This window comes from Carassius gibelio, chromosome A3, assembly GCF_023724105.1.
Source record: "Carassius gibelio isolate Cgi1373 ecotype wild population from Czech Republic chromosome A3, carGib1.2-hapl.c, whole genome shotgun sequence".
NCBI classification, from domain to species: Eukaryota; Metazoa; Chordata; class Actinopteri; order Cypriniformes; family Cyprinidae; genus Carassius; species Carassius gibelio.
Window position 1 is genome coordinate 20,002,800 of NC_068373.1, and position 125,064 is coordinate 20,127,863.

General features: G+C 37.1%; 5 protein-coding genes across 12 annotated transcripts; 3 read left to right on the forward strand and 2 right to left on the reverse strand.

The window, feature by feature from the left end:
- The first annotated feature begins 933 nt into the window (after positions 1–933).
- Positions 934–13,510, forward strand: LOC127951411 (reticulophagy regulator 3). Of its 2 annotated transcripts, XR_008152652.1 has the most exons (10): positions 934–1,511; positions 6,376–6,482; positions 6,970–7,000; positions 7,100–7,226; positions 7,562–7,646; positions 7,731–7,868; positions 8,141–8,220; positions 8,390–8,522; positions 9,227–10,843; positions 11,929–13,510. XR_008152652.1 is itself a non-coding variant. In XM_052549299.1 (9 exons), the coding sequence occupies exons 1-9, from the start codon at positions 1,261–1,263 to the stop codon at positions 9,787–9,789; spliced, it is 1,515 nt and encodes a 504-aa protein (XP_052405259.1). In that variant the 5' UTR covers positions 934–1,260; the 3' UTR covers positions 9,790–13,510. The 2 variants fall into 2 exon arrangements, 1 of the variants encoding a protein (XP_052405259.1); XM_052549299.1 differs by having other exon boundaries at positions 9,227–13,510.
- A 455-nt stretch (positions 13,511–13,965) lies between these two features.
- Positions 13,966–16,854, forward strand: LOC127951552 (homologous-pairing protein 2 homolog). 2 transcript variants are annotated; one of them, XM_052549504.1, is made up of 8 exons: positions 13,966–14,125; positions 14,280–14,380; positions 14,615–14,704; positions 14,806–14,917; positions 15,015–15,160; positions 15,521–15,658; positions 15,912–15,971; positions 16,611–16,854. In XM_052549504.1, the coding sequence occupies exons 1-8, from the start codon at positions 14,104–14,106 to the stop codon at positions 16,665–16,667; spliced, it is 726 nt and encodes a 241-aa protein (XP_052405464.1). In that variant the 5' UTR covers positions 13,966–14,103; the 3' UTR covers positions 16,668–16,854. The 2 variants fall into 2 exon arrangements, with proteins under 2 accessions (XP_052405464.1, XP_052405472.1); XM_052549512.1 differs by having other exon boundaries at positions 15,521–15,574.
- LOC127951535 (max-like protein X) lies at positions 16,801–28,468 on the reverse strand. Of its 3 annotated transcripts, none has more exons than XM_052549486.1 (8): positions 28,345–28,468; positions 21,975–22,014; positions 21,634–21,723; positions 20,000–20,109; positions 19,063–19,165; positions 18,872–18,971; positions 18,455–18,656; positions 16,801–18,017 (listed from the first exon to the last, which is right to left on the reverse strand). In XM_052549486.1, the coding sequence occupies exons 1-8, from the start codon at positions 28,435–28,437 to the stop codon at positions 17,961–17,963; spliced, it is 795 nt and encodes a 264-aa protein (XP_052405446.1). In that variant the 5' UTR covers positions 28,438–28,468; the 3' UTR covers positions 16,801–17,960. The 3 variants fall into 3 exon arrangements, with proteins under 3 accessions (XP_052405446.1, XP_052405453.1, XP_052405437.1); XM_052549493.1 differs by having other exon boundaries at positions 21,975–22,011; positions 28,345–28,452; XM_052549477.1 differs by having other exon boundaries at positions 21,975–22,027; positions 28,343–28,452.
- Positions 25,500–45,185, forward strand: LOC127951491 (formin-like protein 1). 2 transcript variants are annotated; one of them, XM_052549388.1, is made up of 27 exons: positions 25,500–25,745; positions 29,464–30,132; positions 32,021–32,104; positions 36,277–36,363; positions 36,552–36,625; positions 36,775–36,858; positions 37,990–38,133; positions 38,279–38,390; positions 38,495–38,571; positions 38,671–38,764; positions 39,366–39,440; positions 39,574–39,684; positions 39,848–39,997; positions 40,128–40,229; positions 40,414–40,693; positions 40,814–41,077; positions 41,177–41,301; positions 41,582–41,784; positions 41,878–42,112; positions 42,208–42,276; positions 42,357–42,437; positions 43,707–43,836; positions 43,968–44,131; positions 44,217–44,318; positions 44,564–44,662; positions 44,759–44,864; positions 45,051–45,185. In XM_052549388.1, the coding sequence occupies exons 2-27, from the start codon at positions 29,968–29,970 to the stop codon at positions 45,113–45,115; spliced, it is 3,282 nt and encodes a 1,093-aa protein (XP_052405348.1). In that variant the 5' UTR covers positions 25,500–25,745; positions 29,464–29,967; the 3' UTR covers positions 45,116–45,185. The 2 variants fall into 2 exon arrangements, with proteins under 2 accessions (XP_052405348.1, XP_052405342.1); XM_052549382.1 differs by lacking the exon at positions 25,500–25,745 and having other exon boundaries at positions 29,362–29,747; positions 29,865–30,132.
- A 448-nt stretch (positions 45,186–45,633) lies between these two features.
- Positions 45,634–111,234, reverse strand: LOC127951424 (SRC kinase signaling inhibitor 1-like). Of its 3 annotated transcripts, XM_052549307.1 has the most exons (21): positions 111,167–111,234; positions 96,504–96,533; positions 94,291–94,607; positions 84,682–84,708; positions 78,414–78,609; positions 76,396–76,688; positions 72,825–73,636; positions 71,655–71,747; positions 70,011–70,138; positions 69,615–69,635; positions 67,885–68,045; positions 62,777–62,952; positions 61,911–62,041; positions 61,644–61,791; positions 61,216–61,525; positions 59,914–60,327; positions 58,900–59,052; positions 55,675–55,731; positions 54,818–55,579; positions 53,516–53,629; positions 45,634–50,396 (listed from the first exon to the last, which is right to left on the reverse strand). In XM_052549307.1, exons 1-21 carry the CDS (start codon positions 111,192–111,194, stop codon positions 49,917–49,919), a joined length of 4,851 nt encoding a protein of 1,616 aa, XP_052405267.1. In that variant the 5' UTR covers positions 111,195–111,234; the 3' UTR covers positions 45,634–49,916. The 3 variants fall into 3 exon arrangements, with proteins under 3 accessions (XP_052405267.1, XP_052405271.1, XP_052405279.1); XM_052549311.1 differs by lacking the exons at positions 54,818–55,579; positions 55,675–55,731; XM_052549319.1 differs by lacking the exons at positions 54,818–55,579; positions 55,675–55,731 and having other exon boundaries at positions 50,256–50,760.
- Between the last annotated feature and the right edge of the window lie 13,830 nt (positions 111,235–125,064).

Here is a 125,064-nt window from a genome sequence, read left to right on the forward strand (position 1 = left end):
TATATATATATATATATATATATATATATATATATATATATATATATATATATATATATATATATATATATATATATATATATATATATATATATTTACAAGTGTGTGTGTATATATAGGGCCCACCATACCATTTATTGCCATAAAAATAAGGGAAAACATGCCATTGGAGCATATCTTAATTTCTAATTCAGCTTTCTATTTTTTAATTTAAGAAATTTTGTTCTGTTTTTGCATTTTTATGTCGAGAATATACTTTTTTTTATGAATTTTGATATATTGCAACATGTTTGGCCCTCTGCCCTCAATCAAGTTGGATATTTGATCCTTCATTGTGAAAAGTCTGGGCACCTCTGTACTACTCTGTACTAAGATATATAAACCTTTCAAATAAAACTAGTTAGTATTTAGTATTATATATATATATATATACACACACACACACACACACACACACACACACACATACATTTATATTTATTCATTTAGCAGATGCTTTTATCCAAATCGACTTACAGATGGAGACAGTGGAAGCAACTACTACTGGTCACAAATCAGGCAACCAATTGGACCTTATTTATACATGACACTGCTCTACTGATATTATATATATATATATATATATATATATATATATATATATATATATATATATATATATATATATATATGGGATGTTATGTCTAGCTGTTTCATAAACCATACCGTAAACTCTTCATCTTCCTGGATACTATGCCAATAATACAGATGACTTATTTGACTTATTAGTAATTTACATTAAACTACCACCATGAAACACCTTTATAACAAACAAACGTAATATTGTTTGGGACGTTTTGAAACTAGGCCTACTCAACGAGTGATCTGTGAAGGCACGTGAAGAGAGAGTTGACTGAGAGGAGCTCTCTCTGATGTAATCCTGATGATCTCATTGGCCAGATCAAGCCCGTCCTCCCCGGCTCTCACACTGTTGCTCCCGCGACAAAAACAGCGACTGGACATGACAGCAGCACGGAGACAACATTAAAGAGCACCCGCGCAAACACTTAAACCCATACATATATCAAATTGGACCCAATAATGGGCTTTATCTCACATTTTCTCTGTATCAACGGCGGCAGCCTCTTGCCTACTACTGTTCTGCCCTGAGCGGCTTCAGGCTAAGCTACCGCGCTACATACATCCAGATCACGGGTTTTATTTGAAGCATTATATTACTCTAGATTGTCTCGGTATTTTTGTTTTTCCGAACACGTAAGTATGGCTCACACTGGTGGAGCGGAAGACGTGGGTGGAGGGAGCGACACCACGGGGCCGCTGCGCTCCCGCCTCGGCCTCCGGAGCGGCTCGTGCTCCGCTGAGAGTCAGGAGCAGCTTCGCGCGGTGAAGGCAACGCTGCTTGAGCGGTTGGGACCGCACGAGCGCCTGCTCACATACCTACAGTCTGTCCTATTGTGGGAGAGACCCTTTCACAGCGTCCTGCTGTACTCGGCCGCCAATGTCATGTTCTGGTGAGTGGATGAGCTTTATCTCCACGGATTTATCTCTGCTCGGGCTGTGTTTACAATCTAGCGCTTTCAGTTGAAACGTTTACATTATTCATGATAGTTTTGAGGATCTTGTATAAGCCTTTCTTGTTTTATCTGGATGCATACATGACATGTCTCTGTGTTTCAGACTTTACCCCCTTTAGTTTAAGATAAGAAACAGATGGTGAGGCTGGGTGCCTATATTTAGACTGATTTCTGGCTGTATTGGTGCTACTGTGAAGACAATGCTGTGTGCCAGAGATGGGGACTCGAGTTTGAGACTCGGACTCGAGTGCGACTTAAGTCGCACAAACAGTGACTTCAGACTCGACTTGAGACTCGTCCTCGAAAGACTTCAGACTCGACTCGGACTCGAGCTCCGGGACTCGTGAACAATGTTAATTTTTAGTAAACGTCAGATGAGCTCGCTGTTAGAGTTGTGACGTTCGCGAACGAACCGATTCTTTTGAACGGCTCATAAACATGAACGATGGGAGCCGAGTCACGGCTGGAGGGGAGCCGTTCTTTCTGTCGCTCTTTTTTCCTATGCGTGTTTCAGAGCGCGTGTTTCACACAGATGCACACAAATGAGCTCCTCCACGAGACAGAACAGTTATAGGGGGAGGGGCGCACCCAGCGCAGGCCAACCCTTTATAGCGTGATGATATTAGTTATTAGTTGTGCACGCATCCTTCACGTGAGTACTCCAGTGGAAAAAAAACCTGCGTGCCTCTGTCATTGGGTAGGAGCGGAGCCATGACGTTTTGCACAGATATTCATTGCAGCCCACTTTGTTATTGTTCATTGACTTGAAGGGGCTGATGTCCTATTTGCAAAGTTTACAGTAGTAATAGTATGTAGACATTTCCATTTTATTTATTCTAATTTTATCTACTTTAAATATTTTTGGTTCTCTATCAAAATGTTCTTGTGTGATAACTGTGTTGAAGTGTTTGTAGTAAAAGCTGTTTTGCACAGAAATTCATTGCAGCCAGCTTTGTTTTTGACGTTTATTTGTGAGTAGGTATTGTATGAATAACATAAGTCAGCGTAGCTTTGTTCATTCTTAAGCCAGACAAGAGGTGTGCAGCTATACAGCCAGGACAGACAGAAGGCCATTACTGAATCCATAAATGCAAAATACAGATATTAACTTAAAAGTAAAGCATTCTTGGTGTTTTTGTCATGTTGCAATAGCCTGTTTACACTGATTTTATACCAAAATCAAAGTTGATATTGTATGCTAATAAATAGAGTTGTCATAATAACATATTACATGCTTTGAATTCCTTATATATAGCTATGCAGTGTTCTAAGCAGCTTGGATGGGTCGCTGTACGTGATGCAACATTTATTATAACCAGAGACTTAATATAATAAAGAGACTTGAGACTTGACTTGGACTCTAGCTCAGAGACTTGAGACTTGACTTGGACTCTAGCTCAGAGACTTGAGACTTGACTTGGACTCTAGCTCAGAAACTTGAGACTTGACTTGGACTCTAGCTCAGAGACTTGAGACTTGACTTGGACTCTAGCTCAGAGACTTGAGACTTGACTTGGACTCTAGCTCAGAGACTTGAGACTTGACTTGGACTCTAGCTCAGAGACTTGTGAGCATCTCTGCTGTGTGCACACACTTTGTCAATTACTTTGTAAATGACAGGGAAATTACGTTTAATCTTGTAATATGTACCATGTTTGATTGTTAAGCAGAAATCAGTTTGCACTGCATTTCTGAGTCCTAAGTATGTTGCATGTTGTCTTCCACCTCCTACTATAACTGTAGCACTAAAACAGACACTGTCACGCACATTAACATATAAAATCAATACAGACAGTAAATTATACAATAGTGTTATATTAATATTAAATTATAATATTAGGACTATATTAATCATGATGCTGAGATTCAATTCTAGTTTTATTAAAAGATTTAAAAGAAAATGTATTATTATTATTATTATTATTATTTATTAAAATGTAATCTTGAAGCCAACTAACATGTTATGTTCCCAAACTGGTTTATTGGGCCTGGCCTTACTGTGGTATGATTTCTTGTTTATGTCTTAAGGGGTGGTTGATTATGATTTCACTTTTATGACGGCACTCAAGGTTCAATGCAAAGGGAGATTTTTTTTCTTTTAAAGAAATCGGCCTACAAAAATGGCTGGTATGGACTACAATAAGCTTCTTCCCAGGTTTGTGACATCACTTTTTTTTTTAAATGAAGCATGAACACGTTACACTGCACTCCTATAAACACAATCAAGCCTTCAAAAAAGCTGATCAACCACCCACTTTAAGACTTTTCTCAGGGCCAGCTTGAGCCTAACTTGGGAAGCCTTGTGCTGTTAATACACACTTTGACATTTGAGATAATAAAGTCAATAAAGTATAAAGTTCAACATGGACCCTATTTACTTACTTAATGCATATCCTGGTCCTACCATGAGTTATTCATTTGTGCAGTTATAACTTATTACAAATATTTTTTTATAACTTTAATCAAAATCTAATAACATGCTCTTCCTCTGAAATGAACTCTCCTTTCTGTTGATAAAGTAATAATAGTCAATAGCCAAAAAATAGCTATTTAAGAATTCATGCAAACTTGTGTTAAGGCTCCATTCTGGTAGGTAACACCCATTTTTATTCATCCTGTTCAAATCCTTAATGGATAAAGTCCTGATAATATGGCCTCCTTTCTTTGAAAAATGTGATCTCACAGAATTGGGTTTTGAGTGAGATTTCAGGTTGACTACATGCTATAAAAAATGCTTAACAAGTCTGAAAGCTTTAGGTGAAATGCTTCAGGAGGGAAAGATGTGCAGGGAAGAATTGTTGGGTGGCTCACTCTCTTTATCTTCACTGTTCAGGCATGCAGTCTTCATTCACTTAGTGCAGTCACCCACTCCATCAGAGAAATATTCTCCCTGATCTTATTATCTCCTTTTATTTGCTTCAGTGAACAGCAGAGGAACCGCTTCTGGCATTTCTGTGCTTGTAAAGACATTTATATATCATTTTTTTAACCACAGTATAGGCAATGCAGAAATAATGTTTGGGGAGGTCTGAAGAAGGCCTAAAGAAGGCTTGACCCCCCCCCCCCCCCCAATGGATGTCAAAACAAGATGTGACGGGGAGTCTGATAGAAAGCGGCCTAAACAAAATTGAAGCTTTACTTGTAAATATTAAGATGTATTTCTGTAACTCTTGACTAATTTTAAACTAATTTTGGCAGCCCCTGAAATGGGTTACTCTGACATTACTTGAGCGATTGAAGAATATTCTAAAGCACTCATTCAGGAATGTGTGTTAACGCTTGGACGGAGCAAGAACACTTACATTGTCTATAAAAAGTATTTTTTAAATAATTTTTTCATGTTTTTTATTTATGTTTCAGTCTTATGTTAAATGACTTTTCCCCCCACATCAATCTACATGCCACTCGAAGTCTAGTAACATCTACAAGCAATACGAATGCTCCAGAGCGAAATTTCTACTGTCCCAGAAAAGAGTATGCATAGGAATCATTCAGTTTTTTATTTCTAATAAATTTGCAAAGTTGTTTCAAACTTGTTTTTTTGCTTTGTCATTATGGTTTGTGGAGTGTAGATTGATGTGGGAAAAAAAAGTAACAAAACGTGGAAAAAAAAGAAGGGGAATGTATACTTTTATAGCCACTGTAAGTGTCTAAAATGCTTGTGCAGATTCAGTTTCAGATTCAGAGTGATTAAGTTTACCCTCTTTAACTTAATGATGTTGAAATTAATTTATGAAGTAAGCTATTTGGTAAAATAACCACAATGTTAAAGGGATACTCCACCCTGAAATTACAATTTTGTCATTAATCATTTACCCCCATGTTGTTCCAAACCTGTAAAAGCTAAGTTCATCTTCGAAATACAATTTAAGATATTTTGGATGAAAACCAGGAGGCTTGACTTTTCCATATAGACGGTCGTAAGAACAGTCCATCTGCCATCAGTGGTTCAACTCTAACGTTATGAAGTGACGAGTATACTTTTTGTGGAAAAAGAAAACAAAAATAATGACTTTATTCAACAATTTGCCTCCTCTGTGTCTCTCCGCATTAACATAGTGCCAATTTGGAGAATATCCGCTATTTATCTAATCATTTACAACTATTACCATGGAGATATATATATATATTATTTACTTGAGTGTTGATTATTATGTAAACATAAAGAGTAATTGAATATAAGTTTGGGCTCTGTTGTTAATTGTAACTTTATAGTAATGTAAAAGGGCTCCCATAGTTTAGAGCAGAATCGGAGGTAGATTTTTTTTTCCATTAGAAACTCTTAATTTATAATTCTATTTATTTAAAGAAAAATACATTTGTGCAGTTAACCACTGTTTAATATATATATATATATATATAAAGCAATTTTATGTTTAGTTTTACCCCCTGCTGTACCGAACAGTGACATCAGAACCGAGGTAGGTCCCGAACCGTCATGTTTGTGTACCGTTACACCCCTCGTCAGAAAACACAACTGCTCATGCAGCACATGACGTCTCTGAGATTTGCACAGGAAGACACTTGGGCCGGAAACACCTGTGGAACAAAGGTTTCCTCATACATTAAGCATGATAAATGTGTGACAGATGTCATCACAAGGTTTTGGTCAGACTTTCCCCAACAGAGCTGCTGATGCAATGTAAAGTCCATGTTGTAATCCATAAAAATAAAATAAAAAAACTTATCCAAATACTGCACAAAATTGTTTAAAAGCCTTTATTTAAGGTTATTTCATGATGAAAACATTTAAAAAGAGAGTTGAAAGTGCTGGACTACAGTCTTTCTGATCTCTTCTCAGGTTTTTTGCTCTGAGCTCTATGAGGTTGCTCTTTCTGCTGGCATCAGGTCTGGCTCTGGCTGTTTGTGTCGACACTTGGAGGAATAAGATCTGGCCTAAGATTAGAGGTAAAATTGACCTTCCTCTATTGCTTGTCTGCTACTACTACCACCTATAAGACCTCATGATCTTTCTTCCGTGCATTTATTTTCTTAATATTAATCATACTGGGTGTAATCAAAACCTCTGTATTCCCTGTACTATGACCCACTCGGGTTTCATTTTCTCACTGCCAATTCACACAGCTTGTAGAGAGTTATGAAATTGACTTTTCCCACCAGTGCATTTCCAGAAGGTGAACAATATCGACCTGAATCAATATCTCCCATGTAGCCATTACACAGTGGCTTATTAGCATTTGATCTACATTCTGGGAAGTCTTTAATAGAATTAAAACCAAATCCTAAATTAAAAGTCAATGATACTCTCATAAAACTTGTCAAAATGCTAATATTTTGATGGAAATAAAAATTAAGCAGTGTGAAATAAGTGAAACAAGCAAATGGTAAAAAAAGTCTTGTAACACTAAAATGTACCTTTTCTGCTCTCTTACAGTTAAAAGACAAGATGAGAGTGAGAATGAAAGGTAATTTCTATTTGTTAATTCTTTAGGTTTTTCCAGTGGTTGTGAGAGTTGATTAATGTAAGTGTCAATTATTTCTGCTCTTCTCTGATTGGCTCACAGCTGGGGTCTGGTGCAGCCTGGGACTTTGAGTGTGCCTGAATTATGCCACCACCTGGCTAAAGTTTGGGTTACAGGCTCTTCCTGTGCAACAGATCTTGTGCAGTTCAAACGGCAAAATCCAGGGAAGGTGAGATTGTCCAAACCAGAAACACTATTTAAACCAACTTGGTTTCAATTGCATAGTGATGTTATAAGCCCTATAGTTTTGTGTAGCAAGACTTTTTACTTGCAGAAAATAGTTTGGTCCAGTTTGCAGTTTTTTTTCTGACTAAGCGCACGCAGCCCATGACTATCTGAGCAACATGTAAAGTGACCAACCAAAATGCATTTAGTCACAGACGGCCTTTAATTATTATTATGACTGCTTTATGAGTTTCTATTATTAAATTGTTGATATAATGAACAAAGACACTTGTTTTAATTCTAAACATTTATAAAATCCTTAAACTCCACTGTTTGCAGTTTTGTATGCTGGTTTGTGGTCTGTTCACCTTAGTGGCCACGGTGGGGCGCTACATCCCTGGACTGGTGCTGTCATACATGGCTTGTGAGTAGCAGAAATACTTCAGGGCTTGCTCATCCTCTCCAGCATCTTAACAACTGCATAATATTTACTCTCTCTCTCTCTCAGTGATGGGTGTGTTGCTGTGCCCATTGGCTCTGTATTATCGGCTGTGGCAGCTTGCATGTGTGAAGCTGGAGCCAGCCCTGCAGTGGCTGGACTTCAGCGCCAAGGGATACATGATGTCAAAGCCTATAGATAACCAGTGTAAGTACACTGCAAATCTATACAGTGTGATTCCCACAAAATGAAGTGCAGGCCGATGTCATGCTGAAGACAAATTCTGCCTCTTTAGAGGTGTGTTTTAAGTCACTCCAATACATTGTAGCTCTTTTTCTACAAATCTGTGCAAAGAAGCTTTCCTTTGTTGATATAAAGAATCAACTATTGCAGCTCTCTCTTATCTGTATTTTACAGTATATTGCTGCTTTCAGGAGTTTTGATAAACCAAACTAATGTTGACCCTTCTGTGTTTGCAGTTCTTCGTAAGCCCATCAGAAGCGGGACCTCAGATGACGTTAGTGACAGCGAAGAAGAACTGGCTGCATTCTGCCCATCGGTGAGCCCAGAAACAGGGTTATTTATAACAGGGATTTAGAGCAGCTACATGGTCCTGAGGTTAGAGGATCTGTAGGGGTTCATGATTGTAAAAAGCCAATTGGAAGACTATTGTTTTGTTTTTGTTTTTCTAATACACTCACAATTACCTAAATATTCTGTACCTGTAGTTTGATGAAGCAGCGGTTGCTAAGGAGCTGGCACTGACTGACTCTGAGCACTCGGATGCTGAGGTGTCGTACATGGATAACGGCACCTTTAACCTCTCCAGGGGTCACACACCCCTCACAGATGGCTCAGAGGGTAAGACACCTCGGCATCTTCTGTACTCTGGACACTTTTCAGTCTTTGTATGCAAGTCATTGACAAGAGTGTCTACAGTAAAGAAAAGGAAGAAAAAGAATAAATGCGCTTTTTGTGTTCACTTTGCAATCATCAAGTAAAAAATAATAATATTTTCCTTACTCACAGAATACATTTGAGTTTACACATCCAATCGAAATCATTATTGAAAAAAAAAAAAACAATTTACACTGTTTATAAGCTTGGGGTCAGTAAGATTGTTTTTTTTTTAAAAGAAATTAATACTTCTATTTAGAAAGACTGGATTAAATTGATAAAAAGTGACAGTGAAGTTACAAAAAAATACTATTTCAAATAATGCTAATGCTTTCTATTCATAAAAGAATCCTGAAACTAACATTTTAAGCAGCACAACTGTTTTCAACATTGATATTAATAAGAAATGTATCATCATATTAGAATTATTTCTGAAGATCATGTGACTCTGAAGACTGGAGTTATGATACTGAAAATTCAGCTTTACCATCACAGGAATAAATTACATTACAAAAAAAGAGTCATTTTAAATTGTAAAGATATTTCACAGAATTACTATTTTTACTCTTTTTATCAAATGATCAATTATTAATAATTAATTTAGAATTAATAAATGAGTGTCATTTTTCATGCTATATTATCTTAATCTTTATTTAATCACTTAATAGATCTAGACAGACACAGTGATCCAGAAGAATCATTTGCCTGTGGGCTTCCAGACTTCCCCTCCATCAACCCAGATGCCACCCTGATGGAGGACGATGATGATGCCAGCATCGGGCTGCCCAGTCTCAACTCAGCCGCACTCTCTGGCCCTCGCGGCTCTACCTCCGCCCTGCTGGACCTGGACACTCAGATGGACTCCGATCAGGAAGACTTCGACCCTGAGATCTCCTTTGGCTCCCTAAATACTACCTCTGACCTCACTAGTAACTTGGCAGGGGTCATCGCCAGCAACATGATCCAGGCAGCCATCGCAGGAGCCATGCAGCCCCGCCCACCGCAGGGTCCTCGGAGAGAGAGCGGCCCACGGGCAGGAGCTGCTCCGAGGGGATACAGAAAGCAGTCAAGCTCGGAGCTGGACATAGACCTGGACTTTGATGGCGATGACTTTGAGATGTTGGATCAGTCCGAGCTGAACCAGTTGGATCCTTTTGGAGGAGGGCAGGGGGGGCAAAACAGAACCCAGGGATCCAGTTTCCTGTCCAACTTGCTGGGGAAGCCACAGTGAGCCTGTCTTGCAGATACTCCCTCCGTCTGTCTGCCCCTCATATCCCTTGCACCTTGATCCGTGTAGAACAGTGGTCTCAAACTCAATTCCTGAAGGGCCACAACTCTGTAGAGTTTAGTTCCAACCAGCTCCATTTACTTGGAAGTTTCTAATAATCCTGAAAGACTTGATTAGCTAGATCAGGTGTGTTTGATTAGGGTTGGAGCAAAACTGTGCAGAACTATGGCCCTCCAGGAATTGAGTTTGAGACCACTGGTGTAGAAGTTTGCAGTGTTGGTTTGAACGTATACTGAGATGCTTAACATTTTTCTGAGTGAGTGCGACGAAGAAAGAGTGTGTTTGTTTTGCACTGTTATTGTTATATTAGATTCACTTGCCAGGTTAGTTCCACTGGCTGCAGTTGATATCACTGTGAAGTAATCTTGTTTGTAATCTGAATCTTCTTTGCTCCGTGAGCTTCCGTGTCCTCTTTCATTCGTCTGAGAGTGTATGACACTTGTGTGTGTGAGACTCATGATTTACTTTGTAGGCTAAGCAATAGGACAACGATCATAAAAACATTTTAAAAGATCCGAAATCTCTTTAACTTCTTAGAAACCAGCAAAACAAACATCAAACCTTTTTACTACATCCAAATCTTATAGATCTTTCACACCAGTCGCTGTATTGTTTGTCTTCAATAATAACCCGTGGGACCAAATCAGGCATTCCACCATCGCATGTAAGAAAGATTGTGAAATCTACAGTCTGAGGAGTCTGATGAAGGAGCAGTGACAAATTAAGGCGGCAGCAGCCTCATCTCATGTTGTTAAAGTGGTAGTTCACCCTAAAATCTTAATTCTGTCTTCATTTACTTGTACTCGTGCCATTTCTAAACCTGTATGACATTCTTTCTTCTGTAGAGCATAAAAGAAGATATTTTTAGGAATGTCTTAGTATTTTTTTGTCCACACAGTGGAAGTCAATGACAACAAAAACTGTTTGGTTACCCACATTTTTCAAAGCATCATCTTTACACAGAAGAAAGTCATAAGGGTTTGGAACAGCATGTGGGGTGAGTACATTATGACAAAGTTTTCTTTTTCTCAAAAATGTCTTGTTTGGGTGGACTATCATTTTAAGACTCTGAGACATAAGCTTTTCTTAAAAGGTTATTTCAGCCAATCATGAAAATTGGGCTGCATTTTATTCACCCCAAATGCATCCTAGGTGTAAATGACTTTATTCTTTCAGACGATTCCAGTATATAAAATAGTGTTTGATCTTTCAAGCTGTATCATTGCAGTAAGTGGGTGTTGCATTGCTTCAGTCCAAAAGACGTGAAATAAAAAGCACCCTTCCATGAAAAAAACTAAAAAGTGTCTCACACGGCTGTGAACAAACACCTTCTGTAGGGAATCCATGCGTTATTTTAAGAAAGAGATCCATATTCAAAACATATTAATCACTTGAATCTAGCTTGCACTCACTGTTGTAAATGAAGCAGTTCCGGGGGAGTGATGTATGAGGTCAGCTTTGTGCATGCGCTGCTCAGACGAAAGATCAAAACAAAACAACGGTTTTATTTATTTATTTTTAATGAAAAGGCGCTTTTTATTACACTTCTTTTGGACTGATGCCGTACAACACCCTCTGACTGCAATGATAGAGCTTGAAAGATCAAAGACAATTTTTTACATAACTTTGACTGGATTTCTCTGAAAGAAGAAAATCATATATACACCTAGGATGCATTGGGGTGAGTAAGACGCAGCCTAATTTTCATTTTTGACTGAACAAACACTTTAAGGTCACTGAGTGATAAACAAAAGTCTTGTTATTTCACTTTGCTATATGGGGTGAATTCAGGTAAATCGGGATGCTTTTTGTCATTGAATTGTACCTGTTCACCCCCGTTTGTTTTTTATGTTTTTATATGGTAGCCAGCAATGTTGTTCTCAACAAGTTTTTCATTTTTTCTTTTATTTTTAAACATGTAATTTGCTCAACTTAACAGAAGATGTTTCTTTCAGAATTATATTTACATTTAAATATAATTTTAAATTATAAAAAAAGTAGGCATTTCCTAATTTTTTTAAAATCTCTTGAAAAATGTGGAAATATTGTCTTTCAAATGACTGTTTTTCATCTGTTTGTCAGTTGTCAATTGAAAAGTCCAAATCAACCAATACCAACTTGTTGAACAGCTCAGCAATGCTGTTGATCTGGATAAAACAGCAGCACATTGACTCTACCTCAAACAAGACATTCGGCTGTAACTGCCACCTGTTCATACACAGCCTCCTCTCTTCAAACATACCTTTAACCGTTCTGACTTCATGCAGGAACTTTTATACAGGTAGCAGCAGAAAAACTGTAGATCTCCTCTGCATCGTCTCATCTGGTCTGGTCTGATATGAGATTTAAAGCGAAGTGTAACATTCAGTGCAGTACTGAAGCACAAAGGGTTTGAGAAAACACCTTTCTTGTAGTATGATAAAGCTGGTGGAATTAAATAAGCTGAATCTGCTGTTTTATTTGCTGTTCCTTTAGTAGATGCTGACCCTTTACGTTTTACACTTTTGCCGTGTGAATTGTTTCTGTTTCTGAACCAATGTTGATGAGACCCATCATTGCTGGCTTTAAGCTTTCATTATTGTGTACGCTGGAAAGTAGGAAACATACCGGAAAAATGTTGTACTGATAAAAAGGCATTCTGTTACCAGAGATCACTGAAGTGTTTTCTATTTTCTAAGTGTACAACACTTGTTTATTTTTTTTTAAGTGATGGAGCGTTGAAGAATTATAAGGAAGCAGCTTATCTTCACAATCTGTCACTTCTTGCTATTCCAGTTTGTTAATTACAATTCAAACACAAGTCTTACTATATGCAGCCAAGTTGAGTTCGGTTAGAAGAGCAGTGCTGTTTATTGGAGTGTTTCATATTTGGTCACGTTTCTGTGATTTTACTTAACCTCTTTTCTTTTTTTCTTTTTTTCTGTTTTTGCTTTGTTGTGAGCCCTAAGGTTTTGAATTGTTGATGGTATTTTTTTGGATGATTGCTGTGTTAAAGGTTTTTTTAATTTTTTCAGGTAGTTCATGTGTTAAACGTTACATTTGTGGGATAGATTCTTTAAATATGATTGAAGTTTAATGCATAGTAAGTTTACAGATTGAAAAGCCTTTATTTTCCCTGTATTTTTATGATTGTAGTTATTAATACTATTATTAATAATAATACTTTGCTATTTATATGGACACACTTTTTTATAAATGTAGATTGATTTGATTTGATAAACTGTCCATATTTCTTAAAAAAAAAAAGCATGACCAGAATTTTGTTTATTTTTAAGTGTGTCAGTGTGATTACCATTCAATGGGAAATTATCTGGCCATTTTACCCTGTCCATTCACCTATTGTGCTCCATTTCAATGAAAGTCACCAGCAGTTCAAATAGGACAATGTGGTAGTTTATACATTGAAAGAAAAGTATGCCCAGCATCATCTATTGATGTTAGTGATTCACACATAAATCAGTTATCAGTCTGCCATGTTGAGGAGAATGCAAAATAGAGAATCACTCATCTTTTCTCTCATTGTGTGTGCATTTGAGTCTTTCTGTAGCTGGATTCTGCAGTGTCTTTTTATTTCTGTACAGAACTATTTCCCTCTTACATTCTCTGTAATTGGTTTTTGATCAATTTTGACGCGCAAGACAATAAAGAGATGAATGAATATGTATTCTTTAAGTAAAAAGGGTGATTTTTTTTATTAGTTGTTGAATACATTTAATTTAGTTTGACCCATTGACCAAATAAATTATATATTTCACAAATGCACATTTTCACAAATTACAATAATAATAATAAAATCTTTTCCACATGCTTTTTATGATTCTGTCCAGTTGTTTTAAATCATTTAGAAATATCATAAACAGCAAAAATAATAATAATAATAAAAAATCTTACATTAATTTTTTTTTTTTTTTTTTTTTTTTACCGTAAAGTGATATTATACAATTTAAAAAAAAGAATTCTGTGTTTGTCTAAAAATCAACTAAAAATGTAAGACTTACATTAGCAAAGGTCATGCTTTAATAATAATGATACAATGTTGTAGATGTTTGATTTCTTAAATAAGCTTAAATAATTTAACATCGAATAGTTCACAAAAATAAACATATTCATAACCAGAGAATTTAACACACACCAGAATGGCGTTTCCAAGATGACGTGCGTAGCTTCGTCACCGGTAGTCCCACAATTCAACTCGGCGCGCGAAAGCTGACTGAGGAGGTAAACAACAGAGGAGTGCTGACCTAGACCGAATAAACAATGAGCAAAAAAGACAGTGCAGGTACGCGATGCTTCTTTTTCTTACACTAGTGGACATGTTATGCCTTCGTTTTACTTGTGATTTCATGAATGATAATGCACAACGCTACAATACAATAATAAGCTGTAACGTTATAACTTACTGTATCAGATTTCCTTCTTCGTGTCACACTCAGGTTTCGCTCAGATCCTCGCTTACCTGAATGAGAAAAACAGACCCTTCAGTGCTCAGGATGTCTTTACAAACCTACAGAAGCAGTGTGGTCTGGGTAAAACGGTAAATAGCAACATAACATTTCAGATTATTTAACACTTTCGACCAAAGCTGATTGACGTACAATTAATGTCCAGGAGCTAAGAGAGTGAATTTACAAGAGCTCTTTGAGGTGCTCACCGTTTGTGTTACAGTAAATGTGATCATTTAATATCACAGTTTGTATACAGAGTGTATTATGTGGATTGGTTTTATGATGTTAAACGCCTTTATTTTCTCTGCACGTAACTTACGCAGGCTGTGGTCAAAGCAATGGAGCAGCTGGCCCAGGAGGGAAAGATTCGAGAGAAAGTCTATGGGAAGCAGAAGATCTACTTTGCAGATCAGGTCGGTCTGATTCCTCATTTAATATAATAGGATGGAGATGATTTGTTTTTAATATTAAGAGAGCTGGTGGTGTTGGTTAATCAGCCTTTCAATCTCTTCAGTCTCAGTTTGCGGATGTGAGTGATGCTGAACTTAAGAAGATGGATGCTCGTATTGCTGAAATCGGCAATGATGTACAGACCATATCACAGAGCTGCAGGCAGCTGGATACAGGTGTGCACTCAGCATGCGCTGCTGGGTAAAGATATGTTGGTTGAACTTGTGCACAGACTGTTTGTATTTGATAGAAAGTTCATGGTTTTGCCGTCAGAACTGAAGGAGCTGAACAGCTCATTAACCACAGCCGAGATGAAGACACAGATCCAGGAGCTGCAGGCGGAGTGCTCTGGGTACAGAGAGAGGTTGGAGGAAATCAAGTCCGCTAAAAACCATGTGACCCCTGAGGAGAGGCAGAAGGTGAGAAATCACTGCATTCTTTGATATCCAGTTTTTTTTTACCCTGGCACCAAAACAAAGTGTTAACGTTTACCAGCTCTGTGCATGATTAATGAACACAAAATGTAATGTTGAATAAATGACCGTTCATACACCGACATGAATGTCTCCCACACTGGCCGTGGGCCATTCTTACTGTTGAGCCCTGTACATTAAATTGCTTTTTGTAAGCAATGCAAAAAGACTTCTATTCTAGCATCTCTGGAATATGTTTGATTCATTAGGTGAAGTTTATACAGATAAGTTGGCTGTCCTGGGGCAGTCAGTAGTAGTACATTATGCTTGTTTATGTTGCTGACAAATGTATTTCTTGCCCCTCAGGTTTACAAGGAGAGAGAGACTTATGTGAAAGAATGGAGGAAGAGGAAAAGACTGGTAACGATCCGTAAAAACATTTATTCACAACTTCAGAATTTGCCCAGGAGACAAAACGTCAACTTATTTTTTAATGATGCAGCTGTAAGGCATGCCTTTATGAGAGTGCATTCATTTCATATTTATCTTCATGTCCTCAACACCATGGTTTATTTCTAGTGGAATGGAAACTGTTCTCGCACGTAATATTTTTTACTATCACTGCCAATGGTCAGCTGACCTAAAATGATACCTGTGATAATGCTACATAACTTACACTATATTTATTAAGTCTTATAATGTACCATGATATGAAAAGAACCAAGTGCAGCTTTTAATTAGTCTCTTTACCTGCCAGGTTACTGATATGGTTGAAGCTATTTTGGAGGGGTACCCAAAGAGCAAGAAACAGTTTCTGGTGAGTCATTTGATTAGAAATGGTTATCTTTTGACAGCCAATCCCCTTATAAGTAACATTTACTTGAAGTACCCCTTGATATTTGTCGTTAATATTTCAATTTCAACACATATGCTTGTTCACGATTCATGTTCACGTCATGATATGCAAGTAAATAGATCCTGAATTTTTAACTCGTTTCAACCCTTATCACAAAAATGAAGAAATATGTTACTGATGTAAATTACAAATGTAATGTAAGATGAATGTTTGGTGATAATCGTAATTTTTACACTACACGTAACAATACTGATATTTATGTCTTCACTTTTTAACAATCACGGTTTTATTTTGCCTTAATGCTATTGAAATGCTGCAAATTTCTGGCCACAAAAATATTGGAATTCATGTGACTGTAAATAAAGTGAATTTAGCTCAGTTCCTAAATGCACATTGAAATTGCAGCACAGCCTGAGATGAAGTTTTAATTTTACATTGAATATTACCAATTATTAGCTTTTCATCAATTTATATATATATATAAAAAAAGTATTTCTTCACAGTATTTCTGTTCACAGAAAACCTTTTTTTTATTATTAGTTTTTTATTGTCAATGTTGCCTAACTGAGTCTTTCTTCTAAATCTTGTGTTTGAAATCAGGAGGAGGCTGGGATTGAAACAGATGAGGACCATAAAGTGACAATGCCCAACATCTGATGGAGGACACACTGAATAAATTCAGATGCCACCAACATTGTTGCCGGGACACCTAACCTTTGGGAAGGTTGGAAAGTAAAGTAGAGGATTCTTGTTAACAACGTGTTGAGAGAGAGAACAAACGAGCTGTAAATAAGTTTGAACATTGTTTATTTTTCAATTAAAAAAAATTATACTGATACAAAAATATTTCCACCAGACTGTTCCATTGAAGTCAGAAATGCAGAAGCACAGAGTCTAGTATAGTAGTTCAGCACGACGTAGCCTCGTTCTGTGAGCTGGCATTTCGCTCCACTTTATGGCTTGAGTTGTAAAGACGTCCCTTATTCCAGCACAGGTCAAACAGTTGATTGTACAATCATCTGTTATTTAAAAAAAGATCTCAATACCTAATAGTGTCCTGAGTAGACTTTCGATTCTAATTTTCATTATGTCTTAATTAACATGAATTAAAAATATAAATAGAATTGGGCGGTCACACCAAGTGAAGCTGCTGCCATGCACGGATGCGACTGTGTCTTCACTGATAGCTTATGCAGCACAAAAAAATACAACATAAATGTAGAATAAAACATGATCGCGCTACACACTGCTGAACAACAACTGACATAACATGACAAACAATCTTCCATTATTTGTGCATAGACACTGCAATCTTTGGACACACATCCCAAGGACAGTGGCTTAAGAGGAACAAAGATGGCTCAGCATTGCCTAACTTTAATTATATTAAAGCATGAGGGACAGCTGTTTTTGGTTCTAAAAACCAACTGACAGTGAAACATCACAGTTTAACTAGACATTTTGGCTCCCCTTTAAAAGGTGAAAATGTAGTTGTGCTTTGGAAAATGACTTGAACATGAGGTATAGATGATAACTGAATGCAACATACCAAGCTTAATCATTCAAAGGCAGCTTCTGGTTTATCATGAAGCAGATTGAGACACATCTGTGTGTTCAACAACATCACCTAAATAGAACTTAAACATTTTTTCATTTGGAAACCAGCTGAAGATGTGGAAGGAAACAGAGGATGCAATCGCAAACATCTTGGAACAGATTATTACCTTCCAAATTATTAGCAAGAAAATGACAGATCTGACTGAATTATTGCAGTTCCACATTTTTTTGATTGGAATCATTGCCATTAACACTATATCAGTCGATACTTGAGCCAGCGCTGCTGTGTCTCTTCAGAGTTCTTGAACGCACCGCGGTCCATTAGAGAGACTGTTCTTGAGTGAGATAATGGCCTGAGAGACAGACAGACGTCAGACATACAGATCGACAGCTTCAGTACAGCTGACCGTTCACTTGCTGCAGCACAGTCACCACAAACTCTCTCAGCGTCTGTCAACAATACAGAAAAACATGGTCAGCATTTATCTAAGCCTGCGTATGTGACAGACTGAAAAACTGAAGCTTGCTGTCTCTTGTGTAGTGATCAGTTTGTCTACATTGGTTGTTTTTAAGGCACATTTTGCGTGTTTAATGCATTTCCGGGTTGTTTTGTCTTGTTGGTATGAATACATTTGAAGTGCCAGGGTTCCCACTGTCTGGAAAAACCTGGATAGCCTCATTTTAAGTGTAATTGCTAGACTTAGAAAACCATGTACATTAATAAAATCCTTCTGAATCATTATCCAGTAAATCATAAACAAATGGAAAACTCATGAGGCCTTTAAATATTGTTGTGGGCCTTAAAGTAAAAAAAGCTGAGAACTGCAACATAGCAGATAATTCAGGTATGAACGTCTTAAATGCATGAGCATGTGCATGCATGCTACCTGGGGCTTGCAGTGTTCCTCGATCCAGCTGAAGACGCAAGCAGAGAGCTCCTGAAAGCTGTTGACTGACACCGAGGCACAGAAGGACTGGAACAGAGAATCCATGATGCTCTGAAACACACTGAACTTCACCTGATCTGAAACCTGCTCGCTGCCCTGCTGAGGGTTATTCTGATGGGCCTTCACAATGTGCTCATAGTTCCTGAAACAAACCCCACAAAGCGTCCATTAGAGACACAGTATCTAAGAAGCATCTTCCTCTTAAAGGGTGTTATCTTTCTTGGCAGAAGAGAGACAGTGTCAGATAAAACCCTCTGAAAGCAGATAACAACCCTGTAGGGGAATAAGTGGAACTACATTTCTCCACTTAAGCAGTTCAAATGTTTTTGGCCCCCCTTTAAATAACCGACCACTCACGTTTTCATAATTTTCAACGCCATCACCTCCTTCCTAAGAGTGGAAACATCCTCTTCCTGTTTCTTCTTTTCTTTGTGGAGAAACTGAATGTAGTCGATTGCTGCAAACACACACCAAAGTCACTGAGCGTTTCCATTCCAGAGTAAAAGACATGTGACGAGGAAATCTAAATAGATAATGAAGGTTCTCACTCTTCTGCAGGACTGTAGCTTTACTTATCTTCTGTGTGGCCATAGCAAAGTCTGACTGCTGCAGGCATGTAGGCACTATAGACTGCAGGTCATCATAGCCTTTCTGTGGGACAGAAATCGTACAGACACATTTGAGCGACAGAAGTAGAACGCTAGAAGCACGGCACTGTTCTCTTTTATACACGGTCCAGTGTTTACAGGATCATATAGTGACTCAGTTGACAATAAATTTTGCTCCACATGAACTAATCTCTGCATGTTTTGGGTTGCTTGCAAATGTGTATTTGGGAACACAACATGCGCTGACCAATTTCACAAATTTGTAATGAAAAGCGCTCAAAAAACAGCTTTTGTTCACAAAAGAAGCTTTAAAGGTTCCCTATTATCGCAATTTATTTATTTCCACCAAAACTAAAGCTTGATTGATTATTATTTCCATATTTTTCGAAAAAAGGTGTTTGGCCAAATTGAGCAGCCCTACAAACGAGCACAAGCAGCGGAATAAAAACACATTTTATACAATTTTATAAAAATAATGAGCAATTTCCCCACACAAATTGTGCAGACCTATGTTGACAATCTACTTCTATTTGGCTTTTTAAATTTTTTTTATTTAAATCTATTAAAATTGTATGAAATGAAGGTTAAATTGATCCAAATACAGACATCTTTGGCAGTTACATTTCATCTTGCAGCATGCCAAGATAAACATATTTCAATCTCATGACACTCTTCCTGAAAACCACAGAGCACCCAAGTTAACACCCAAAATACCACCATAACCTACTGTAATACTACACATGGAATATTTTGAAGTTTGAATGTAATCAAGTCAAGTAATAACTGCTTTTATGACTGATTATTGCTGTCACTTATGTAAGCTACGATATTTTCAGTCTTCCTTTACCCTAAAACAATTTGCTCTTCTCACTCTTACCTTGATGGCATCTCTGCGTTTCTGCTCTGCCTGTGTGTGTGCCTGTCTTCTCCGGTCTTTATACGACTCCTTATAGGGCGTCTCATGTCTGTTATCACTGTCTTCATCATCTAAACCAAAGGGATGAACAATATGTTAGCGGACTGTATCTTGATGTCTGTCTTTAAAGGGGGGGTGAAATGCTATTTCATGCATACTGAGTTTTTTTACACTGTTAAAGAGTTGGATTCCCATGCTAAACATGGACAAAGTTTCAAAAATTAAGTTGTACATTTGAAGGAGTATTTTTGTTCCAAAAATACTCCTTCCGGTTTGTCACAAGTTTCGGAAAGTTTTTTTTCGAGTATGGCTCTGTGTGACGTTAGATGGAGCGGAATTTCCTTATATGGGTCCTGAGGGCACGTCTACCGGAAGAGCACGCGCTCCCGTAGAGTAGAGCAAAGACATTCACTGATCAGAGCGAGAGACCGAAATGTCACAAAAGAAGTGTGTTTTTGGTTGCCAGGGCAAGACAACCCTGCACAGATTACCACAAAAAAAAACATCATTAAGAGAACAGTGGATGGAGTTTATTTTTACAGAGCATCAACGGAGTTGTGCAAGTGTTTTTGTTTGTTCCCTGCATTTTGAAGATGCTTGTTTTACAAACAAGGCCCAGTTTGACGCCGGGTTTGCGTATCGTTTATTTCTTAAGGATAATGCAGTCCCAAAGAAAAAGGGTCACGATCGTGTGTTGGAACCACATGCGGTGAGTAAAACTGCTTCAAATATCTCTGTGTTGTTTACTTAGCTATCAGCGCGTAAGCACATCAAGTAAACAACATGCGATGTTGTCATCAAACTGCACTTTCCACATGTACAGCTTAAAAAAAAAAAAAGACGACAAAGTGGAACTTAATCATTTTCCAATACCGCTAAGCAAATATATACAGTTTCAGTACATACCACATAGAGAGGTCGTTGCTGATGCTGCTCTTGTTAAATTTCAGTCTCTGGATCTGATTCTGGATCATAAATATACGCTGAATCTGAGTGTTAGCCATGGTTTGTTTTGGATGTTTTTTTCCTCACGATAATGTCACAGCTTCCAAACGCTCTCAACGCAAAAGCCTACTCGCGCTCGTGATTCTTTAGCTCCACCCACACGTCACGCCTCCAGCCGCTCGTGTTTTTCCGGGAAAAATCGGTACAGACTATCTTTCTCTTATGAATATAATAAAACTAAAGACTTTTTGGAGTTATGAAGGATGCAGTACTACTCTATAGGTACTCAAGATTAACAGGATATTGAGTGAAAACGAGCATTTCACCACCCCTTTAAAGCTACAATAATCAACAAGTATTTTCTTTTATATTGTGACAGTGTAGTTTGACATCATTGAGGAAGAGAACAATATAGGCCATGGACTTGGTTCTTTGCATCAGAGGCAGATGACTGCGAGTCTGCAGGAGCAGGGATTAAATGCTTAAAGAGTATGGCATACAAACGCATGGATTTAATTGTTCACAATGCATTTTAGAAAACAGACGGGTGAATTTTTTCTTTCATGACAGGGTACCGATGACCATTTTAGAGTAAAGTTATAAAATAATGGCCATGTTTGATACTAGATTAATTGAGATTAGTATATCACCTGTGTTTGGTACTGAAGAGGCACTTGTGGATCCAATGCTGTTGGCTCTTGACACCAAACTTTCTTTTTGAGCACTCTCGGCAAAGAAACCTAATGATATGGACATATATATTAAGTATAAATATATAAACTTTTACATTTTGGATACTTTTGGTTTACTTTTACAACATTGACAGCACAAAATAATTTCAGCTTTGTCAAGTCCTCCCTTTGGGTTAATTATATTTTGCATATCTAACTGCATATCTAACCTTTGTCTTAGCATATAAACTAGACAAAAAAAAAAAAAAAACCTACAGTAGTTGAGTTTTTCAGTAATATTTAATAGCACAGGCACTCACTGTGATCGAAGCCGTTGTCGCTGAAGGTGCCGTCCGTCTGCTGAGACATGGTGACCAGTGATGTAAAAAAAGACAGACAAGAACAGTCAAAGCCAGCCAGACTAAACATCCAGAGACCAGAAGCCAACTGATGATCACATATGTAAACTGAGCCTGACCTGTCCTACCTAACCTTTATCTGGGACACCTCTAACTCCCCACTGCGATGTGTCCCAAATAACCCCTTTAAAAGGTGACATTTAATCTGCATATGTAATCAGTGATTGAATTGTAAAAAAAAAATGTAAAGGGGGATTGTGGGTCGGGGGATCCTGTGATTACAAATGACTACAAACTTTTTTTTTTTATTAAATAAATAAAAAGCTTTATAAAGTGATCTATGGTTTGAGCTGTTATAAGTTTATTTTATTTTTATTTTTATTTTTTGGGGGTCTTCACAATGTTGGTTAAACCAATGCAAGCACACACACACACACACAATCTCTGTGCATCTGCGTGCCAAATGACCTAAATAATGCCCCTTGTGTGTTGACAAAAAAATTATTGAATATTTTGGGGGGTATTTTTTTGTCAATAACGATAATTAATATTCTGCTGAGTGCTGAAATATCTATTTTAATCTGTTTTAATTAACAATTCACTGAATCCTTTAATCAAAAAATGCTTTCAAAATGACTGATTCAATTAATCAAAGCAAATTGACTGTTTCTGAATGGATCACTGAATAATTGGCTCATTATTATAAGAGATTCATTCATGAAAGAAACACTGCATGCTCTGAGACACACGGAAGATCTGCTCCAGGTTTGTTTGGATTTAATTTGCAAAACAGGAAAAAAGACTAAATTTGTCTGTAACTCACTCACATAATTTATTGTCTGTTGAGCGGCTGTGTAAAATTAATAGAACATTTGCGATAACGCACACATTCCGAGATTAACTAAATAGACTAAAGATAACAATAAAACAAAAAATCACAGACAGGGATGTCTTTTTATTATTTTAAATATAAAGGCATTCTAACTTAATTCTAAATAGACTTAATCATACAATTAATGTTTTTTTACTCATTTGTTTTCGTTTTTGTTTGTTTTATCCACACTTTAAGACAGTGACATAGGCAGATTTTTAGCATAGGCACCCATTGCTATTGACATACCTAAACTGTATGAACCGGTGTTACGAGATTTTTGGTTTCAGTGGGGGGATCACACATGGATATTCATGAGTTTCCCTGAAGTGCGCGTGGAACGGAGAATTTCACGCTCATTGTATCTCCGCAGGTTTAATGGAATACTTTTTAAAAATGTAAACATATTTACAACATGCCTAAACTACATTTGTTCATCATTCAGTAATGGTTTGTAATGTTTTTATTAGTTTGCACGTTTTGTTCAGTCGACACTGTTTGAATGATCGCAGACATTCAACACACTTAAGCTAGTTGTAACTTACTTTGATTTCAGTTCATTGTGCTGTAGCTTGCAATGATTAAAACTGTGTCTGTTGTTAGTTGTTATCATTTGAGTACAACAGCTGATAAACTTGTATGTATGGTTGGTTTTTATCTGTCCTGCATGGTGTGCTTGCTCTGAAACAATTAGGCTTAGGCTATTTGCAAAAATGAATGGGAATCTAAAACCACACACACAATCCAATTTTGGATTAAACCAAATTGTATGGACAAAAGATTAAAAAGTAGCCTACATTTGGTACATTGTAAAATAAGAAAACAAATACTTTGCTGCATTTTATGGAATGGAATAACTAAATTCATGTTAAAAATAATTTTATTAACATGTTCACAGGTGCGCTTGTTTTGATATGATACAACACTGTTCTAAGGATTTACAATTTACAATTTACAATTTAAAATAAAGATTTTTCCCCCCTGTGATGTCAGATCTCAACTTCTCCTCTTCAGTGTCTCATGATCTTTCAGAGATCATTCTTACATGCTGATTTGTTGCACAAGAAACATTTCTGATTATTATCACAGCCAAAAATGGTTGTACTGCTTAATGAAGTGTGGAAACCATTAAACATTATAAATGTCTTTACTGTCATTTTTATTAAATTAATGCATCCTTGAAGAACAAAAATATATTCATTTATTTAAAATAAAAATTATACTTTTAAATGGTAATGTCATGTATCAAATGCCAGGATCAAGTTAGGAAATGTCTTTTTTCTTAGCTTTATGATGTCATATTTGTATACAGCAGATTCTACAAGGACATTAACATCACATTCTCTTGTCTCCTATGTTGTCTTGTTTTGGTGCATTCACATTCACACACCAACACACATTTTACCAACATCAAAAACTAATCAATCCAATCTTTATTCCACTTATATTTTTTATATTTAGAGGCCCTTTTTATTTATGTAGTCATTTAAAAGACACTTTACACATACATACACATAACAAAAAGAAAACAAGTAGATAGAATAGAAAAATGATAAAGAAAGATAGTGTTAGTGGCCTTTTTTAAAAGGAAACAAGCAGTTGGAAAGCCTAATTAAGATGTTTATGAAACTTCATGACTTAGCCTATACATAATGCTGGATGAGTGTTTGTTGTGTATTAAAATAGACCATGCTATCATGTCTCATCCAGGTACAGTGCAACACAGTCAAAGAACAGATGACAGAGGATAGCATCAGTGTAGGTTGCAAAATGTTTATTAGGCCACTGAATCTTAACAGAAGAGCATAAAAATAAATAATTGAAATGCTAGTTGGATCTTGGAAACCTGTGTAGCTTTAATCATCCAGGTGTTCTAGGATTTTTGGTTTCACTGTGCAAACCTTTACCGTGATAATCTTTACTGGTAAATTTACATTTGTTTGTAAAAATGTTTAACTATTTTACATTGGAAACATGAAAAAAAGAAAGAAATTTCAGCAATATGTTTTTGCAGCAGTGTATGATTGTATCATAGTTTACAACTAGAAGACAATTCACAACCAGACAACATGGAGAATGTTGAACAGGGGAAGTTGAGACACAGATCATCACACCAGAGAAATAGAAATATATATTCACGAAATGATAAACAAATGTAGTTTGTGCAACGCTGTAAATATACATATAGTATATATACACATACAGTATATATATATATATATATATATATATATATATATATATATATATATATATATATATATATATATATATATATATATAGTGTTGCACAAACTACATTTGTTTATCATTTCGTGCAGTCGTCTCCGACTTAATGATTGCAGGCATTTGTGTAATTTGTGTTATGTTAAGATAAGGCTCAGCAAACTTTAGCAACATATATATATATATATATATATATATATATATATATATATATATATATATATATATAGCATTAAACCTGTTGAGATGCAAGGAGCCTGAACTGAAATTCTCAGTTTCACCTCCACGTGCATGTCCGGGAAACTCATGAATATTCATGTAGCCCCGCCCACTGAAACCAATGAACTAGAAAGCTGAAAATCTTGTAACACCACAAAACGCAAAGGTTCACTGCAGAGCTAGACAAGACAGGCATTTTACTTCTGCTTTTCGCTTTGCTAGATAAGACCCTTCTTCCTCTGCTGGGATCGTTAGAGCCCTTTAAAGCTGCATTTAAACTACATTTTGGAAGTTCAAACTCAGTGACAGCATAGAAGTCCATTATATGGAGAGAAATCCTGAAATGTTTTCCTCAAAAAACATAATTTCTTTATGCCTGAAGAAAGAAAGACATGAACATCTTGGATGACAAGGGGGTGAGTAGGCCTATATTATCTGTGAATTTTTGTTCTGGAAGTGAACTAGTCCACTCCTTGAATCTCAGTCAGTTCACCAGAAAGTGACAGTAAAAGGTAAAAACTCATCAGCTGTTATAGCTTTCCACATCTGAAGCCACATATTCTCCCAGGGTGTACCCAGAATAGGCCTCTTTGAACCGTACTCGAGCGCGTTTGACTAGTGTGAGCGTTCTGCAGTTCGTTTAGCCGTCCCCGACCCGGTTGGAAGTGGTGGGCCAAGCATGCAGTGTGAGCGATACCCATGCCGGAACATGGAACAGATACTTGCTGCATCCGAAAACTGAAAAATGCTGCCTTCGGAGGACACATTCCAAGGTTGTGAGGCATCAAGACACCTCCGAATTCAATGTTGGCTTCACTTCCTTTCTCCTGAGATGCCTTAATCTGGCATTTGAAGGCAGCAAAGATGTATCCTTCGCTGCCTTTGATATGCCACAATCCTGTGTGTTACATTCTGTGAGAGTTAAGCAAAAAAAATAAAAGATGGTGTCTGAAATTTGCGGTCGGTGGTCAGTTTGTGTGTAAATGTATGTTTCTGGTCGTCGTGCAAAAACAAAGTCATTGCCTGATACGACAGCGAGGAAGTGAGGCAGCAAGTCACCTGCCTCAGTTTTCGGATGCAGCGACTGTTTTTGTGTGCGCTACTGTCATCATTACGACCGCAAACATATTCTATTACTGCTACTACTACACTACTCTTTTATTTTTTATTTTAATTCAATCAAGTATATTTAGGTTTATAATGGCTGGTTCTTACTCTGATGAACAGGAAAAATTTGCTAGTAAAGTTGCTAATTATTTAATTAACGTCAGCTGCCTCCGCAATCATTCTCTGATACACGCATGGGAAAATCAACGCACAACGAAAATTATAAATTCATTATTCGGCAGAATATTAGCCAACGGGGGTCGTCTCTGAGTGTGAGTACACCCTCAGAGACGACGAGATGTACGAATCTTCATATGCTGATAACTGTATATTCACGGTTTTTAACGGTTTTAATTTAGCCTACTCAATATTTCTCTTGTGGCCCGACAATAAGCTACTGAAGAAAAAAAGAGAAAGAGAGAGAGAAGACACATAGGTCTATGTGGTGTTAAACTGGTTTTTTTTTTTAGGTCGGTGCTTGAAATTAAGCTGCTCTTAATTTTCACGGACGATTTCAGTGTTCATAATTGTAATTATATGTCTATAATTAATGATATAATAAACATGTTCTGAAATACCTTTTAAATAAAATAATCAATGAGGAGTAATAGCCTACCTCGCAGCGCATCAGTTTTTGCGGCGATGAGCTACGAAATTATTGAGGGGCAAATTAATTATTAAAATAAATAGTGTTTATATGTTTGAGTTTTTTTTTAATTATTATTTGTTAATTTTTATTTAAATTAATAGGCCTATATATTCGGAAACAGGTGCACTTAGTCGCCGGCGTCAGTCACAAAAACAATCTTTGTGAGGAGAACAACAGCTGGTCTGACTCCCCTGCTTCATAATAACATGAGTGCTAGAGCAGGCCGATCTTTAGCCTAATGACACTGAATGGGACGCATCCCTCGTACTTGCAGTCTCGCATATCAGCAGAATAAAGTTATGTCAAGGAATGTCTTTAAACTGTAATGAGTTTAATATCATACCTTATTGTGCTGTCTTCTTTATAAAGAACGTTTTGCGCGAAAAATGACTAAAACACTGATAACACTCTGAGCTCTGATAAATTGACGTTATTCAGTTTATAAATTATCATACGTAGAGAATATTAATAATTAATTTGATTCTGATAAGTTTTACATTATGCACAACATTATTAATCTAAAGGGGATGGTAAGGGGGATGGTGGTTTTACAGAGGGGACGCTTGCCAATTTTTCTAAAAACATAATAGCAAGCATAATGTGTCTCCAAACTCTGAGCGACCACATTTTATTATTTATTTTATTCGTTGCATATGAATGCGGCAGTAAGTCTGAATGCACTGGAATATCAGCATAAATATAAAAAAAGGCACAAACAAAGAGAGCCAGTGAGTCTTGCTGTCTTTGGCAGTATTTTGGGGCAACATCTGTCACTTGAATCGAATCCCGTCCTCTGGGGAGTCGACTCGTTTTCGATGCCCGATAATTCTGTCTAGTGAGGCAGTTTAAAAACGTTTTGAAACAACCAGAAAGAGTCAATGAAGCCAACAAGCAAGTTAGCTTAGCGGACTCAAGTCTTACACGTCTGTTATAGCTTCCATCCTAACATTAACAACATAAATAAGTCCGTTTAAGCGCAGAACCGTTTTCGGTCGCGTTTCTGTAGTGACTTGTTGTCTGATTTACCACTAAAACACTGCAATTTAAGACCACGATAATGTGGGAAGTTTGGGTAATTGTTCTTTTGACTGAACTCTGAACTTTGCAACTAACGTTAACGTTAGCCAGCTGAGCTAGAAAGTGAAACCAACCACTGCAGACCTACACAGATAAACAGTAACACACTTTACGAGGGCGATTTGAGAGGATTTGGCTGTTTAAAATCACCGGATCATCTATAACTGAATATTTTTCCTTACTTTGAGCCAGGGATCCTCCGGCGACGCGCTGTTTTCCGTCATTTTGCAATAAACAATGACGGGATGGTACGAGCTGCGCCCCCTACTGGCCATTATCTGTCTGACCTCTAGAGACGCATCCTGCTCTGTCGCTCTTTCTGCTAACTAATGACGACTGTGAATTCTGATTAACTCTACAAGTTTATTGTTTAATATATTGATCCATTCGATCCATCCATCCATCCATCCATTCCTTTTTTTACTCATTGCATCGTTTATGTATTCGTATAGCCTATACACATATACCTTACACTGATCATCTCCTATGTGAGTCAATATAAACATCAGTGTGGTCATTTATTCCACACAGTGGTGCTCTAAGAGAGTTTATCAAACTTCAAACTGAGAGTTGATTCTCATATATCTCATAGATCTATCTAACTCTCTGTCTATCTGTCTGTCTACAGAGGCCTATACTTTTATTGTAATTTCTGTATAAATATAAACTTTAAAAGTCTTGCGGTAACACCTTTTCAATAAGGTCCCATTAGCAAACGTTAGTTAATGCATGAACTAACATTAGCTATCAATCTGCAATGTATTTGTTAAGAGTATTTATCAATACATTTATTGGTTAATCAAAATATAGCTGTTCTTGTTAGCTGAGGTCCATTACATGATATGAACAGAGACACTTTTTTTTTATATATTTTAATTATGTATTAGTAAATGTGGAAATTAACTGAGATTTGTAAATGCTTTAGGCCATTACACAAATATTATGTTACTAGGCCAGAATTCACAAAAATAATCTTCTAGAGAAAACAAATAGGCTTGTGATAACAAGCCTGATCAACAGCATCGGTGTCATACAGTACATATATGCACATGAGTAATGTGATATGCTTTAGTTCATAATATATTTTTTTTAAATACAAACAGAACTTAAATTGACACACCCAGCAGGCTCTCTGTCTGTAGCGCGAGGTATCCAGGAAACGCTGATGCTTCTGCTTTTTTTTTTTTTTTTCTGTGGTTTCCTTCTGCTGTCACAACTGCTAGTCTCTCATTTCTGGAACACACAAGTGTGCTCGGACAGGTGCCTTCATGTATGTCAACATCTGTATATTCTTTTGGAAGGAACTCCTGCAGTCTTGATCAGAGGGGGTGGACATAAAGGAAGCTGCGAGAAAGATGCTCCAACATCTGAAGCACTCACACGAGAGGCAGACAACTGGAGAAAAGGCCTGTAACACTGGCAAACAACACATTCAGACGCACTTACAGACCCAAGAACTGAACTTTTAAAGGACCTCTATTGTCTTAATTCTAAAATCTGATCTGTTTGATTTTAAACTCTAATCCTGGTTGAGAGCTTCTTCACAATCACTTGCACCGTCTTGGACACAGTTCTGGTTTAAAAGGTATCTATTCTGTTCGACAGCGTGACCTAAAATACTCGGTGTGCTTTAATATAACACTGGATCTGAGTGTCTAGAAAACTACAAACATTTCAGTGGATTTTTACCTGTGGATTGCAGAGATATCTGTTTGGGTTCCTCCTGGGTTCTTTTGGGCTTTTGGAATTGCCAGTGGTTGATCCAGAAAGAGTTCAGTATCCTGAAATTCCTAAGGAAAGTTGTGATGGGTAACACAGTCGGCGGGTTTGATCAGGTGGAGGGGCCGGAGGCCAAAGGCTCAACAGGAGGGTCAAATGTTGCTCTCTCCACCCCTAAAAAGAAATGTGCCCCTGCTAAACTACCCATGCCTCCCGAGGAAGAGCTTGAAGAACGCTTCAGTGTGGTTTTGGTGAGTTTTTTGATACATAGACATGTAAATGTTATATATGAACACAGCAAAAGCAGCTTGTCTTTACACTTCCTGTTCTGATAAAAACAACAGCTGTGCTGGGAACTACAACAGTATTCAATTCTCTGTTTTCGCATTATAGAAACATAAATACTAGCTGTAGTGCAACAAACAAACTTGTATTCTTGATGCATTGACAGTGCATGCACAACAAATTAAAAGGATGATACAATACAATTTGAACATTTCAATGAAAATGCAATCTTCCACTTGAAATGCAAAATGAAGTAACACTAGGAAAAACACTTCTGACCTAATACAATCTGATTACTGTCACTTTAGTTCCACATGTGCTTTTGATATAGGAAATGGCAGTGACGAGATGACAAATTAGGCAACTTCTTAAGAGAAGTCATGAGACAACAAGAGTCCTACATTCTCTGTTATGACTGAACTTTGTTTCGTCTTTCGTTTAAGTGCAAGACACCACTTTCAATTGGTCATACTCCTAGATATGCCATCAAAATTATTGAGCGATTTCTTGTATCATTTAATTCATTGATTAATGGAAGCTAAGTTATCTTCAGTTCTGGTTCCACTTCAGCAACACATTGTGTAAGCCTGTTTCCATCATAGAGTGAATATTGTTACTTCTCATTAATGCAACTTCTCAAAATAATATTTTATTTTTAATTCTATATAACAAATGGCCATTTTATCCTTCTGAAAATACTCTTATTGGTCCAAGCACAACCAGGCTGTCCCAGGCCATGAGACGAGTTGGACCTACTAAACTCATCTTTACAATGCTCAGAGGATGGGCGAGTTTGGGACATTCTCTGCAACTTTGTCCATGACCCCATAAACTCAATCAACTACTCTGATCAAGTTACCATTGTATGTTAATGAATAGGTGCATCACACATGGTCACACTTAACAGTGATGTCCTCATTAGGCTACTGCCACTGAACTGTGCATTTGGTCCATTATATATAATATCAACTTAATCTAGTCTCACATTACTCACACTTTTGAACCAGTAGACCGCAGTTAGTCCCCCACCCTACCCCACCCACCCTGCTCACCACGCTCTCTCTGTTCCTTCACTAACCGCTCAGTGTGTTTCTAAATGTGCTTTCGCTCATTGTGCACACAACCTTAAAAAAACCTGTTCAAAGCGGAAACGTCTTAGTGTTTTAGAAAGAAACACCCCAGAACACAGTGTTTCAGCACTAAACTAGACACCTTTTTTAAACAACACACACTCTTAATGTGGCTCCTTCTTAATAATGAAGAATTTTTGTCGCTAATAATGTTTAAATACAAGACTCAGCCCTGTGCCCTCTTTTCAGGAAGTCACATTGTGTCCGACTGATGATACGCAGCATATGATCTCAAGTAGATAAATATAAACGCATGGGAAAATTAACGTATGAGACATGCACATAATATAATAGTTCATTTAAAAATGAAAATTGTGTCATTGACTCACACTTAAATGATGACAGGATTTTCATTTTTGGTCGAACTGTCCCTTTAACAATCTGAAGTAGACTTAAGTACCAACAATAATTGCTTCATGTATATTTTGTAATGTAGATTTCCCTCTCATTGTCTTGCATTAGATATAAATGGCGATTATCAATGTTACAAATACATGATGTAAATGGCAAATCAGATAATAATTGGAACTGAAGAAAAAGTTATAATTTATCATTTTCCATATACAGTATTATGGATGTAATCTGTCTATTGAAATCCAGTATTTTGTGATGGATGTGCATGGAGCATGTCGACCAATAAGAATAGCAATATGTTTCTTTATTAGTATATTTATTCACAATGATCTCCAGGTTGCTGTGATGAACTTTTAATTTCTCTTTTCAGAGCACCATGAATCTGCCTCCTGACAAGATGAAGCTTCTGAGTCAGTACGACAATGAGAAGAAATGGGAGCTTATCTGCGATCAGGTAAGATACTACTATTGTCATCTGTTGATCACCTTGTTTTTTGTTTTTTTAAATGGCAGCAAAGTAGAACTGAGAGTATCTTGATCGTTTCCCTGTTTAGTTCTCTTTTAGAGAGTGAGACATTACTCATGGAATACGTAATGAATTAGCCATACTGAAATACGTTAAGTCATCGCATTTTTGAGCAGTTTTGCATTTTCATAATACTTCATGTCTGCAGTGTTGGTGTGACCTTTGAGAGGAAGTTATCTGATAGACTAGATTTAGACACACCAGAAGCATAAACAAGATCTTTACACTGTGACACAAATACAAGAACAAAACTTATACAAGTTATATGAAGACTGTAACCAGGGTTCATATGTCCTTTAACGTTTATTTATTTGTTGACATTTTGACATTTTCTTTCTTTTTTGGGTGTATACTGCATGATATGTAAAAGAAAAAAACAACAACATTTAATTTATCACTCTAAATCGTAACTATAAATATTTAGGCTATATATATATATATATATATATATATATATATATATATATATATATATATATATATATATATATATATATATACATATATAATATATATATATATATATATATATATATATATATATATATATATATATATATATATATACATATATAATATATATATATATATATATATATATATATATATATATATATATATATATATATATATATATACAGTATATACAGGTGCTGGTCATATAATTAGAATATCATCAAAAAGTTGATTTTTTTTTTTTTATCAGGGACAATGCACAGAAAAAACATTAGTCTAAAAAAGAAGAGATGTCATGTTCCAGGTTATAACAAAAAATTATAATTTCCACCCGCAGTCCCTGGACAGGTAGATGTTATAGGCCCTACGTACAAAAGTTCATAAAACATATACAGAATAATACATAAAATCATTACTTCACTCACATCATAAAAACACACTCCACTTCAGGAATCTATCACTCACTCACTCACTCAGAATTTACATCGTTCATATCACAGTCAATTCAGTGCGTCCAGTGCGTATTTCACTAATTCCATTCAAAAAGTGAAACTTGTATATTATATTCATTCATTACATACAGACTGACATATTTCAAATGTTTATTTCTTTTCATTTTGATGATTATAACTGACAACTAAGGAAAATCCCAAATTCAGTACTATAAAATTTTACTTAAGACCAATACAAAGAAAGGATTTTTTGAAATCTTGGCCAACTGAAAAGTATGAACATGAAAAGTATGAGCAAGTACAGCACTCAATACTTAGTTGGGGATCCTTTTGCCTGAATTACTGCAGCAGTGCGGCGTGGCATGGAGTCGATCAGTCTGGGGCACTGCTCAGGTGTTATGAGAGCACAGGTTGCTCTGATAGTGGCCTTCAGCTCTTCTGAATTGTTGGGTCTGGCATATCGCATCTTCCCCTTCACAATACCCCATTGATTTTCAGTTGCTGGCCAATTAAGAACAGGGATACCATGGTCCTTAAACCAGGTACTGGTAGCTTTGGCACTGTGTTCAGGTGCCAAGTCCTGTTGGAAAATGAAATCTGCATCTCCATAAAGTTGGTCAGCAGCAGGAAGCATGAAGTGCTCTAAAACTTCCTGGTATATGGCTGCGTTGACTTTGGACTTCAGAAAACACAGTGAACCAACACCAGCAGATGACATGGCACCCCAAACCATCACTTACTGTGGAAACTTTACACTGAACCTCAATCAACGTGGATTGTGTCCCTCTCCTCTCTTCCTCCAGACTCTGGGACCCTGTTTTCCAAAGTAAATGCAAAATTTACTTTCATCACAGAACATAACTTTGGACCACTCAGCAGCAGTCCAGTCCTTTTTGAAGCGAGACGCTTCTGACACTGTCTGTTGTTCAAGAGTGGCTTGACACAAGGAATGCGACAGCTGAAACCCATGTCTTGCATACGTCTGTACCTAGTGGTTCTTGAAGCACTGACTCCAGCTGCAGTCCACTCTTTGTGAATCTCCCCCACATTTTGAATGGGTTTTGTTTCACAATCCTCTCCAGGGTGCGGTTATCCCTATTGCTTGTACACTTTTTTTCTACCACATCTTTTCCTTCCCTTCACCTCTCTATGTGCTTGGACACAGAGCTCTTTGAACAGCCAGCCTCTTTTGCAATGACATTTTGTGTCTTGCCTTCCTTGTGCAAGGTGTCAATGGTGATCTTTTGGACAACTGTCAAGTCAGCAGTCTTCCCCATGATTGTGTAGCCTTCAGAACTAGACTGAGAGACCATTTAAAGGCCTTTACAGTAGTTTTGAGTTAATTAGCTGATTAGAGTGTGGCACCAGGTGTCTTCAATATTGAACCTTTTCACAATATTCTAATTTTCTGAGAAACTGAATTTGGGATTTTCCTTAGTTGTCAGTTATAATCATCAAAATTAAAAGAAATAAAACATTTAAAATATATCAGTCTGTGTGTAATGAATAAATATAATATACAAGTTTCACTTTTTGAATGGAAAAGTGAAATAAATTAACAATTTGATGATATTTTAATTATATATATATATATATATATATATATATATATATATATATATATATATATATATATATATATATATATATATATATATGTATATCATGCATACATATCAAATCAGGAGAAAATGTTAAAGGCCTTTCAGAATGTTTGGAGCATCTCTAGTGTTTATAAAAAATGCTTAAAATTTAAATGATCTAGCTTGATTTTCTTGTTCTGTTGATTTTCTATGTTGTGGCAATATAGTTAAGATACAGGTTGAGGCATTTGTAGTGATCAGTTTCAGAGAATGCATGGCCTATAAGATGGGGAAAAAACAACAGTGGTAGACAGAAATGACTCATTACAGTATGTAAATGATGTTAATTTAAGTAGGCTTGCAAAGAATGCTGATAGTGAGCAGACATCTCAACGGGAGAAAAGGGTAAAATAAGTGCAGCGGCAAGAGACGGTGAATGCACTTCCTGTGTTAATATTTGTGTCTCTATGACAACTGTAGGATGCAGGCTTTGTAGCTATGCATGTAGTGAACACGGGTTGTCTTAGCAACCCATGCACACAACTAACATGTATTTCTTACCATGGGCATAATGTAGGCTATATACCACCTTCAGGGAAAATATGTATTAATATAACTGAAGAAACATCAATAAATGGCATATATCTCTCATACATATACAGTACAGTATCTGAGATGGATTGACAGTAAGATTTAAAAGTTTGGGATCAGCAAGATTTATATATATATATAAAGCAAGATATATCTATGACCCTGGACCTGGACCTGGTCTTAAGTCACTGGGATGTATTTGTACAGTAGCTATAGCCAAAAATACTTTGTATGGGTCAAAATGATAGATTTTTCTTTTATGGCTAAATATTTTAGTATATTAACTAAAGATCATGTACCATGAACATTTTAGCAAATTTCCTAATGTAAATATATAAAAACTTAATATTTAATTAGTACAGTAATATGCATTTCTATTAACTTCATTTGGACAACTTTAAAGACAATTTTCTCATTATTAAACTTTTTTGTACCCTCAAATTCCAGATTTTACATTTTTACATGTGAGGATAGGCCAAATATTGTCCTGTCCTAACAAACCATACATCAATGGAAAGCATAATTATTCAGCTTTCAGATGATGTTTAAATCTTGATTTTGAAAAATGTACACTTAAGACTGATTTTGTTGTCCAGGGTCACATATTTATTTTTTATTTAAGGAATTAATTTAAAAGTGGCAGTAAATACATTTAGAATGTTACCGAAGGTTTCTGTTTCAAATAATGCCATTCTTTTTAACTTTCTACTCATCAAAGAAATATATCTTGGTTTACACAAAAATATTAAATATTAAGCAACACAACTGTTCTCAATATCTGTCATTTAAATTGTAATAATATTTCACAATATTACTGTTTTAGTGTATTGTAATCAAATAATTAATTATGAGCATATACTTTAAAAAAAAAAAATTAAAAAGACTTACCAACCCCAAACATTATTCAACCTCATTATTCTATATGACCAAAGAGCATTTAAATATCTTCTACACGCCTCCATCATCACAGCTGGAAGTCAGTCCATTTATTGTTCCTCTTTCTCCTGATGTCTGTTAGGAGCGATTTCAGGTGAAAAACCCTCCCTCGGCTTATCTGACTAAAATCAAGAGCTTCTACCAGGACCAGGGTGGAGTGACACGCAGGGTCAGTACATCCTTCTCTTTCTGTTCTTTCCCTCACCTCCTCCTTATACTCGCATTTCTCTTATCCTACATATGTGCTGACACCCACCTGCCCAAAAAGCCCAAATGAGATCTCAGTTTAGTCTCAATGTGACGTGAATGATTGTCTGTCAATCAAGTCAGCTTACCTCTGCGATTCCTTCTCCACAGTTCAAGAAACGTGTGCAGGAGTCAACTCAAGTCCTGAGAGAGCTGGAGATCTCGCTGAGAACCAATCACATTGGGTTAGTGGCCGCTTTATTTTTCTTGTGCAATGCAAAGATCACTGCTTCACTTCACTGCTACTTCTGAACTAAAGAAAAGATCATTTTACAGCTGAATAATAAAAGATTTCAACAGATACATATCATAATATTCCTTTTTTACTCTACAGGTGGGCTCAGGAGTTTCTGAACGAGGAAAACCAAGGCTTGGATGTCCTGGTGGACTACTTGTCATATGCTCAAAGTGATGCGCCGTATGTTCATTCTGTCATTTCTAACATTTTCCATCAGCACCATTACAGTCGTCTAATGCAGTATTTGTCCTAGAAGATTTTATGAGTAAATCCTAGATTTTGACAAGCAGTAACTACAATTCACTCACCATATTAAAAATAAAGGTTCTGAAATGAGTTTTTGCAGCGATGCCAAAAAAACTTTCAGTTAACAGCTCTTAAAAGATAAATTTTTTACATGAACTGTTAAAAATAAAGTTTTATATTAATTTTTATTTATTGGCATTGATGGTTCCATTAATATCCTTTAACATCCATGGAAACTTTCCATTACACAAAAGATTCTTCATAGTGGGTAAATGTTCGTTGGATTATTACTTTCTTTACACTAAGAAAAAAAGTTTATTTTTTATTTTTTTTGTGATGGTTCACGCAAAAATGAAAATTACCCAATGATTTACTCATGACTTTCTTCTTTCAGACGAATACAATCACTTTTCCAAGGTTTATAATGGCAGTGAATGGGTGTTATTTAATAGTCCAATAGAAGTCCATCATAAAATCCATCATAAAAAAGAGCTCCACACAGCTCCGGGTTTTATGTATTTAAAACTTTATAAACGGTAATCTATAGATTTTTATATAAGCCAAGAGGAGCCTTATTTGCCTTTGCTCAAGTAAACAAAACTTGGTATAAAATGGTGAAATGAAGTTTTCCTCTCAACTTTATTGTAAAATTCATTACCCGAAGCTTTTCAATACGTTGCACACTTATGACATTCCACACAAGGTGGAAAAAGGTGCTTTTGCATCCCAGATGCCCTATAATTTTTTGTATATAACCAATTTGTGCTCCGAAAACCATATAAAGCAATTAAAATAAAAATGTCATTGTACTTATACAAAATATGAATAACTGATTCTGAATAAATTTATGAAAAAATAGGCATGGCTCGTGTAGGCATAAATCATTTTTTTTTTTTTTTGTAACAGAGGAGTCTGAAGGACATTTTAAAAATCAAAAGAACCCTTTGTAGAATGGAAAGGTTCCACGGATGTTAAATGGAACCATAGATGCTTATAAAAAAAAACTTTATTTCTTAAGTGTGTAGCTGAAAATGACCTCAGATTCTGTGCTGACGTGTTTCTCAGGTTTGAGGTGGAAGCTGTGGAAAACGGCGGTTCTGTATCTGACAACAGGAGGTTGTCAGAGAGATCAGTGGAGGATCTAGCCAAAAATGTCAACCATTCTCCCACACACGGCGTGCGTAAAGTGGCACGTGCATTCACTGTCCGGTGAGTCAATGTTACGACACACCCCAAAATACAGCGATCGCTGCTCAGTATAAGGACTAAAATAAAGAAACCATGAATTTAAATATTGTTCTTATTCTGATAAGTTTACAGATTCGGTGTTAATCTTTTTGCCTCTCCACATTAGAATAAGCAACTTGGCCCACGGCAGAAGAGCTATGCGAGATTCTCAATTGGCCAGCCAGAGAGATGACGTTCACCTCTGTATTATGTGTCTGCGTGCTATCATGAATTATCAGGTATGCTGGCGTGAGAAACACATTCAAACACTAGACTCATTACTCAAAGGTCATTTTAGGAGAACTTTATATGACTCATCTTTTTTTTCTTCTTTTTTTTACAGTCTGGGTTCAATTTAGTCATGACTCACCCCAGATGTGTCAATGAAATTACACTCGGTCTCAACAACAAAAATCCCAGGTGAGGGTTTTTTCTTATTTTTTCTTTTTCTTTGTGGGGGTATAGGGGTTGTGAGTTTATTGTATGAGTTTGTAATACATTTATATATACCATTCATAGGACTAAGGCTCTTGTGCTGGAGCTGTTGGCTGCAGTGTGTCTGGTTAGAGGAGGACATGACATCATCATCTCGGCCTTTGACAACTTTAAAGAAGTAAGATGACTTGCCTTCTACACATATACAAACACTTTTTTTAATTATTATTATTATTAAATTATATGTCTTCCTAAAATGGTTAGGTCAGGTTTTGCAGAAGGTCAAGATACATTTCCTTCTGCCTAGGGCCAGAAGTATAGCTTAAAAACTTAATTAACTCTTTTTAATCTTTTACCTCCTCCCAGTGTGCTCCGAAATCATTCTAATGCTGATTTGCTGCTCAAAAACATGTATTATTATTCTTATTATTATCAAAGCTGAAAACAGTTGTGCTGCTTAATGTTTTTATGGACACTAATACTTTTTTTTCAGGACTCTCGATAGAATAGACTGATAAAAATGACAGCATTTATTCGAAATATTAATCTTTTGTAATATTATCCATGTCTTTACTTTCACTTTTAATCAAACTGAAAAAAATGTTTCTTTAAAAAAAAAACTTGAAATGGTAGCTAAGTGACATAAATATCAGAAATTATGCTAGCAATACTACACAAATACCTTTCTGAGACAAGTAAGAAGTCTATACGTTTTGTAGCACAGGATATAACAAGTGTCATGCTCAAACCTCACCTCTGTTCGGCCCTTTTTCACACAGGTGAGTGGAGAGAAGAACCGCTTCGAGAAGCTAATGGAGTACTTCATGCATGATGACAGTAATATAGACTTCATGGTGAGCTTTGCTGTCAATCACATCTGTTATCAGTTATGAATTACACAACAGTTAGCCTGCTTGCTTTTTTCTTTTTGTGTGTATGTAATATAAATGATTTTAAAATCTATCCGTTTGATCTTTTTCTTCACAGGTGGCTTGCATGCAGTTTATAAACATTGTGGTCCACTCAGTGGAGAACATGAACTTCCGTGTGCATCTTCAGTATGAGTTCACCCAGCTGCGTCTAGACCAGTACTTAGAGGTATGTCTAGTGTACAGAAGAGATAAATACATTATAAAAGCAAATCATACATCTTACACATAATTAACACTGACCTGGTTCCTATAGATTTGAGATGCTTTATATGCGGCGTGTATGCATGAAGTTGTGCATTATCCTTGTAACGAAATGTGTGTGTCTGCAGTCCTTAAAACAGATGGAGAGTGAGAAGTTACAAGTACAGATCCAGGCGTACTTGGATAATTTGTTTGATGTTGGAGCGCTGATGGAGGATGCAGAAAATAAAGGGGATATAATGGACCATTTAGCCGAACTGCGGGAGACCAATGCACAGGTTAACTATACTCTATGGACACTAATACATTTACACATAATGACATAATCATCTACTAAATAGCACACATGCCTCGTTGCAGGAAGGCTGTTCTGTTCCTCATAAGTGTATGGATATTCTTGTGTTGTAGCTGAATTCCAGATTGCAGGAACATGAGAAAAGAGCACAGGAAAAAATGGCAGAACTAGAACAACAACTAATGCAGGCCACTAAAGAGACAGCAGTGCTTAAGGTAACCCACTGCATTTTCCTTTCGTTGCATACTATTCATACTATATACTATTAGTATTCAAGATTAGAAGTAGTGTGTCTCCATGCAAAGTGCAGTACGTTCATTCTTAGAATAAATAATTCTGTAGGCATATCAATATTGGGAATCAGTCTTTGTCTCTAACCTTTACATGTGTGTGTAACAGGAGAGCTTGCGAGAGTCCTGTGCCCAAGTGAGCACTTTGCAGCAGAGGGAACGAGAACGAGAGATTCAGAGAGAGAGAGAAAAAGAGCAGCAGTGTCTGTCACAGCCCTCACAGGTAGACAGAGAAAGAAACGGAGAGGTGAGTGGAAAGGAGTCCAAACTGGAGGTGAAGCTGAAGGAACTGCAGGAGAAGGGCTTAGTTCGACTGGAGCGCACAGCCTCTGGAAGCCTGGACATCGAAGTGATTCCAGCCACCGTAGAGAAAATTGTCACTCAGACAGGTAGGAGCACTTGTGCAAAAGTTCTCCATCTGCTTAGCATCTAAAATGAATGCTTCTAGTGAACTCAAACTGTTTACCTTTAGCTGGTTACATTGATATTAACACAACGTCCTTTCATAGTGACTGTATCAGATCCAGCTTCTCAAGCGCCATCCCCTGCAGGCGCAGCACCGCCTCCACCTCCTCCACCTCCTCCACTACCTGATGCTGCAGCTCCCCCTCCTCCACCACCACCACCCCCTCCTCCTCCTCCTGAAAGCGGAGGTATTCCGCCTCCCCCTCCTCCTCCTCCTCCTGGTGGAGGTCCACCACCACCCCCGCCCCCACCTGGCAGTGGACCACCACCCCCTCCAGGAGCTCCTCCTGCCACTGGGGCTGAAACAGGTGAAGGGACTAAACATTTCACAATAAAAGAAATAATCATTCAAACATGCAGCCAGAGCTGAGTGAGCTTACATCCATCTTTTTCATCCTTTCACACAGGACCAAAGGGACGTAAACCCATTCAACCGAAGTTCAAGATGCCCCTGTTGAACTGGCAGGCGTTGAAGCCCAATCAAGTGACGGGAACGGTGTTCGTTGAGCTGAATGATGAACAACTCTTAGGGGTAACAGCAAAGAATTCCTTAAAATGCACCAAAAATAAACCTGTATGACTCAAAGCGTTGAGTGGAACTGTAAGAATGTTTCTTTGAATAGTTTGAATAGTCCATATAATGAAAGCCAGTGAGGTACAAAATTACTTTGAAACACGTTGACTTTCACTATATGGATGTTTCACAGAAGACAGAATATCATACAGGTTTGGAACAAAGAGGATGAGTAAATGAATTTACATTTTTGGGTGAATTATCTCTTTTAATCTATTACACTCTCTCTCTCTCTCAGGAGCTGAATATGGATCTATTTGCAGAGCAGTTTAAAACCAAGGCTCAAGGTCCTCCAACAGATATTTCAAAGCTCAAGGTTAAGGTGGCTGAGAAGGCACCTAGTAAGGTGTCCCTGCTGGAGCCTAACAAATCCAAAAACCTTGCAATCACCCTCCGCAAGGGAGGCATGAGCCCCAACGACATCTGCACAGCCATTGAGAGGTATGTTTCAACAACAGCAAACTGCACAAAAAAAAAAGCTTTAAACCAACCTGAACGAGCGTGGAAACTCTCTTCTCTGTGTCTTGCTCTCAGATATGATCAGCAGTCTCTGGGTCTTGACTTTCTGGAGCTTCTGGAACGTTTCGTCCCATCAGAATTTGAGATGAAGTTACTCCAGAACTACGAAAAGGAAGGGCGCCCACTAGAGGACCTGAGTGAAGAGGACCGTTTCATGATCCGCTTTGGTAAAATCCCACGCCTTGCTCAGCGGATCAACACCCTCACCTTCATGGGCAACTTCCAAGAGAGCGTGAAACGTCTGCAGCCGGTCAGTTAACATCACTCTTTGGCTGGTGTTCCTAGTATAATTCATATGTTTTATAAAAAAAAAATCATCCTTTTTTTCTCCACCTGTTTCCGTAGCAATTAGATGCAATCATTGCAGCTTCCGAGTCCCTCAAGTCTTCATCAAAGCTGAAGAAGATGTTAGAGGTGAGTAGACCTCATTTGTGCTTAAAGGTATGTTTGGTGTGCTTATTCAATGTAGCTCACTTATCAATCTTCTGGTTCAGATCATCTTGGCCTTTGGGAACTACATGAACAGCAGTAAAAGAGGAGCAGCGTATGGATTCCGCCTGCAGAGCCTTGACCTGGTGAGTGGGTTTGTAGATTTGAACTTTAAGGCTCATGTTTTTGTTAGGCAGGACTGAAGTGTTATGTATGCATTGTAAATAAGAGCAGAAGGTTACAGGCCAAGGTGAGAGTTTTGGAAAACTCATTGTATTAGTAATGACAGACCTTTCATGTAGAGGCCTTTGATGCAGAAACAAAGATCGAAACTTTGAATGAGAATGAAACTTTGCAAGCTAATCATCTGTAGCTGAAATTTCCTATTAATTCCTTTTACGTTCACCTTCGTTTTCCATTTGTTTCCAGGTTTTTCAAATGTTTCAGATTACTTCCCCACCACTTTTTTAATTAATGTTTTTTTTTTTTTACAAACTCAAAAACATCAACAAAACTAATTATACACACAATATTTATTAAGTCTTTATATCTATCTACATGTGTGTGTATATACAGCACTGTATATATGTAACAAGGAGTCAGAGACGTTCGGATCCATCTGCAGTACTTTATTAACAGAGAAATGTCAAACAGGCAGAATTCAGGTAACAGCATCAGGTGTGTCAAGGGATATCCAGAATCAATAACAATAACAAGCAGAGGTCGGGGCAGGCAGCAGAGAATCACAGTCAGTTTAAACAAACCAAAGTCAAACACGGAAGGAACAAACACTAGAATAATGCTCAGAAATGCCAGACGGAACTAAACAAGACTTCGCACTTACTGTGAGAAATTGAAATCAGTTTTATTTCATTATACTATTATAATTTCGATTTATTGTCTTCATTTTAATTGTTATTATTATTTTCAGTTATGTTAGTACATCAAACTAAACTAAATGAAAATGCAAAATTGAAAATGTGAAAAGTTGCCTTGGCAAGTAGCTAAAATAAAATACGTTTGTATATTAATATATTATATTTCAATTGAAGTTTATTTCAAGAAATGACAGTTTTAATCTATAATAACCCTGATTAAAATATATGAAAATGTTAACAGTGAAAATTTGCAGGTTATATGTAATTTCAGATGACGTGAAATTTATTAATTTTATATTGTAAATTTTTAAGCAGTTTCCATCTATATATACACATCTCATTATAATTACTTTATGAATATATTGATCTGTTTCATTTCTTAGTGATGGATGATATTTACCCAAAATAAAAACAATTTCTGCCTCTACCTTAACTCTATTTTGCCAATAACTACATCTCATCTCTTAATCTTTTCTTAGTGGCCACAGTAAAAACTCCCAGTGTTCTCACTCAGTGTCACTCTCTTGTGTGTTTCAGCTGTTGGACACGAAGTCCACAGACCGCACACAGACTTTGATGCATTTCATCGCGAATATGGTGCAGGAGAAATACCCTGAGCTTGCCTCCTTCCACACTGAACTCCGCTTTGTAGACAAGGCTGCTCTGGGTAAGAAATACCATAATAACGGTTCATCCCACTACATACTGTACATGCTACAAACAATGAGACACATTTCACTGCATATCAATAATAGATTTGGAGAGTGTTTTCTCTTTCTCACTCCTTTGCTCTCTCAGTGTCTTTGGACAGTGTGCTCCAGGATGTGAGATCTCTGGAGAGAGGGATGGAAGGGACCAAGAAAGAGTTCCTGGTGCAGGACGACATCCCGGCCCTGAAGGAGTTTGTTAAGGCCAACAGTGACGTATTAGACTCACTTGTTAAAGATGGCAAGACAGCACAGGTGAGAGTATGCTCAATGCACACAAACTATTAGACATCAAATCTGCTCAATTAGTCTTGCTGACTTATTCTCTACTGCCAACAAGGAGGCATACACGTCTATAGTGGAGTACTACGGAGAGAATCCGAAAACGACACAGCCTTCCATGTTCTTCCCGCTCTTCGTCAGGTTCGTCAAAGCTTATAAGGTGAGAGATACAGCTATTGAACGTTTGTGTCAACACATACACATATTCAAGGGTAAATAACAAGCTTTTATTTTTTTGACTGTTCACATGCTTATGGGAATTGATTGAAATACTGTAAGTACAGTAAAGGAATAAAATGTTGAATGAGCGTGTTAAAGGAGCTGAGCTCTAAACAAAAAAACGAAGATACTGCAAGCTTTTCACCAGCTGATTCATTACTGTGGTGTGTTATTGTCACACAACAGCAAGCAGAACAAGATAATGAACAGAAGAAGAAACAAGTGAGTGCAGCAGAAGAACAGAAAACCCCTAACCTAAAGAAGAAAGATAGCACTCCTCAAAAGGTGACAAAAAATGCATTTATTTAATTAGATTTTTGTTTTTATAAATCTACTAATTATAGAATTATATTTATAATTATGTTCTCCTATTCTAACCAGAGTCCCATGATGCCCAAAATGCCTCAGATGGATCTGATTGCAGAGCTGAAGAAGAGACAGGTGAAGCCCCAGGTGACAGACGGGGCCATTGATGACATTATAACAGGTACAAAAGTGTTATCGATTAACAACCAAAATAGTCTTGTCAAAATATACCCCAAGCACTTTCCTTATGCTTATGCTTCCCTTAATTCTTAACTGACAAGAACGATTTGCCACCTACTATTCTATATATATTTTTAAGAATTATATATATATATATATATATTTTTTTTTTTCATTTGTTTGTCAGATTTGAGAAATGCACCCTACAGAAGAGGTGATGGTCGGAGAGCGACTCCACGACATGATAACTGAGAGTTACCTAAAAAGACTTCCCTCCTCCCCACTGGACACTTCAGGTGGATGAGGAGAGACCCCCCCCCCCCCCCCAAAAAAAAGAGTGCTATATAAATGCATCATTCATTCACTTCTGTATATAACACCTGGTCTTATTCTTTATATATTAAAACCTTTTCAATCTGTACAGTGATATAGTAAATTACTGGCAAACATACATACACATTCACTGATGCTGCACACAAACAAAGAGTCACACTAACAGACACCCATCATCACACGCTTACATATGCCCTGATACAAGTCATATAATTGTAAATAAGGCATAAAAAGGATTTTTGTACCATTGCATATGCTCGTGAATATGTAAGCAACTGCAGAGCTTGAATTTTCATGGTTTTGCAGCGTTTATATTGAAATGCAAACATTTGTACGATTTCTGAGATATTTTTAATAAAATGGTGAAAACATTGTACAGTAACAAACATGTTTCTTTAATTCTGAGAAACCAAAAAAAAAAGACAATAGAAATATCGTCATAGAAGAGAGCTGTACTTTATTAGACACACAACCACAGCAATTATGTACAAAATGTTTCAGCTCTCAATGTTTTCTCACAGAAAAAAAAATAAATAGTCACATTTCTCACAAAGTTATCATGGCATCCACACTGACAAATTAACTTATTTTTCTTCTGTATCTATAGGTGTTTATATATCTTATTTGTATATAGAGTGATTCTCTGTTGGTATTATTCTCTACTCTAGAGATGGGAAGGTAAAGGGCTCGCACCATTACTAGTGCCCTGATGCTCAGAGCTGAACTGAATCTGCTCAGTCACTCAGTAAAACACATTCAGAGCTTGCCACTCAAGTCTGATCACCACAGATTACAGTAAGACTGGACATGCCTGAGCCACAAAGAAATCAGACATAGAAAAAGTCATTTATTCCTACTTTACCTCTACAGCTGTGAACCTCATTTCAGTGCACTTGACCTCACTATTCTCTCCATTGACCTAAAAAAAACAAACATGTATATAACTTTGTTTTTTTTGTTTTTTAAATCATCTGCACCGTGCGATTGCTTTTAGGATGTACATGCATTGCTATAATTATTGTTTTTAATATATTTTTAAAAACTTTTAATATATACCTTATAACTCCATCTTTTAAATAAAACTTTTTTTTTCAGGACATAATTTTGTCAGAATCGAATAATTACGGTTTTATTTACATGTTATAGTATTTTCATATTTTTTTTTTTTTTGTATTTTAATCGTATTATTTGATGTCAGAATTTTGTAACATCCACACATCCATATAGAAAAGAAATCTCACTTAAGGGACTAAAGAGCTCTGTTAAAATATTCTACATAAAGACGTTCCATCAAAGACCATTCAACAAAGAATGTGCTTTCTCCAAAGTACTCCGTTATTTTTGGCCTGGTAAACCAGACACAACTAGCAGAAGCATCCAGCTCCTCCTACCTCCTGCAGTCTTTCTCTAACCTGCAACTCAAACATTTCCTTTTCGTTTCCTTGACCAAGGCATTTGTACATTGAAAGTTTAAAAACTGTTATTCAGTAGTGTCTCACTGAATAAGCAATACATTTCAGATGTACTCCCTACCACTAGATGGCAGGAGAGGGTTGTGACAGTTCATTTACATTTGCCATTATAGCCACATTTCATCTTTGATTCCACCAAAAGCAAACAAATTAAGAATAAGCAAATGACATTCTCAGGTAACCATACAGATTAGAGTTTAATAAGTATCAGCAATGCACCTGATTTCACTCGAATCACATTAAATAAAATCTTTCGACTGTCTGGCTGGATAAAGGCTTTTTCAGATTCACCCAATTTATAAACTCATAAAATGAACAAAATCTCAACCTGTGGTTAGATGCAGTTATACTTCATACATGAGCTGGACTGTACAGAGTAATATTTTCAACTCAATATACAAAACACTTTTCTTATGAATAAATAATTTTCTAGTGTGCTATGTTTTTCTTCAGGATTACAAAAACAAAAGTATGTACAAATAAATCTCAGTTAATATAAAATCAACAAACAAAAAAATATACAAACGCAAATCTAGTATCATACATTTTTTTTTACCAACCATGTTAAGTGAAAAATAAATTACTAAATTTGAAGATGTATTTATATATCATGTCTGAGCTGATATCTTACCATGTTTTAAGAGAGAAAGATACTGCTTTAAAAAGGGAGATTTCACCAGCTTCCTACATTTATCCATCACACTCTCCGAGGGGAGTCAAGACGGTCTTTTCTTAGCTCACAAATTTCTACCCGTGGCTTTACTAAGAGGATGAAGTGCACTTTCTGACAGGAAGTGCAGTAGATACTTAGCATCTCCACCCAAGCATGAAACCCGGTTCTGGTTTCTGAGAAACTGTAGGCCGTGGGTAACGTTTTGATCGTGCAAGTGTGCTCACGGCAGGACAAATTGCTAAACTTGCTAGTTTGAAATAATAGTTTGGTGCGGAGTCCTTAAATCGGCTAAGCTTTGAATCTGATGGTTGCTGTGGACTTTCCAGACAGGACTAGAAAAATCAAGTGTGTAAAAGATCTAGAGTACAAATCAAGACAAGTTCATTTTAACAATTGTAATTTTAAGGAATTTTGCAAACCACCACTGACTTTTTGTATAACTAGCAGATCCAGGCGTTTTCAATCACAGATGTTAAATTTAAATAAAACTGTATTCAGTGGCTTAAATGAAGGAGTTTCCATGCATGTAACAACCTAAGCTTGACCTTTTTGCCTCTCACAGCACATCCCACATGAATCATTATACATTTCGGACATGAATTACAGGCCGATTTGGCTGCGAGACACGGAGTAGCACCACTAATCTCTCCTCTGGCCATTTACTCTCGACGTCAACCTAGTGCTTAAGCCATTATTTTAAACCCCGCAGCACAAGCAATCAATTTCACACATTGGTTTTGTCAGGAAGTTAGAAAAATCTCCCCTCTTGCTCTATTCATCTCATTCTATTCTGCTCTTAAATTCTCTGGGCTCATGAGAAAACCTGCAGGTTGTGGCATTGACAAATTCGCAACATAAGAATACCCCTGTGAGAAGAAGAAAAAGAATTTTGTCGCGTGTGCCAGTGCGTGCATGTTATGGAATGAGAAAAGCAGATGGATGGGCATAATCAGAGCCTTTAAAAGAACGGATGTGATGTTCATATTTACATCACCATTCCAGGTAATCATAAACTGGCACACAGTTACCTTCTAAAAATGATATTGAATCTAAGTGTCGGAGGGTTTGTCTTGCTCATTACAGTAGGAGAAAGGATGAGTTGGATTTCTCTACCGCACAGATGTCTTCTACTCAATGGATCACGTCCACTGGCGTACATGCTGTGGAATTACCCTCTGTCTTCTTGCTTGTGCAACCCCTACACGGTGAACCTGACCATCTGTTTGTTCATTTTAAATTGGAATTCAGCTTCACAATCTGGGAGGCCCAAAGGTTAAGACAGCTTGTGCCGAATGTTTGATGATTGTCAGATCATTGTACTTTCTCTAGCTTCTAAAACCTGTTGTGCTTCTGCAATGACAAGAACCGGGAAGTTATCCTAAATATATCCTTACAGAGGAAAACTTTGACTTTGAAGAAAACAAATGCCTAACAACACCATCCCATAATAAGTTATTTAAAAAGTAGGCAGCCCTCCACTTTCTCACAATTCCTCTGTTGCCATGACAACTTGTGCTAAGTTACAGCAAACATGTAAATCGGCTGTATGAAGACCTATTTGAGCGCAAATGAGAACAAAAATAGACTCTTAGGCAGTGTATGTGTTCCAAAGGGAAAGTTCTTCTGAAAAAGAAAATTCTACATGAATTTCTTTCTTCTGTAGAACACAAAAGAAGATATTTTGAAGAATGTTTTTGCCCACACAATTTAAGTCAGTGGAGTCCGAAACATTGTTAGACCCTACTGACTTCTGTTGTAGACAATAAACCAAGGATTTTTCTTTTCAGAAAGCAAGTCAATCAGTTTACAACAACATAAGAATGAGTAAATCATGGCAGAATGTTAATTTTTGGATGAACTATCCACTTAAGGGAGTTTATAATCATCAAAATGTTAATCATAGCACCAATTTCAGTTATTGTCCTCTAGCAGTATGCCTGATAGGCAAAATCTACATTATAACAAGCAACACTGCCTCCATATTAAGTTTTTGCTGTTATTTTTTTAACATTCTTTTTGTTAATATAGATATTAGCAATAAAACATCTCGACAAACACTGACTACTACAGTACTCACTTTCGATTATTGCAACTCTACTTGGTTTTACATAGTCTTACAGTCTTGATTTTACACTTGATGGATATCTACCGAACTCAGCTAGACCTCCAACATGTGAGATTTGGCAAATGATTGAGGGTTTGGGTAAAGAGTCCTTCCCCAGGCCTCCCGTGGGTGGTGTGATGCTGGCTGTGCAGTGGAGCTGGAAACAGGCTGGTGGTGAGTGTCCAAGCCCATCTGTTGGTTCTCTAGTTTGAGGAACTGGCAGAAATGCAGAGTAGGTAGGGTTTACAGTTTGGATCGGTTTACAAACTGAAGAAAAGTGCACTACGCCTCCTTGCACTACGTCACCATTCTCTGCAAGGCGTCTTGGTAAGGAGAGCCGGGGAAAGGATCAGAAACAAAACACTATAGAAGCTAAGCCTCCAAAAAAAAAAAAAGTTCATCATTTCAGCATTTCAGTTCATCTGCCTGTGCTGTCTGCATCCTATATATACATTTCCAGCCACATCCTCCTTAATCACTGTTGTCCAGAGTCACCATCTTGGGTTTAGTCTTATTCCTCTCCTTGACAAACTCCAAGCTTCCGGAGACTGAAGGTTTCAGGGACAGCGAGGACAGACTCAGTGAGGTCAGAGCAGAGGGTGAGGTTGAGGTTGAGGTTGAGGAAGAGGATGTAGGTGAAGTCGGAGAGGGAGGGGATCGACCATTGGAGATGGGAAGAGGAAGGCTTGAGGAGTTGAAGTTCTGCTCTCTGAGTAACCGATGCTGTCTTAAAGTGGACGAGAGCAGGAAGGCCTCCGCTGAGAAACTGGATGAGGAGAGGCTAGCAAGAAGCGCTTTGGCCTGGTTGGAGGAGGCCGTTAAGGAGGACAGCGCCCCCTCCTGGGGGTACTTTCGCAATCTGGAAGGTAGGTGGCCAGAGAAGCTAGCGGCTCTGGTGCTTGCGAGGAGCGACTCGGTTGTTCTGGCTCTGCTGATGTTCAGACTTAGAGCCTGAGGGGCAGGAGTGGGGGAATAAAGGACAGAAGAGTGGGTAGAGAAGAAACACAGTAAAAACTAAAGAAATAAAGTCATTTTGGGAGGCTTTTTAGGTTTGGTTTGGCTGCAATGGGTTATTAATCTCTCTCACAAGATACTTTCTCTAAGCAACAAATGAAGCTCTGGTGAATATTGAAAACTGCATGATGTTTTAGGCCGTTTCCTTAAAAGTACACAGGATTGACTGGGAGGAACTGGGTAAAGGATTGTGGGCTTCAGTCAGGAGATGCTGATGAAGAAGTGGTGGTGAAGACAGCGGAGGAGGAGGTGGATAAGCCTTGGTCAAGTCAGGTTGTTTTGGGTCTCTCGCTTCCGTTCACTGGGTCGAGGGGTTGGACGTGAATGGTTGAGGGCCGATGAAGGATGGCATGTGACACGCAGGCAGGTTGTGGTGACGAAGAGAACAATGCAAGAGGAAGGGGAGGATGGGAGGAAGGATGAAGACAAACACAGGACAACATTATTCAGGTTAGGATCATTCATGCATGATGCTAGCCTGGTACACTCTACGTGTGGATTTCACCACATGAGGGCCAATCCACATACATTTATAACACTCACAATGCATTATGCTAGAAGAAACGGACCATTTGATCCCAAGATCTTGTTTGGTTTATTGAACATGTATGCATCTCTATTACCATCAGTCACTCACACACACTCTTTCGGTTACTGTGAGACAGGATGCTGAAAGTGTCCCATTGAAATCTTCTCAAACTCTAATCACTTGTGAGGGAGATGGATGGACAGCACGGATACAAGGAGAGAAGAGGACATAGAGATGGGGGTGAAGAGAGAGCCTAGAGAGCCTGTGTCTTTCCACATGACGTGCCAATTATTCCACCCTGATAGAGCAGAAAAAGACTCCCTATCTCTCTCTCTCGCCCATATCTCTCTTCCCTTTAACCTTCTCCTTCTCTTTCATTTCAGTCATTCTTTTCCAAATCTGCTGGCCCATGGTCTTTTCACAGAGCCTTCTCAAAAAGTCCCTGGAGAACACAACTATGAAGAAGGATAAAATAGCTACTGCTTCTGCATGGTCATAAAGAATACATTTCCCTTTTGGCCATTTTCCACTTACTTTCCTTTTAAAATTCATGTGTCAAAAGCTCACGCAATTGAGAATAGACATAAAGCTGCCCAAGGAAGTCATATGTGAAATGAAAATGGGTGCTAGAGGGGTGCACAAACAACTTGAGATAGAGAAAAAAAGATGCTTTAATGAAATATGTGCAACGTAAGGATTTTTTTGGCATTTGATAAATTTGAGAAAAACTATTTTATTCTGCTGTCTGCAAGATTATGTCATTCTATTGACAGCATAATAGTTTTAACCGTGTGACAAAATCTGCATATCGTTTTCTGGTACAATAAACAAAAAAACTATTCCAAAGTTGTTGTTATATCTCAAATCAATGCTGTTCTTTTGAACTTTCTATCGATCAAAGAGCCCTGAAAAAATGTATTACCATTTCTACAAAAATATATAAATGGCAACATTGATAATAATAAGCAATATTTCATGAGCACCAAAAATATTAGAATGACTGAAGGATCATGTGACACTGAAGTAAAATATATTAAAACAGAAGACATTTATTTTCAAATGAAATAATATTTCACAATATTACTGTTTTTACTGTATTTTTGATCAAATAAATGCAGACTTAGAGAAAATAAGAGACTTGTTACCGACCCCAAACTTTTGAAAGGTGGTGTACATTTCATTTGCACTCATTTCTAATTTAATTTACAATTAGTCCAATAAAGACAAGGAGAAAAGTTCGGAAATGGCAAGTGAAATCGGACCAAAAGAGAGTGCTGGAGCAGTGATGTGTTAATCAAGAAGTCAGAGAGAGTGCAATCATTTCAAAGATAAAGTCTTTTAAGAGAAGGTGAAAAGATGTGTGTGCATAAATGTTTGCATCCATTTTCTGCTAATAGGGTTAAGACAAAAAGGCGATATACGCAGTCCACTTCAAGGGGAATAATTAGCAGTTACACTGACAAGACTAAATCCTGATCATATCCAGCTTAGCAGGAGTGCCTATAACAGCAAATATGCTCTCCTGTAATTATATGAACCCTCTGATCTTGCTCGCTCTCTAGACTTGCCAATATCTGCTTCTCTCTTCCTTCCACATAAAAGATTAGATTTCTTTTCTAATATTCATGGCCTGTTGAACAAGGGCCAGATTTATCAAATACAGAGTGAGGAGATTTACAGGGCACCGCATATCTATCTTCTCCATACCTACAGCACACAGGCCCTCAGTTGTCTTTTTCTCCCTCTAATCTGTCTTTATAAAACCCTCCACTGTTTTCTCCACCTGTCTCATTCACTTCGCTTATGTTGCAGAGCTCACATTTCCCTCGTCTCTGGCTTCATGCTTTCATTCTACCCCTTCTCCTGAGACCCACCTGTCTCTGGTTTCTTTGTTGTGTTAGGGGGTTTTAAGTGCACTTGAGAGTCCCAAATGTTCTGCGATTGATGCACCAATTCAGCTTTTTCAAAGCGTCACTGCAAGAAAGTTCTCTCCCAGCCTCACTTCACTTGTGACTGACACACACAGACAAATACGTGCATGTACACACACACATCTCCCCTCAAGCTCTTGGCAATAGTCTGAGCTGTGGATTTTGAGCTCTGAAAAGGCCTCAGACAGACATTATGAATCGGTTTTAAGCAGAAAATTACCTTCTTAGCTTAGAGAAAGCCATTTTAAATATTAGTACAAATTTACACAGCATTAAGGCTAAGAATGAGACTAAAAGCATGTTCAACGTACTACCAAGACTGAAAAAAATGGACCAGGCTAGGCCTAAACACCTAGTCTAGATTAAGACTAGACCAAAACTATAACTAAGACTAAAACCACATTTAAATTTTAGACCAAACTCAAAATAAACCACAACCAAGATCAAAACAAAGATTAAAGCTAGACCAAAACTAGACTGAGAAAGACAGACAGAGACAGAACCAGAGAATGATAGAGAAAACCACGGAATGATAGACAGAATGATAGAACAACTGAGATATAGAACAACAGAATGACTAGCCAGACAGATCATACCTGCTGTTGACCCTGGTTCTTTAGGAAGTCCTCTCTCTGTTTGCTTGTTTTGCTCTTTTCTGATCCACTTTGCTGCAGGTGCTTTAGACGAGACAACACTTTTCCACCGCCAGTCTGAGAAGGATGAGAGAGAAGAAAAGATGAATCTGTGCACTATATTTGGCAATATTTTTCATCCAATTTCCAACAGTGTATTTGCCATCGCCGGCAGTCAATGGAAGTGCTGGAGGAGAATAGTGTTCAAGACGAGCAGGAGGGTAATGTGTTTTTAATAGAACACATGCATCTCAGCACACACACACAAACAGACACATATTAACTATGATTTCTTGTATCAAATTTAGAAAATATAAATGATACAGCTCTGCACAAAGTTGACAAAATCTCTCTGTGAAATACGAAATAATGAACACTTTCTCTAGTCTTTTCACTCTCTGTATATATTACCTATAAAAGATCAAGCACTTGACCAAAGTCTAGAGTCACAACCAGCCGAAAGACCTTTCAAAGCTTAAAGGAGGCCCATTAGCTGTGTGTTTTATGAAAATGAGCACCTCACTGAATGAGGGCTTTGTAAGAGGATCTAATGCGTGCAATCAGGTGGACCTGCGGATGCCAGGCTCCATCTGTCCTATGAAAACAGCGTGCAATGACCTAGAGCAAGGGGCTTGAACACAACAGTTAGGAGGGATGACGCATTGCTGGCTTGTATACAAATGTGTGGGCTGAAAGCAACTCAAAGGAAAACACAAGTGACTTCATCCAAATCCTTCCCTTCTGTCACACATGGAGATCAGCCCTGTTCTCAGCGGAGTTGAGTAATACACATGATATCTGATGCTGCTTCATAGCAGTTTATCCTATAACTACTCTCTGAAGATGAAAGACAAATGCCAGGAGACAATACCACATAAATTACTCTACAAAATCACACAAGCAGTTACGAAGAGGTTCCCTGGGCTTTATCTTTTTATTTTATGAGAAAACCACATTTAATGTCTTATGTAGCAGAGGAAAATAAGACAACGGGAAAGTAATCAGATTGCAAAGTCATTTTAAGAAAAGTAGCAGGCTATTAAAGAAGAGGAGTTAACAAGAGAATTTATTTTGCAAAAGATAAAATATGTATTTCTACAGAGGCTGAAGGCAAACAGTTTATCAAAGCATTTGCAAAAGAGAACAAACTGATCTAGTTGAGCAGCCCAGCGGAAGAGACCAAAAACCTTCCAGCAGACAGGAAGAAAGAAGATGGAAAAGACAGAAAGACCAGGGCTGAAGAAGATACTGAAGGTTAGGTTGAACCTTTTCTGTGGATGTGCTGATGCAGGATGGTTTTGGTGGGACAACAGGTTTGTTTGTGCCTCCTCCGTCTGCAGCGGTCTGTGCTGTATGTCGAGTGCTGCCAGATCTCTTGATGGAGGAACTCTGCGCCTGGACGGATGCTGGGAAGATGTTCCCCATATGAGGATCAGTGCTGAACTCCATCAGGCTGAGCTCCAGCTCACGGATGGTTTCCTCCAAACTGTCCAGACGACGGTACGTGCTGTGGCAGATGTCTTCCTTTACCCCTCCAGTGCCTTGAGTGCAGATCAAACCCACTTGAGATGTCTCTACAGGCCCATTTTGCAGCGGGACAGAGAATGTAGTGTCTGACTTTCTCATTCGCTCTTCTTTCGTTTCTGTCCGCGCCTCGAGAGACTCCTGAACCCTTGGCTCCCTCCTCAGGGGCTGTTTAATTGCTCTCTCGCTTGTTAAGGGCGGGAACGACTGGGTCACATCCTGGACAGGACTCTGGAACTCCCTCTGGGCCGCATCCAAATCTTGCATCCGAGGGACTTTTTGGCTGGTTGACAAGTCTTGTTTCCATAGCGACAGACGGGGAGTCCTCACAATGTGGCTGAAGTAACTTACTCTGATGTCATTCCCAGTGTTATTGTCTTTAACTGTCTGCATGCTGCCAGACGGCCGGGTCTCTGGTGAGTCCTCAGAAGGGGACGTGGGGAGAGAGTTACACTCAGTTAAGACTATCTGGGGAACTGGAGTGGAGGACATCCCTTGCTGCATCTGCAATGTAGCAGGAGAAATTTGTATAATTAACCCATGAATCATAAATGTACGAATTTGTAAGGTTAATGTAAAGGTGGCTAGAAAGAACTTACCAGAGGTTTCTCTGTAAAATCACTGGAGTGATCATCACCACGCTTAGATGTGATCATCTGCTGGCACATATGTAGTATAGCACACATACAAATACAAAATTAAATTAAATAAAAAAAACAAATATTCAAACACATTTAGCCAGGAATAATTCTCAAAAATCACTTAAAAGCACTCAAAAATCATTCAGTCCTCATTTACTTTCCTTTATTCAAGCTTTTTCATGTTTGAATTAAAAAAATGCACAAGAACAAAAGTAGTCCAAAGTAGTCAATTTGACCCATGCTAGTCTTGTTTTGTGAGGAACTAAATAAAATCGACATTCACTCGATTATTCACTCATGATCTTATTCTCTCCTTGAGCTGTTAAATGTTACGACTGAATCATTGAGTCAGTTGAGCACTCGAGTGCACAAACAAATCATGAATAAATCATTCAGACTACTTTTGTGAAACAGATTCAAAACATCCAATTCAAAAAAATAAACAAATCAGCTATTTCTCTCATAAACCTAAATTATTGTTAATTTTAGTATTAAAAATATTATGGAATCAGAAGACTTGGAATATGGAATATGGACTACTTTTACGATACCATTAATAATTTTGAATACTTTTTGAATGTTGAAAGTTTCAGGCTCCAATCATATTGCTTTGTTTACAGAGCATAGTAAAACAAAATTTCTCTTTTTTTTTTGTACAAAAAAAAAAATTAAAGTCATATGGGTTTGGAACGACATGAGGGTGAGTAAATGATGATAGAATATACATTTTTTGAAGAACTATTCCTTTAAATATCATTTAAAAAACAAAAAGCAAAAATCAGGGCAAGTGCTACTACATTACAATATCAAACCACTTTTAGTTTCAATGGAGGAAAATGGATATTTGTCATTTCAACACAAAACAGACATGCACTGGCAAGTGAACACTCACACACTGTGTACAGTGCATTGTGATTGTGTAGTTGTGCTTGTGCTCACTGTGATGTGTGATTGTGCCTAAGAGCATCTTTGGTCTTTACTTTCATTGTCTAACATTTATAGGGACACTTTTTGAGGTGAATTAAGATTCATGTGTATGAGTGTACAACAGCTGTCCACACTAGCTTGCAGGGGGCTGTTACCTGTCCAGCCGAGGGCACATGGGGCAACAGCTGTAAACTAGAGGGAGGAGGATATTTCCTGGGAGAGGGCAGGGGGAGAGTCAGATGTCGCTCAAAGAGCTGAGCAGTCAGGGAGATCGAAGAGAATGAATGAAAAATATGGGATGCACAGTATCAGTTCAGACCAATTCATTTCAGGACTGTTCATGAAAAGCTACAATGTCATTTAGGCCATGCACATTCATATACAAAATTGTAAATCCCATAATTTATTCAATCAGATATTAAAAATTACATTATAATTTTGCTGAACATCAGAAATTACAAACTGTACCTTTAAACAATGTTTAGACTTTAGCTATTTATGTAGAGTGCGGGTTTTATTGAGTTATGGTTTTGTTTGAGAAGCAGCTTGTGAGCCTCATTAGGTTTGAGAGGGAGGTCAGTATGGTGTCACTGCAGCAGAGCCCAGATCTCCACAGGTCTGCACAGGGTTTCCAACACAGACATGCAGTGGGGATGGAGGACAAGAGACATCTGCTCGCTTACCCTATCATCCACTCAACCAAGACAACAAAATATGTCTGCTTGTTGGTGTTAATGAGCCTTGTAGTGCGAGTGCGAGTGTGTGTGTGTGTGTCTGTGTGTGTTGCTGCCCTGAAGCAAGTCAAGAAAGCCTAAAATCAACACCAACACAGCTCATGCAGTGTCAATGAGGAGAAATGCAATGGCCCCCTGGTAAAATGATAATAGCGACAGCTAGGGAGAGAGGTTAGAATTCAATTGTGCATCGATTAAACAAATATAAAATGATCTGATGCATGTTCTGAAGCAGCTAAACTGTAGTTCAAAACCATCAAAAAGTACGATTTTTAAAATAATAACAATAATCGTCCCATAGATCACTGTTAAGACGTTTAAGACGGTAAGATTAAATTTTTTTATTCAGCAAGGATGCATTCATTGGTGCTTTGGGCTACCCAAGTTCGGTCCTTCATTCGCATGCCATATTATATGCCATATTGTGGCATATTTATATTAAAATGTTACAATAATCTACTTCAAATAAATGCTGTTCTTTTGATCTTTGATATTATGAAGCACAGAAGCACAACTTTTCAAACTTGCTAATAAATGTTTCTTAAGCAGTAAATCAGCATATTAGAATGATTTCAAAGGATCATGTGACACTGAAGACTGGAGTAATGACTGCTGAAATTACATTTTGAACTATATTAAAATAGTTTTTTAAATAACAATTTTATCAATACATAGTTATTAAATATTTAAAAAAATATATAAATTGAGCATAAGAGACTTCTTTCAATTTTTTTTTTTTTAAATCTTAAAACATATAATATATATATATATATATATATATATATATATATATATATATATATATATATAAATTATAGAGTTTACAAAGACTAAGATTATTAATATGGTGTACTGTTTTTTGGAAATATCCAGTGTGTGGTAGGTATGACATAATATCACTATAACAGCAGGTACTTTATATGAATTTCTTAGCATTTTATTTATTTATTTATTTTTTTACTTTCTTAAATTACAATTCTGCATCCTTCAAATTCAGTTTAAATTGGAATAGAATCAGCATGTAGAAGGCATTCCCAATTCAATTTGAGTGGAGCATAACCCTGCTCTGACATTGCTAATGCATCTAGAGATATAAAGTATATGTGTAAGTGAGCTGGCATACAGTATATTAGATGTTATGGTTGTTGATTCTACATAAAGTTAAATTAGACACAAACGGTATCCCACAATATTGTGCCTAACTAACAGCACTTTACATCAGTACAGCACAAGACATTATCAAACCGTTCATTTGAGCTTAATAGTTCATGAGCCAAAGAGCACAGACAGATATTCAGATCTCCTGCCTGCTAATGGGTTCTTAATGAATGAGTGAACCAGCCAACTGGTAGAAGCCACCATTGTGTGTGTGTGTGAATGTAATTGCACTTCTCTGTGGATGTACAGCACACTAGACACATCTGGTGCTTGTGACATATGGACATTAATCACCAACATTAACACTTCAGCCGTTAGGGTACAGACGGTCTGATGAGACTCTTCAGGTAATACAAGTGCTCACCTCCAGCTCAGCTGCTAACTTGTCCTCTGCGCCCTCCTCTCGCTCTCCACCAGCAATGGTTGGAGGTGTGGAGGCCGGTCGGGGGGCTTCAGATACACTCCTCCTCAGCTTAACGTGTGGCTTCTGAGACTCAGTCTCCTCTGATTCTGACTTCTGTTTAGATACACAAAGACAAAAGACAAATCTTTATATACTTATTGCATGTTTTTAAAGGGAACACACAATTGTAGAGACTGTGTTAAGTCACACTTAAAATGTCTCAATGTTGTTGCTTATGCATATGGACATTCTCTGCAACAAGAAAATATTGAATGGATCAATCACATGTATGTATGTATAATTGTTATTTATTTATTTTTTAATTTAAGGAAATTTTCTTATGAAATATTAACTATTAATATTAATACTAAATATTAAATATTGATTTATTTATGACTGAACCGATCAATTAATTAATAATATAAAATATAATAATTTATTTATGGATTAACAAACAAATGATATATAAAGATATAAAGATTAAACATTAGTTTACTTATTTATGGTGGATGAAAATAAATTAATACAATTAATTATGGCTGTTTTGACAGACATTACACCTAAATTCCAGAAAATAATATCTAAAAGGCTACTGAAGTATAGAATATATCCCATTGTATGTAATGACTGAATCTTAATTAAAAGTAAACACAAGGGAAATTAACACCTAGAGCCATTTTAATCGCTCTCAGTCTCTCTCAAATTCATCTGTGACCAACAAGCCATTTATCACCATAGGATCAATTGAGGTGATAAAGTAAATATCAACCATAACTAACATACCTACAAACACAGGCGGATTTTATGAGAAGCCTGCACTCAAATAAAAGTGATGTAGTGTGTTCCCTGACTCCTCTGACGGTCGGTGTGCTTCTCTTTCAAAAACAGCTTGCATGTAAATGTTTGAGAAAGTTTGCATGCATAAACGCACACATGCACAATCATCTGTGGGTCATTCTGATTGTCACCACTCACCTTTATACTCTTTCCAGGAATGATCATCTCTCCGCTGCGTGTAGTCAGGCCAGGGGAGGACGGGAAACTCCGGCGGGGAGGTGGAGGAGGGGGGGATTTTGAGGGCTTCTCCGTTCGATACCTTGCCACCGTCAGCTCATCCGAACCTCGTCTGGATCCGCTGTCTTTACTGGAAAGTTTATTCTGAGGTTTATTTGGCTTGTGTTCAGGTGTGGCATTGGTGTTAGATGGACTCTGGCTCTGGTTTTGGTTTTGAATCTGGTTCTGAGTAGGTCTGATCTGCTTGGCAGCAAAGTCCAAGTCAGGAATTGCCTTCATGAGCTCCGCCTGAGTCTCCTCCAACAGGCGATTAATGTCCTGAGCACTGTACTGTGTTAGACTGGCCCTCTTCTCTTCCCAATCCCGCTCTGCTGCCTGAAGAGACATACAACATCTTTAGTGCTTCAAAACAGCTAAAGAAGCTGAACTGTTAAAGCCGATTCACACCAAGTCTGTTTGTTCATCTCGAAACACATTCACAACAAGATTTCAAAAGTAGTACTATTTAGTATTATTTCAAAAGTTATACTATTATTCAAAAGTTTGAGGACAGTAAGCATTTATTGTGTTTGAAAAAAGTCTCTTATGCTTACCAAGACTGCATTTGTTAAATGAAATGAACAGTAAAAACAGTAAGATTGTGAAATATTATTACTATTTAAAATAACACATATTTTAATATATGTTAAAATGCAATTTATTCATGTGATAGGAAAGCTGGATTTTCAACATACATTACTCCAGTCTTCAGTGTCACATGCTCCTTCAGAAACCATTCTTATATCAATATGCTGATTAGCTGCTCAATAATTTTTTGTTATTATTAATGATGAAAACAGTTGTGCTGCGTAATATTTTTGTGGAAATATTTTAAGATGTTTGAGATATTTTTTCAAGATTCTTTGATGAGTAGAAAGCTAAAAAAAACTTTACCATCACCAATCTGATTCATCATTGCTGAATAAAAGCATTAATATCTTTTTTGAGCATTAGTGTGTCTTTACCAATTTCATTACTAAACAGTTCTGCAACTTTTGCACATTAAGTATTTTAAGTTGTCGATTAAACCATTGTCATAATTTTTAGCAACACAAATAATCCAATGTTAATTTCTAATTTTAAAATATACCTTCATACTATTGTCTAATTTAATGACATCTGACATGGCCTTTACATATCCAAAAAACATTGCTAAATTAAAAGGTATTGCTATTACATACATTTAGACAAACAATTAATTTCATTTGAAATCCCAATCCTCACCAGTCTCACTTCCACAGATGAGGCCTTTTCAGACCCGCCTCGACCTCCCAGCTCGCCCAGCTCCCGTCCCTTCAAAGAGCCCAGCGTCCCATGAGAATCTCTCTCACGCTGTGCACCAGAAGGGTTCGAGTGACCGTGGCCTTGACCAGAGTGAGGGCTCCAGTTAGCCAGGCTGGTCTCATTGAGGTTTAGCGGTGGGCTGGTTGGAATGTCAAAGTCTGGGTTCTTCCTGTACTCATCCCCTCCTCCGAGTTTAGGGGAGGGGCTGGAATACTCATCCTGGGTTTTCCACACTCCTTCATTCACCTGCCTGATTAATCCATAAAATGGCACTCAAAATTATGAAGAGTAAATTACATTTGAGACACAGTCAGAATGTGTGGCTAGATAAGGAATGATTACATAGTTGTTAGTAAGTGTTTGTCTACCTCCTCAGCGTGGAGAGAGAGTCTGTGATAGATTTGCAGCGTTTAAGCAGGGCGTCCAGTCTGTGTGGCTCCTCTTTCAGGAATTTCACAGCTTCCACTTCCACTCGTAACACCACACGCATTTTACTCTGGAGGCCTGGAAACTGATCTGAACGAGAGAGACAAAGACAAAAACAGACAGAGGCAGAGAAGTGAACATCTCTCTTCTGTAACTAAGGTTCAAGTGCCAGGCTGTGAAGGACAGAAGAGAGTCTGAGTCTGTCTCACTCTTCAGCTCTGTGAGAGTCTCTCCCAGTTTCCTCAGCAGCGAGCTTTTCTCCTCCAGCTCCTGCACTGTCACATGTCGGTGATTGACTGACAACTCCTTCTGGATTTCGTCCACTGACTTTTCCAGATCACTGTCAAACACAAACACCCGCTCATTAGTTTTATCACATATTGATTGTTTCAGAAAGAGCATAAACATGCAAGACAAATGAATTGATGCTGTCATAAAGCACCTCAGTGTTATTACACAGAAGGGCATTTTTTACATTCTGATGTTTCTGACATCAGAGATGAGTGTGAAAATCCCAGGCCCACCTCCCTGCGGTGTGGCGTCGGCACGAATTTGAATAAGTGTCATTGCAGCAGGGTGTATTAGCACTAAACGACTGAGACACAGTCGGAGTGTTTACAGTCGAAATCCAATTTAACCACGTCAAATAAATCCACCCCTTACAAAATGGTTTGTTACAAACAGCATCCCGTTAATAATTGAATAACATTAACTGGCTCTTAGCTATACTTAATAACCGCTATCAATTAAAAGCAACACGACTGATCTGGCAGCGGGTTAAAGAGGCGGATTTAGTTACCCTGCTGCTTTTAATTGGAACAAAATAAATCAATGAAATGCTGTCTGTTTGTTGTACAAGCTAAAGGTGAGGTGCAGGTCTGCAGGACTTTGACTGAGACTGTTTATATCTCTTTGTTATGCATTTATTCGCTTTTAGGTATGAGTTGATGAGAATCAATGCAATAAGAATAAGTGGGAAAATATTTTTTTGCACATTATGCAGCAGTGTCACTAAGCTAGCACCTCAGACTGCATTATCAGCACATTATGAGCACATATTGTATGCGAGACGCACTGCAGTTGCTGTATGATGAGTTCCTCCTCATTCAGGTACTTGAGTCTCTCCTCTTCCACTAGGAGGCGCTGTCTCTGGAGAGGGTCTTCCTGTTTCCTCAGCGCATCTGATAGACGGAGACTCAGCTCTGTCTCGGTCCTCTTCAGCAGACTGCATATGGAGTCCTGGTTCTGCAACTACACACAAACACATTCGAATTCGCATGAACATTTGGGCGGCTTTATGCAAATGTAGACGCGGGGGCGTGTAAGAATGAGCCATTTTCGGAGGGTGTGGTTGACTCAAAATTTTTAACAAAGAATATCTTTATCATTTTATATCGCTAATATCGCTTTTTCATAACTACAATAGAAACACTAGAACACTATATATGGGGGGGGGGGGGGGGGGGGTCAAATATTGTGTAGGAAAATATTTTAAGAAAAACTGCTTTGAGATGTTTTATAATGTAGGACATGTTACTGGATCAACTTTCTATGGTGTTCCTAGAACAATACTCCCCTTAAACCAGTCGCAACCCTTCTAGGTTAAGTATTAGTCTATGAATGGTTGTTAAGCATTACAGTCTTCAGATGTTTCAGGTGTATCAGTGTAGGAGCTTTAATGGGTGGCTACACTGCTTGGGAGTTTTGAGTTTTACGGAAGGTCAGCTGTCACAATCCATCACAACACATCCATCAGGCGACTCACATATGTGTGCATGTCACATCGACCTGTCTTTGACCATATGCAGCGGTCATCTTGAATGTGAAGGTATGATATTATAGAACTGACCTTGCTAGTGTGCGTGTTTGTGTACTTATAAGCGATCATATATATATACTATCCTTGATAGTGTTTATGAAGGATCACATTCATTTAAGGTCTCTTGAATGCCCTAATGGGAATGCGCATCCATGTCCTTGAGTTTATTTTCTGGTATTTTCAATCTGTGAATGTTGAAGGTTGTGTGGGAGTTGGAGTGCCAGACATCACCATAATGTTGTGATGTGTAAGCATTCTGCAGTGTTTGTTTGCCCTGAGAGAAAAAAAACCGGCGGTTTTTGTCACTTTCATAGCTCCGATAACGAGAAAAGTGTGTAAAAACTGTGTTTTTGTACACTGTACGTTTGTGTGTAAGATGCAATTTTAGTGTCATTTGGTGGTAGTTCCTCCTCGAGCTGAATTATTTATGAGTCTCATGCATTATTCAACATATCCATGTCTCCTAGGTAACAGGATGAGTGCAGGGGCTGTGTCTGGAGCTCTGGCATTCAGGCAGGTAATTGTCTAACTCAGCAATCTGTAGTTGTCATGACACCAGCGGCTTGCTTCTCGATAGCAAAGATAGCAAAAATGGACACCAATCTCACTGACCATGCATTTGATTCTTTGGCTTCCAACTCACATCCACCCCAAAATTATACAGTACTCTGCATTTCAGTATGGTAAAAGTTAGTGAACTAAAAAAAAAGACATCTTATTTATACTTATTATACATTATATATACTGTATATATTTATTTAACATTTAATTTATTTATATTTTATAATTATATGTTAATTTTTTGCAGTGTGGAATTGTCATTCTTTTGTAAATGCAGACTCTTAATTGGTGCAGTATAGTATTATACATAATACCATGTGATAAGGGAAATCAGAATCATGCAAAAAAAAAATCTATCTTTTTTAGACATATGTACAGCAGGGTCCAAAAATCTGTTATCACATTACAATTCTAGGGGTTTAAAATTCCATATGAAAAAAAATAATAACATGAACCATTGTGTAGGAAACAACAAGGAATGTTTAAGATTCTGCACACTTTCTAGGTCACTAATTGAATAAGAAAATTAATCATTAGTATAAAAGATCAAATTTCTTTGCTTCAATTGATAGAAACTCAATCTCTTTCTAGAATTTCCTTTCCTGTTTTTTAGTGTTTATTCAGAGAATACCCAGTTGAGATGCGGGTGTTCACTCATGAATCACACCAGTAGCTATCATTCCACAGTCATTTTTTATTAAACCACTACTGACTGAAAAGCTGACTTGATTTGGGGCCGGTTCCTCATTCTCTTCATCTATATATCCCTGCTGGCCCATACCATCTCATCATTGAGTATGATATTAAGAGTTATTGCTTGCCCTGCTATAGGAGTGAATCACACATAGCAGCAGTCAGAAAATGAATGACTAGTTGAACAAATGCTCACTTACACATAAATACACACACACTTAGATATACTTACACACAGTAGTGTAAGAAATACAGCATTCTCACACTTTAAAGCAGTCATACTCCAGTCTTCAGAAATCATTCTAATATGCCGATTTGCTGCTGTAGAAACATTTATTATTATTATCAATGTTGTGCTGTGTAATATTTCTGTGGAAACTGTTATTTTTTTTTCTTCTTTTTTTTCTGGATTCTTTGATGATTTAAAAGAACATTTATTTCAAACAGAAATGTATTGTAACACTGTGGAAGTTTTTACCATCATTTTTGATTTAATGCATCATTGATGAATAAAAGTATAAAAAAATATATATTTTAATCAATCTTTTTCTATATGTCCCATCAAATATTATTATGTTTATATTTTAGTTTTTTATTCATGTTTGGCTTTGAAATATTTAATGAGCTAAAATTGCTCTTTGTGAGTGCAATCCATATAAAGATAATCTTAATCTTTATCCAGAAATCACAGATGACTGGAAGATTTGTTGGTGTGAGAGCCCCGTATATAGACACTGCACTCAGAAAGAGAAAGGTCTGATACAATTTTATAGCTGAGCATAACTAGAAAAAAAATATTTTCCGCTGTAAAAATTTCCATGATTTTCAGAGGCTAGAAAAAAATCATTTCAAAATGATTCTGTAAATACAAGACTGTAAGTACAGAAAGGAAAGGGTATGACAGGATGTGTCAGACTGTTAGTGTGCCGTCTCCTCTCTGCTGGCTTTCAGCCCTCCCTAAAGCTCCCTGCACATCCTCCTTTACTCTCCTCCTTCACAGATTCACTAACACAAACATTTCCCTTTATCATACTCCTGCTCAACATGTCACCATGATTATCTGACAGCTGCCCGTACAAGGAATTTCAACAGTTTACAACACCATCCATATGTATTTTATTTAAGACATTTTGCCCTCATTCACACATCAGATTCTATATCCATCCTGCTCGTCAGAGACTGTTGTCTTGGAATAGTGGGCTCACATCTCAAAATATCTGACATTTTGACAGATACATTTCTGACTGATACAGTATATGAATGTTCTTATGTTTGCAAAGACCTTCTCTTTTTCCCATAGAGGTAACTTATGAAATATCACTCTTCTCCCTTTTTTTCAGTCTTTTTCTCAGTTTTTCTGCCTAACTCAATACACACTGGTACAGAACACCAGCATTTCAATATAAACTTTCTGTAATGTAAAAAGTAAGCGATTTTGAATTGGATATTTTCTGTGTCGTCTCAGACTTTTAGACCCCAGTCTATCTTTTGTAAATATTTATTACAATCAAAAGTAACACAATAAAAAATGTTTGAACAGGTTTGATTTTATCTTCCAAGTCCTCTGGTTCGAATGCTGAAAAGCGCAATGCACGTCAACTTTCCGTATTGGACTTTAAACATGACCGAAATCAATGCATTTCCTCCTCCACACCACACACGAACAGCACCAGGACATGGAGCAACAAATCTGCCGTAAATACCAGATGAGGCCATTCAGCACATCCTCTTGGTTTTTTCATTGCTGTGTATAAATAAATGAGACTGTGAGATCTTGTGAAGACTATAAATCGGCACTGCTGCTCCTGCCGTCTGTGCCTTTTGTACCACCTTCTGTATCACCTCCTTAAATCGTCCTCCCTGTCAGCAGACACACATCTAGAAGGCTTGCAGTGTGAGGTGCAGGTTAGTGCAACACTTTCTACTGCAGCACTGTTCAATTCTTGATTCTGATTGGTTGACATTCATTCCAATTTGATTTTAAAGTATTTCCAGGTCTGCAGACTGAATTACAGTTAACTTATAAGGGCGGTTTACGTTTAACCAATATTTAAACATAAGCACATGTACAATTGATTTCCATGGTATAAGTGGAATAATTGACACTGAACTGCTTAAGAGTTGAAATGTTAGTACACACCTAAGGTGGAACAGGCAACTGGCATCGCATCATTCTGCATTTGACCTCAAGTATGCATTACATGTTCAATATTCAGTCGTTCGTTGTCAATTATTCCTTAATTTGAGACCTTGAGGTCTTGTGATAATAACTATGCCTGACCTTCCAACTGTGTGTGTTTCTACAAATGAAACTAACAGTTAAAAAGATACAGCAATCATAATTTTCAGCTATCAAATTAAAGCAGTATTTTATGTAATGTAAGATCATTTGAAATGACACTGTGAGTGTTGTTGACAATAGAAAACATACACCTTTCTAAGTACGAGTGAAATTACAAAGTTCTGAGCGTCAAGAAACATTTGAGTTCTCAATATTGAACTGAACCGAGCTGAGTAATGACACTGTTACCTTCAGTAGAGCTGGTTACAGCTGAACTGAATTTGTTTCACAACCATTTACACTGTTACCGAACTAAATTGAATCAACATGCAACTAAATTGAGCAGAATAACGACACTATTTTCTTTTGCAGAGCTGCTTACAGCTGAAATTGAATGTGTTTAATAATTAATGAACTCTGCAACATTAACACTGTTATTTTCCTGTTACTATATTTCTCTGTAGCTGGTTTTTCACCACAATCTGTTTTACACAAAGCAATATATAAATAAATGTGATTTAAACTTGACTCACTGAAAGCTAAATGCCACATTAAGCCATAAAATGACAGTCAGTCAGAAAACCTTTGAAGTTTGATGTAAAGTTTAATATCTAGCTTTGAGGAGGACTCCCGACGAGATGTGTCGAAAATAGAAACAAAGCAACTGACAAACTGTCTTGACATGCTACGTTTCTGATGGTCACCCACGGTGAGGACAAAAACTCAGATTAACATGGAAGAGATGTGATTCATCACATGCCGCTTTATCACATCATGTCTGCTCAGTTACCTGCTGTGTGTCGAGATGCATGAGATTGTAACGTCTTACCTGCATTTTACGGAGCTGGGCGAGCTGTTTGCGCAGATCGGTGGCGTTCTGCTGAAGGTCGTGCAGGTGAAGCTGCATCTGTAGCCTGGAGACGGTGGAGGCCTGAGAGCCTCCAGATGAAGGCGGAGGCATCAGTGCCAGCGGTGCAGATGGAGTCAGCGCTAATAACCACAACACAGGACAAATAGTCAACACTTTGAGCTCGAGAGACACACTCAGTCCAATCTGAATTATTTCACTCTTACCCATTTACACCTTTTACACCAGCATTGTTTAGTCCTGCTCCTGGAGATCGACCTTACAACAGAGTTTATGCTGCTTTCATGTTACAATGACCGTGTTTAAAAGTTTAACACACAGAATGCAAACATAAAGTCATATTTAGTATTCAGAAACTCAGGATAATGCTGCATTCAAGTCCACCTGGGAAGCTCTATGTGTTGCTTAATATTTTTCTGGAAACCACTGGTAAATAATATGACATTCATGTTCACAAAACTATGATATTTCCAACCTGAAGGTTGCATAAGGCCAGACTTTTCAAGTTGAGGTTAGGCTATTGTGGCAGATTAAACAAGAATAACCAAAAATATTGCAAGAAAACACTAGCCATTTAGTTGGTTTACGAAGAGATCCATGTAAGCATGGACTGATAAAACACACCAATAAATACACAATTACACACTTAATGTGCATTTTTGCTCTTTATTCTCTTTCATTAGCTCTAAAAACTTGCTGTTTTAGTAGGTAAGTTGAATTAAACAGAAAGAAATATGAAATTGCCCAGTGAATCTATTTCATTCTGAGCCAAATCATCTTTTTATAATGTCAGAATTATGATTTCTGAACTTGTTAGGAGAAACTTCCCAGGAGGATTTGAACACAGTATTATCTCTAGCCATGTTCTAACACATCTGGCTGTAATTTCAATCAAGTGAACCCCATTACCTTGACTATCTGGATTGATGATCCAGATGATTAGGATTGAGGCTAAACTCTGCAGGAAGGAAGATCTCCAGAAACCAGATCAAGCACTTTTGCTCTACACCCATCTTTCACTGTGTTCAGACAGAGATCCACTAAACCATCACACACACAAAGAGTGTTGTCACCTCCAGATCCCATTCAGGAGCATGCTGTTAGTGAGGAATACAGAGATACCAGCACTCTCCAGTCAGTTGTTTTTAACAAAAGGGTGCATTTTCCCCAAAATTCAGGAAATGCGAAAAACAAACCATCCTCCCCACACTTCGTTTTCAGCGTATGAATGTGTCTTGTTTAGGAGTGAAAACAGACTGAGGGAGAGAAATATCTAGTGCAGGCAGGCCATAGAGGAGAGATACCGTGGAAAAATACAGTAGGAACAGGCATTAAAGGGACAGTTCACCCCCAAAAATGAAAATTCTGTCTTCATTTAGTCACCTTGAGGTTGTTGAACACAGCAGAAGATATTTTGAAGAATGTGGATAATCAAACCGTTCACATTGAATTCTTATTCCTATTGAATACTACGGAAATCAAATGTTTGATTACCAACATCCTTCAAAATAGCTTACTTTGTGTTCAGCAGAAGAAAGAGTAAATGATGATGACAGATTTTTTTGGGGTGAACTATCCCCTTAAATAAACAGAAGGATGACATTTTCGTATATATAAAAACAAACACACCCACTACACCAGGAAAGACACATCAATCCACAGTAAATATGAGAGAGCAGAGACAAGGCTACCTTTCTTCTTCAGCCGGCCAGCTGTAACATACATTAGAAGCTTTCAGCTCGCAGGTAACTAAATAACCGTAATGAAGTAAAGAATCAGTGCTGAATTGGACTTGTCATGGATCAGATTCAAAAGGGGAGACTATGACACATGCAAAACTCTCTCTATGACTCTTTACTGAGTTGTAAGTCAAATCTCTTAACCGCGGAGAACCTTCAAAGACATATCTAGCCAATTAAAACTCTGGCTGCAGCCTTTGAAGGCTTGACCACTGATGAAGATGCTCTCTGAGGACCTTTATGGATTTGAGAAGGAACTAAGAAGATGATATTAGATATATCAGACATTAGTTTTACAGCCTGCCTCACAACTGCTATGGACAACCATTAAGAAGTAGCTGGACTTACTTCCTGTGGCGGAGCCGTCGCTGGTGGATTCGGTCTTCTCGCTGGAAGAGAAAGGGAAGGGCCGTGAAAAGTCCGCACCATGGTCCGGAGGGCAGCCCGCCATCATGCAGAGACGCAGCAGGCCGCATCTGAGGATCATACAGCCATGATACTACCACGGTACTGTAGCACCTATTACTACACTGACACTACACTACACTAATACACACCGCAAGACTACACTAGCCTTCTCTGCGGCTAATAAAGGGCTATGCCATCTATCTTGAAAGCTGCTGTTATCTGTGCTATTGTTATTGTGACCTTCTCTATTTCCACACATTATAATTCCTTAACACAGCTTAATTTAATCTGTCAAACTATCATGTTAAACAATTCACACTACTGTTCAAAATGTTTGAGTCAATAAGATTTCGTTTTTTAAAAGGAATTAATACTTCCGTAATTCCGTAAGAATATGTTAAATTGTTTCAAAGTGACAGTAAAGACATCTTTAATCAAATTCACTTCTTTCTATTCATCAAATAATCCTGAATAAATTATCAGCACAACTAATTTCAACATTAATTGTAATAAGAATTGTTTCTTGAGCAGCAAATCGGCATATTAGAATGATTTGTCTGATGATTGGACTTGGTAAGTAATTAATAATTGTAATTAAAATAATCACAATATATAAAAAAATAATCATAATATTACTGTTTTAACTATTTTTTGGGGGGGGGGTCAAATAAATGCTCTCTTAATAAGCATAAGCCACTTATTTCTAACAATTTTACCAAGCTCAATATTTTGAACGGTAGTGTACTAGAATTGATACAAAACCCAATATGCTACTATTCTTCATATTGAGCAAAAACAATTTAAACACTATTCTTAACCACAGGTCATTGGCTTTAATAATGTCTAAAGGTCAGCAAAGAACTCCAAGTTAAAAATATCTTTAAGGCCTATATTCACACCAGTTTCAATCATAAGCACAAATTTCAGTGCAATACGATTTTAAACAAAATCCTTCTGAACACCAAAGTGCACAGATTTGCACTCTGATTATCTTAAAAAACAAAAACAACAACAACAGGATTTGCATCAGGCATTTCTATCCTAACTTTGCCTAATCTGAATTAAACACCATACTTACTCTTTATACAATAATCCTATAATCTCTACTCAATGCTCTTTACTCGACACTCTCTTTTTGAGGTTAGGATCTACATATTTTTCATTTACTTTCATAAAATAGTTGATGTGTATGTCTTGTCACATCGGAAATGAATGATAATAAATGACCAGCGACATCAAAGCATCAGGTACAAAGACCCATGGCCATCGCAAGACAAAGAAGACCAAAAACACACACAATTTCAATACAAACACTATACAGTCAGCAACTTAAGACATTTTTGCAAGCTTATGAAACTATATGCCAAAATAGATAAGATATTACCGCATGATTGCAAAATGGTGAGCATGTGTGAAATGGTTGAATGCATTGTGGTATCTGGTAATTTAGTGTTAAGGACATTTTACATGCTACAGATGTTTTCCATACACACGAGAGATGGCATAGACTGTGTTAGCATCTGGCTTGGACTGGTTCCATGAAAATGGATCATAGATGTCTCTTTGGACGTTGTCATGTCTTACGTGCTGTCGCTGTCCGGTGCTCGGGTTAGGACACTCTGAACCAGTCCAGTCAGACTGGCTATCTGCTTCTCCATTGCCTCCATACGATCCCTGCTAACGAGACAGACAGAAAATATCTATGTGTAAACTTTTTAACATTTCTTTTACATGAGTTTTCACTTAAACTTTCTCCTAAGTACTACGTCCTGTAGTCTAGGTACAGTAGTAGATGCTCCATTATTGGCTGGTATTTGTTCGATTTCCCCAACTGTGGATTGTCTAAGGCAGGGGTGTCCAATCCTGCTCCTGGAGAGCCAACGTCCTGAAGAGATTAGCTCCAACTCGTCCCACCTAGAAGATTCTAGTACTCTTTTAGACCTTGATTACTTCAGTTAAACTGGGATTGGAGCTAAACTCTGCAGGACAGTGGCCCTCCAAGAGCCGGATTTGACACCTCTGGTCTAGGTGCATCACTCAAGGCCTCTCAATAATAAAGTGCCAGTGCCCTGATGCAGATTTCTTCTTCTAATGAGTAGCAGTAGATTAACACAGAGTAAAAACTGTTTAGTTGTTCAGTCAGTCCAGCATCTTTAGAAAATTTGTCACACCATCCCAGAACTTCCCAAAAAAATCAATAATGCCAAAAATAAAATAAGATAAACAAATAAGATAAAGCAAACAAGATATTAAAAAGCTTGTTTCTTGTACAAAGTTCTTATAAATGTACTCTGTATATTCATGTTGGTTTCAAATGATCAAAAAATAAATAAAATCAAGTTTCAGTTTAATTAACAAATAAGTTATTTAAATATACATATCTTCTCTACAGGTGCATTTCAATAATTAGAATGTCGTGGAATGTCCAATGATATCAGTTCCTCTTTTTTTTTTTTTTAAAAGAAAACAGCTGTATTAAATTTAAATAATATTTTACAATATTACAAATTTGACTATATTGATCAAATAAATGCAGCCTTTGAAAGCATAAGAAAATATTTTTCTTACCAGTGCCAAACTATTCAACAGTATTGTGGTTAATAAATATTCCTTTCTGGCATTTGCATAATAATAAATGCTGTTTATTCATTTATGTTCAGAGAGTTTTGTAGGCTGACGTACAGTTCTTGTCAAAGAAAATGGGTGTTTGTCAATAAAAAAGTGCATTCATAATGTACTTTTTCTAGAGCTCACCGTGTGTCCGTCTCGGGCCCAGACAATGACGACCCAAATCCGGATCCCTTACTCCCATCACCTAGGGGTTCAGAACTGGAGCTGGGTCTGGACTTGGGACTCTCCACAAACACAGAAGAGGAAGCGGAGTCTTTGCGGAAGGTGGTTCTCACAGGCGACCCTCGGCTGGGAGACCCTGTGAACGATTCCCTGTCCCGCAGCTGCACGTCGGGAATCTTCTGCGGGGAGGAGGGCGGCAGGCGAAAGCCCATGCCAAGCGTGGAGCTGCTGTAGGTATCGGAGTATAGAGAACCTCCAGGCTTATACAGACTGTCCTCCAGGTCGCTTTGCAGTGCTGCAGCTGAGTATGTACTGAGAGACCGCATCGAACCTCTGCGGTACAGACCTCCTGACACTGGGAAGCCAAAGGGGTCGGCGATGGTGGCCAGGGACTGAGTAGAAGCGATACTAAGCCGACCCTCGTGCATCAAGCTGTACGGATCAGCATAAAGACCTTCATTCTTCAGGAGGACCATGCTTTTACCAGACATCTCCTCGTCAGGTTTGACATCACGCCGCTCCAGGATGGCTGAGGAGGAGGGGTTTAGGCCTTGAGTCTGTCCATGAGAGGGTGAAGGGTGGTGGGAGTGGGACTGATGCTGGAGCCCTTGTGAGTGAGGGTGACCCGGACCAGCAAAAGAAGGGGGCCGACCTCCACTGTAGGAGAGACGGGATCGAGAAGGAGAACCGGAGGAGGGCGAGGCAGAGGAGGAAGGGAGAGTGTTGAGGCGACGGGTAGGTGAGGAGTCCCGGGATGAATAAACCATCTCTCTCTAAAAAAGAAAAGGAGAAAAAAATGTTTAAAATCCTACAGAAATCTACTGTATGGTAAAAAATTGCTTCTTTCAAAAACTGAAAAGCCACCAGTTCGAATATACATATTCTTATGTATATTTGTGTTAAATGTTTATTTAAATGTTTCTTTGCTTTGCCAATGTAAAGATGCTTTTTTTTTACCATGCCAATAAAGCTACTTAAATCTTGAAAAGAAATCTTATAAATACAACACTTTTGAGTAATTTATATAAATAATCTGTGTCCAAGTCCAATAATAAAAAAAAAAGATGTAATACATGAAATAATATAAATGATTAAGGGAGTATTGTACCATTTGCACAATACACAGATCAAAAGTGTGAATAAATTTTAAACTTATATCTTTCACAAATATATTTTAAATATATGACGATATGATAATATTATAAATCAATTTGATTTCCCTCACAGTACTTATTTACCTCAAAATAATAGCGAACTGTCATTTTAAATGACATAATGAAGTTTTCAGAGGAGCCAAGTTCATAAATGGGCTACTCTCATTTAATTTTTTTTGACAAAATTTGTCAAGCATTACATATCCTCTTCAACAAATCTACATTTTTCTAAAAGGGTTTGTTTTTATTCATAAAAGAAGAAGAATGTAACATTAATTTTTTATTCATTTACGTTCCGATGGTATAATATAATTTTATTTGTCTGATAGAATGTTTAAAATCCTACATAAATGTACTGTAAACTGGCTCCTTTCAAAAACTGAAAAGCCACCACTTCAATAGATTAATTTGGTTACATTCATGGTTAGTAGTGTTAAGGAGAAGTGGATATTTGTCAGAAATCATTCATAAGGCAAAATGTGTTGATGACAAATCAAATATCTCAAAGCTCCGAGGTTTAGCACGAAACCAAGAGTGGAGATCTAGACTCATTGTCCCCATTCTCTCCTTCTCTCTCATTCTTTCTTTTCACTGGTCTGTAATTCAACTCTGGGGAGCTCCATTCACTCTATTCACTCCTTTCACACGGCCTAGCTAAAGCTACTCGCATAACATTGGATTACATGACACTGTATTCAGATTTCAACAGCACTTCTGAGTGAGCACATATACTTTACTAAGCTACAATGAGCAGAAGGAAGAGCTTTTAAACTCTCCATTCACAAAGCACCAGGAAACCCATACTCATCTAACAGATCCCTTTTTCTGCCCTGTTGCGTCTCAGTATCTCTCATTCTCTTCATTCTCACCTCTCCTTGCTACATCCTGCATATCATTTTATACATTTTCTATCTGCTTGTCCCTTAACTTGCATTTATTCCACAGTTTTGTTTTGTTTTATCTTAAGGCACTCATCCATTTTTTCGATATATTTTCTGTTTCTTTTCCCCTCTCCGTCTGTTTTTGTTCCATAGTCTGAGAGAAGTGGAACTTACTGAAGCATTATAGGGATATAGCTTGTTAGCCTGCGGATAGGGACACACTGAAGTGAATGCAAGTACACACTCCAGGGTGCAGTTGACGTGTTCTGTCCAGAGTTCTGCTGATGACAGTGAAATGGGCTTTATATATTCTCTCTCTCTCTCTCTCACACACACACAGAGCGAAGGGCTGTAAAGTTTCAACTCAAGTGGTAATCTGAATAAATTCAAAGTGGTCAAAAGGTGCAATAAGCTTTTCACAGCAGGCTGCCACTTTGGAACCACTTGTTTTATTTAAAAGTAGTAATAAACAAAGAAAAAACAAACAAAAAAAGTAAAATTTTAGAGTCTATAATTTTTTATACAGTATTCATTATTTTTAAATGAAAAAAAAAAAATTAAGAAGAAATTTAATTGTAGAAACATTTTGTCTAATATTTTCTTTCACACAGAATGGGGTCTTTATAAATAAATAAATGAAGAAGAAATATCACCACCTATACATTTTACCAAACAGTTCTGCATAGAAAGTCATCATATTTTAACCTAGTTCTTAGCATCATAAAGTTTGAAATCCCCTGAATTAAGTGACTCTTTTAGTGTGTAAATAATTACTGGTCCTGAACGTAGGCCAGACTGCATCTCATTATCATACAAGCAACCAGTCAGAAATTCATTACACGAAAACCCATTCTACTTTCCTAAACCTGACAGCATTCTAAAAAACAAACACACACACGCTCAGACATCAGTGTACACACATACTGTACACCCCACACAAACAGACAATAAACAGAAACATTTGCATACATTAACAGACTCATGAATAATTTAGCTGAGAGACTTGTGTCTAATAGCAGTGGGTATGAAATGGCAAAGCCGTCTAACACCAGAGAAGTAAAAACGAACATTTGATCAACAGAGTGACGCAACGTGATCGAATTTCAAAGTCATCCCACATCAAACTCCCCGTGGTAGCACAGCAAGCTCACAAAGTAAAACAAACTCCCAAGTGATATCCCAAAAACTATGCATAGTTCAAAAACCTCGTTCAAGAACATCCAAATCTAAAAGACGTCGCTCAATGGATCAAACAACGGGTTCTTCCCTTTAAAACATTTAACACACACAAAGAACCGTGACGTCGATTTGAAGGTTAGGTCTGCCTTTCATCTTACCACATACTGGGATCTACATCCTTCACCTCGTGATTTCTTGTTTTGACTTGGAAAAGAAAACATTCTTTAAATATGGAGCACGCTTGATGCCTTCTTTTACCCTTAAGCCCATGTTGAGACAATGTAAGATGAATCATTGAATGCAGTTGGAATATCTCACCCTGAGGTCTCCGTTGGCCAGATGTGCCGCAGGATAGGAGGCATAGATGGGCTCTTTGCGATAGATTTTAATAATACTGCGGTCCTGTATGTCCCTCACGTCCTCCAGCTCGTAGAAAACGTTCCTTGCTTCATCTTTGATCAAGATGGCTGTGTTCGGGGACTTCAGCATTCCCGCTGTCAGCTTCTGAGGGAACATGTGCACAATGAGTGCGTGCAAGGTCTCCAAACTGTTGAGCTCGTGAGTGATATGAACACGTCTGGTCTCATCTCCAAACTGAAGGAAGAGGACACCTGAGGAGAGAGAAGGACATGCAGAAGTAAAGAAGAAAGTCAGCAAAGACCACCACGTTGAAGACTGAAGTGGTGAATCATACACTCCTAAATGTAAGATTGTGTATTTGAATGGCATTTAAAATTTCCATCCACTTGGTTTACGCTGTTTTATTATGAACTAGCAAACTTAATTTGATGTATTCACATCAGTCATACATAAATGACACACACACACACACACACACACACACACACACACAAACAAACAGCTTCATATATTCCTCATCAATAAATTCAGTTAGTTTCAGGACCATACATTTTGGGTAGTATATGTTCATATGTTTTAACTGAATTCATTCAGATTTAAATGAATGCTGATTCCAAGCAATCTGAATGAATGCATTTTGAAGGAAAAATTATGAAAATTGCTGATGACGCTATTTCCCTGTTTTATTTATGTTTATAAAGTGTGACATCACATTAGGTTTATTAGTCTGTTTATGTATAAAATGGATGTAAATTGTATAAGTAATTATATTATAGAAATCATAAATTTCATAAATTTAGACCTATATATCTTGTGAGTGTTGTCAAACGCTGTGAGAGAGAGTGAGAGACAGATTTTAGGAGGGATGTCAGCAACAGAAATCTCTCGTTCAGGAGTGCTGAACTCCTCCTGTAGACTTTTTGTCATCAGTTTTTGTCAGTTTATCTCGGTGCACTTCACCTAACGGGGCAGCAGGCGACCCTAAACATCCTGCTGATGGGACAATAATCTCTCTGTGGGGAACAGCTCCAACCGAATCACTTTCAGCAAATATTGTGCACTTGCTGCTAACATGGACTCAGCTATAAAAGTTCAACGACACTGTATCACCACTTAGAGATACTTCGCACCATGAAAACAAAAGCTAAAAAACAAACAGCTGAAGGTAAGTTCATCTGAATGCATTGTACTGCTGTAATAAAGCACTGCTACTAACTACCAACAAGTAGAAAACATTTCATAGCATCTAATTGCAGGAAAGTGAAATGTCATCTTCTGCCGAAAGCAAACCAGATTCCATTGATTCATTTATACTCACAAATCAGACTTTCCATGAATGCATATGAAAAACAGGAGAATGTGTTTTATTATTGTGTCATCTCACTCAACTGTAAAGCTGCACGCACAATACAAAGTGACATGAAAAATAGTGATTACTATTAAAACAGTCAAATTAAAATATAGCACAGATATTTCCTGAGGTTAATTTGATTATGTTTCATCATGGCAGCTACAACTATTCTTGCCTTTTGAGTTATTTAGAAGGAAATGTTTATCATAATGAATATTTAATTGTCTATCAAACATCCAAGTAATTTTTGGCATAACCTTTGGGCTGATGCTTACATTTTAACAAATCATTTTTGAATTGATTTTGAATTGCGACCTGAAATGGTTTGAAATAGTGCTGTTACATTTAAATTGGTTATGCAGTAACAGTTCAGAAGAGTTTCATAAACAATCTTTTAATTTGAAAGTTACAGAAAGTGTAGTTGTTTCACTTTCTGTTATTTATGGGTTTTGTAGGCCATTGTGTGTGTGTTTGTGTGTGTGTGTCCACACTTTGGATGGGTTAAATGCAGAGCACGAATTCTGAGTATGGGTCGCCATACTTGGCTGTATGTCACGTCACTTTCACATTAGTCTTTTGAGAGTCATTTACTGCTACTCAGATGAGGCCTGTGTGTATATGTTACCTGGAGAACGTAGTTTATTCTGGCTTGCAGAGCGGGAGAGTGGGAGGCTCTGACGGAAACGGTTCATGCGGTTGAAGCCCAGCGGCATGTCAGCCTCAGACATGGTCTCCAGAGACTCAGCTGATGCGAAGGACAGTTTAGACGCCTGGTCTGCCAAACCTGACTGAGTGGACTGGGAGTGACGTGGACTACGGCTCTAAATGACAGAGAGAGAGAGAGAGAGAGAGAGAGATTTCCAGCATTTTAAATGGCATGACGTAAAAGACAGACATTACTTACTCACAAGGAGAAACCAAGAGCAAATTCCTCCAACCAGAGTAAACTGCAATTAAACCTTGCAAGTTTATACCTAACATCACTGCTCCAGCTCAGAGTGAGAACGTAAGGGAGATAAAAAAGTACCTAAATCTCTGTTTGTGTAATGAAGGGAAAAACAGCAACATACTGATAGAAAAATCAGTCACAAGACAAACAAGTCTTTATGCTGTGTCTCTACAAACAGATTGAAACGCTAACAGTTATGCAGAACAAACCGGTCTGCTTCACTATGACATATACAGTAAAGGTGAAACGCACATCTGTGGATTTTTTTGTCAGATGTTTCTCTGTCATTGCGGTGGTTGTTTTGTAGTATTTTGATGATGAGGATTCACACAACCACATCCTGGTGTGTTTCACAAGCTGTAATGAGCTCCCAGGGTGCAATGGGGAAAGACTGGCGAGCTGGTTTGCATCAGGAAACATCAACTCAATTCTCCTCTGTACTGCCCAAAAATCTAAATCTGTATTTTTGCCTCTTTTTTAATGCTGAACATATTTAAAACTAGACAAATTTACTTGAAAAGCACATTTGTGAAATCAATATTATTATATAAATTATTTTCAGAGAATATAAAATACTGTGCAAAAGTTTTGGGTGCTAAAGATATTTTAATGTTTTTGAAAGAAATCATTAATGCTCAACAAGGCTGCATTCAAAAATAAAATATAATGGTAATACTGTGAATTATTATTATTATTATTATTATTATTATTATTATTATTATTATTATTATTATTATTATTATTATTATTATTTAAAATAACTGTTTTTATTGAAATATATGCCAAAGCTGAATTCAGCTGTCATTAGTCCAGTCTCCAGGCAGTCACATGATCCTACATAATGTAAATAAACATTTTTGGTTTGGTTTGTAAAAGTATGTAATGTCCGTCTTTGTTGAAAATAAAAGTTTCACATTCTTTTTGTTTGTTTGTTTTTAGCAGACGACCCCTGATATTTCAAAGGTAGTGTATATCTTGCATTTCAGTTATAAACTGTGTAAACATCCGGCCAATTACTATTTCTTGTTTTAACCATAAATGTTATAACATTCAGAGAAGTTTATACTTAAAAAAATAAATCAATAAAACGAATATTAACAACATTTAGACAAAATGTATTACCAATTAAGAAAATGATTTAATTAGAGAAAAATGAATAAAACAAATCAGCTACTATATATTTATAAAAATAAAACTTATAAAAGCAGTCAATGTTATTTATACACAAAGTAAAAGCTCAGACACACAGAAGCAGTGTAGTGTCTGTCCCCTTGCAGACAGTGTCAGAGCACAAAGAGTTGAGCTGATAGATGACCCCCCAGTCTAACTATAATGGGGTCATTTATCCACAACAGAAAGTGGTCCGGGTGCTACACACATACAGTGCATCTACAATATAAGAGCTTGTTTATCCACAAAGAGACACACTGCCAAAATCGCCATAGCTTTCATGTATGCTATGCTAAGCTAAATGCTATACAAACTGAGCAAAAAAGAAATGTCCCTTTTCAGGAAACTGTATTTGAAGGATAATTTAGTAAAATCCAAATAAGTGTTACAGATCTTTATTGTAAAGGGTTGAAAAAATATTTTCAGACTTGTTCAATGAGCTATACACATTCTTTTGCGCATGCAATCAAGCAAATAAGGCAATTACATTCACACTTACAAAAATGCCAGTAATGCACAATTAAGACTAAGACAGTGCTACCGGAAGGGTGAGTGTGAAGTACAACATGTTCCTGGAACAACATCCTTGTTGATCCTGGAACAACATTCCAATCAACCAATGAGAATAGAGATGACACTTTTCAGGAAATATCTGTTTTAGGCTTACAATCTGGGTTAGGACCTTCTACACTCTCGTTAATCAACAATTCCACAGATTTTAGGAACTAATTATGGGTGGGGTTAGGTTTAGGGGTAGGGATTAGGTTAAGTCTACATTTTTGGACAATCACGGCAACCCTACAGGGAGACAGAAAGAACAGCTGAATGTCCTTGCAGAGCCAAATCACATACGACCATGTGTCCCCCCACATGTGTGCAAGAACTTGCAAATACCTTGGTAATGGTAATGGTTATTTCTGACTACAGGCCAACAAAAGGCAAACTCTCAGTTGTTTCGGTGTGGTTTCAGACATGATCTAAACTAACAGAGAAAATGCATCACACTGTTGATCTATGCTTCAAACTAATTTGGAGTGAAAAAACTCTTAAGACCATCCATCTAATCAAGATCTCCTCTCTCAAAAACTAATGCGCTTTCAAATAGCTTTTTGTCAAATGCAATAAACACACCAGCTCTCAGTTTCCTTTTCTAATTTGTATTTGCATCAATAGACATGTCAGTGTGTGTGTCATAGTACCTTCCTAAAGTGTCTTCCTAAAGTATTTTCTGAATTAAACAAAATCCGGGATCCCTATATGGTTCTTTGCAATAAATCTCCACCTTCATCACACACACACGCACTTCAGTTCTGTTCCAGCAGCAGGAAGGAGGACAACCACATGCCAAAATACATCTGACAAGAAAATGAACTGAAGGTAACAGCATCTGACAGGACTGTAGTGTGAACAGCATACGATTATGGTAAATACAGATATAGCTGAGAAATCTACTACAACAATGAAAGCAGTAGTACTAAATGCAACACGAGGTAGTATAAATCTGAGGATGAAATCACTTAGTTATTCGCTCATTCACTATATAGTGAGTACCACATAGTGAACAACAAACAAACTTGGATGCAAATACTATGCCCATGCAATAATGAAATTAAAAACATTGAAATGAATGAGTTCTGAATTTTAGAGTTAACGGAAATGTTCATAAAATTAATGGATAATGTCCCATGTAATGAGCTATACCTTTTTATTTTATTTAAGTTTATGGTTTAATGTTTTTTTCTATTTGTTTATAGTGTACTTGTGTTTTTGGAATAAAGTGAACAACATTGTTTAGCTGTTCAGAGAAAAGTGCCCAGGAACATTTTTATACACAAAAGCTACACTTTGATAGTTCAGGAGACATAATCAAATGTTCAAAGTTTGTTTTTTATTCACTTTGTTTTATAATCGGAGTGATAAACAGATTGAGTTTGTTGGGTTTATATTATGTTATATATATATATATATATATATATATATATATATATATATATATATATACTGTGTGTGTATATATATATATATATATATATATATATATATATATATATATATATATATATATATACATACGTATATACATACGCATATATACAGTATACACACACACACATATATATACACATATATATACATACATATATACATACACACACAAATTTATGTTTATCCTAAAATCCTGACAAATTGAAAATCACCGATGAGATAACTGAAAAATACAGCAGACATATAGCGCAGTAATATTAAAAGCTGATCTATAATTAATAGATAATATCTCATCAACATATCTGATTATTAGCACAGTTTGATACATTATTGAGGACTATTTTGAAAGTCTTGTAACATGCAAGACAACTAATATGTTTTTATACGAGTAAAATCTGAGAATTATACTAAATTCAAAAATCTGACAAGTATATAAACGTAAGTAAAAAACTTCCCATTTAATTTCATTGTCATCTACGAATGACTACTGAATTAAGATATTACATAAACCTCTTTTGTGTGTGTGAATTAAATAAAAAGAGAGGAGCATATTTTTCTTTCTTTATGCATGAGAGAAGTGTGTCTATTTCAGAGAACTTGATGGAAGACATAGTATAATATAAGATATAATGCGCACAATTTTATTAGAATAACATTATTAGCTATTACAAAGAGACGGACAGACAAGCAAAAGAAATGTGATGGAGAGAGAGAAAATGAAAGAAAATAATTGCTCTTGAGAATAATCTTTCTCTCTCTCTCTCTCTCTCTCTCTCTCTCTCTCATGCTATTGTTAGAGACAGGCTGAAGGCACAGCAGAAATTGCTCCAGCAAATTGCAGTAGATTGTGGCCTGTTCAGTCCAATGCTGAGAGAGAGGCACAGAAAACAGGGAAATGGTAAGCTGGTATGTGGTCATAAAATGGCGGCATTCTCTGCGCTTATCGTTGGGGACTAATAGCAATGATGAAGATTGAAATGATAAGAGGAAGAGGAAAATTGATTAGTTCAGCACATCTTTACTGTCTACGAGAGGACCAGCTGTAAGCTGTCTCCCAAAACAAGAGCTAACAGGTGACACAGTTTAACAAAAACATACAAATAATGCTAAACTGGGTAACCAGGCAGTGCGACCTGTGTAACTTTGTTTTTGTGGCACATGATTTTTAGGACACCTTGAAGCTCACTCGATGGGGTGAATTTGGTAATGCCTGTTTTTGGAGAAGATACTTTCAATTGTAGTTTGACAGGCCACAGTACTTAAGTTACTCTTAGGAAAATAACTAATTATATTGAAATATATATTTATATATATATATATATATATATATATATATATATATATATATATATATATATATATAAACAATGTGATAAGCAGCTACATTTATTTTGAGAGTAGAATATTTAACATAATAAAAAATAAATCATAAAAAAGTGGGGAAGGGAAGGAAAGAGAAGAGAAGAGAAGAGAAGAGAAGAGAAGAGAAGAGAAGAGAAGAGAAGAGAAGAGAAGAGAAGAGAAGAGAAGAGAAGGTCAATAATTCTGAAGACACTAATAGACAAGAGAGTGTAAGGATTAAGTATTGGATAAACGACAGAGTTTGAGGTGAACATGTAACGAGGGATTTGAAGGGTCAGGTCAGAAGGACTCCATTAGTCAAGAAAGTCTAGAGTGAAACAAATAATGTAGTGATTAAAAATCCCAACTGAGATGTCCAACACCGACAGACTCTGGAAGAAAATCACAGCATGATCTCATTAGTCCCAAATCAGTGTGGACATGTACTCATCGACATGCTCTGGATAGTCAAATAAAAACAAACAAACATGACATTAATGTTAGAAATAGAGAATGAGATTGTGTCCGTTGACAGGAGGAGTATAACGTGAATAAATGAGTGTGAGAGTGAACATGGACGACCAGAATCAGGAGGATCCCATTACTGAGTCTGTTTTTCACAGCCTGAGGCCATTTCTTGTGTCCTTGTACAATTATACACACCCTCCAATATCTCTAAAACATATAATAGACATTTTATCCCTGATAGAATAAATATCATTCACAATATAGTACAGGTTCAACAATGAGCGATTTGATGGAATACTGTAAGTAGGCCTATAAAGTTTCTGAACCATCCTATCAGCATACTCACTGTTGTGCCTTTCCCATTTTTTTTTTTTTTGTAGCTGTGACAACTTAAAAGAAGTTTTTAAAAACATCTATAGAAACTCAGTTCTGTGTTCTGTTCTATCAAGTTGACTTAAGCTGTAAGACTTTTATGGGATCAGTGTACAGGTGTGTAAGAAAATGGAAGCGAGGAAAAGAGAAAGAAAGAACGGGGGAATGAGATTTAGAAGATAAAACCCGGTGAAGCAGATCATAACAAATCAGCCTCACGAATCAATGACTTTAACACAACTGTGACCTGACACATGATACAAACCTATTCAACACCAACTGTTTCATATGATGCTCTTTGTAATTGCTACAGACTCATCATTTTAAACACTTAGGGATGTCCACGTGAGCCAACAAAGGGTTTTTTTGTGAGATTTATTTCAATTTTGGCTACAATCGTGTACCTGCTACTCGGCCAAGACAAAATCTGCTGCATTTCTTTGTTGATTTTTGGGATGTGAGTTGTATAAAAATTGGTGCGGATTCAGAGTGGGCCTACAACCGACATCAATACATACCACATACATATAACATAAGAACACAAACAGGTATCAAAAGAACAAGTTTTTAATATAAGAACACACACAGAAGTAATCAAAGCACTCACCTTAAAGCTCCAGTAGTTTGGCTGCTGCTATAGTAAGAGAGAGAAAAGAGAGAGAAAGAGAGAGAGAGCGTTACTTAGACATTTATCTCTGTGTGTGGTGACACCTCTTACACAGTCACCCTCTGCAACCATTTGACATCTTTTGTGATATAAGAATGTGAAGGAACATTGGAACAGAGACAGAAAGAACACATCTCACTGATGATATTTGTCAGAATTTTTGGGAATTTTGGATATACTTACATTCACTTCAACTTTTTATAATAAGCAATTGAATGCAAAATAACTATAACTAATATATTTGCATAATGTAAGGCATCTTTACACAAGCAAAGCAGAATTGCTCTAATTACTGCTTTCTTATTTATTCTCTAATTATAACTTCATATTTCCAACCACCATTTCATGTTTCTATATTCACAAGTCATATTAAACATGAGCATTATTGCAATATGCATTTATACTACCACCTTCACTACCGTTCAAAATTAAGGGCCAAAATATCTTTACGTTTAAAAATCATATTTTATGCACATCAAGGCTCCATTTATTTGATCAAAAATGCAGTAAAACGGTAATATTGAACAATATTACATAAATATAAACTTCATTACTTCAAAGTGTAATTTACTCCTTTGAGTTTACTCCTGTAATGGCAAAGCTGAATTTTTCCGCATTTTCAAGAAACAGCTGTGCTATTTAATATTTTTGTGAAAACCGTGATGCATTTTTTTATCTCCAGAATACTTTGATGAAAGTTCAAAAAAAGCATTACTTAAATAAAAATCTTATATATCTTATAAATGTTTTTACTCTTACTTTTGGTCAATTTAAACTAAACCATTAAAAAACGTACTGAGCCGATAACTGTTGGTAGTGAATAAGCAGCAATAAACAGACTTTTTACACCACATATGCTGCGTCATATACAGCGATTTACAGCAGAGTAAAGATAGCATTAAAGCACATGGTGAGACTGTGGCACATAATTCCTCTAGTCTGGTCATCCTATGGAGCGGTCCTGAATGGGCTGGCCCTCTAAATGAGTCTGCATGAAGGTATTTTGAGGCTTTCTCTCATCCGTCCATCAGCTGCCCTGCCTGACTGACAAGATTGCAGCAAATGGGAAAAAAAATTAATTAAACAGATCCCCTTCTGTGTCTATGCTTGGCCTGCTGCCCAGATCTATCAATCATACGGAAATTGGTCAGCTGTCTAAAGCGCTCTCACCTATCTCTCCCATTTCATCTGTTCATTTCACTTTTACTGAAAGTCAGAGACATCGCCAGCTAAAACCAGATTCTGATATTGTTGTCTTTGTTTCTTGGTTACTTTCTTTACTTTCTCTCTAACTGTCACTCTTTTGTTGGATTTTTTTTTTTAAGAGAGAGAGAGAGGGAGAAAAAGAGAAGTAATTTAAATCACTGTCATTTCCACCATAGAATGATTTAAGATGTGATGGAAATGACACTGTGGTGGAAATTATATTTAAAAAAAATTTATTCTGTCATGAATATATGTCCAATGCATTACTAGACAGACATTACATTATTAGAAGACATTTTACGTAAACTACTGAGTGTGAAAAGTGTGGTTAATAAAGTGTTTTATTTTCTTTATTCAGTTCATTAAAGCCACATGGCCTAAAGTGCCCCAAGTTCCCATATATTCTTTGAATTAAACTCAGACTGCTGCTAATTTGGTGAACCCAACCCTGATCGATCAAGACCTCTGAATATTTCATGGCCAAGTCTAGACTATTGTCAGCTGATTAAATGTGTGTGCGTGTACAAACACACATTTAGAAAGTAAAACATATTACAGCAAAAAGCGTCAACTTAATATTTCCTTCTACACAAGGCCAAAAATGTTGCTGAACTCCCTTGAAATTGGATGTTGATGTCAATGGTGTATAATAGCTCAGCACTCAAACAGTGGTACTTCAACATTATATTTTTATTCTAAAATAATATTCTGTGTATTCAATCACCTACATTTAACTTCGTGACGCTCATCCTGGCAATGCCCTACAGCCAGCAGCACTATGAAAAATACATGCAGCATGAGTTCGCAGTAGTGCTTTATTTATATTGAATCCACACAAACACTCCAAAGTTGAAGTTAAGACATCAGCTTATACACATTGCATCAGGGTCTCTCCAAAAAAGAAAAAAAAAACCCTCACATATCTAATATTTATATCTATATTTACAGTAAGTGTTGGTCAGTGTGCCTGTGTTGCTGATATCTGGGGAAAAAACTGGCCAACCCTTTTCAGATAATCCTGTGTTTATTCTGTTTCAAAACAGGTTTAACTGGTTTCTACATCTTGGCTGTTTTAATGATTGATTCTGCCCCTCCAGACAGAAATGGGTCATATATAGGGGGAAGGGCATCACCTGCAGGGATTGATTCTGGGTTACCTGATGTCAGGTACTACTGAGCAGCAGATGGACCCATTGTTTTGTTCCCAGGAGGTGTTTACTGGTACTGAACTTCAGCATGAAGCCAAGCCTTGCGTGCAGCTGATGGTCAATCCAGGGGGATAAACCGTACTTTGGAACAGCTTTGAGATTCAAGTGCTGCTCAAGGACACAATATTAAATGTCTCCCAGTGGCATTTTCAAACCAAAGCATTCTCATATTATGTGGGACATGACTGTCTGAAGCATGAAAGGAATGACAGTGTAGTCAGTCTATACATCCCTTATATTCAACACACACACACACTCAAACTTTCACCAAAAATGTGATTTTAAATTAAAGGTGCATTAAGTCATTTTATTTTCAGGATTCATTGGCCACTGAAAAAAGTGAACTTTAAAATGACATCTATCAACATGGACACAAGGTAAAATAAAAATAAAAAAACAACACTGCAAATGTTTTATTAAAATGTAAATTAATTGTAAATTGTAAATTAAATGAATTGTAAATTAAATATTTTTTTAACTGTATCAATTATATCAATTAAATATTGATTTTCTATTGTTAATAATGCCATATAAAAAAAATACTGTACAATAATATATATATATATATATATATATATATATATATATATATATATATATATATATATATATATATATATATATATATATATACACACACACACACACACATACACACAGTTAAATGATGCTCATACACTTCTCTAAAAAGTACAACTCAATGTTTGTTTTTGTGAAAAGTGGGTACATCCCATAGGCGTAATGGTTTTTATACTGTACAAACTGTATTTTCTATGCCCTTACACCAACCCTACACCTAACCCTAACCCTCACAGGAAACTTTGTGCATTTTTACTTTCTCAAAAAAACTCATTCTGTATTTTTTATAAGTGTTTTGAAACATGGGTTACATCCTCAAAAGTCACCCTCTCCTTTTAATACCTGTGTCATACCCATGTCATTATACAGAGTTGTGTCCTGATATCTCACAAAAACAAGAGCATACACACACACACACACACACACACACACACACTTCAATGTGACAACCCTAAATTTCTCTCTTTGACGTAGCTATTGATAAATAACAGAAATAACACAACTACCGACGCCATCATACTGAATCATAATTGAGGGGACACTTTGGCATCTTATGGATTTATGCACTGCAGGGCCGGTGAGCTGAGGCTTGGTGATGTTATTTTCCCATAACAAGCAGAATTCCATAGAGAAGTATGAGGCCAGCATCCTCAGTTGCTTAGAAACAACTCTTAAAGGCTGTCTAAGCTCCGGCTGCCTTTGCCAGCAGAAAATTATCAGCATGATAATAGATGATACAGGTGCATCTGAAGCAACATTACAGATCACATGAAAAAAAGCACATCCAAAGTACAGTCAATACAGTTACTTGACTAAAATCAATGAAAAGTCTGCCCAAAGCGTAATGCTTGTGGTGAAATAAAAAAAGTACATCTGATAATAGTGTGCTATTTTATCAACAAGCATTGATGCACTAACTTAAAAAGTAACTTATATACACTGAAACTCACTCAAAAATCCTAAAATACTCTTTGTTTAATTTATAACTTCGAAAAATCAGTTTTACAGTGTAGTCACAGAATTAGAGTCTTGAACACACATGGACACAGGAAACACGTTTCATCTTATTATCAGGTGGAAATGGCCCGACCATTAGTTATTGGCACTGAACTCCACTGGCACATGGAAGTGAACCTATCTGAGATTATTTACAAAACCTAACCTCAACCCTACAGTAAGTCTTAAAGATACAGCAATAAACCCAACTAAACTGCTTGCTGTTAAATTCTAAGAGAGTTAAAACTGGCATTGAAGTACAAATATATATACGACTATGTACCTGCAATAATCCTTAACTAGCTTTAATCAGGAGTACATAATGCAATACTTTAAAACTGTAATAGAGCATGCTCCCTTTAAATCCCCCTCCTGCATGCATCAGAGACGTAGCTTTTGTTTGCAAGTCAAATTCCACCATGTGAACCTACACATGAGCATTACAAACACTACACCTTTATTAAAGCAAAAGCACATTCTCATGCACACTAAACACAACAATCAGGCCTGAATACTAGTTGCATCTGATCCCGTGACCAGCATTAGTCTCCACCTGAGAAACATGTGTCAGCCCAGCAAGACGACATCCAGAGCCTACCGGAGTTATACACCACCTGACCTGAATGCAAAACAGCTCTTCCTTCCCTCACATGCACACACACATACAAATACATACAGTCACACATGTTCCCTCTCGCTGACATGCAGCTACACACACACTAGTCACACACTCCTGCACTCCTCAAACCCGAGTAGTGTCCATCTGCACGCAGTCACCACATCAACCAAGCTCATAATAACCAAACAAATAAAGCCAACGCAGTTCTCACCTGCACCTGTATGCATGTGCACTAGTGTGTGTGCGTCCTCCCTACACACACACACACACACACACGCATGCACACTCGCTAGATGCCTTCAGTCTTAGCAGCTGGCTGTCAGGTGTGCAGAATACTCATTCTCTTATTTCTGCCCTCTCTTTCTCTCTCCAGCACATGCGACGGCAGGTTCTTTATTTAATTCATTACAGCATCGGCTGGCTACTGGCTGCTGCTTTAACTCTTCCGTGCTGGAGTCTTGGGAAAAGGCTGGTAGAGGGTAATTAACTCTCCTCCTGCCGGTTTACACACTGTTGCACTCATCTGTCCCGTCTCTCCCTCTCTTCTTGTCCTCCTCTTCCCCTCCCCCTTTCCATTATTCCACCACGGCTGCAGATAGGCAAATAAATAAGTATTCCTGTGAAGCCTCTTCTTTCAGAGGTAAGGCTATTCTGAATCCCTTCCCCTTTTTCTCCACTGTTTTTTTTTTTGCATTCTATGTCACTCTCTCTCTCTTACTTCTTTTATTCCTTGTTCTCTCGTTTTCTCCAGCCTGACCTTTGCAATATGATATCACCAGTTTCTATATAAGGGCGGTGTTGCCTTGGCAACCATGGACTCCACCTGTCTCTCACCCAACCTCCCTCTCTCTCTCTCTCTCTCTCTCTCTCTCTCTCTCTCTCTCTCTCTCTCATTTGATCCTGTCATCTCTCACACACTTGCTGGGCATTAATGTCATGCTCAGGTATGTGATGAGAATCACATACATAAGGATGAAAGAGCTGTAAAATAGATGATGAAAAGACAAAGAGAGACTTTTCGAAACAGCCCTGCTGAAAAGACTAGCTCCGACCAGCATGAGTTTCCATGCTTATGCTGATTTGGTGCTTGTCTAGGTAATCGACTGTCATAGTCATGTTGTTCGCCAACAAAAAATGCTCATTGACCAATCTACTTAAAGGAGTAGTTCATACAAAAAAGAAAATGAGCATCATTTATTCATGTTGTTCTAAATCTCTACGACTTTCATTGTTGCACAAAATGAATGTACTGGCCATTCTAGTCAATAAGAGTAATGTAGCTTTCAAGCTTCAAATAATGATTTAAACTTTAGTTATAAGAACTACTATTACGGTGCACTACATCTCTTTTAATAGCATTCATTGTAACTGCATGGATGAGAGCAACAACTAGAAACTAGTGATCGACCAGTATATAACCTAGACCAATTAATTAGCCTCTGCGTTCAGCCTCTAAGTTTTTCTCTTTACAAGTGCTTTAATAAGTAGGACTTTTATTTTCACATCACTAAAAATGGCAGAACATGAGCTCAGATGCACAGCAGCTCCCATTTTCCATTTTTTTTAAAAGCACATTTTTCAGCAAAAACTAATTTGTGTCTTTTAAATGATTTAACAAATACAGTATTTAATTTGACAAACTGTGTTGGTTACAATGTTTATTTCCTTTTTAGTATAATGTTTTTAATAATTTCATTAGTTTGAATCCGTCCGTCCGTTTGTCCATCAAGTTCAAAAGTGTCTTTTTCAACACTCATCCCTCTAAAAACATCAGCACAAATGGATTTTGAAAGACTTGAGCATAAACATGTTTGTTATTCCTGACTCTCTCTCTCTCTCTTTCTCTCTCTTTTCATGCACATAGCTGATTGGCTGATACTGGTTTGATGCAGTGACAGAATCCATATTTGAATACAGCATTGCGTCACCCTCTTCCATGAGAACCAGTTGTTCCATTCACAGAGTGGCGCTGTGCTGTTTTGCTGTATTCTAGCATGCAACTGCCTGTTTTTTATGGTGATTACAAAATGTTTCAATTAAATTTTTTGACAGCTTCTCTCAAGCTGTGCGAAAACTGGGGATATTAAGCCTATGCCACCAGTGACTGAAGAGTTTGTATGTACTGCAGGCTCTTCAGACTGTCAGCCTAAATCCGATTTTTTTGTGCATATATCCAACTGGAATCAGATGTAGATGACTAACTGTCCACACTGTGTATCGCAACTGTACAAATCTGATTTGTGTCCCATAGCGTTCTTTCTTTTTACTGAATATCTGCATTGGTTTCTATGGCAATGCTGTTGTAGGGGTGTCCTCGACTAAGGATTTCCATAGTTGAATCAGAATTTTCGAATCTTGCCGGTATTCGACTAATAGTCAAATCATATGTTTGGGGGTGGGGCAAAATACATTGAGTCAAGTCAGACATTCGACAGCCATAATTACTGATGTTGACACACAGGAAAAATGTGTAATAAATGCCTCGCAGATACAGACAGGTAAATAATGTTTTGATTAAAAGATATTTAACACTAAACGTCAGCGGAACCCTAACGATTCACAATTTTTACAATAGTGCTCTCATTATAAAGTTAGCCTATATTAATGTTCTGCATTTCTGTTTTGAGCTGCGCACGCTGAAGATTACCAGTAGAGTGACGCATTTGATAGCAAGTTTTTAATCAATGGGATTAAACTCATAATTTCATGTAGAATATGCTTCGTTATTTATACAATATAACGTTAATATTAGGACTTATAGGCTATCTGCAAAAAGAGACCGATTGCAAATGAACGTGTCTGTGCGGCTCTGAATGAACTCCTTTTGTGGATGCGTTCTTCACGCAACAATGTGCAGAAACACGGCAGCTAAACTCTAAAAATTCACAGCATTTTATTATAATGGTCTTCTCATTATAATGGTATGGGTGTAACAGTCCAGTCATATGTTATTAATTGTAACGCTGAGTCAGGGACGTTATGATCCATAAGCAGCTTTATTTCAATAATCAACAGAGTAAACAGAAACAGGTCAATCAGGGGCGTTAGATACCACGTAGACAAATCAGAATCATAAACCTTGACAGAGCGTAGAATCAGGGCTGGCGGCTGCCAGGCAGAGGCGAGAGAACAAGGCAGAGGTCGATAAGGCAGGCGGCAGAGAATCAGAGTCCAATAATCAGTCCAGGTCATACACGGAAGATCCAACAGTGGGAAAACGCTCGGTAATGTCTGCATGGGCAAAACAAGACTTCGCGTTTGAGAGAACAGGGCGAGTTCCTTAAATAGGGGATGAAGATGAGCGACACCTGTGCAGGTAATCAGCCCCAGGTACGGGGTGTATGGGAAATGGAGTTTGAAGGAGGTTAATACTCGGGTGACGGTTCCCTCTGGTGGTGATCAGAGGGAGCCACAGAGGCTGTGTTTGTGACATTAATATTCTGCATTGTAGTTTGTCCTGCTCGCGCTGCACGCTGAAGAGATACCGTAGTACTACATTGAAGCGCTTGACTCAAAACCAAATTCATCTTATCAGGTAAATAATATATGAACGATATATTTACACCGGCTGAAATGTTTTGAAATCTCTTGTACCCTACCTGATCGAAAAAATCCAGTCTCTGCCTGTGTCAGTTTGAGTCTTGGTAAAGTTTTAAATCCCTCCTGCTAAGATGCTCCTGTTGGTCACTGATTATGGAAAGTGAAACATAAATCTATAGGGGTTGGATTTATTCACACACTTTAAAATATTTATTGGAAGCTTCTTTCTTTTCAGATTCTTATTCACGGATTTTTCATAAGAGGCTGCATATTAACTAATTGGGAGAAAACCGCAAGTTCTATGTGAAATCAGACATTTGGGCGCTCACATATAGTCAGAATGGCATAATCATAACGATATTCGAATATTCGACTGTGAGATTGGTAGTCAAATCAGGCTCCCCGAATCGAAGCATCGAATTGTCGACTATTTGGGGTCACCCCTATGCAGTTGCATTCATTCCTATGCTCAAAAACAACTATAACAGCAATACAGTTTGCAATCCAGATGTCGACTTACAACATGACTACATGTTGCCATCCCGCCGCATTATATTTAATTTTATGAGGCAGCAGCAGAAACACAGGAAGCTGGAATGTGCGACTTTCCGTGCTGCCATCTCCACTGGTTTCAAAACTCAAAGAGGTTTGTATACTAGTTGTATATTGTCTTTTTCTCCTTGACTTGTACTACGCAACAACACAATCTTGTTTCCGCAAAGACTTTCAGAATCATTACTACAAAAACGTCAGACGTGCTTACGTTTTACATGGCCTAAGAACGTAAAAGACCCATGCTAAATCCAATCTGAATGTTCATAATGTGTCAATGGCTCCTTCGGAAGTCCTCTAAGATGGGTACAATTTCAAAGTCACATGTTGTGCATCTTTTGTGTGTGAGAGTGTGTCCATGCGCACTTAATGTTATTTACACAAGTAGCTGAATCAACGCTCTTTTGTAGTTACTGGAGTAACACTCCCATTAACCAGTCAGAGGCTTAATGATGTCGCAAGGATGTTGAATCAAGAACCTGTTCTGTGTGTGTGTTCAGTTTTTTAAATACACACACAATACCAACACTGATGATAACAAGACATGTTTCTTGAGCAGCAAGTCAGCAAATTAGAATGGTTTCATCTCTGATACGACATCAGCTTATTAAGCAACAGACTGAAAATGTAAAAAATACCTTATTTACAGAAGTCCATGATTAGAAGTTACTGTATATTAAAAAAAAAGAAGAAAAGAAAAAGAAGAAAAAAAACATATATAAAATAAAATACACTGTTCAAGCCCTAACCCAGCCCTAAACTTAATATGACTGGTGAATTATAATGTTGTTCCATGACTAACAATAATATTGATCCAGCAACATCAAACAAGGTAAACCTCGTACATACCTGTTCACGTGCGCTTCTCTCTGCAGTGCCCCTCATGCTGCCGTGTGAGGGGGATGGTGAGGGTGGTAGGGAGTGCTGAGGAGGGTACTTGTTCTTCAGGTGGTCCATGAATGTGTCCCGCTTGCGTTCCATGTCGGCCTTGTGCAGGTTGGTGAGGGCCTCCAGGCTCTGGGCGGCGATGACCGTGTGCCGGTGTTCAGAGGTGTGGACCAGCCCCACATTGGAGAAGCGTCGCGTGCTGTTTCCCAGCGTCCGATATTCACGCGGGTACTCCAGGTCATCTGTGGACATCATGTGACCTCCGCCACGCTCAGGGTCTGGTTTGAGGGAGAGATGAAAGGGGGCCAGGAAGAGTTGAGGAATGTGAAGAGTGTGGCACCAGCATGCATGCATCCATTCAGTCATGCACGAACACACACACGCAACAGCGCAAATGCATACACAGACAGACAGACGGTGGAGGAGAATGAGGTGAAGGGAAGGAAGAGAGAAAAATGGGATGCAATGTTAGACTTATTTCAAGAGCGAGTGGCTGCTCCCTGCAAAGTTATTGATCTCAGGTTTGGTCAAAAAGAGGTAACTAAGAAAAAATTTAAGCACTGAGCTATAGAGCAGTAAAACAAAATAAGAAGAAGAAGAAGAAGAAGAATGGAGCCAAAATTTCTCTGTAGGAGATTACATTTTGCATTGCCTGGCGATTCGTCTGTTGTCATCTGATGTGGATTTCTTATTTTCCAAACACGCATGCTGGCACACATCCTGCACAAGCATGTACCACTGCATGCAAATTCACATATACATATATCAGGGGCGTCATGTACAATGTTTTTTTGAGGGGGGCACCAGTGCTAGGCTCATTTTATGCCCTAGATGAGATAAGTGCTTTTATGCACTTTTCCACAACTTAAAGAAATTTTGTTCACCCAAAAATGAAAATTCTGTCATCATTATCATTAACATTAACCTCATATCATTTTTAAGGCTGCACCTGCAATAACATCCTTTCCTACAATATACAGTAGCAGGCGAAAAACAATATGATAGAAGCAGTATTTTGGAATTCACAGTACTCATAAAAGAGTAGGTAAAAAGTACCATGATGACCTACTACTTCAGGCTAGACTCCTGTGCAAGTGCACACCCAGTTATTAGGAAATTATTTGGAGAGGATTTCTGAATGCCAGTGCAACTAATGCTGGTCACATGCTAATGACAACATGTCGAATATAGCGTGCCCAGATTACATTCACACTATACACATTTATACTATATACAACTGTTTTTTTAGCAGGACCAATGTAATTTCCTATTCGGATTAAGTAACTAGTCAAGAGATTATGCAATTTCAGATGCAGCATAAGACATTGCAAAAGTAATCACACAAACCTCACTGGTTTCTCATGTGTCAGATTTGAGCTTCCGTGTTTACCATATTTGATGTTAATCAATGTTTATATGCAAAATGAAATCTGTTCATGAAAGCAATCGTGTCTCTTCAGAAGACTTAGATTAAACATCCAAACTTGGATTAAATGCTTGGTTCATATGGATTAATTTTGCAATGTTTTATGTACTTCTTAATGTGTAAAAGTTTTGGTTGCACGGACTTTCAATGAATGAACAAAAAGGATGAGCGAATAATAAAAGTATCTTCATTTGGTTCAAAAAAGGAACAAGTAATGGGAAAGAATGACATGAGGGTGAGTAAATGTTGACAGACATTTCATTTAATCATTTAGTTAAGTCGAATTAAGAAGATGGGGAAAAAATCTATAGGTGAGGAAAGCTCTTAAAATCTGTTATAAAAAAGTGATTCTATATAGCGAAATATTTGTTACCAGCAGGGGCAAGCTGAATCATGCTTACCAGCCAAACTTTGACACCGTGGTTTACTGTATGGGCCCCCTCAGCTTAAAAGTGGATGATACTTCTGACAAAGTATCAAAAATATAAAAAAAATATATTCACGCACTCCCAAAATGCACATGTAGCTTCACCACAACCCCTCACTTGCACATAAAGACCGGCAGGAACAGCGGCTAATGCACATCGCACACAAAACAACACTCATTGTGGTCGGGCAGTATGCAGAGACAAGACATTGACATACAATTGACAAAACCACTGGAACAAAATGGCAGGCCAGTCAGAGGCTCTGATTGGCCAGAGGCAGGACGACATGAGGGGATATGGGAGTGGCTGGGTGTGGTTACCTTGCTTCGGAAAGCAGGCCCCAACACTGGCTGAAAAAAACAAAGCATCAACCACAGTTAAGTTCCTCATTCTCTCTTTCTTTCATTCTCTCTTTCATACAGACACACGATAATTGCCATTGGCTCTTTTGGCAAGAATTGATTCCCAAATCATCTCTATATTTTATGCAAAAGGAACAGGAACATTGTTCAGTCATAATACGAAAAATAAAACCCTACACGAGGAGCAAATTCTCTGACTGCTGTTCACGAAAACTAGAAAGGCGCTTCTCACATTGCTGGTGTTGTTTTTTTGCGTAAACAGAAGCTTTCTGTAGAAGCTTTCTGTTCCAACCGAAAAACCTCCCCGAGCACCTTCTGTCAGGAATTTATGAGTCTCGCTGTCAGCTTCCTTGAAGCTGCTGAAAAAACAAATACAAACACCCACACAATCACTACATTAAACTTTACATTTATCAACCATTCCTCCTTCTAGCTACTACTCTTACTTATTTTCTCTTTCACACGTTAACAATTTCAAACCTCATAGCATCTTATGACTAACATCAATAAATACATCTTAAAAGAACAAAGAGTATATGTGTTTGATGTTGTAAGGTGTTTGTGTGTGTTGCAAGGTTTTCAGCAGGAGTGAGCTCAGAAAAGGTACGTATCGGTCTTGATTGCTTGTGTTGGGTAATTTTGTTAATAAATTGTTAATGAAGTATCTGAATGTTTTAATGGGCTGAAATCTAGCCCCTGGTGATGGAATCCTCCATTTTATACCTGAGGCCAGATTACAGGAACACACGAGCATTAAAAAAACTGCTGAAAGCTGCAGGTGACATAGAGGTACACTATAAAGCAAGTGTTCAGTTTCACATTCCTGTTTTATTTTTGTCTATGCCTGAAATAGATTGTGCTGCTTAATAGTTTTATAGAGACAATACCATAACGGAAAGTTTCAAAGAACTGCACTTTGTTAACTTATTTAATGTTTTGATCAGTTTAACGCATCCTCGTTTAATAAAAAGTGGTTTCTTTAAGAACTGACCAAACTTTTGAAGTTTGTGTAGTGACAAACAACAACAAATTATTCACTGGAATGCCAAATTAAAGTGTGATTATTCACATTCTATTAATTTTGTAAATGAAAATTAGTTACTAAGGTTATTAAGTGAGACATTTTTGACAGCCTTTCATAAGAAGTAAAAAACTGTTGTGATGAACTGGCACTTGATATATGATATGATATGATACGATATGATATGATATGATATTATAGTATATTGTGTAGAGTATAGTATAGTGTAGTATAGTATATTTAAATATGTGCCATTTTAAACTTGAAAAAACAAAATGAAGACCCAAAGTCATTTTCTCTAAAAAAATAAATAAATAAAATACTCAGATCATGTGCTTCCAGCTGAGTGGGATATTAATCACTCTTTATGACTCAACTTTCACCATGGTCTGCCTATTGCCCCTTCACCCCCTTCCAGGAAGCTTGGGGCTAAAAACACCATCACCATCCAATGAATTATTCAGATTATTTTTGAAGCATTGAATCTGAAAGCAGCTGGTGTTTTATTAAGCAGAGCTGATGCTTTAAGAGAAACAGACAGCATCGGAGCTCCTGAGGAATGGATAAATTTAATGACCTTGTGGTTAATGTTGTTAGCATTGAATACTTTAATAGCATAATCTTTCAGTGAGCGGCCTGTTGAAGGACAGACAAAACTGATACCGACTTACCATGATACTTGCTCTAGGGAGTTTGAACCATTAATAGACCCTGACAAAGTGACTAAACTGTGTTAGCTTTAGCAGTAAGAGATTTGAATGGAAGCAAGAAGGACATGTTCATTTCACTTAAACAGGCAGAATAATTGAGTGATATCATGGTGTTAAAGTTGTTCTGAGAACAACTGCATATTGGTGACTGTACTAATAAAGCCCAGACAATGGTAATTTGATGTTCTTAACTTAATATAGTATATAGTGGAATCCTATTCATTTCAGTGTCACATGATCCTTCAGAAATTATTTTCATTTGCTGCTCAAAAAAAAAAAAAAAAAAAAAAAGATTTCTTATTGGTATCAATGTTTAAGAGGTTCAACTGAACAGAATTGATCTGAAATGGAAATAGAAATTTTGTAATATTCTAAATATTAAAAAGGGGTATCAGTAATAGTAGTTGTAGTCCTCTAACTATGGTAATGAGGAGACATTCATGGTTTTACATATGGATACTGTGGCTTAACGTAATACATACAAAATGCTAGAGCTGAAATATGATTACTATACAAGAACTACAGTAAATGTACCTTTAATGTGTATGATAAATAATGCAATCACATGTAGCTCTGCTCAGAGCTGTATTAGATTAAAGTAAGTCAAAGGGGACCTCTTTGGTTAAATTTGAGTCCACACTGGACCAGATTAATGCAATAAAGCCAAAAGCCTTCAAGCATTGATTCCAAGAAAACTGCACCCTGCTGTCTCATTCTCTCATCTCAGATCATTTACCCTCAACTCATTCTTCTAATAAAGACAAAATGCTGGAACAAAATAACCATCTTGAGTGTAAGGAAACAAAGGGCATTGATCTGACATGTGCATGGAAGCACATATCTTCAGCGAAGAGAGTCGACCCATGTGCTAAAAGCAGGTAACTGCCACAGGCACTGAGAAAATGAGAGAGAACAGACAATGCCGGAAGTGGAGAAGGGTTGTTTGCCTCCATCCATCACAGAAGCCAAGCTAGAATTACTCTGACAGGCAAAATCAATGCAAAATAACAGCCTGAGAACTTGTTAGCAAGACCTTTTCAAAAAGTACAAGAGAACAATGACGTTTAGCGAGCAAGGAGGAGTAAGGGAGAGAAAATGAGAGCTAACAAACTCTAAACACTAAAGCCATCTTTATCCCACTGTTATGAAGAAATACTGTGTGCAAAGGCAATAACCGTGCTGAATACAATGAGTGTGTGGATTCTCTGATAACTTCACAGCACAGCATTGTATTGCTGCATATTTATTCGAGAGACCTTTTTGTATCTTCCAGGGATCAGAATGACTTCAGTTTCATATTTAACATCCATAAAAAAGGTTGCAGCTAAAAATAAATAAATAAATAAATAAATTGACAAGCAATTATACAATTCCTAAATTAAAAAAGTTTCTATTCGCATCATAGTGGCAACACCAGCATGTTAACATAATATATATATATATTGGTAAGAGTGTGTGACTTCTAGTTAAGTGGAGCAGTAGCTGCACCCAATCAAAATACACCTGTGGAACAGATGACCAATCAGAGTAAAGAAAACCCCTGGCACATTCTAGGAATATGTACATTGAAGAAACAGCAATGAAAACAAAGGCTACATATTTTGTATTGAAATACAATAAACGTTCATCTTCTAATGACTCCCCTCTCATCTTCCCCCCTGGCTGTTCCTTAAACCACAGTGAAACACACACATGCTGCCATCAGGGAGACACGACTGCCTTCTGCTCGCCTGGGAGCCCATCAGGAGCATATGGAGAGGAAAGAGAGGAGGTTATGAATGATGGGGAGGCAGAGTAGAGACAGGAAAGAAACAGGCAGGGGAGTCATGCACCAATTTGTTTTGAAGGGAGACCAGTGGCAATCCTGACACTCCTGGACTAATATATATATTAGGCTCAATAAGAGTACTTTTATACAGCAAGGATGCATCAACTTGACCAAAAGTGGCACTGACAATACATAATATTTCTTGTGAACTTTCTATTCATTAAAGAATCCTGAAAAAATGCATTATGGTTTCCACAATGTTTCCAAATTGATAATACAAGGAATTGTTTCTTAAGCAGCAGAAGAGCATTTGGTGATTTCACAAGGATCATGTGACACTGAAGACTTGAGTAAGGGCTGCCATCACAGAAATCACATTTTTTAATATTACAACAGAAAACCTGCCCACACTAAATCTTTTTAAAATATTGATTTGAAATCATAGCGTTTAACATTTGTGACTGTATTTTTTATCACATATACACACACGCACACACATGTACATGGTACGGAAACTTTAGGCTGGTTTAATTTAACTGAATTGGTATTTGTTCTTGAATACCCATATTTACAATACATCTTCAGTGAAATCACTGCAAATATAAGATCACATAAAATGGTTCAGCTGAGCTTATTGATTCAACAGGAGACACTTTTCTATTTCATTCTTGTTTTACCTTTTGATTTTGTAATACATTATGTAAATTCTACCAAGTTATGCCAAAACATATTTTCCTTAATACACACACTTACAAATGTGCACAGAACCCTCCATTATGCTGTCTATGCTGCAAACACACAAAACCAGAACTTAACATCAGTTGTTTATCAGTGTTTTAGTGCACACTAAAACAGCACCAGCCTATTTTTACAATGGCCTCTAGAGTTTTGGCTGCTCAACAACCACACTGGCTTTTCACCAAGGATCTTTTTAAAAGAGAAATGTGTAATTTCTGTGCCACTAGTGTTACCCAAGCTATCAATGTTTTAACAAGGTTTTAACTGGTTAGCAGTAGTTAGGCCGTCCTTGGAAAATGTAGTTACTACACACTTTGTAGGCAAAAAAAAACATATTTCTCCACTGAGCCATTCAAAATTAACAATACATCCCAAACGTATATTTGTCAGACAAACCCCTTTGACCTACAGTAACATGAACATGACCTAACATGAGAAATATTTAAATAATTAAACAACACATTTGCATGATCACGGTTCCCTGATATCGGCTAATGGTCACACAACATGCAATCAAAAATTTTCACTTATAGTTTTTACATTTTATTGTTTTTTTATTTTTTATTTATTATAATTAATTAATAGCTTTTCATGAAAACACAAACCCCCTGGGGTTTGCAAAGCCCAACCAAATAAGACTTAAACTGTCTTAACTGACAAAATTGGAAAATAAATCTCATAAATTCCCTTTTAGAGTTAACCATCAGAACCATAAAGTAAAGTAAGTGCAGTTAAGTACTAACTCATTTAAACTAATTAATTCTTTTGGTATTAAACGCTGCAAATTTCATATTCAAAACATTGCAATTATTTTAAAAAGCCAAAGGCATATTCTAAATGGAACCCTATTAAATGTAATGAGTTATTCAGGGTGAATTATTCTGGTGGATATACAGTAATAGAACGGCTGAAAACACACAAAAAGCAATAATTCAGTTAATTCCAGGAGATATGTAAAATCCATCCAGTGGGAGGAGATGCCATCGGTCAGATGTTGTTAAACAAAACTAAATAACTGCAACTATTCAATCACTCCTCCTCTCTCTTTCTGTGGTTGTAGACAGAGAAAAGAGACCTTTCCTCGCTGTTGTATAATTGCTATTACCACCTAGGGGCCATCAAACTGACTGAGAAACAACTTTTTCTCTAACAAGTCCATTATGGATGAGTCACACAATCAGAAACACATTCACAGACATACACGGACTGAGAAAAGCAAACAAAAGTAGCAGTGCACAGCCGCCTCTCTCTGTTGCATGCGGTGTTCTATCTCCCCATCTTCAGCATCAGATGTTTGAGAAGTGTTCATTATTTACCTCAGCTCTGGAAGATTTGATTACACTCTAACAGTGAGATTGAGAATCAATCTGGTTTTTCCCTTAATGTTCGCAATACCATTACAAAAACACTCAACTCACTACGGTTGGGGCGGATTACCAGCTTGTTTGTGTCCCCTGGTGTTAATAGCAGGCTTTTTAATTAAACTAAACAAGAGTTCGCCATCCCCCGTCTCTCTTACTCAGTCACTGTGGAGACTCATCCCACGAGAAATGACAAAAACAAGACTGCTAACAATGTCAATGTTTGATGAGACAGAGGCGGTTTTTAATCTTAAAAACAAATATTTTACTACACATAAGAGAGTGTATGTCTTTGTGGGTTTCATCTTTAACATGCTTCTGAAAACCATCAGAGACATCATTAAAGAAGCTGAGAGAGAAACACTTCATCTGCTTGCAGTTTTGCTCCACAGACGTTCAGTCTAGCAGAACACTTACTGTCAAACAGTCTCACAAAACATTTGATCACAGATGTACAGGAATATAAAATCAAATAAAATATGAGTTATAATAAATTAAAAAAGGTTGTTATTACCTGCTACATAATCACTGTAGGTAATAATATCGCTCATATCATCATTGCCACTACAACTTGTGAGTGTGATATACAACAATTCAATAAACAAGAAGTTAATATTGAGTTAGACCTTTAAAACAGTTATAACTTACAAATCCGATTCCAAAAAAGTTGGGACACTGTACAAATTGTGAATAAAAACAGAATGTAATGATGTTGAAGTTTCAAATTTCAATATTTTATTCAGAATACAACATAGATGACATATCAAATGTTTAAACTGAGAAAATGTATCATTTTAAAGGAAAAATAAGTTGATTTTAAATTTCATGGCATCAAAACATCTCAAAAAAGTTGGGACAAGGCCATGTCTCTTCTTCCTACTTTGTGCTCGTGGGACAAGGCGTCCCAGTTTTCCAAAAAGAACTTCAAATTTTGATTCGACTGACCACAGAACAGTTTTCCACTTTGCCACAGTTTATTTTAAATGAGCCTTGGCCCAGAGAAAATGCCTGCACTTCTGGATCATGTTTAGATATGGCTTCTTTTTTGACCTATAGAGTTTTAACTGGCGACAAATGGCACGGTGGATTGTGTTCACCGACAATGTTTTCTGGAAGTTTTCCCGAGACCATGTTGTGATTTCCATTACAGTAGCATTCCTGTATGTGATGTAGTGTCGTCTAAGGGCCCGAAGATCACGGGCATCCAGTGTGGTTTTCCGGCCTTGACCCCTACGCACATAGATTGTTCCAGATACTCCGAATCTTTGGATGACATTATGCACTGTAAATGATGATAACTTCATACTCTTTGCAATTTTTCTCCCAGAAACTCCTTTCTGATATTTCTCCAACATTTTTTTGCCGCAGCATTTGGGGAATTGGTGATCCTCTCCCCATCTTGACTTCTGAGAATAACTGCCACTCTGAGAGGCTCTTTTTATACCCAATCATGTTGCCAATTGACCTAATAAATTGCAAATTGGTCCTCCAGCTGTTTCTTATATTTACATTTAACTTTTCTGGCATCTTCTTGCCACCTGTCCCAACTTTTTTGTAATGTGTAGCTCTTATGAAATCCAAAATGAGTCAATATTTGGCATGATATTTCAAAATGTCTCACTTACAACATTTGATATGTTATCTATATTCTATTGTGAATAAAATATGTTTATTTTAATTTGATATTTAATTTAATTTTAATAAGATTTGTAAAAAAAAAAAAAAAAAAAGTCACATGACATTCAGCCAAGTATGGTGACCCATATTCAGAATTCGTGCTCTGCATTTAACCCATCTGAAGTGCACACACACACACTGTGAACACACACCCAGAGCAGTGGGCAGCCATTTATGCTGCGGCGCCCGGGGAGCAGTTGGGGGTTCGAAGCCTTGCTCAAGGGCATCTCAGTCGTGGTATTGAGGGTGGAGAGAGCACTGTACATGCACTCGCCCCACCCACAATTCCTGTCGGCCCGAGACTCGAACTCACAACCCTACGATTGGGAGTCCAACCCTCTAACCATTAGGCCACGACTTCCCCTTCCTAAATTATTCCATTCCTTTTTTATACACAATTTGTACAGTGTCCCAACGTTTTTGGAATCGGGTTTGTATTTAGTAACTGTTTCAAATAAGTATAAAGTGTGAACCATTATTGCTGACTTGTTCCTGAATGAATCAGTGTTTTTAAGATAATTGGTTAAGTGATGATTCAATGATTCATTCACGAAAGCAGTTACTAATATCATTCTGGAAAGAATCAGTGGAAACAGGACCCTGAAAATGCAACAATACATATTTACAGGATTGTAATTAATAAAAAACTAAATTATTACTATAGATATACGATGATTTAATTTTAACATGTTCTTTGTGCAAACACTCACTCCCTCATTTATTATTGAGTTTAGTTAGCTGTAAGCTCACCATATCAGCATGCCTATTAAGAGGAACCAAAATACTGATGGATTCAGGTCTCCTTACAGTATGTGACAGTACCAGTCGGGTGGAATAAGGTCGGGATTTAGTTTAATGCCAATGCAGAATAATCCTTATAATCACTAGGAAATTATTGCATTCACAAAAACACACACACTGACATCAATCTGTTCCCACCTACATGATCTAAATTCACTGTCTACACGAGACTTCATTAGCTTGAGCCTTGCATAAAATAATCAGTTCCTCAAAACGGATCTACATAGACCACTTTAAAAGGACATTTCTTCAACTTGAAGAAAACGAGCACAAAGCAGGAAGAAGAGACATGTGTGTTTGTTTCATGGACGTTGAGTCACACAAGGTTCTGCATCTCCAGTTTTTTAACTGTTACATAATGCAAGCAAAGAACAGGAAGGTCCAGCATTAAAACTGTTTTTTTTTTTTTTTTTTTGGATGGGATTGTTACCAGCAGCATTGTTTGTCTCCTTTACTCTCTGCTTCTTTTTCTTCTCGCTCTCTCTCTTTTTATATCACAGGGTCTGCCAGGTCAGACGTCTTGGAGCGCTACACGTGCTTCTTCACTCATCTCTTTACCTTACAGCAAAGAAGCAGGCAGAAGAATCGACCCACTTTCAAGTTCTCTCAAGAAAGACAAGCGGCCCACTCCACGCTGCCCACTTCACTCACGCACATACAAAAGAGCATCACATTTTCATTTTAGGCCTTCATAATTCCTTTAAAATCCTTGAGATTTACCATTCATTAAGTGATGGATTTAATTTAAAACAACTGGAATGAATGAATCAGAGTTGATGATTAGTCTATTCCTTTATTGGATGTGAGACGGCAGATGTTAAGCCTGCTACGGGAGGCTGAAGCTTTATAATGATGATGTCATAATGATGTATAACTTGAGGATAAAATCTGATTAAGCCTTTGACAGTAAAATTAAATTACTTTAGTCCTGTGAATCTATACAAATAAGAGATTATAGTATGCATTTAAACTATCATCAAACACTTTCACAGTTCAACACACACGCACACACAAAATCCCTTTCACACATTTCCTCACCGATAATACAATGTAAACATAAATATGTAAGACAATGTCTAATAATTAGAGCTGCATAAATCTCACATAAATTTGCATGATGAATCAACCTGCGGTTTTTCTGGCTGACCTCTGAAGGAGAAAGGTCATGGGGAATTAGAGTAAAACTAAATCTTAACTTTATCCTGATTAAATACAGTCTATTGCTGCACATGGTTATGAGAAATGAGAGGATGTAAACATTAAATATACTAAACACTAAAAATACAAACCAGTGCACATTTATATACAATAAATGATATATGAATAAAAAGGCTGTTATTACTTGCTACATAATCACAGTCGGGGAAATTCTCAGCTCAGATCAACACTGACTACAGCTTGCTATATTATACAGCTTATTATTTTGAATTTTATATTTTGAATTTTGATTTAGCTTAAATTTGGTTATTTTGTTGTCATTTTCATTATTTTTTTCATATAGATTTAATTAGGACTTGTTTTAGCTTGTTGCCAAAGTTTATTCAGTTTATGAATATTCAAGTATGAATAAATTCCAACTTTATTTCAGGTCAGAAAGGGCTTTTTAATAGCTTAGTTTTAGTTATAGCTGCAAACAAGCACAACTGAATCAGGCCTGAATCAGCCTGACTTATGCTGAACTCAGAAAAAGCATAGGGAGAGTGAATGCAGATGAAAAGAAAAGGCTGGTGGAGTTATAAAGAAGTAAATGGCTGATGCAACTATATATAGTGGGTGTGCAGAATGCTTGTGACTTAAGGTAACTTCTGATATCAGATTGCACAATGCTCTATGTGTATGCACGAAAGAACATCTCGTTTGAACACAGTCAATGCATAGTGAGTAATGAAAAAAATATTAGCAAAAAAAAAAAAAAAAAAAACGGCAAAGGGAAACACTTTAAGTCCTGCAGATTTTTGTTTACCGTGGCAACCCACAGATTCAGAAATATTTTGTGTGTCCCATTCTTGCTATACAAACACTCTTAAAGAGACCTTGTGAACATGAAGTAGCCTATTAAAAGGGATAGGTCATCCAGAAAAAAAAAATGTTGCTTCAGAACTGAATCGCATCTTGCAACATTGACACTGTTATTTATCTGAACTAAACCAACACTGAACTGACTAAATAATAACACTATTGTCTTTTTGAGCTGCTTTAGAGCAGAATCTGAACTGTTTCCATAACCGTTTCCATTATTGCTTCTTCTATTTTCTTGTTTAACTCTGTGAAGCTGCTTTAACAATCTGTATTGTATAGAAATAAAGGTGACCAGACCGGACTTTACCTTTAATTTCTCCAGCTGTTCCTGCTATAAATAAATACACAGTCAACTTAATGTGAAGTTAAAGGACATTAATTGAGAAACTATACTTTTTCCGAGAAAACTAAGGAACTCTTTGATAACTGTCCATGTCATCAGCTTTAGCAGGTCATATGTTGTATATTTCCAATGGAAATGATGAGTCATTGCTGTATTTGGCCGATGTTGTTGTTTTTTTTTTTAATCCAGGATGGGGGCATTGTGTTTTACCGCATGTGTTTGCTCATTTGTTTCTGGATAGAGAATGTTTCCTCCATTGATTCTGTTATATTGACTTTGGCTCAGAGACTCTCTCTAAGATCCAATGCAATACATAAATCCCTCCTGCGAAAATATTAAAGTCGAACAAAGGGCATTCTTAAACTGACAGAGCAAAAGAGACTGAATATATTTAATGTATCCTTTTTTAATGAATCTTTTTAATTTAAATGTATTGTAGACAGTTTTCTATTTTTGTTACGTTGAATAGAAGGCATTAATAGGAGCTGCTGGTATAGGACTCCACATTTTAACATTTGCCATTTTTGCTCATGGATGCTCAGTCATGGACAATTTTAAATTCAGTTAATTTCAAAATATTTGTAAAATAAAATAAAATAATGCAATAAAAAATGAATAAAATTAAACTCTGTCAATGGAGAATTTTATTTATTTATTTATTTATTTTTTGCTGCCAAAGTTAACCAATATGAATAAAAATTCCCTTCTGGGATTAAAGAAGTGTCTATCAATCTAAGTGGACTAAATTAAAGCTAAGTAAGCTTTAACAGAGCCTGAAACCCCAGAAGACCACTCTAAATCTCATTCTTCTTCTCAGTCCCTCCGGCTCTCAGTGTCTCTGTCAGTCTCTTGTGGAAGCCCACAGGGACGGAGGAACGGGTCGGGCAGCCTCGCAGATGGGCTGGTGGGTAGGCTTCCCTGGTTGCAGGCGAGGAAGAAGAGGAAGAGGAGCCATCTGGCAGTGGTTTGATGAGATGATGTGTCTTGCCCCTCACCCACGACACCCACAACACACACGGCAACATGCCTTCCACTCCACCAACTGTTATACAAACTACAGGTATCAAACTACAGGTACAGCTGCATTTAATGAGAACACCTGCTCTCACACCTGGAAGGAATCATACCAACTTGTAATCCTAGGCTTTAAAATGAAGTACAACTACTCATAGGTGATCACAGCGACAGCGGCATGAGGAGTTAACCAGCATGCACTTCAACAGTGAAATACTGCCATCAACAGACATGAATTATTACCTTTATTACTTCAGTAGTTCTCAAATGGTCACTCTTAAAAATGGACCATGGGCAGACAGAGAAAACAATGCTAAACGTAAATAATTAACAAAATAATTAAAATGACACTAATCTCAATAAAAGTTTTAAAACAAATCCTGCAGCCCTATGCTAAATATTTTTCACTTATTACAAAGATTAAACATTTTATGTCATGTCATTGATTTAGCATTAACCAATGTGAGTCAATGTGCAAATGATTGAAATATTATCTTTAAATCTCATAGGGTACTTAAGTAATGGGAATTCGGATGACAAAAAACAAAACAAAAAACATTGGGGATTCCCTGCCATACATACATTGTTTATTTCAAATGTATATACAATCAGATATTCGGCACACATTCACCTATCAATAATAATAATAATAATAATAATAATAACTCTTTTACACAGTTATAATCACTTCTGAATTTTTATTTTTATTATGAATTTACAAAACTGAAATTATTTTCCATTATTATTCACCATTTGTAAAATGAATAATGGTGCATGGTATTTTTTAATAAATGTCAATATTTGGTTTTATAAACTAACAACATTTTATTTAATTTTTCATACCAAACAATTTTGTTAAAGACAATGTAATGTAATAGAATAATAATAATAGTTATTAAAATCATAAACAAATATATTTTATTGTTAAAAATATTAATAGAATACAATGTTAAAGTAATATTATTACTTTTCATTTTAAAATTTGTAAAAAAAAAAAAAAAAACAGAACTGAATTTAAAGTTTTATACTTGTTAACAACTCCATACACATGATCAGATATATTGTGTTATATAAGGTCTGTGAATGTCTGTCAAGAAGAATGTTCATGATCTTCATCTGAAATTCAGCTTTCTTTCCATGACATCCCTTTCAGCATGTTCACAGCGGAGGGGACAGAACTGCCCTTCAGAAAGCATGGAAATGTCAAATGGCCTGTTTGTGGGTGTGTGTGTGCATGCGTGTGTGTGTTTGTAGGCGTGCTGGTGTGAATAGAGCAGTGGACACACCTTTATAATAATTTCCCAACCAAAATCCTCATCTTTCTTCAAAACAGATCGTGATCTTTGTTTAAGATTATTCAAGCCAAAATGTCAGCAGTATCCACTCGAGAAAAGTTTGTGGTAAAGAGAAAGAAAACAAAGAAGGCAAGAATAATTGAAGGAGCATGCAAAACTGGGGCAGGAGGTGGTCAGAGAAGAAAAGTGAGGAAATATGAAGCAGAAGAGAGGGGAATGACTTATGAATGGCCCGAGCTGGAGGACTGGGGTGTGACAGAGAGACGCGTGAGGGATTTGGCAAAGCACTTGGTGTCTTGTTAGCCTCAACCTTCCGCACACTGTGATTGGCTAAAAATATCTCATAGCTCATGTTGAACAAGGTGCAGTCTGGTTTGTGCCACTGGAGCATTTATCATCACATGGCCTCTAAAGTGCCAAACATAACCTTTCTCTTTCGCTCTCTCCATCTCTGTCTCTCTTGATCCCCAAATCCAACACAGCCAAATGCCTCTCCTCCTTCTGTTTATTCCTCCTGAAATCTAGCACAAACCCCAGTGCTAATTACATGTACTGTTCTAAGCTCTAATGATCTTTTAATAAAGCCCTGTTCCTTCAGTTATCCTTGTTTTCTTTTAGCATAACCAAGCACCACACTCTTTCTTTTTACATAATTCATCAGGTCGTTATCTGCTTATATAAAACATCCGTGATCTTTTATATCTACATGACCTCTATAGTTGTCTGTGTTCTTACATATACACCTTATTTCCCTCCCTTATTCTCTGATTTAGCTTTTCTCTTTTCCTCCATTTACTCTTTCTATATTTTGTCTTTCATTCCCTCTTCATTGCATTTAATCTATTCTGTTTTATTATGTTGCTTCCATCTGGTCTTTTTTGCTTTCTAGTTCCCTTTCCATATCCTCCCTCCAGCATCACTGCTACATTGCTTCTGTTTTTTTTCTTCTAAACTCTCTGATTGGTGGGAGGGGGAAATGGTCTCATTTATTTCCACAGATACAACAAAACCCTCACAGGCACTTTGCATCTCTTCTTCAACCCCTCTATAGTGGACGACAAGACTAATGTGTTTACTCTCAGAGCAAATATACTGTGAGCTTCAAAAGTCTGAGACCACGATCAGAATCTAATTTAAACTTGTAAATTGCAAAAGCCTTAAAATCAATTGCATAGAAAATAAAATAAAATAAAATAAAATAAAATAAAATAAAATAAAATAAAATAAAATAAAATGTAAAATGTAAAATGTAAAATGTAAAATGTAAAATGTAAAATATTAAATTAAATTTAATACAACTAAATCCCTTATAGTCTGGAATTCAAAATGTAATTTAAACTTATACAAAGTTAAACAAAGTTTTATTTATAAAGTAAAATGAATAGGAAATGTTTCAGACTCTGCAGTATTTCTAGGTCACAGAGTAAATAAGTTTGTGACTCTCATCTTGTGTCTATTTGTACAGAAGGTCAGTTGTTCTTCTTCTCAAGATGCTCACTAAATCATCTCAAATCTTGCTGGAGAACATGATCATCAGGTTTGACAAACTTCATTCAATTCATTCATCTTGAGTGCTGTCATTAAAGCAAAATTATAATAATATTAAATTACATTAACTGAACTGTTGACTTTAGTCAGTAAGTTGTAATGAAACATGCACTATAAAATTACATATTTATACAAAACAGAATGATTTTCTTTTGTAGTCTCAGATTTTTTGACCCCAATAAATTCAAGTAATTTTAACAAATCAGACAGAAAAAGGGCAACCTTGTTACTTTCTTGGGCAAAGACACAAAAACATAGCAATAGATGGAAATCAGCTGGGAATATCAACTTAAAGATGAATAAGAAGAGAACAATTTGCATCCAACCTGGCTCTTCTTGTTCCTCATTGCTCATCACTTTTCCTATCTCTTCTGTCCAGCTTTATCCAACCATCATTCCAATCCATTCCCAAAACAGTCAACCATATGACTAAAAATGTCTAAGCACTGACAGAGAAAGAGAGATAGAGAGATAGAGAGAGAGAGGGAGGGAGGAAGCGCTGGCTCCAGTGGGTTGGGTTGGTTATAGAATTCTCTCTCTCACTCTTTCTCCCTTTCTCGGTTTCGCTCACATCTCTCTCATTATCCACAGCTCACTGCACAAAGTACAGAAGAGAGAAAGAAAGAAGCTTTTGCCCTCCCGAAACTCCAGCGTATGTGTTTATGAGGGAGGATTTAATGTGGGTGCGTCCGTGTGCATGCAAGGAATTGAGCAGAAGGTGATGTTGTTCAGTCAGTGGGTGATGGATAAGGTGGGATGTGTCACTGAGGCATCAGTTATATCTAACCTGGCTACCTGACAGTCCTACTGAGAAAACACACACACACACACACACACACACACACATTCCATTTTCCATTGACGTCTACTGCACCCACAGAGTAGATTAAACCTGACCCACACATAAACACACAACAGCCAAGGCATATTGACATATTGCATTATTAGACTGATGCTTTGAGAAAAACATTGCAAAGACTGCACTTCTAGTGATACAGCAGCTTTAGCATTTATATTGGAGCAGTACACGTAGAGGGACAACTTTGCACCTTATCTACCCCTAAAAAGTGCACATTAGTACCATTAAGTAGTACATAAACCAGGGTTATTATTGTAAACTAAAATAATAATTAAAACTATATAAAAAAAAGCAAAGGTACCTAAATATATGTGAACTATATAGAACAGGAGTAAATAAGGTACAAAAACAATGAGCATGCTTAGATGCACACCAATATGCTGATAACTTCCAAAAATCATTTTATCTAAATAACTCGTTTTACCCTGCAATGCAAGTAAATCACAGTTACATTACTTTATTTAAAAAATCTGTTATATCCCAGTGGTGAAACGCAAGCAACTTTTATACCCTTTTTTCTGAGTGTGTTAAATAAAGCATTCAAAACCCTAGCATATTTAGACTCATTCTCTTCTTAAGTTTTTACAACTACCACTTGTCCAAATGTTGCAGAAGATAACATATTTTAAATACTAGTTTGGGTCCAGCTTGCAATACTATGTGCCCTATAATACACCCGGCACAATGCGACACAAGGCAAGTGTGTTTGTTAGTTTCAGTCCGGCGCCGTTCACATTTCCCCGTCCAGCGCCACGTCGTTTAATTAGCAAATGCATTTTCACCCATTTGTGCGCCCATGGGTGTGCTGATCTAAAAAAAGAGGTGTGTTCAGGTGCATTTCTGGCGCATTGCTATTTTAAGGAGCTGAAAATAGACTGGCGTAACTGGCTCTTAAAGGGAATGGAAGATGAGACTCTGATTGGTTTATTGCATGTTACTCCACTCGCTGTGGAAGGATCTGCCATTAAAGAGCCAGTAAGATGAAAATTCTAAGCTTCTTATCACTGTTTATAAGTCATGTACAATAGGTTTAAATCCATCCAAGGTTAAAAAACATTGTCATTTTGCCAAATATATCATTTTTAAATTACCTCAATTCTCAGAGATCCCCAAACGGTTCGCGCCAAGCTGTTCAAAATATTCAGTTTCCTTAAACCCCACCTTTCGGTAGCATACTGTGTTCTGATTGGTCAACTGACATAGTTTTGATTGGTTGTACTGAACAAAACTTCATGGTAAACAATAGAGCATCACAGTCCCGCCCACAGCTGGTGCCGGAAGTAAAAATTCAATTCAATTTCTGCATTGACATTTGGGAAATAAGCCATAAAAACGTAACCATACATGGTAGACTTAAAAACAGCCACGGCTGTACTAAGCGATAGTATATGCTCATATAAACTTAAAAGGATCATGGGGCACTAACCTTGTTTTGATATAAATGCCTTTTATTCGCGATGTGTTGGCTAAGAACTTCATTACCCAAAATCCTGAACAATCCCACAGTGTTGCATCTGATTGGTGGAGCCATAGACAGTAGGTGGAGCTCGTTTAACCGTCTGGTTAAACCCCGCGAAGGTCCGTGAAGACCATTAATAAAAATAAATAAATAAAACAAAAACCTGTGTTGCGTTTTTGCACGGTAGACTTATCAGTGCAATCATGATCTCCATGGCTGCCATGAGAGTTTTGAAGGGAGGTTGGTAACTTAGCTAGGCTACTGTAGCCTTCATGGTATGATCAAGCATTTTATAATGCCACCGTCAAAACGATATTTAGCCTAGGCATAGCTTTTTGTGCATTTACTGAACGTTTGTGTAATGGCAACGACATGTGTTGACGACTGAGCGGTGATTGCAGTCAGGTACAAAGCACTGCACCATGTTGCTGACGTTATTGTTAAGCACTTTCACACACGCACACAATATATAAAATGCACGATGATAAATATAAAAATCAATACACAATACCTATATAAAACACTATTTATTTACACGATTGTAAATTCACTACATTCACTATATAAAATAAAATTCACTGGATGAAAAAGTTCGCGCGGGCAGCCGTCATCAGATTTGGAAGTCGCTCAAAAGGCTCGTTGCCTTGTTCGCGGTTGTGGCTTCAGTCGAATTCAATGGGGCGCAGTGGTTTATGGGATGAGTAGTTCCTGCGCTCAAATGAAAACGTACACAGTCTTGTACCTTTGACTTTTTTGGGATTTTCTCTTAATTTTTTCACTCGAAATTATATGTTATATGCTTATGAGTTCAGCCGTAGCTGGTTATCCTCACACATGCTCTAAAACTCTTTAGATACGGATTTCAATGAATGCGAAATTTACTTCCAGCACTAGAGCTCTCTCGGGCTGTGGGCGGGACTGTGATGCTCTATGCGTTAGCATCTTTTTGGGATGAATTATGTCTTATTCCTCTCATCGTGAAGCAGACTTGAACAGTCTCGCTGCTTTTTCTTCTGTGTGTGCGTATTCAAGCCGCGCGCTTCAGTTTGAATCTGAATAGCACGTTCAGCGCGGGGGCGTGGTCACATTAGATATAATGAAGGGAGACGTGAAAAACGGACATTGCGTTGTTTTCATATGGATTAACGTTACTTTATCACAGAATATCTGTTAGCAGCACTTGTTACACTTCATTTTAATGACGTGCTTGTAAATGAAAATCAGCACAGACAAAGGCTGCAGACAGCACACATACTGATAAGACGCTCGGGAGAAAACAGACACATAACTTCATAATCATACTTAGCGTTGTGATTCGGAGATGCTTGTTGGTCTACATAAAGTTGGTAATGAACCCTCTTTTATGGCCAAACGCTTTGAAAATCCAGCCTTGTACTCACCGAGATTAGAAAAGCAGTCATCAGTGAAATGTTGTGAACACAACAAAAGGGATTTGTTGTACTGCTCTGGTATTGTGGTAAAAAATAATTTTAACCATTGGTTCTTCTGATCTTCATTCTTTGGCAGTGAAAATAAAACAAACTTGCCTTTACAATTAAAAACACACCGTCTCCTCGACATGATGCTATCACACCAACCAGAGCGTCTGTGTGTGTGTGTGGGGGGGGGGGGGGGGGCAGGTCAGAGTATAACTTAACATTGTTTACACTGATGGACAGCTACATCATACACTGTAATACAGGTAATTTTTGATTTCCCATATGTGTGGCTCTTTAAGGACACTTTCTTGTCAAATATCAAACATGCGCACAGGTTTAAAAACAACATACGTGAGTAAATAATGACAGAATTTTCATTTCTGGGTGAATTATTCCTCTAAAGTGGATATCTAGGCATTGTGGTCACGATCCTATGTAAATCTTTGTGAAACTCAGAGCACACATTTAGGAGTTTTGAATCAGACAATTCCCTTGATACCTACAGCATTGAGCCGCTATTAACAGAAGACAAGTACAGGCTTATACGCTCTGATCTTCCAGCACAACATAGCAAAAGCTGATCAAAGAACAAATGTTTCTCTCAGTTTCACTTTTCTTCAAACTGCAATTCAACTGAACTGAAGAACTGACGTCCATAATTAACCAGCTACAGACAGACGGTTTCCTTGTTTTACCTGTCTGCTTACTCACTGTTCCATCACCAAAACAATCTTTTTCAGATCTTCTTTTATAGAAGCAAACCTTCTGCTAGGTCTGCACACAGGGCATCTTTATTGATGAACGTCTAGAGCGTAGGAGGCTGCAGCAGCATTTGGATGTCACCAACAGTGGCAGATTTTTTTCCTCCTCTGCTTAAAGCAATAATTTCTCTTCCCATCACCCAATGAACTCACTTTATTCTGCTGGAAACATTGCTCAGCACAGAGGTAACCAAACATACTTATACAAACTAAACCCAAAACGAAAAAAAAAAAAATTTGATAAAGTCTGAAAACAGCTTTAGCTAAATGGCCTAAACATACAGCTATGAGTGACTTATACTTCCTGTAACTCTTCAGCATCATGACCTTGAATACCATAAATGTTCTCCTTTTAAGCCCACAGTTGACTTCTCACCAATTTGAATTATTAATGAAAGGTTTTGGAATTAGAGAATCATTGAATAAAAATCAGGTCGTTAGTGATCAACATCTATTTGCAGCTAAAGAGGTTTCAGTAAATTGGTTAATGATTTTATTTATTTATTTTTAATCTACTCTTGGCCTGCCATAAGAGTCTGGCATGTATTAAGGGAATCTTATAGGTGGCTAAATTACATTTTTGGGCCAAGAACTGCTCTTTTAAGCATGAGTGCACAGACAGCTCGTGTCCTGAGGTTTAGACCCCCCAGTGCTGTGTTTTAATTGGCCAGTGTCAGGACCTTTGCACTAAGGAACCATGTTTTAATTGCTGGTCAGGTAATTAGTCAGGATTCAGGAGCTTTTCAGACAGCTTCCTCCTGTAATGTAGTTCAACATCTGCTCACTTTTAGTGAGATCAAGTTTAAATGTGCGTGTGCATGAATTATCTTTTCCCTGATAATATAATAATAATACATAAACTTAAATTATGATTATTTGTCTCTTATGTGTACCTCCATTTATTAACAGGGTAATGGGGTAATAGCTGTTCAATTAGCTTTTCTAATTACACAAATAAATTACATTTTAAAATAAATTCAAATGGAAAACAGATTGTTAAATAAACTGTAATAATATTTCACAATATTACACTTTTACTGTATTTTGATTTTTAAAAAAAACAGCCTTGGTGAGCATAAAAGACTTATTAAAAAAAATACAAATATATGTTATATGCAACATATAAAGTACAAAATATAGCTACAAAACACAATTAAAATACATAAATAAAAATAAAAACACACCTTAAAGGGGGGGTGAAATGCTATTTTATGCATACTGAGTTTTTTACACTGTTTAAGAGTTGGATTCCCATGCTAAACATGGACAAAGTTTCAAAAATTAAGTTGTATGTTTGAAGGAGTATTTTTGTTCCAAAAAAACCTCTTCCGGTTTGTCACAAGTTTCGGAAAGTTTTTTTCGAGTATGGCTCTGTGTGACGTTAGATGGAGCGGAATTTCCTTATACGGGTCCTGAGGGCACTTCTGCTGGAAGAGCGCGCGCTCCAGTATAGCAGAGCACTGAGAGGCTGAGCACAGCCTGATCAGCATCGAGCGATGAGAGCATCGCGAAAAGTCACAAAAGAAGTGTGTTTTTGGTTGCCAGGGCAAGACAACCCTGCAAAAATTACCAAAAGAGAAACAGCATTAAGGGACCAGTGGATGGAGTTTATGTTTACAGAGCATCAACGGAGTTGTGTAAGTGTTTGTGTTTGTTCCCTGCATTTCGGATTTCACATTGTTTATTTCTTAAGGATAATGCAGTCCCAACGGAAAAGGGTCACGATTGTGTGTTGGAACCACATGCGGTGAGTAAAACTGCTTCAAATATCTCTGTGTTGTAAACTTAGCTATCAGCGCGTAAGCACATCAAGTAAACAACATGCGATGTTGTCATCAAACTGCACTTTCCACATGTACAGCTTAAAAAAAAAAAAAAAGACGACATAAAGTGGAACTTAGTCATTTTCCAAAACCGCTAAGCAAATATATACAGTTTCAGTACATACCACATAGAGACGCATTTGCTGATGCTGCTCTTGTTAAATTTCAGCCTCTGGATCTGTGTCACAGCTTCCACATGCTCTCAACTCAAAAGCCTACACGCGCTCGTGATTCTTTAGCTCCGCCCACACGTCACGCCTCTAGGCGCTCATGTTTTTCCGGGAAAAATCAGTACAGACTATCTTTCTCTTATAAATATAATAAAAATAAAGAGTTTTTGGAGTTATGAAGGATGCAGTACTACTCTATAGGTACTCAAGATTAACAGGATATTGAGTGAAAACTAGCATTTCACCCCCCCCTTTAAAAGCATAGAAAAATATACACAAAAAGAAAAAGAAAACAAAAAAGTGTATGTCTCTGTATTAAAGACAAAAGAAAGAGAAACAGATCTGCTCTTTTCCAAAAGCTGTGCTTTGAGCAACTAATGATTGAGGTAAGTGTTTATTTTTAGTTGGGTTCAATGCAACAAGAGCAATGATTTTCAATTGTTTGCTTGAAGAGAGTCGTGTGTGTGTAATGTGTGTGTGTGTACCTACTTAACCATGTTTTGGGGAAAAATTTGTTCCAAAAAAAGGGTTTAGGTTTGTAACTATCTATTAAAACAATAGAAGTCTATCCAATGTCCCCATTAAGAGAGCTAAGTAAATGTGTGTGTGTTTGTGTTGTGAAGGCAAGCCAGCTTTGTTGAGAATCATTTTTTCCCTCAGTTCCACAAGAGAATGCTGCTTTAGGGAACTAACATTCACACAGAGAGTTTCTAAGTGTCGTTAGATACAGAATCTCAGAGTTTCAGCCAAAAATAATTTTTGGTTTCAATATTAATCAAGTGATATACATCAAGTGGAACACCCTGGAGGTGGCAAGAGTTAGTTTCTGTAATTTATGTGCATCCTGCCAGTGTGTTCTTTGCAGTCTTTCAGTAGAATTAACAGATGATTCTTTAATTAGTGCAGGGCTGAAACAGTGTGAGTCCAATCTAACAGCCTTTTAATCACCACTCAAAAACACACAGCACTGAACTTTGAGAGAGTAGGTGTTGGTATATTGTATGTCTCCTGGAAATCTGGCAAAACTGGGGAGAAAGTTAGATTGAGAATTTCTTCAGCTTAGGAACTAAAACGAACAGATATTGTCTCCAGCATATAGTGTGGCTGCACTTCGGGTAACACAAGTTCTAGTCACCCATCTCTCTCCCACTTTGATATCTGTTCCCTCTATACAACATAAATAGCAAAAACAAATGTAAAAACTGGCTTAGTTTATTTTGGCCACATTTCAAATTCATTTTATTCTTCCGGAACCAGACTAATCTATATTAAAACTATTAATAAATAAATATATTTGTTAAAAATATAAGTAAATAATAAATATGACAACATTTAAACAAAAACCTTGCATAATTTGTATTGTTATCTTGTTTATTATTTATAATGTTATCTCAGAAAATTACAACATTTATTATTGAAAGAGCCCATAGTTAAACATGTAAACATTTTTTTTTTTTTTTTTTTTTTTTGGTAACAAAAAAGATTGTTTCTTAGTGAGAGAAAGAGATGGGGACATGGATGGTGTATCTAAAATCTGATGCACTTTATTGGCTGTTTTCCATCCTTGGCAAGCTCTTGGGGACTGATAACAAACTCAGAGATCCACACACTCACACCTCACCAGACAACACTGAGAGACCACGAAGACTCCCAGTCAGCCCAGACGTCTAGATCCAAAACAGTGCTGAATAATTTAAGGGCTACACATGGCAAGGCTTTTCTGTGGACAACAGTTGAGTGTTTCAGAAATCAGCAAATAAGGAATGATAAGTTAGAAAACACGGTAGTGGCAGAGACTAAAATAAACAGCAGGTTAATAAAAGTAAAAGCTGAGTGTGTGGGTGCAATATCTAACATGTCAACATACTCTAACTGATATATAAATATAATGTGTGCATATCTGTAAGCACATGTTTAAGTTCTAGCCCTAGACTGTCTAACACAACATAGATAAACAGCCATGAAACTATTAAGGGTAAAAGTTTTTTTTCAGCCAGTAGCTCTGCATTTCATGCCAGTGTAAATGGGAATTGCATTTCGGAAAAAACACAACACAAAAATGTAATTATCTACAGCTGCCAGACACATTATCATCACATACAACAATTACAAATTATACCAGCAAACTTTAAATGACACATTTGGTGAGTGTGTCTGCATGACAGCAGTGCGTTGTGGGTATGTTTCTTGGCTGATACCGACAGGCCGAATGTATTCTGTATGTACTGTATGTCTTTTCTAGATTTTGGTTGTATTAAAATGAAACATTTATGGCGAGCTGCACACGGACACAGACTCAAACAAGCACAAAGTGTCTCTGAATGCTGATAATACCAAATTCACCACAAAAAAAGAATGTCACACATGGAAATATGTCATGTCATTTATCAGTCACACTTCAAAACACAGACTCACAAGTGCACACATTCACATACACATTCAGACGGCACGATGACAAAGACTGGAGGTATTTCAAACTGGCAATGGATGTATAGTCTATATATATTTACAGAGAGAAATAGAGCACAATATGCTTAACCTTTTGTGGGAAAAAAATCATATTTCCACTGTTCAAACTATTTAGTTTTAGATTTTTTCAGTTGTGAAGGATATGGAGGATCACTTTTTTTTCATATAGAGAGGTTGGAAATGTCAGCTTGATGTATAAGAATCTGTGTGTAAGTGTTTGTGTACAAAGCCACATATGCACTGGATGTGTCCATGTGTTAGCTGAAATATACGACCATCTGGTGATCACAAGAGGAAACCTCTCTGATCTGACGCCTACAGACTCGAGCCACAGAACAATGTGTCAAGAAATCATAATTTTTCACGTCCCAGCTTTGAAAATAAATAATGGTGGCACTAACAGTAGAAATTCCTCACAGAGCTGCAGTTGACACACATAAAGCTCAAAATAGTTGAGCTGAATTACCACAGGACCAAAAGCACAAAAACCAGGGCTTGTTCATAGAGTCAAATCAGCAGCCACAACAAAAACACCTAAACATTGTACTGCAACAAAATGATTAGCAATCATTTCTTAACATGACTTGCATATTGCCAAATATACCGTGTTAATTTAAAAGTTACTTTGGTTTCTTAGCAACAATAAAAAATATTCCAGTATAGTTCAGGCAGTTATTATTTATTGAGTTGAATAATAATAATAACAACAACAACAATAATAATATAAACTATAAACTATAATATATATATATATATATATATATATATATATATATATATATATATATATATATATATATATATATATATATATATATATATATATATATATATAGAACGATGAAAGGAATGAACATGAGTGATTGAACAACACTCTCAGATGAACGACTGATTGAAATAAAAAATTATGTTAAAAAAGCATAACTACATATACAAGCTTATATGCAAAAGCATATCTAAGAGCTTGACCACATGCTTATCAATTTTGATGAAACAGAATGCATCTCTAAGCACACACACATACAGAAGAACATGTAAGAAACAGGCATCTTTGAAGAAGACTGCGCTGTCACTTACTCATTTGAACCGATAAGGACGATGGTTAGTCCGCTTTGGAAGAGGACAGACTGAAGCAATCCAGTGTAAAGTCATTATTCCAGCGGTGTCCAGCAGCACTCATGAGTCTCTCTGTATGTGTGTGTGTGTGTGTGTGTGTGTGTGTGTGAGTGAGCGTGCATTAGAGTGTTATACTCATGTGAGGACACTGTCGTTGCATGAACATGTGAAGAGGGCAGAATGTGACACCAGCAGGACGAGCAGCCAATCAGAGCATGCATTCAGACAAACAGGGAACTCTGTGACCTTCTCTCATCCCTTACCCCTCTCTCACCTGCTTTGCCTCTCTTAATTCCTTCTCTTGCTTTAGGGGAGAAGTGGAGAGGGTGATAATGGGAGACTGTCCGTCATGCTAGAGGATGACCCAGATTTAGAACAAGGGAGGGAGAAAGGAAGAAGAAGCTGGATGGAGTGAAAGAGAGACAGAGAGTATGAAGAGCAGAGAAAGAGAGGGGAAGTGGGGAAGGTAGTGTGGTCATGGTGATTTGATTAGACCGGCTGACCATGAAGCAGAAGAGATAAGAGATCCTCATCGGATAGAGGGAAGAAGAAGAAGAGAGAAAGAGTGTTTGAAAAGGAAGAGGAGTAGGAGGAGTTCTGCAGAAACACACAGCGCCTCACTGTGGTAAACATGCACGATACATACATGCAGACGCGCGCACACACACACACACACACACACACACACACATACTCTTTTAGATAAATCAAGACATACATTACACTTCTATTGGTGTTAACCTTCTATAGCTTTTATAATACCTACAGACTAATCCTATCCTTAGTGAAAAAACAAAACTTTATTATGTTTAAGTAATTTAATTAAATATGATTTTTTATTACTTATGAATAATTATAATTTTTATTGACCTCACATTACTTGAGAGAATATATATTTATACTTTTAAAAACTCATTCATAATGAATAAGTGAAGAAATTAAGCTGAAGAAAACAGTGAAATTTATAAGAGAAATCATAGCCTATCACAGCATAATATAAATAAATTATCAATATAATATATAAATAACTATTAAATTAATACATAATTAATGTATTGATATTTAATAGTGATGATATTAATTATTAATCAGATATATTAAATTGTAATTAAAAACTAATATATATATATATATATATATATATATATATATATATATATATATATATATATATTAGTATATTAAATGTGTTGTTGATGCGTCCACAAGACTTATTCTGAATGCTTTTTGCAGTGAAGGAACACTTTAAAATGGATATTTGCCTCAACAGTCATTCATCAGAAAGCCTCAGTCAGCAGAGACCAAGACTGACCTCTTTCAACACACTTAATCTTCAATGTTGATGTAAAAATGTAAATGTCTAAGAGATGAAGGGCATGAGGCAGCAGCGAGACGTGCTGCGCATGGCTGCACAACATCAAACAGAAGCAATGCAGCTCATTCACACCAAGATACTGTAAGGCTTACATTAATCACTTGCTCTCAGAACAATATCACTGCGACCAACACAAACTGTACCATTTTAGATAGCAACAAAGCATAATATGCAGTAAACACAAGCATTTATGGTAATAGAGGAGTCAGCATTATTGTCAGGACAGCTCCAGGTTGGCCCAGTTTATCAGCACCATGGACAGCACCAGTGCACCTCTCAATGCAAATAGCAGCTCTTTAAACTACACTTAAGATCTGCACAAACAAAGATCTTAAAGAACAGCTCCATGTAGAGGTAGACAAATGTTAGAGGCATTTTGAATACACAATGCAAATATCACAGTGCCAAGCATTCTATCTTGGGCCATGCACAAGGATCAAGTGAAATTGTTAATCTGTTAGAGAGAGGAATGAATAAAAAAAACCTAATGGAGATTCAGATGGGAGAGCTATGATGTAAAGATCGAATGATAGCACTCTCAGTGGGACAGGAAAAGCGCAATCTTTCTCAAGAGCCGCCCGTCACTTGCCCTTCAACTCACAGCATCGTTTGTTCTCTTTCCTCAATGCATTTTCATTTTTAAAGGGAGGCATATCATGTAAATCTGATTGCGCTTTTTAATAAAAACAGCCTATCATTTGTGAAAATTAAAATACACAAAATGTGTAATTTAACCATCTTTGTTCCCAAAGTGAATTTCAGTCTGACTAAAAAGTTGTGCAGTACATATTAGTATGGTTTTTTTTTCACACCTGTCACAATGTAATGCAAGAAAAAAGGAAATTAGCCAATCACAACTGAGATCATTTACATATAGATTTAAATAGAAAGTTCACCCCAAAAAAGAAAATTCTGTCATCATTTACTTAACCTTGATGATGTTCCAAGCCTGAAATGAAAAAAAAGGGGGTCCAATGCTGTCTTTCAATTTGTGCTCTGCTTTTGTGTTCCACAGAAGAAAGAAACAGAACACAGGTTTGAAACGACATGAGAGTCAGTAAATGACGACAAAACTTTCAATTTAAGGTGAACTATCCCTTTTTAGGTATAGTAGCAAACACAACCTGCCTAAATGAGAGAGAAGTTGGAAAATGACCATGTTGAACTACATTATGACTCTTTTAGAGACCTGAGAGGACAAAAAGTGAACATCCAAAAAAGTAAGATATGCACCCTACAAGGTTTTAAAAATGGATTGGACTCTCTGGTCTGTCTACAAAACTCTCAGAAATGTCCAGGTCAATTCAATATCAAAAGATGTTTTTGTGTCCCATGTAAAAGAAAACAATCAGTGTTTGATCAAAGCAGTGGAAGTGATTTAAGGCTGGGATTTGTTCAAATAAAGTGGAGAATTGTTCTCTTCCGCTCATTGTTTCTACTTCTCTCCCTTTCTTTTTAGTAGGTGGTATCTTTATATTGAGAAAGACCCCAGCACCCTTTCTGTCTCTATTGTGCTTATCTCTATCACACATACTTCTGCCTTGTCCTGCCTCCTCCCCCCTCTCTCCTCGCCTCAACTAGACATCGCTGCTTTCATTTTCTCTCCCCTCCTTTGCTTTGTTTTTTTGTTCACTTTGGGGACAAAGAATAAGTAATCTCTGCATCTTTTCAATCTGTCACTCAGCTGGAGTATGGCAGAGGAGCGGAAAAGAGGAAGAGAAAAAAACACAACTGAGAAGAAAAGATGGATGGGGTCTTTTGATTTTTGAGTGCTTGTTAAATTTCCCCAGCTGTCATTTACAAAGAACAGCGCATGCACAGCTATAGATAGATGCCGAACAGTTTAGCGCTGTTGCATACTTCATGACTCATTATGCTGAAAAGAGTTCGTGGAAAGTTGATTAATCTTTTTCGACCTTAAAACCTTTCATCTGAAGCAATTCATAGCTTGATTTTAATGTGATAAAATAGAGCAGGTTTGCTGTCTGAAATCTGTAAGATAAACAATCAACAACCAAAGCAATAACCAACCTTAACCCAATATACACACAATAATCACAAAGAGGGAGTTAGAGAACGACAGAATAAATATCAGACCGAGTGTGCAAATAAAGTTTTATGTGCTGCATAGTCTCGCCTCGCCAAAACGTTCACTAAATGACAGAAGATCTGATCCAAATTAGTCTGGCCAAGTACCACCCACTATACAAGAGACTGTTAGACTGTCAGACTAAAGCAACAGATCATAGCAACTTTTGTGTTATGCCTTTATTTGAAAGCACAATTAGATTTAGATGCTGAAATACAATAGATTAAACCACAATCATTACAATAAAACATTTTGGTAACACTTTACGAAAAGGTGTCATTTGTTAACATGAGTTAATGTATTAACTAACATGAACGAACATTGAACAATACATTTATTACACTATTTGTAAATCTTTGTTAACATTAGTTAATGAAAATACAGTCGTTCTTTGTTCATTCATGTTAGTTCACAGTGCATTTACTCATGTTAACAAAGACAACTTGTGATTTTAACAATGCATTAGTAAATGCTGAAATGAACATTAACTAAGAATAATAAATGCTGCAGAAGTATTGTTCATTATTAGTTCATGTTAACAAATGTACTAGTTAACTAATGTTAACTAATGAACCTTATTGTAAAGTGTAACATTTTATAAATAATACAATTGATGCATAAATAAAATTGTATTTAAATAATGATGCAGGTGTCTGTGAACACT

Coding starts and splice junctions, on each gene's coding strand:
- LOC127951424 (XM_052549307.1), bottom strand. CDS start 111,194: ATGAGCAATGAGGAACAAGAAGAGCCAG. Junction 96,534..111,166: donor TGAGGAACAAGAAGAGCCAG/GTTGGATGCAAA, acceptor TGTTTTTTTCAG/CCAGTGTTGGGGCCTGCTTT. Junction 62,042..62,776: donor CTCATCATACAGCAACTGCA/GTGCGTCTCGCA, acceptor TGTGTTTGACAG/TGATCTGGAAAAGTCAGTGG.
- LOC127951535 (XM_052549477.1), bottom strand. CDS start 28,437: ATGGCCAGTAGGGGGCGCAGCTCGTACCATCCCGTCATTGTTTATTGC. Junction 21,724..21,974: donor CGACAACGGCTTCGATCACA/GTGAGTGCCTGT, acceptor CCATATCATTAG/GTTTCTTTGCCGAGAGTGCT. Junction 18,018..18,454: donor AGGAACACTGCAAGCCCCAG/GTAGCATGCATG, acceptor TATTGTTGACAG/ACGCTGAGAGAGTTTGTGGT.
- LOC127951491 (XM_052549388.1), top strand. CDS start 29,968: ATGGGTAACACAGTCGGCGGGTTTGATCAGGTGGAGGGGCCGGAGGCC. Junction 38,391..38,494: donor GTGCTATCATGAATTATCAG/GTATGCTGGCGT, acceptor TTTTTTTTACAG/TCTGGGTTCAATTTAGTCAT. Junction 39,998..40,127: donor TGCGGGAGACCAATGCACAG/GTTAACTATACT, acceptor CTTGTGTTGTAG/CTGAATTCCAGATTGCAGGA.
- LOC127951552 (XM_052549504.1), top strand. CDS start 14,104: ATGAGCAAAAAAGACAGTGCAG. Junction 14,918..15,014: donor CTGCAGGCAGCTGGATACAG/GTGTGCACTCAG, acceptor TTTTGCCGTCAG/AACTGAAGGAGCTGAACAGC. Junction 15,659..15,911: donor TATTTTTTAATGATGCAGCT/GTAAGGCATGCC, acceptor TTTACCTGCCAG/GTTACTGATATGGTTGAAGC.
- LOC127951411 (XM_052549299.1), top strand. CDS start 1,261: ATGGCTCACACTGGTGGAGCGGAAGACGTGGGTGGAGGGAGCGACACC. Junction 6,483..6,969: donor GATCTGGCCTAAGATTAGAG/GTAAAATTGACC, acceptor GCTCTCTTACAG/TTAAAAGACAAGATGAGAGT. Junction 7,001..7,099: donor GATGAGAGTGAGAATGAAAG/GTAATTTCTATT, acceptor ATTGGCTCACAG/CTGGGGTCTGGTGCAGCCTG.